At 38.5% G+C, this 144179-nt stretch overlaps 1 protein-coding gene, 1 long non-coding RNA gene and 4 other non-coding genes across 7 annotated transcripts; 1 reads left to right on the top strand and 5 right to left on the bottom strand.

The window, feature by feature from the left end:
* The first annotated feature begins 37876 nt into the window (after nt 1–37876).
* LOC126912731 (uncharacterized) lies at nt 37877–117520 on the top strand. Of its 2 annotated transcripts, none has more exons than XR_007707398.1 (3): nt 37877–38127; nt 116946–117064; nt 117291–117520. It is a non-coding gene; the product is annotated as an uncharacterized LOC126912731 (long non-coding RNA). The 2 variants fall into 2 exon arrangements; XR_007707397.1 differs by lacking the exon at nt 37877–38127 and adding an exon at nt 62026–63174.
* LOC118268568 (uncharacterized) lies at nt 58900–60287 on the bottom strand. The gene is made up of 3 exons (XM_035583106.2): nt 60129–60287; nt 59797–59832; nt 58900–59724 (listed from the first exon to the last, which is right to left on the bottom strand). The coding sequence occupies exons 1-3, from the start codon at nt 60186–60188 to the stop codon at nt 58945–58947; spliced, it is 876 nt and encodes a 291-aa protein (XP_035438999.2). The 5' UTR covers nt 60189–60287; the 3' UTR covers nt 58900–58944.
* Nucleotides 85620–85692, bottom strand: Trnav-aac (transfer RNA valine (anticodon AAC)). Its single transcript has one exon. It is a non-coding gene; the product is annotated as a tRNA-Val (tRNA).
* Nucleotides 85781–85853, bottom strand: Trnav-aac (transfer RNA valine (anticodon AAC)). The gene has a single exon. It is a non-coding gene; the product is annotated as a tRNA-Val (tRNA).
* Trnav-aac (transfer RNA valine (anticodon AAC)) lies at nt 86362–86434 on the bottom strand. The gene has a single exon. It is a non-coding gene; the product is annotated as a tRNA-Val (tRNA).
* Nucleotides 91750–91822, bottom strand: Trnav-aac (transfer RNA valine (anticodon AAC)). The gene has a single exon. It is a non-coding gene; the product is annotated as a tRNA-Val (tRNA).
* Nucleotides 117521–144179: the final 26659 nt, after the last annotated feature.

The raw sequence follows: 144179 nt of genomic DNA, 5'->3' as shown, positions 1-144179 counted from the left end.
AATGAGTTATGTTTTCGAATTATTGTTGAGCTCGTTTTTCACTTCGGTGTTAAGGAAACTGAACGAGGTGTGGATACATAGAGGCAGTTGTAGATAATAACAATTTTTCAAAACATGGATCTATTTCAGAAGACTATTAGAATACTAGTATCGAAAACAAAATCTAATGTAAATTGCCTCCATTACTCACTGAACTCTCAATACAAACTAATACAACTTTGCTTCCAGCCTCCTCCACGCTTCCTACTCCACGTTCAGTCCAGGAGCCCGCAAACAAACTATCTCAATCACCTGCCGCCTTAAACAAGACTTACCGCGAAGACAGATTGCTCAGTCGCCAGTTTCTAGGAATGCTCCACACCTGGCTGTCATGTTGCAGCCTCTAAATCTTCGCAGAATAAATCGCGGCTGAATCCAAACGGTCGTAAACGGATTACGTGTTTGAAGTACTAAATGTTTCGCTTGGACATAGTTATTTTGACTAAAGAAATATGCAAGGCTGAGCGCATTCGTTTCTGAGATTTGTGCTAGCTGCGGACGACAATGTTGAATGCAATGTGTTTCGAATACCGCCAACTATTTTCAACGAAATCATTTAGCCAGGTAATTTGGTTTGGTTTCTCGAACTGTTTACTAAAATCTTAGACATATTTCTTTACTAAGAACTTAGTACTGCAGTAAACACAACAATACTCCCGAATAAACCAATGTTTCCACCATTCAGAGCTAACACCTCCGAAGGTATTCACGCTCCCCCGCACAGGCAGGGTGTCTGCCTACCCCAGCCGCTACATGACGCAGATTGTCAGAATAACAATGGAGCAGGACAATGCGCCGGTGGGCGAAACAACCGGACTCTTTGTGGTGAGTTGTGGCATAGAGCAAGAAAGGAGATACGACAATATTTTAGTGTCCTACAAGCAATATCTATGATGACATTAAAGTTATTTTTTTTAATTAACTGATATGGGATTGCTGCAACTTCAAAATATTTTTTGGTGGAATGTTTGGAGTCGAAGAACCAAACCCTCGCTGATGAAGACTTGCCTAACATACACAAGAACCCAATTCTGATTATACACGTATTTCCCTACAATCTTCTTGTTGGTTGTCTTCTAAGAGGACACACAATCATAGGCACTATCTCACGAGAGGAAAAGCAACGTATTGTTCACTTAATCCCCGATGTTTAGACGGGCATAGTTGAAAGGTGGTGGAATACCTTCACAGATACAATACGAACGGTTTAATACGACGATTTAGCCCTCCGGCCCATTGTTGTGCTAAATGTTATTCTTAAATTAATGCTTCACCACTATTTCGTGAGCTATTTTCTTAGTTGTAAGGTTGGGTTTTGAATGACCAGTGATGGCGATATTAAAGACAGTGCTAGTTTGGAATTAGATCGAAATATCTATGAATGTTTTATAGTAAGAAATACGTCTTAAGGAAAGGAGATGGAAAATAAATATGATATCTCGTTATGACAATTGCTAGATTTCTTCTATATTAATCAAGTGTTATGAGAAAAGCCTATACACACACATCCACATATACATAGGTAGGTATGTACATTTTACAGTCTTACGACGGACTCGTGTGTTTGGATATGTGTGTTGTATTAAATATCGACTCTACAACTAATAAATATAAGGTACGTAATATAACGGCATAAATATTTTATTGCCACGTTTGCTTGATTTATTGACAAGGTGCCTCTGGTGTTAGGGTTCTCCTTGAAAATTAGGTCACGTTTTTAACTGGAATTGTTATTAATTCTTGGGATCCATCTTAGAGTCAACAATGTACATTTAGGTAGCTACTCTTATAGGTATAAGATTTGCTTTGAATATCTTGAAATAATTCGCAGGGCTACCAAAAAAAAAACGGACTGTGCGATCAATGGTAAGGAAGAGAAAGGACTATGTGTTAGGATGACTTCTGAAATGGGACAATGGGAAAAGTAGACATTATATTGTAGTACCTAACGAAAAGTAAATTGAGAAAAAGAAAAAGAACATGTAAATACCTGCTTAGAACTAATAAAATTGTCACTGTACACAATAATATATATCATCACAAAGTAAAGAAAATATTTCCACGAAAATATAAAAGTCCGGTAAGTACCGGTTTTCACCATCGACATAGAACGGCGATATTTTTCTATTAGCAACCATCTTTCTCTCAGCACTTTAATAATACGGAACCATCGGCCGTTTAAACGTCGAACACGTAATTACAGCTCACATAATTCGACGCTAGATCAACAAACAGTGGTGCGCGGGCGCCGGTATATTTGTTGTTTTAACATTTTTTTATTCAGCACACGTGTGGAAGTAAGCCGACATCATCCGATATTTAGGTGTTTAGGTTTTGCGAATATTTCAAACAGTTTTTGGTGAGAATTTTTATTTGAATTTCTTGAAGGACGATCTTTACGGGAATTTTGAAGTAGTTATGACGTAAGATATATTTTAAGGAAAATAATTAAAGCGTAGACAAAGAGCTATTTTGAATAGGATTATGAGGAAAATGTAGTAATTAATATTTTTACTAACTCGTCAAAGTGAATAATTACTACTTATATTAGATACTGTCATTTTATTTATATGGTTGTTGAGAAACGCTTAGGTAATCCTATTCTGAAGGTAATTTGTGATTAATTTCCATTCCCACCTTTGACTGGTAATTAGATGAGGTAAATTATTAAAGCTATCAGGTATTATACGATACAATATTCTACGCAAACACAAGAAAAATTGGAAAACACAATTTTAGAATATTTTTTTAACAAATATCTGTGAAAATATTTTGAATCATAAAACTTTTCTCCCCGACAGTACCGGTGAGAAGTGAAAGTATATTAGGGCGAGAGCGGGGTGCGGGCGGCGGGCGAGGGAGGGGCGCGCCAATTGCGCTGATTGCTTCAATTGCTAGCAATAAGCGCAGGCGCACGCTAGAGGTAACGCTTCGCACCATGACCTGCCTTATTGAACGTAGATAACGATGTGTTGATGTTTACTTTCATTGGCTTATGTACTACGAGTACCTATGTATTGTAGACGGTAAATGCTCATTCAATGCTGGACTATGGTGGTTTATTGTCTTTAAGGTTATGCTCTTTTTCGATCTCTTTGACTGGATATTGGTGTTACATTGTTCTCACACAATTGAATCAAAGAAACTATGTATCTAAGAATTGTATTGTGAAACTAATCCCACCCAAAACATAAATGTGAAAGGCTGCCAAGTTCGATAATATTGGAATGCTTCGCCTATAAAAGAAGTGAGATCTAAATAAGTACCAAGTTCCATACACAGACCTCAGTTAAAAATGATATAACAAGTTGGCAAGTTTTCACACACTTTGTTATAAACCTACTAAACGCAATGAGTCAAGTATATAATTTTCTATTAAAACTTGCCAAGTTATATCATTTTTAACTGAGGTTTGTGTATGGAACTTGGTACTTATTTAGATCTCACTTCTTTTATAGGCGAAGCATTCCAATATTATCGAACTTGGCAGCCTCACATTTATGTTTTGGGTGGGATTTCATTTATTTTTGTTAAGGATTTTTATTTTTTCTTATTTTACTTTACTTTGACTAAATACAAAACTTCGTAACGAATTTTAGGTCGGTACGACCATTGGAAGATATAGATAATTTTTTTGTTTTAGTTCCTTAGGTGTATGAATTTACACCTTCATTATTTTTAAAACCGACTCACACTTGGCCATTTTCAGATTTTTTCCTTTACCTTGACCCAAAGACCTACCTCCATGCCAAATTTCAAGTCAATACGACCATTGGAAGTGGTCTAGGTTTTTGATGAGTGAGTGAGTGAGTCAGTCAGTGAGTGTATAGTAAAAATAGCGATTTTCTGACGTCAATATCTCAAGACCTACAATAGGTACATTAATGAAATTTTGTATTTTAGATAAGTAAGTAGATCTCCAGATACTAGAAATTTCATATGCGTAGATAAAATAGATTTTGAGTTATAGGTGGGTCGAACTTGGCCCGAAATGGTTCGTGTAATATAACCCACGGCCGGTGTGTCGGTTTTTTTGCTCGAACTTGGCGGACACACTGCCGTGTGTCTAGATTGAATTAAAAATTTAAAAAACCCCCGACAAAAACCTTAATTTCCCTTTAAAAAGTAAAAAAATAATAAAAGAAACTTAATCTTAAAGTACCTAAGAATGTACTAATAATTCTAAAAAAATACGTCGCGTTGGGGGACCGCTCCTAATTATTTCTTATTCTATTATATTCTAAAATAGAAATATAGCGGCGCGGGCGGCGGTGTACAGTCCATATGAATGCGGTCCCCCAACGAGACGTATTTTTTTAGAATTATTAGTACATTCTTAGGTACTTTAAGATTAAGTTTCTTTTATTATTTTTTTACTTTTTAAAGGGAAATTAAGGTTTTTGTCGGGGGTTTTTTAAATTTTTAATTTAATTTTTTATTTTATACTTTTTATAGGTAGGTTAGGTTAAGTTAGGCTTAGTATATTACATATACTTACTATAATTTCGATTCTTGTTAAGGTAAAGATTACATTCGAGGTCAAGCTCGTTCGCTTTTTTTTTTTGACTTATTAATTACTAATTTTTGTTTCTACATATAAGTAGGCTAAAGATTACATTGGTGCAAGAATTTTTGTTTATAATAAAACGTTAAATTAAAAATTTTATATTTTTGTTATTAAATTTTTAATTTAATAATTATTATTTTTTTAATTTTTATTTAATTTTTTATTTATGTTAATAAGACAAAACAATATCTTTCAATAACTTCTTTCATTGCGGTTTAATTTGAGACCTCATCCCTGTATATTTGCAGACCTTCGGCTAATCTCCCCACTTTCACCGCCCATAACTTTAAAACGGCTTAACCGATTTTCCTCAAACATGTCTAAGAACACTCGCATGTAAGTCCCCTTTCATACGAAAAAAACTAAATTGAAATCACTGCATCCGTTTGGGAGTTATGATGCCACAGACAGACAGACAGACAGACACGTCAAACTTATAACACCCCTCTTTTTGCGTCGGGGGTTAAAAAGAATAACCTACGGAGTTTCTTGCTCGTTCCTCTCCATAAGAATTCCTGGTTGCCTGTTGCTTAATTGGGGATTGGGAAACTCTGTTGTAGATGGATTAAGATTTAAGAAGATTTTTGAACTTGAGATACTTGAAAATTACAAAGAGCTACACACACAAACGGCTTAATCATAGAGTACCTAAGACTAAATGAATAGCTGGGGAAAGTAGACATCAACATATTCAACATAGACAAGGTAAGTGATTGCATCGCAATAAATCCCTTCAAAAATAACAGTCGCCTGTATAAATACACTCCTAGCTGGGCACCAGTACTAGCTAGTATTTCGATGTGTAATATATGAGACATAATAATAATATTTTAGTAATATATCCAGTTATATCCGGAACACACAGAGCGCTAATTAATTTATCCTCATCACAGTTTACAACTTACGGATGGTGACACGCCACTGGTTACTCATTCATGTGCTCGCGATGGTAATGTTTTCCTCATAGGATATAAGATAATCGTAATAAAATTAATTTTAGTGAATATTCTTAAAACATTACGTTTAAAGTCTCCTGTAATAGCATGACTATGTTTAACAGTTTTGCAAATAATTTACACAATAATTTTTACGTTTTATTGCGAATAAGAAGTTTCTGTAAACGAAAAGTACAAAGAACTATATTTTTATAATAACTGTCGTGAGTTAATTAAAACACCTCAGTCCTTCTGTGATTCGAAACTAGTAAAGCTTTTCTATTTGTTAACCAATGTTTAAATATTAATCTATAGAACTATGCAGTTTCTAAAGAACTTTTTTTTATAATCTGCGTAGTAACACATTCAATGCAAACTAGAGTAATTACATCAAATACAACTATTTATAAGATTTGTATCAATCCTCGTGCTACTAAACCTGAAAGTCCCGAAACAACGACATCACATTCAAATGAACATTTTCCAGCATTTCCCCAACATCACAAACCTCTTAGCAACACTCAATTGATTTCAACACACTCACTGCAATGATGCAGTAACCAATCAGTACATAGGCCGACCTCGACACATACCTTCATGTATCGTGCGCAGGAGTGCACGGGGTCGACGACCTCGCAGGATATGCCCAATTGCTGCACAATAAAGGTGCGTTTGCCTCGCGACCCGCCTTGAACTTCGATGGTACCTTGATCGGAGCTCCCCGGGTGAATAACACTTTGAAAAAGATATATAGACAGTGTGTATTTATGTCTTTTTGAAACTTTGTGTCTTATGTGCTGAATTAGCTATGGGGTCTATTAATGAATGGTAGTTTTCATTGAAGTTTATGTGAGTAAGCGTTTTGTGAAACAAAGTTTGAAAATGAAGTTTATATCAGATCTTTCATTACGATTTAGATCTGTTAGTTTAGGTATAAATTCACAGACATTGTTGTCTCTATCAAGTAAAAATTAAGTATAATTTAGGTACCTAGTATTAGTTACAATGTAAAGGCTGATTTTACACATAGCTAATGACGTTCTAGTGTTAAAGTAGAATTCTAAAACATCGTTCGACATACATATAGAGTTACTGCACTGTTTTATTATACTGATCCTGAATTCCTCGGTTAATTTGCAAAAACTTTTCTGAACAAGATTTCCTTTTATAGTCGAAAATTGAAAACGAAACCATTCCGATTTTCCAGTCTTTTACCAAACAAACTATCTTTATTAGTAAATATTGAAATAGAAAGCACGTTGTGCTCGTCTGTACCGATCAATGAGTCAGGTCTTCCACCTTTTATTGTCGCTTTAATATCGCGGTGTCCGGTTGCCATCCGGGACAATTGGACTGATACACAGGCCTCACCAACTGACAATGAACCCTATACAAAATGCTCAAGGTTGGGTTTCATTTGAAGATCAGGGGAAAGGTCTAATCGAGGGAATTTATGTGTGGTGAGGTACCTTTGTTTTATGTTGGATGAACTTTGATGAATGTAAGTACTCGTGTGTGGTGGGAGTGTGCGTTAGTTTTCAGTTCTTCTTTTGTTACTAAGCTGAAAGTTAAGATGTACGGTAGTTCATTTGTTTCTTAGAAAACTACTTAAAAAGTATTTGTTATAAAATTACTGTGCACCAGAATATCACATATTAATTAAGTGACGTGTAGAAGAAGCTGAAGATTATGATTTTCTTAAAAAATTGATAAAAATATATCATCTCAATTACTTTTAGGTTATCTCGCTACTGTAAGGTAAGTCTCCTCCTTCAATACAGAACTCCACTATATTTAGATAGGTACGTATATATCATCTCTACCAACAATGAATGGAAGGCGCGGTGATATTTCATACCTATTTCAAAAAGTATCTTTAAAAAAACAAACTAATGTCCATTGCAAACAAGCAAATAACTCAAATACTTGACCACTGTAATGATTACACCAACTTTTACTTAACTCTCTAAAAGCATTTTCCAAACACAATACAATTTATTAATTCATCAAACAATACTGCACCACAACTATACCAACTGATTCCATTCAGAATGTAAACGGCAATGTATATCGAAATTTTAGGATAGTCGTGTATAGGGGAGGTTGGGCAAAAAAGGTAGGGGCCGGTAATAGTCAAAGTTAGTTTTTCATAGGTCCGCTAATGTTCACGTATGATGGACGACTGTGCGGCGACCACATTACCGCCATGTAGTAAAGTATAGGTAGCTAGAGTAATGTTTTATTTGTTAGATAAAACTTTTTCTTAAGTACATAAAGTACTTAGCCTAGGAGGTTAGTGTTAGTTGGGTCTATGAGAGTTATTCTTAATAACACTTAGGCTTACTATTCACGAAGAGCCAACGTCAAATCCGCTTATTTTATTGACCAAACAAATTAAATGCCGATAAGCGGCCCGTAAGATACAAGCATTTATCATCTGTAGGCCGCCTATTGGCATTTGTAGATTGCATGCATTCAGCAAAAGACGCAACATGCTCAAGCGTCTTTTGCTTAGAAAGCTTTTGTTTTTCTTTTGTACGGTACAAAAAATGTGTTCGTACGAGTATTAATAAAGCCACGAACCGCGAGATTAAAGGCGCATTCTTTAAATAATATATTGGTACTGATTAGTATCAAAAGAGGCTACGGTGAGAGACTAATGGCTAATGAGTCAGGAAACAAAATGGAGGATATTAAAATGTTGGACGACATTGTTTCTTTATACTGCAGTCGCGGGACAGCTGGGCTCTGTGTGAACTGCATGGAAGGAGCTGATGACGTCATATACTGGAGTAAAGGAAGGGGCTTGGAATCATTGTAATTGTGAGAATGCGTAAGAAAGTTACCAAGTTACTAAATCGAGAATTGAAAATATTATAAGATAACTTAGTTAATATTAAAACATTTTCAATGCTTTTTCTGCAGATCTGAAAAACTGAATATATCTGTTAACTTTTTTGCGTATCTATAAATTATACATCACATTCTCATTATACTCATATTTCTCACCTCATCATTAATTTAATACTTAGCCACGCCCTACACAAAAAGTCCAAATCATTATAATTCCACCTATAAATTACGTTCCCAAAACTCCAAAAATACAACAGCAAGAAAGTAAACATGGCGGCCTGGACTGCTCGGTCATGGCTTTATCACAAGATTTATGATAATGATTATTCATCTGAGCAACCTTCGCCCACGGCACAAGGTGATGTCCGAACGGAAACGGAAGGGCGCTGGGCGGGGGCGCCCGTGTCTTAATTTCCGGTCACATCGCATCACAGATCTCCTTACGATTATGTTCACTCTTATCCCCGGGTGATGCTGTGTAGCGCCGTATTTTTCATGGAGATGGGGAATATGCTGCATATATACATATAGGAAAGTGTATAAGATTCACACTGTTTATTCAGTTTATATTTGTTTAGGTAAAAGCTAATTTTGATATCAGGTGAGGTGTTTATAATGATAAAGAAAAGAGTATAGAACATACTCTTTTTCTTTCTTCTTGATGACAATATCTGGTACACCTTATTTAAATACAAAAAGCTTCCTTTAGTAGTCATACAGCAGAAACATTCACAAAAACTACAAAAGCATTGTCACATACATTTTATTATAAACAAAATTCTCACTGGCCATTCAAAATATCGCGAAAATTTGTTTTCCCAAACGCCATTACGTTCTCAATTCTCAAGCAAACGTCCAATCTTCGGACACATAACGAAAGAAAAACACATATAATTTGACAAAACCCGACCTTAAGCCCTTCAAATACCCGGCCATGTTGTCGCGATCACCTTATTTCGGCCCGATCAGGGTGGACGGGGGAATATTGGAATATTTTTCATACAAACACAACTCTACGTGGACACTTCTACTTGATACAATATTGCTGAACATGAGGACAGGTTTACATGGATCCTATACGGTAATAGTCAATAGAATAAAGTTCTTGTGAACTTCACTCATAATAATTCAACTTTATAACGTTACATTCAAAACGGTAATTTCATTAATTAAAGGCGTGGCGTTTTAAATAGAATTTAAAACATTTAATTTTACTCTAACTATTGATTGACTGACTTGGAAAATTTGACGCTATAGCTACGATAAACTAAACTTAAAATAAAACCATTTTATTTCATTTAGTTTAGATGTAACATTATAATTATTCTGGATAATATTTTTTAATTATCAACGATTACCTCTTCATAAACTTAAATTTACAGACAGACTAAGCTTGTATGTTTCTGTGTCCATGTAACCCCACTCGATATCGTAGGTGGTCGTGTCACTGTCCGGCGGCGGTCAAACTTTATATATTTTATGTTTCGGCACACCGCGACCCGCACCCCGCACCCCCACCTACCCCGCCCGCATTTATTACATCACTTTCAAGACCTTTATAATATATCTTCGTGCTACGTCTTATCTTATATTCATTAAAGTACTTGTATAAGGGCAAACATAGCAATACATACATTTTTGAACTACAAAAGTACCATGCTGTTAAACAAAACTTACCTCACATTAAGTCTGAGCATTTATATCAATTAAACCACTTACAAGCACTTTGGATAAAAATATAATTTTATCCGTCATTGCAATCTAGATGCATCTTGTTTCTAAAGGACACAGATCACTATTCCTTGACACAGCACCCTATCCTTGGCTATCTGGTTGTAATAACGGAGAGTCATCCAATACAGCGGGTGTCCGTTTACGAGGGAGCCCTAATCTCACGGAGCCTACCTTGATATTGCCTTAATAAAGACGTCACGTGGACACCCATCGTAAAAATCATCTGACGCGATAGTGGGAATAATGTGGATAGTGAGGCGGACGATACAGCTACAGCTTGTAGCTATCGCACAAGACAGGGAGTTTCTTGATATGTACACCCAAACCAATCTCACAATATTTTGTATAAATATCTTAACGTAATCCTTAAATTTGCTTGGCATTGGTCACAAATTTCATTTTAAAATGAAACGACTGAACCAACATACAGTAAAGGAAAATATATTCTAGTACGTACTGTTATTCAAAAACTAATTTCGAGAACAACTGTTACTAGAAGTAGAAAAAATACAGTTCAGAATAAATACGCAATCAAATCAGAGAAGAGGAAGGTGGGTAAGTTTGGACAACAAAAATAAAAGTAATAAAAAGCAGACGGACGCCGCGATGACCGTCCGGGGCGACATGTGGCTGGCCACTTGCATTTTTTAAAAATAAAATTTGCATACGTTTAGGGTCCCGCACGAGTTTCATGGCGGGATATTACGGAGGCTAAGGAGTTTATAAAGCGGTTTATACGGCGGTAAGTTTGGGGATCGTCTAATGAAATTGTTTTTGGCTATACGCTGCGTTGTAAAGTTTTATTGGAGTGGAATTCTGTTTTGGAAAAAACCTTTTTTAGTGATCAGAATCCGAATACAGTTAGAAAATAATCCGAGATAAACGTGAGTCTATGTGCGCAGAAAGCCTGGGCGCGGCCGTTTGAATACAAAAATACAGCTTTGTGGTTGCTACTCTATGTTTTATCACTTTACCGCAGCAGGTTCGAGTTTGGTAAACTCGTGAGTTAACTAAATAAGTATAATTTAATTAGTATGATAAATCATAGTGTGACTTCATAGATATTAGCCAACATTTATTTAAAATATCCTTATGTGACATTTTAATTAAATTCTAAATTAACAATAGGTTACCACAATGACGAAAGATGGTCAAATAAAATTATTTCACTTGCCAATAAGTAATGTTGCGATAGTAATTAACCAATATTGTAATTATTAAAATAGACAAAATTAAAGTTTCCTTGTATGAAACATAAGTGACGTGGGTGATGACCCAAGACACCGACGTAGGTACGGAGATGAGAATACTTAGTAAACAAAAATATATTAGTATATTCTCCAAATATTTACACCATATGCTATGTGAACAAGTTCTACGATACTGCAGAAAAAGCAAAAAATGTACTTAACACTTTTCCCTAATTAGGAATCGGATTAGAGATTTGCTCAATACTACTAGTACCGTAACTAATTACAACCAAATTAGGTAAGGTAGTTAATTGTAATTGTGTGAAACATTATTGTTATTTCAGATCTCTTCCCATGACCAGAGAATCTCCCTCGGTTACTCCAGCTTTGTATCAGCCATCTTAGATTACCAAGTGGTCTTCTCATTAATATCCCCTTGCATAGGCCATGGTGCGGAGCGAGAGGGACTGGGATGCCGTCTCCTCCTTCTGCGAAGCACCATGAATTAAAAGCCACGGCCTGTGAAAGTGCCACCATACAGTTCTCACGTCAGTCACTCTGTATCGTTAAAAACAAACCACCTCAATGTGACATAGGGAAATCATATAGCTAATATAGCACGCTAATGTGAACCTTATCGTCTAAGTGTTAGAGTGTCATGTGGAAGTCGTTATACCGTGTAATGTGTCTCCCACGGTGTTGGATCTATTTACGTATGTGTTGGTTTGGAAGTGTATCGAGATGAGATTGTTGCGCGCATTAGTAGTTTCGAATGTTCATTTTTATGGGACTAGTTCTTGTAAAACTGCTGTAGGTAAATATTTATTTTATTTTTCATAGAAATAAGAAGACATACTTTTATAAGTGTAAATAGTATCTATTATTTTTTGTTTATTAGGTGCAAATTTAAGTTTGCTGTAATAAACGTAAGACAGTTTGTGGAAAAATAGGTCCGATTTTCTTTTTCGTTGAAACACTGAAAAGTCACTTATTAGGTATCTGGTTGTAAGTGTTTCCTTTACCGCTGTTGTCAGATCCGGCACACTACAGGCAGCATTAAGTCGTATCAATCGCCAAGCCGGGCACATCAACACGTACGTTCACCTCGCCGCCGCCGCCGCTGCGACCAGCACCGCGCGTTTTTTTTAATTATATTTTATTTCAATTTCGCAGGCGGTCCACATGTGGCGCCTCTACCCTTCCCACGTCGACAACACTTTGCAGGTATTTTATACCTTATCTTAATATCTTTAAAGTCGGGTTTAGTTCGTATAGTTTGCAAAGTAAGCGTTAAATGAACACAAGTAAAGCGTGGACACGTTTATGGTAGAAACGCTGGGAACACCTGGAATGTGTTCTTGGGAACATCATTTATACGAATTCTCGCACGCTAATGTGAACCTTATCGTCTAAGTGTTAGAGTGTCATGTGGAAGTTTATACCGTGTAATGTGTCTCCCACGGTGTTGGATCTATTTACGTATGTGTTGTTTGGAAGTGTATCGAGATGAGATTGTTGCGCGCATTAGTAGTTTCGAATGTTCATTTTTATGGGACTAGTTCTTGTAGAACTGCTGTAGGTAAATATTTATTTTATTTTTCATAGAAATAAGAAGACATACTTTTATAAGCTTAAATAGTATCTATAACTTTTTTGTTTATTAGGTGCAAATTTAAGTTTGCTGTAATAAACGTAAGACAGTTTGTGGAAAAATAGGTAATTTTCTTTTTCGTTGAAACACTGAAAAATCCCTTATTATCTGGTTGTAAATGTTTCCTTTACCGCTGTTGTCAGATCCGGCACACTACAGGCAGCATTAAGTCGTATCAATCGCCGGGCACATCAACACGTACGTTCACCTCGCTGCCGCCGCCGCCGCCGCTGCGACCAGCACCGCGCGTTTTTTTAATTATATTTTTATTTCAATTTCGCAGGCGGTCCACATGTGGCGCCTCTACCCTTCCCACGTCGACAACACTTTACAGGTATTTTATACCTTATCTTAATATCTTTAAAGTCGGGTTTAGTTCGTATAGTTCGTAAAGTAAGCGTTAAATGAACACAAGTAAAGCGTGGACACGTTTATGGTAGAAACGCTGGGAACACCTGGAACGGTTCTTGTAACATATTTATACGAATTCTCGGAATCCGTTTGTTTTGGCACTTTCAGATCGTGTTTTGTTATTAATTTTATAATTAATGTGGTGAGAAAATGTACGACTTGTTTCGGCCGAGTATCGAGACTTGTGAGATCCGAGGTATGTGTTGTAAATCATTGCTATTAAACGAGGTGAATATTATAAAACCTCTAAAGCTGAGTCTCAATAATCTTATCGGACTGGAAGATATGACGGCTTTCCAACTACATACAAAATATATAATTTTCACACATATCTGTGTGAAAATAATGTGCTCCATTGACATATTTAGGAGCTGTTTTTTAGATGTATTTGCATTAGGTTATAATTTACGAATTTACTGCATTCTGTCAGTAGTACCTAAGTAGCAATATGAACAAAGTAATATTTTCATATTGAATACCATTTGAGTCTCGAAATCACCAATCCCTTCATTCTATCCACCATTGAACTAAAGTTTGAACCCAGCAGGCTAAGTAACTTAACACCACACATTATACTTTAAAAAACGTTTAACAAGAACTGCCCAACCGTCCCGAAGTCCCAAGAGCATTGACCCCATCTAGACAATAATTGTAGGTGCAGATAGCAGATCCCTTTAGGAGTAATGCCATCTTGACCTTGGCAGTAGTCCTGTCAAAGTGATCACTCCACATTACTCACATACAAAAACAGATGATGTCTAGGTATGTTTTCTCAGCCGACTCCGCCTGTTAACGTCATTAGCCGGTTGTCATCGCGCCGCGACTCCTGATTAATTGCCTGAACTACGCACTGACAGACGAAATCACACACTGTGTCTCATTTGATCATTTCATTGCAGACTTTTTTTTTCATTAAATTTTATTTTCAGAAGACCTTTTCTAATGTAGCTGGAGCGCTACATTTACGTTCAAACGTTTTAAAAAACTTACTGAAAAGATGACTACAGAATATTATTAAACCTCAAAATCTGAGTTTCAATAACCTTCTCTGGCTGGAAGATTTGACTGCTTACTAACTACCCTTTATCTATTGTAAAATGTACTTTTCACATCATACCTGTGTGACAAATGCTGTTAGTTAAAATAGTCCTTTGTACAAATCCTTTTTTTACAAATTGAATCTCCATTTGAATCTCGCACGACTTCCCCAATCCCTGTCATTCTATCACACCTTAAGTACAAGTTTATTTCAGTCGCAGGATTCCGTACAAAAATATTTACGGAACATAAAGATTCCGGAGCTCGGCGACTAATCCAAATACGTTTGTCCACAAAAATGTGTTCAACCTTTATTTTGGGAAAACACGACTATTCCAATGGCGGACGCGACAGGTGTCGTGACTGCAGGGTTGCCGCGAGTCGCCAGCCAAACCGATTTACACGTGGAAAGCGAATACTTGTGGGAGATTTTGATCTGTTAAGAATGTTGTAGGGTAAGCTGCAAGAAGATTCATTTAGGAATGTTACCTTACATTAAAATCTGTTGGCCATGTTGTTAACAATGAAATCTATTATATCAGTTATCATTGTTCTACGCACACAATTTGCAGAGATGTTAATGGCTCCAAACAAGAGCGGACGAAATCGGATATTGAAAACGTTGCTACAGATATACTAACTGAAGAATTTTTTTGTAGAGATTCCTAACTATAGACCTGCACAGTCTGTGAGAATGTTACTACCATTTAAAAGTAGCATCTTTCGCTTTACCTAGCAGACGACAGCCCTGAAACACAGGCGCAGGCGCCGTGTCGCGGTCGAGCGCAACATTCGTCATTGTCGCGCCGTACGCTGGAAATGTCGTCGCTTTTTCCACCAAATGTAACGCGCGGCGGCGCGGGCGCACACCGCCCTACGCAGGCGACGCGACGCACCGGCCGCTGAATACCTGGCCACTCATAAATCTCGCGACATTAACCTTCTGACACGCCATAATTTATAGTTTTGACGGCAGACTTCACGGTCTAATAAAAAATCATAAATCATTTTTGTATGTTTATTTAGTTTTCAATTTTAATATTTGTGTAGGTTTATACTGAGTGACTTATGAACGTTGTACCGGACGTGGCGAAATATGTCCGCCTTCTTTGTGTCTTGCTGAAGGTGCATAAAACATAAAATACACCGGAGGCATAAATACCTTTCTATATTCTTGGCTGCTCACCCAAAGAAAATGTAGTCTCGTTAATAATTACCAAAACAATGTTCAAAGCGCGCTACAATTGAGTAGAGTCGCGATGGACCTGCCGCCGCCGCCGCCGCCGCCGCCCGCACACGTCCCAGAAACACATCAAATAATTTCACTTTCGATTGTTTTCGTAACGTCAGTTATTAAAAGTGGGTAGGATGGGTCAAAGCAACAGAGTATTGGCGGGAAGCCAAAGCTTGCGGCCATTAATCAAACGAGTAGAGGATCACTCAAAAATCGCTTCGTACGCTCGACAGACGTATCGATAAGTTTGACGATCTTGTAAACACTAGCGCTTTTTCATCGTGGGCGTAGATTAGCGAGGGGCACAGAGAGATTAGTGGTGTTTGTTGTAGTTCTTATACAACAACTGAAAACATTTAACTACATGTTTTTTATTCAAGACGTAGGTTGGCAAAGGTTTCAGGAGAAGTTTTGTTTTGATAATTTTGTAATCCCTAAACGAGATCAGTAAATGGTAGCATTCAAAACTTCAATAAAAACTGATAAAGTAAACAAACGCCTTGACATCGTGTTCGCAGCACTTGTACCATCAATCAAGTATCATTACCCAGTGTCTCGCTACTCTGTGGCCAAGGTAAACAGGGTGCGTTCACACTGGCGGCCAGCGCACCGTCACCGCGCGTGTGTACCAGCTTTACCACCGCGCGTGTGATCTCATGGCTCCAGTATTGTGTGATCTCATTGTGGCGAGTGGTAAAAAAATAAATGTAAGTAGTAATAGGTAAATAATCTCCCGACAATGTGCTGGGATTAGATGGGAAGTTGACGTTGGCAGCGACCGCGTCGTTCCTGCATTTAATTTAGGTATGTTGTATCGTGAAGTTTCTAAGAAATACTATTTTATAAGTGAATGCGGAAAAAGGAAAATAATTGTAGATGGGATAAAAGAAAAGTGTGCACACGAATAAATTAACATTCAAAGTTCCTACATGCATGGATTGAAAAACTTTTCTTTCACAGAGCCTGAAATATAAAGTACTACCTGAAGATTTTCTTTTGACCATCATTCAAACAATGCCTTATCATGTATGTAGCGCAGATGTGATAAACGTCTGTTTAACGTGAAACTACCTTCTGACGTCTATATTTTTGGACAAAATATGACTTCTGCGTTCTTCTTTAACTTCTCTACTAACACACTAAGCATCTAGAATGAACACTGTAACATCAAATTAGTAAGTAAGTATGTATTAACGATGGTCTCCTCACTAACTCCAGACTCTTGCATGAAATTTCCGCGTTTCTTGAAACTGTAACAATCATTTTTATTTATTAAATAAAATACTTGTACAGAGTAAACTTCCTAACACCAGCATATACCCAGTGGTAGTGATACGTTATACAAAGTACAAACTATGCAGTTGTGGGAACTGCATAGTTTATACTTTATTCTTTTCGTAATAGATAATTCATTACATTTGATAAATGGCGGGTAAATAAACATCGAGATTATACTCTTAAATACTGAAGCTGTGATTTGTCAATGAGTTTAATAGTTTAAAAATATTTCGCATCAAGTTTTGTTATTCGTTATTGTGGGAATTCCAATACAATAGAAGTAAGACGATAAATATGTATCTCACATATTTTTCGCGATTTGGGAATTTCTAGGAGTTTTCAAAAATATTTTCGTAAACATAGCACAATTCTGGGTTTTCCTACGGTTTATTTGAATGGAATTTTTGCCAAACTCATTCATTAGACCGGACCATTTTCTGCCCCATCTATTATGTAGATAGATGCAAACTCTGTGTATGAAATCCCTAAAAATTTTCTTATGTTTCCTACAGTAAGTATAGATAACACATTTTTATAATATCTATACCGTGTGACATACTAAATTAACTAAAAATCACGGTTTACTCACGTAAATTAAATTCTACTAGTTTCGAGTCACAGAGGGACTCTTCATCATGAGCAGCGAGTGAGCCGTGATTTTTAGTTAAGATAAGACATTTTTCCTTCAATCCAAAAGAATTCCTTCAGCCATATTGTTATGAATATGTAGTTCACTAATACATAATATACGGGCGTTATCCGGGCGCGAGCATGGCGTGTGGCGAATTAACCAGAGCTTTGGAACATAGCTATATTTTACAATAATAAATGTATGCCCCCGACATACGATATATGTATTTTTACACGCCTCTCCTTGCGCCACTTTATAAACAAATACGTAGGTTTATTGCTAATATTTCAATATTTGGATTGTTATTTTATTTAGTTAAGAAAGTAAACTATAAAAGAATTTATCGGTATACTTATATATTTTTATTTGGAAGTGTAGTGTACACTTCCAATTCTTAGAAAGATATTTTCCCACAATAGTCATTACTTAGTTCTTCTTTCGTTCGAAGTAAACTTACTGCTTTCCCCTGTACAACAAAGTAACGCGCGCTAAAAAGATTTATACCTCCTTAGCGTTTATTAGCTGATATATTTATCACAAATACTCAGAGATATTACTCTGCTAACCCTCTCCGATGGTGCGCAAAAAAATGTCTAAATATCGTAAATCATGGCTCTAGGTGTCTGGCCCGCAATATTGCTAATAGACTGAAAAAATCTTGCTAAGAAAATATACAATACAAAGTTTCAATAAATATCACGAGTGTTACACAATATCCATCTTTGTTATGATTGCTTGTACGTAAATATTAAAGTGTTACTCAACGTAAATCTGTTATTATGGGTACTTTATAGTACAATTGAATATGTCTGTCCCATTTATGCATTACATATATTTTACAAAACTTCCCAGCTACCATCATCTCCATATCATAGTATTATCTAACGTTGCAATACTTTCCCATCATATTTCACACACTAACTATCCACGTGTACGCCGAATTCAAGCGAAAACAAAATAAAATAATTGATAACCCACTTAATTAGCTACAAGGGAACTTCAAACGTAACTCAGCGTCTGTATCAATCCAACAGAGTGGACATTACACGCATAAAATTATGAAAATATTCAATAAAAATCATTAAAAATGTTTGAAATTATTATAACAGAGATACGGAGAGTGCGTCTTTACACGATCTGCTATAAATTATAGAAAGTATGTGGTGTTCCTGCCAAGTGCAATGTCGCAGTAATGAGAGAACTGTTTCATGTCGCACTAGGTATGTACCAACCAGGAGGATATTTTGTTTATTATCGTCGCCATAATCTGTCTATTTGTCATTTGCTTGTTTTACGGTGTAAAACTGATTTTTTTTCTTCTTATCAATACTGTGCTTTGTTGATGTTTTCAACATCATTTAACGAAAACGTCTTTTGCAACACTTTTATATTGTAATAATGTTTCTAAAACCCTTAAACCACTATAACCTTCGTCTACCTATAAGAAATTAACGTCAGTATTAGAAATTAATATCTATCCCCTATCAAACAGTCAGAATTTCTAGAAAACCGAGATAGTTTTCTTTTCTAAGAAAAATGATGATTCACTTGTCCAACTGGGACTTTATCGCACGTCACAACGAAAATATGATAGAATTCGTCACTCTGTAGTTTTTGAATGAGATCGATCAATTTACAGTTGTGATCCCTTGGAATGATGGAGACAGGCTGATGAATGGTTACAAATGAATGAGATTTTTTCAAATTAGCCGTGGAATGGCCTACTAGGCTGCGATGTGGCCTATAAATTATAATGTTTGTGATCAATCTGCGAACTCAGTTCTATGAACATGTGTGAAAAGTGAGATGTCACCTGGGTGACTGGGTGCTCCATCAAGGTCCACCTTCTGATACTAAATCAAAGGCCGAGGTTTGATCATGTACTTAATATATAGGTTATACTAATTAGTACGAGAAATAATACGTTAGCAAGTAGTGATTCTAAAACTGAAAAAGATATACACATATATTTCGGAGCTGCGGACTACCTAGCGGGTTATCGGCGCTCCGACTCGAAAAGCAGAAGTAGGAACGGGTCAGTAAGAGTCTGACATTCGCCTCGCCCAAGGCGAGAGAAGTCATTGGATGATTTTCCCCCTCAAAAAAAGATACCTGTACATATAATTATGTATTTATATTGTACAGATATCTCGCATTGTTAGCTAGTCTTAGTTAAACATTTATTTTAGGTCAAATTGATAACTAATATTTTGTAAAATCCCAAGTTAAATTTGGAACACCTATTGGTTTTACCGGTCATTTTATGACGTGTGGCATACGGCGAGAATCGAGTCAAAATAAATTTAACTACCTACTTAATATTCCTCCTGACGTAGGTACGAAGATAACAGAACTACGTCACGTCTGCATTGTGTAACAGGATACTGTGTAGAGACCTGTTATTATATTCTAACTAGCTTCAGCCTGTGGCTTTGCCTGGATTACCGTGGAATAAAAAATAGCCCGTGTTGTTTAAACCATAAACTACCACTGTGCCCTTTAGCCGTTTTGCCATGATTGAGTAACTAACACACACAGTTAACTCACTCATAAGTATTAGTAATAAAAAACTGCGTTTCAAAAACGGACTTCAAAAAACCAAAAACTAAAACAAAAAGTTAAAACTAAAAAGCATAAAATGAATATTATAAGTAATAATAAACCTACTAACTGATAGTTTAGAAGTCTAAATAAGTTCTAAATAAAATTATTTATTAAAACCTAATATGTAAGCTGTTGACAACACCTGAATTGAGTACCTTCTCCTTTTTTGAAGTCGGTAAAAAGTAAGAGGACATATAAACAATAAACTCCTACAATTTGTGACTTGTAAGAGAATAAAATTGGCATTAAGTATATGGCAGGTATAATAAATAACTATAGGCCGCTGTTTACCTTTGGGGACGCACTATTCTTGGCGGCCGCGTGCCAGCACACCACACTTTGTTCTCCATTTTATAAATAAAACCTCCACAATACTAAGTTTCTATCGAGTGTATACTAAATATACCAGTTATCCAGATCGGGATCTGTTTACGAATATAATATTGCACCTAATCTATATTCAATAAACAATTTATTGTTTATTGCATATTCAGTCAGTGGCCACATTTTTAGACGCACCCATATTTTTATAGTAGGTAATTATTTATATGTTTAGAGGTTCCTATTAGGTGTGACGTGATGTTTTACATCTCATAGACAGTCAGACAGACAGTCAACATTTTTAATGGGAACAGTAATTTCGGAGATAAACGCTTTAATACAAAGTTTTCAATTTCATATTAAGTATGTAGTAATGATATAGGAACTAATTAATACTGTAATTCTAAAGGTATACCTATTGAATTAGTACAAATGCACAAAATACAATACATTTCCTCAATAACTAATATTGTTGATTTAATTGAATAAAATATTGTTTGGTTCTGTGTGTCTGTATATTTTATATCTACAACGAAGTTATAGACGGTAGAAATTGGTCTGAAAGGCTTTGAAAAAAGGATGGTACGGGCCATGCCACTTTTTTTTACTCGACTTGGCGGGGGCACTGCCTTGCCCTCAGATACGTAATGTTCCGCTTGGTAACTTGCACTGCCTCCAGTTCTTGCTTTAGGTACCTAAAAATACCCATACATATAACAAACTAGCTTATTCCAGCGGCTTCGCTCGCATTTCTGTAGATATAAAACTATATAATACTTAATTAGCCTGTTATTCCAGACCATAAGACCTGATACAAATTTCATTCAGATCCCTTCAACCGTTTTGACGCAAACGCAATTGAGTAACAAAAATACATACAAACACACAAACTTTCACATGTATAATATTAGTAAGATTGCTTTGTAATAGCCAACACTTTTGTTAATCGCCCTAACTAGTTTAATTACAATCACCTAACCTCTACTTCAGCCAAGTGTGAACCGTTCGCTCCTGGCTCACCTCTGTAGCGCGCGAGTATGGAGCCGGAGTCTGGACAGAGGCTCTTTCATGCGCGTCCGTCCGGCCGCCGGATGCGCGCATCCTGACACTGACACCGCGGCTCCGGTTACCGGCACACGCGCATAATCCCCTGACACTCACATATCTGCATTACAATATCCAATCGTGGATTATTTTGTTTTAATTTCTTTTTTGGAAGAGTTAAAGTTAGGTACGAAGCGGTCGTAATGATGAACGACAAAACGGTAATAATTGCTTCATCAAAATATTAAATACGTCCATTTTACGGTAACATTTCTGTTTTATAAAAAAATAAGTAGATGAATATTACTATTGAACCAACCAGTATGTAGAGATTTTCTTCTATCATCAATAAACTCTATCCGAGTTACTTTTACAAAATGATTTAATTTTATTCAATAACATAGATCTGTTACACCATAACTAAAGTATATTTCAGCGTTAATATTTCAATCTTCATGACGATAACAAAACAATGACGACCCATTCGTAGTAACTAGAAATACCTACCAAATCATGACTAAAAAGGAAAAATTACATATAAGCCCTCCTAAAATCTATTAGAATGAATGAGTCAGTCGGATGTCGAACCCAATACGGACGGAATTAGTGTATCACGTCTAATATTAACCCGGGCCACCTCACCGCGACACACCGGTGGGATTACACGTGTCTAACGAACTCAACAGTTTCGTGGAATGTGGTGCTCAAGTAGGTAGCTACGTACTTCTTATTGACAGGGTTTTCCTTCTCATATGGTATCGTTTTGTACTTGGTGTGTTGAATGGAAGTACCTACTTGTACTATCAGGTACAGGTGGATGGATTGTTTTGTCTTCTAGTAGATAAGTCACCTTTATAAATACCACTAACCCAACCTTTTTTTTGTTTGCGGAAAATCATCTAATGACTTCCCCCGCCTTTTAGTGTCAGACTCTTACTGACTAAAAATCACCCCGTTCCTTCTTCTGCTTTGAGCCGGAGCCCCGAGCTCACCACTAACCTAATCTTGGTGCAAAGTTTTTAGTACTTTATCTCCATTGACGTAGTATATTAACAAAAACCCCACTTTGGTATTGCGTCTGTATCGTAACACCAATTAGGATTTCGTCACCGAAAATCCAACTTTGGTATGTGTCATTGTTATTGATAATAAATATCCATATATGTAGGTACTTAGATATCACTCAGAATATTTATTTTAATTAATTCACATACAGGCACTAATAATACCCACGCTTAAATATAATTGTCCGTCAGTCTACCAGTAGAGTAAGATGTCCATTTCAAAACATTGATTCGCATTGGACAGAACAAGCAATTTTAGTTAAGTATGATATACAAAAATAAATATAGTTATATAAAATCTAATAGTAATTGCAACGGCTTGGCAAGTGATTCAATTAACAGGTAGAGGCGCCATTCCGCTCATATTCTTTGGCAGAATAACTAGAGTGTAGCCGTGCCGTGTCATTCAGCGTGCCAGTCATTTGGCACGACTGGCTGGGCCTATCTACCTAGGTTCCTACCTACCGCTGCTAGCTATTCCATTATCAATTCGGTCCCGTCAATTGTCAACGTTCCTAGAATCATTCACTGAAATAAATTAACTGCGCTCCGGTATTTACCACAAGAAAAGTCCCACAATGCATGTACCATTCTGAATGGCATTCAATCAAGTAGTTAGGTGTATATTAGCTAATTACACCTACATCGCTTTTGGTACAATATAATACCTACACATCTATAGATAGGTACTTGCATCACAAATCTTAAACAATCCGAAATTAAAAATGGGCCATATTTCTAAACACACTAAAGTTCAAATCCGTTGCATTATGTTCATAAATGAACTTAGAATTAAAGCTAAATCGTCGCGGTATTTCATCGACTCGCGCATATTTTTTTCTCTCAGTAAACCCGGGCGCTCTAGTTGCCCCAGTTATCCGTAAATAGGCCAGGCAGACAGACTTTGTGATAAAACATTATTCTAAACCCATAGCTTCACACCTTCTATTTTACCAAACGATAAGAGGTATTTAGAGCTCTAGAATCAGTATTCGTTTTTGTGTGGTAGAACTCTGTGAGTTTGATTGGACAGGGTTCGGGCGATAGTCAAACATTTTGCTATAGTTTTTTTAATAGACCTCGCTATTCAAAAATCCATGTCAAAAATTGGGAACCGAATTGGAACGTTCAATGATACATACCACAAACTTTAGAAAGGCCGCCGGGCACGCATTTATAACTTTGCAGGTGTCCGGTGTTGATTGCTTACTATCTAGGTAATGGGCAGATAAGTATAGGTACTCGGTTGCTTCTTTATCCCATAAAAACAGAAGTTCACATAAACATCAGCGACCAACTACTAAGTAGACTAACGCATGATAGCTTTGATAACTCTATTAACAAATAAAAACCATATATCCTCCAATTAAAACCAGCAAAATATCAAAGTGACTATTTCAGAGTTATATTATTGTACTTTCTAAGATTACTTAGACACGATACTGACTAACGGTGCCTAACTTCCCCGCAATGAGCAAGTGTGGTGATTAATGCTCAAACCTTCTGCAAGAAGAGGCTTTTGGTCAGCTGTGGCCACTTATACATGGTTGATGTGATACTCCAAACACTTATTGATATAAGGACCAAAATCCCACCCAATACTGCATTTTATAAACATTATATTGATAATAAGTCGCAACGAGTGCATCTAATTAATATATTGGCACCAATTCAACACTACACACATATACCCAGGTGTATTGTATTGTCATATTGTAGCACTTTATTATGAAAGCGATTATTTCTAACGATAGCTACACTGGTACACAGTCAAATATATTCATTAAGCATGTCAATAATTTATGCGAACTTATTATAAATGAGTTAATTTTAATTGTTCATCGTAGGTACTTAGGTACCCTTGATTATTTGTGGAGCATTAGTAGGTACAAATAAATTAGTAGCGTTTAGTGCTACTTAAATTACATGGGAATTGTAATCTACTTATTAAGCACCTATACAAAAACAATATTTAATTTTGTAAAACAATAATATTTACACACTTTAAAGTAAAATTCTAATTGTTTATTATTGCACCTTTTTATACATGGTTAAATAGGTCAAAAATACACGTATTAGTATTTAAACAGCAATACAAAATGTATACAAATAAAATACGTCTCGTTACAAAACGTAAATAAAGGACGCTTGATAAAACTGTTGTGTTTGGAGAGCTGCCACACGCTCATAGTTTAGTGATTCTATTCGATACTAGATGGCGTTAGTAGTACTTCAGTCGCGAACAAATATTGGAACGGTTTTCAGTTGGAACAAGATTTGTTTTATCTTTCCATTGAATATTTTTTACTATCTTTATTGTATTATTTGAATTTTTGTTAATTTTTAGGAAAATGTCATCTAAATAAAATAAGTATAATGCAGTTCTAAGTACAAAGTTTGTTTTTTTTCGATTGTAAAATATTAGATAAGTTGATAAGTCTTAATAAGGTACTTGAGCAATTAGGCACGTAATTGCTATTAGAAACACATTTTTAGTACAATTGTGGTTACCTACTGTGTTAATAAACTTAAAAAAAACGAAAACATTTTTTTTTTATGTATTCCCACGACAAACATAATGAGACTTCGTAGTTTTACGTACTCAGATCTACGTAGGTCATCGTATCTAAGGTATACACACAATTTATCACATTAACTAGGTAAACTGAACGAAAAATACTAAGTATCACGATTTGGGAACCAAATCAAAAAACCAATCGAAACAAGGCCCTCCTCTTCCTTCAAGTTAGGTAGATACATAAGTAATAAATAAAAACATGCCATTTAATAACGCAGTACCTACATAAAACAAGGTAAATGTGTTGATAATAAAAATTGGTTACATTTCTGGGAACAGTCACATCATACCTTGCTCACAATCACTAATTATTCGCTTCTTGGAACACCACATGTGTGCAGGACAAAGGTCGCTTTTTATACGCTTTTTGTGTTCACCTACACAACCACACCAATCCAATTTAAATCTTCGACACAAAACATAAAGCACAATTTCCAACACCCAGTAATTAAAGACCCTATTTAAATTGGTACGCGGTTCTCAGCCTTATGTCTTGGTAATAAGGATACGGGTAAAGGAAAGGTGTAATGTTACCTGAGCAAGGTGGGGCCATGTGTGGGCGTTAGTGTAACAAATAATGGCGGTCCTTTTGACCCGAACGGAAAAAATGGTCGGATTTGATAACATTTCGGGTTCTTAGGAAACGTCGGAAGGTAGACATGTTCCAAACGTTGTAAATTTACTACAGAAATATGGAAAAAATGTTAAGAAAATAATGGCTTGGGAATAAGGTGTGGGTTAGGTTAAATCCTGTATCTAATAATTTAAAACAAATGCGTTTTGGAGACTGTTATTGTAAGAGTAGGTAAAGTGATCCATTCTACAGATGATAGGTAGGTAATAAAAACCGAACTGACTTTCTTAATTAGAACATTACAGTTAGAATATAACTTAATCTAATTTATAAGATCAGCCAAACGCGAGATGATTGCGCACAAAAATGTCAAACATCCATACAAATAGGTCAAACTGAGAACTTCTTTTTTTTTGAAGTCGGTTAATTAACTTCACCACCAAAGTCTTAAATAATGCAATGTAGGTTCAGACAAGTGGGTAGGTATAGATAAGTAAATGTCTAATTATCAGTGCGCTAATTGTATGAGAGTCTAGTAAGATCGGCATTGCGTCAGAGGAGACGCAAGTACACCTCAGATAACGGAGGACCTCTGCCCTCACTTCCTTGAAACTAGCTTATCGCCACAATACCCGTGTTAATAGATATCTCGCTATTGTCCATTTACTTGGACACAGTTTTATATTATTATCTACATAATATAAGTTTCTCGTCAATTTTATGAAGTTAAAAAAGGATTTCTTATCTACAGGGTTATCTACATTATCTATTAATCTACAGGGGAAATGGGGAATAGTCGAAGTAAGTTTACGGCATTGTCCGTTTTTTTTTTAAGTTTTGGGGCACAATCAGAAATCTAAGGAAGTATCTTTTTGAAGAAACTCTTTTTTTATTAATTATAGGTATAAAAACTTTTTAGAACACCAATATTACCATTTTCCTTCAACTGTAGCATATCATAGTTACATTCTCATACATTAGCACATTAATGTGACAAGGTTGCATCTCAATATAAAGCGGTGTCTAAGTAATGTAGTCTATCTATACTGATTATATCATTATTGCTCGTATCGTTACGATTATGTCAAAGCAGTGATTTGAGCATTTATCATTATTTTATTACTATTTACCTATGTAGGTGGCTATTAGATATCGTTTACACTGAGTCTAACCGCCGCACTCAGAATCATTTAGGTAATGATTATTTAACCCTGTCCTTAGCAATTGTTTTTGATACAAAATCGTTTCTAAGGAATAGTTTAAGTAATCATTAAATGTCTCCGAGTGCGGCTGTCAGTGTTTTCAAGCTTTGTATCTTTGCTTAAAAATATTCAGTTCTTCTCAGTTTGGCTAGAATAGGATTAAAATCATACATTATGTAAAGTTATTATTTGTTAATCCCATATTCGTTTACAATAAGGGGTAGGTATTTTTAGGAGTAGAGCAGGAGTACACAACAGTTACCGATATGTACCTAAAGTTATAGAGAAATTCTATTGATCTAATCTAATTTTATAATAGTATTTTTTCTTTCGTTACTAAATTCATACAAACAAGTAACAATCCGTTGTTCATTTTAATTGAAAGTATTCTTTGAAGCAAACAATACGATACAGCTCCGGGCGGGGGGGGGGTGTGCCGTGCTGCCGTGCAACTGTAACCTACAAGAGAAATAGGGCGAGAGTAGAAGTGAGTCGATAATGTAGGTTATCTATGCGAGTTCTACTACACACTCTCTATTGTGTAGATAGTGTACTATACAGCACTCTATCTGTAACGATTGCTTTGTAGAAAGTGTACCTACTTAGGTACGGTATGCTTTGAAATAATATAATTTTAAATCCAAGTATTGAGCTGTTTATGTACCTATCCACAATACCTATAACTTTAAAAAAGTTAAGAAACGCACCTCATTTTTTTAAGTAGGGTAATATACTACTACTAAAGCCATTTCCTAATAAAAAAAAAATCGGTTCCACCAGACTCGTAAATATATAATACATATAGTATTATGTATACAGGTCAAATTGTGAACCTCCTATTTTGCGGAAATCATTTTGTGCACATGATTTTCTAAATAATTTCTTTGTGGGAACATTGACCGTTCATATTTTCCGAACAGGTCGGAGCTTCATTGTGTCCATTATTTTTTCATACCTTACTGATGTTAGTAGATCCTGGTTTTCTGGAATTGCAATGGTTGGGCTAAAAATATCACAGTGCATATAACTTTGTTTCAGCAGGTAATCTTGGATTAATACCCAATATATTAGTAGACTAGCTTTTGCCCGCGACTTCGTTCGCGTGGAATAGTGACTTCCGGCAAATTTTTGGTTTTAACCACATAGTACCCGATTTCGCGGGATCTCTTCAAAAATGAGATGTGGAAGATATTCCAGGAAACTCTTCAAAAATCAACATAATGAGCTCTGCGTTTGAATTTAATAGATGTATACTCACTTAGGGCATTGAAAAAATAGTTTAAAAACGGACTTAAACTAACTTAAAACTAAAGAAAGCTACGAATTACGAATTTATAACAATTAAAAAAGAAACTATATTACAACCTATCCTCTATGCTATAATAACCAAGCTTAAACTAAATAATTTAAAAGAAACGACTTAAATCTAATCTAATTAAAAAAAAAATTAGACTTACAATTTTATTAAAAAAACTAACTACAGTAACTACTAATAATCGATATCAAACTAAACCTACGTTAAATAGTTTAACCAAAAAACCAGGAAAACCCAACAAATAAACTTATTAATTGACAAATACAACGAAACCAATTTAGAATATACGAAACAGCAGGACCACTACAGACAAATAATCATACGACTGATAATACACTTTTTCTACGATAGTACCGAAGCGCTCGGCCGATACCCAACCAAATGAATGTAACGAAACCATAGCGCGATCTATTTCGATCCCAACGCCATCTATCGAGGATAAAGACAACTTGGATTATTTATTTATACTCCGTTCGGGCATTTTCTTTGTACTAAAAGTTTAATTATATTGATATTATTTTTTTCATACCTTTTTACTATTTATTTACTTTTTTTCGATGAATTAAAACAATAACATGAACCGAAGTCGTGTAACGATCGACATAGAATTATCTATACTCCGTTAGAGCATTTTCTTTGTACTAAATGTTTTATTATATTGATATTATTTTTTTCATACCTTTTTACTATTTATTTACTTTTTTGATAAATTAAAACAATAACATGAACCGAAGTCGTGTAACGATCGACATAGAATTATTTATAAATAATTTATTTCTTATTTTTATTTTTTGATTTTTGAAATAAAAATATATCTATGTCCTTTCTAAGGTTCTAAACTATATCTGTACCAAATTTCAACCAAATCCGTCAAATAGTTGCGGAGATTAATGGTATAAGCATAGAATGTTCGACGTGATTCGACATAATTTGACATAACTTTTTTATTTATGAACCGATTGACATGAAACAAACACTAAATGTAAATTTAAGCATCCCACAATATATTCGTGAAAACCGCATCCAACTCGTATCAGCCGTTTCTGAGATTAGCGCGCACAGACGAACAGACAAACAGACAAACAGACAAACAGACAAAAAAAAGTTAATTACATTTTTGGGTTCGACATCGACATAACAATAACCCCTGCTATTTTTTTTATTTTTATTTTCAATGTACAGACAGCACTTTTCTACGATTTTATTATATGTATAGATAAATAACGCCCCATACACTTTGGACTTATCTCATTTAAACGATAAGTACAAAGTACAAAAAAAGAACAACCAATCGTGGAAAATATGGAAATATATTATTTTAATATACAAGTAACTCCGTACTTTATCTATCTTCATTCAACAGTTGGTACGAGTATTATCTGGTACCTATAGCACGAATGTAAACAATAAAGGTGTATTATCAAGCCAGCCTGCTATCTGGGGTCGCAGCCAGCGTTACTAAAATTGTACGCGAAGATAAAGCGCCCAGTGACGTCAGCACATTGTTTGGAAACTTATTTCGTGATAAAATGGTGAGTGACCCCTTTAGGTAATACCTATTGGAATAAATATCATCTGTGGTACGTTATGCTCGGAAGATTACTACTTAAATGTAGGTAGGTAGGTACTTATGTAGTTATTATATTTTATCATGTTGTCTATTGTATGCAATGAGTATTTACTTTACATAATTAACGTTTCTTTTTACGTTGTGTTGCTTAAAATATCTTAGTTTTAGATAAAGGTGATAATAGATAGATAAATGCTATGATGACATAACATCCACATCAATAACCTATTAGTTGCCACTGCTAGCCAAAGCCTCTACTCGCATGGAGAAGGTTTGAGCATTAATCACCACGCTTGCTCGATGCGATTTGAAACTTATAATTAGAAATTTTAAGTCCATTTTTCCTCACGATGTTTTTCGTCATCGTTCGTCCGTGGTATCTTAATTTCCTATAAAGTATAGTTAATTTAACTCCAAAAAGACACATTGGTAGTTACTTGCCGTTGGTAGGTTTCGAACCCGAACTCTTGTGTATGAGAAATTTGCGTTTGAAACCTGCGGGCCACCACAACAAGATAACATTATCATGACATGAGGTTTATGATTATGTGCAAAATTTTCCTACTAAACCAGTCACATAGTAGGTAAATAAGTTTACCTAAATGTGTGCTAAGTACCTATTACATTGATTAAGTAAATCTATGAATGTGTGAACACGCTCTGAGAAGGTGTCGTCGTAAGGATTCAAGCAATCAGCTGATTGGCTCGGAAAGTACCTTTCATTTAATATAAGGCTTCTGGGTCTCGTGTCTGTATACGAAGGTGCTCGTTTTATACTTTGGTACCTATATTAAAATGTACCGTAATTTATTTAAATAACCTTGCCTTGTTGAGGTTTTCCATTTTGGCACGGGACTGTCCCGCGAAAAATATTCAATGCATTTAATAATCATCGTCGTGGAAAAAACGTGTTTAAACGCAAATTGATAGTTTACTTTTACATTGTGTAGTGTACAGTGTACAGGGTTCCCTGCACCATCTCTTATCAGGCCATATCTTGAACCATTCCAGTTTAACGACGTATTAACAGCTAGAACACAGAGTTACTTTGTTGTCAAATACTACAGTTAATTGCCCACGGAATTGAGATTTTAAAACCTGCTTTTACGATTGTTGAAATAAATTATTTGTTAGGCTCTTAAACTAGGAAAAAATGTCGGTAAAGTATATGGGATGGGGTAGTTACAATGTTTGTTTATCTGTTCCGTATCATTATCTGAAATAGCTCAGTTCTCAGAAGAACTTCTTACGTTGGAAACATTTTAAAATTAAGAATTACCATTACACATGCTATTTGTGACTACTACCTAAGCAAAAAAACCCAGCAATTAGCAATTCCTTTGTCCATTTGATATAAAACACACCAAACCTAACAGCTGAAAAAACATAAAGTAATTAATATTTCTCTAATTCCTAGAGTATCTAACAAGACACATGTTTCTAATAAAACAAAAAAACTAGTCTGACTGAGAAGCCATAACTTATACTGGTAATGTCCTACCTACACAAACACACGCATACACGTACGTATGTAAACACAATCCAATACATTGCAAGTACACGGTCACATCGTTGGAAATAATAACACCTACTTACATGTGCACGCACACATATGTAGCGATGACGTCATCCGACAACCTGTCGCCCGCGCCGTGTAATTAAACCCGTCCAAGGGTGGTAGAGATGGGACATTTACGCTCTAACGTTATCGATACCCATATTTGTTTATCGAAACATTCACGTTAACAAACAGTACATTGGGGACACGATAAGTTACAAAAATAGCGTAGAAATCTTCCTGACCAACTTAAATAGCATTCTTACGAAAATATATTTTAGTTTATTTCTATTCTTCCTCAGCCATATTTCTCATGATTGTACCACATCTAGTATTCACCTATTCATGAACAAGATATTCTATGAAAAGAAAATGTATCATGTTTTGCCGTTTGCGCAATCGGAAATATACTAGAATGTGATTACAAATGATTCATTTTAATAAAATTACCCTAATGTATGGGCCTGTGTATATTTCACTATTAGACTGGACAAGCCAAGTTCTGGTTATTGTAGATAGCTCAGCAATATGAGGACATGAGTAGTTGTATCGTTATGGTATTTTGGAACAAATGGACATAGGAAAACATCTGTTATTTATTTTTCTTCGAAAAAACCACCAATGCCTGAGTAGTAGGTATTATTAAATAAGTATACCTATAGTGTATACTAAAAGTCCACCTGAATATTTAAATTGTAATTAAAATGAATAATTATTTAGTATCGATACAAGTGCACATCCCTACAGTCGACCCCCGCGGCACGTCGTTTTATTAAGGCGCGTTTTTTGTGCGGCCACACGTGCGGCCCATACCTCGGCCGTCTTGTCCGACACGATATTGTGCGCTCCACCTTATACCTATGTCGCACCATGCTTATTATTTTATCTTACTGCTAGCCTATTGTGGAACAAATGTGTTTTCAATTAGTCACGGTAGTTTCAAATGAAAGTTCGTCGTGTTTTAACGGGATTGTATTGATGACTGAATCAGTTTGTTGTAGTAAAAGAAAGATTTCGAGGCATGACCATTACATGTATAGCACCTTTTTGTACCTGCGAAACACAGTTCTGAAAAGTTCTTCAAGAAAATTATTTTAATAGGTAGTTATTTTAAGTACGTTGTAATCGTACTAATGAACAAAGTAACAAGTTACAGAGTAAGTATAAATAGCTGCGCGAGTACACGCGCTAGATAACGGTACGTACACATAATGTTTACTATTAGTACACATTACTGTGACACTCTCTAGGTGTATGACGTAGGTAACGTATCAGTTTCCTCTGAGAAAGGTCACGAGCCAGCCCCGACCGCCCACGGGACGAAGTTCCTACAGCCTGTAGGTAGGTGCCTACATACCTCCCCAACGTATGTAGGCAGGAGGCGACATTTGGTGTTGATGCTATTAAGACCTATATTGTTGTTTGATGTTAATTGCCTTTGTGTTTTGATTACTTAACACGGAATTATCATGTGTAAGGGAAGTGAGCTAATAGAGCTAATGTTAGTGTAATGTGAGCGAGAGAAATACTGGCTCTGTAACTGAAAGCATTGAACTAAATCAATAACTAAAATTATGATCTATCTACTAAAGCAAATTGCAGTAAAAAGTATTTAATTCAACATTTGTGTAACGGGAATTTTACAGCAAAGTCATCTCGGCAATAAAACGCGAATAAAGTTATGTTGGAGCGACTGCGGGCACCGCACAATCAACTCGCCGGCTACCTCCACATAAAACTCCCCAAAGAACAATTCCTCTATTCAATATTCGCGCGACAATGTTTACGACACTAGAAGCTGAAACTCTTTCAACATAGTCGTCTAACTGAGTTATTCTATTTTCCTCCGTCGTGGTGTGAGATTGCAGGCTGCAGTAAAATACTTAGAAAATAATATGACGGAGTCGGCCGCGGGAGATTGGAAAACTTGGCGAAGTATCCGTTTATGGCTTGCGAAGTTCGAGACGTTGGATTTGTCGCCTTACCTCGCCGTGATGGCGGGTAATGATCATAATGTACCACGACAACTTTTCTTACGTCCGCAAAAATTGTGCTCGCATTGTGTGTTTGTGGCTGAATTATTGTAGTTCTGTGTCGGTGAGGGGACACCTGCGTTGTTGTTGTTGAGAGTTTGCAGGGAATTTATGGATTTATGTGTTCATGTATGTTTTACATTGCTATCTTTATTGTCAGATTTCAGTTCCACTCTAAGTACTTATTTACAACTCTTTAGGTCACTTCAATATGATTGGTTCAATTTACCTATACATAGTTCCTTTAAAGAAAAAGTTTCTAATGAAAATTGATGTAAGTATCATCATCGTTTTAAAATACAACATCGAATAGCTACAGATTTTCAAAAAGTTACAACTACATAGATGTTGAATTGGAACCTATTTTATTTGTATCCCCAACATCACCTACTGTCGGCACCGCAACCTTCATACTCCACATAACTCCTCGCAAACATCCGCGAAAGATGTCACATAACAGCTCCAGTGCCTTCTAACGTGATTGCGTGCATGAAGTACGAGCGTGTTAGCATATAAATAGTCACCTAGTCGCCCAGGGTGCTACTCCAGCGATGTATGACTGTTTGTTTGTATGTTATGGTCTGTCTGTTACGGGGGGGGGGGGATATTTGCATGAAACAATTTGCTAAGTGATGACGTGTGAAGTATGGCAGGTCCTGAATGGTTACATGGAGGAAGAGGTCGAAAGTTATCGCCAGTTTTGTTTTTAGGCCTTCTGGAGAACGAGGTTTATTGGGCCATACAAGTAAATTATTTTAAACACTCAACCAAGAATTAATACTCACTGTCCATTACCATCTCCTAGGTGGTCGAAAAGGCACTTTAACGTGAAACCAAACAGAATACGTAGGTAGGTACACTAACTACATCATACTACCGTCCAAAACCACTAAATAATGCAGCGCCATCTGGCGGCACGAGACAACGTCACGGCCTATTACGTCACACGACACGTCATTAGCCCCGCTTTGATGACGTCACGCCACGTTAGCCTAGCACAAAGCACGGCCCACTTTAGGCTTTATTTAGACGAGCGAGAGTGGGTCAAGAGCCTGTGTTCTAGCTAACAGTGTTTATGGAGGCAGGGATATTGAAATAAGTAGGCTGTATTACGGTCCCCAACCTACTATTCTATAAGATAATTAGATTCAAGTCTTTTGGATCAAACTAGCCCTCTACATAGCTCATTAATCAATATCTACTACATGTCGACTTTTCATGAAAGCTCACCTTTCTCCTACTTTCAAAGTCAGAACATTTATTTCAATTACCAAGTTCCAGACCTTTGGAACTTCAAATTATCAATGACGTCTGTCAGTGTGACGTATCAGCAAAGTTCCCCAAAAGGGTTACTTTTCTGTAAAAAGAAGTTTAGGAAAGTTCTTTTTTAAAGTTCTACCTACTAACAATCTTTTTTTTCAGTACTACAATAGTCCACAGTTCATATTATGTTCTCCAGTTCTGGATAGTCCCGAATCAATGTTTGAAAGTAGTTAGGTAATTTCTTAATGTCAATTACTAACAAACGTAGTTCACTTTAAATTAAGCTCCATAAATCCCCCCACAATACACCGCCAGTATAAAATGTTTCAGTACATGGATCCGTCCACAGTTACCTACATAATAATACGTTGGTCCCGCGGGACGCGAACAATCTGCGCGGGCAAAACCGGAAAATTAGACATAGCTACACGGACATGTTTTAATAAGCTGCTGCATCGCGGCGCTACGGATTTTCTATGTACCTTTGTATATAGGTACATAATGTATACTGGTGGCTCCACTATTAATTGGACTCGCTGTGGATTTCATCTAAATAATATTTTGGACTGCCTTTGGTGGAATGGTCGCAATTATGTTGGATTACCCGTGTATTATTTATAATTCTGATTTCACAATAGTCAATCATGAGATACAGGTAATGATTCGCTGGGCTATTTTTAATATTTCAAGAAGTAATTTTGCAGTAACTACAACAGGTACCTAAATCGTTAATACGGTCTCTAAGAAGGATCTTACCAAAAGAAAGATAATTATTCAAATATCCAATACTGAATAGATCTGGTGTTCTATTTATCAGTATTATTGCACAGTACAGTTGTATGGCGTTCGAAAACAACTACCATGTGATCTTGTAGGTACTTTTCTTCAGAAGCCTTCACCAACCTATACTTAGAACCATAAAGTTCTGCCTAGATATATCCAAGTACTCCATCTGCAGCAACCAGTGAGCAGTAGTACTTACACGGTCACCTCACAAGCTCGAGTTTGTCCACCGCCCGCGTCGCCCCGCGCCGCACCGCGTGCGTGAATTCATTTCAACTTGCTCCAAAAACTCGCCGCTTTTTTCCAATGGCCGACTGAATATGAAATGTGAACATGAGAAAGTTATGGGAAACACAAGCGTCGTCCCATCTACTTACTTACTGTGTGGATACGTGCTTGTTTGTTCGTTTGTTTGCTGTTTTAATACTCTACTCCAGTTTTCAGAATGTGTTGTGCATTTGGCTAGAACTTTCGAAATGGTACAGGTTTAAGTTGATGTTAGAGTGAGTAGAAATATTGAAAGTCTATTAGAAAAACTTTACTTATGTATTCTTTTTATGATGTCTCTGTAATAGGTTTAGCGAAAATAGATTGGTACGCTGAACTAGGTCCACGAAGTTTAATACAAAAGTTGTATAGAAAATAGAAATAGAGCCACCTTCGTCAGCGGAGTTTAGGTCCATTGATCAGGTCTATTTGTGCCGTTTTAAGTAAATCGTAGATACTACACTTCACAAGACGACACTTAACATGAACCAATATTGGACATTCAAGAACCATGCATTCAAAACACCCATAACCCATTAACAATGGCCTGAACTCTGAAAACAAATAGTGGTGAGATCTACTTAATACTTATTACCTATTTATTAAAACCAAATAAACAGCTATATGAAACTCCCGAAGGTTCGAAGTACACAAATGAGAGCACCGTTGAGCGTTGAGTCGGAAGCGAACTTATAACGAGTGGAGGCTGGAGGCTGCACGTGGTGGGGGCGCTCCTCCACTCGTACCTACGAGTAGACCAACTACTTCTTACTACTTCACCTAGATTTGAAACACATACGTCTATAGGTAACTGTTTTAGGAATCAGATTTCAGGCACTATTGAAAAGCCCCTGAAAGGTACACGTAGATACTAGAACTACACGAAACGAAACTATAGGTTAGTAAGTCATTGGAGTAATTTATTCAGGTATGACCTTTGTAAAAACAAAGCGGTGTAGGTACCTACCTATACTTAGCCCAGTACCTTGAATTTGGTCTACGAACCAAGACAAAATTCTAAACAAAGAAGCTTAAGAAATCCAAAGCCTATTTCCCCACAGATAACGCCTGCCAGCTGGCATCACTCAGCACGCAGCCTCCGACCTCATGTCTCCAAGGCCTCCCAGAGGTCGCAGTTCCATTTAAAAAATCTCCATTATTTATATTTAAAGGCTGTGGCGGGTGGAGGTACAATTTTTCCACCCCCCTCCTCCCACCACACAATTTGTCTTCAAACTTGCTCGACCTGGGAGCCACCCCCCCCCCCCCCCGCCGTGTAATCAGCCGCCCTCCCACCCCCTACCTATGTACCGCCTTAGGTAGAGTTTAAGGTGTAGATAGGTAGATACCTATGTATTATATATGTATGTTTATGGATTCTCTGAGATTTACACTGAACACACGAATTATGCTCCTAGCTCACACACTATCAGAAAAGCGCGGATAAACCGATATCGTGGATAGAGGAAATATCTACGTACTTGTACCCGTACAAGTAGTAGGTAGATATTTACAGGGAATCTTACAGGAGATTTTCATAATAATATGTTTTTTGTTGTTGTTCCTTGCTCTCACTTTCAGCTCGTACCTATCTCTACTAACTTTATTACATAGAAAAGTAGTTAGCTAACTATGTGAAAATTGAAAACTATCATTTCAGTAAACAAATCCTCAGTATTTGTATCGAATGCGGAATCTGCTGAAGTCTTTGTTCCAGTAACACAGAAGGTACATTAAAAGCTCTCGTGCAATAAACATATCAGAGCGAATCCTCAGTTTAAGCAGTCACAGTCGCGCAGCATCCAGCGCTTAGGTGTCTTACTGCCGCCCTAAATCTTGGGAGCGGAAGCCGAACAAAGACTATAATTTAAGTTTAAAACGTGGCGGAGCGCGGTACATAGCGCGCACATAGCGTGACCTAGTTCCGCGCGCTCCGCCAATACCTGGCGCGACACCTGCGCGCACCTCGCAGGTAGCGCGTCATTGGAAGGCGGACGACCAACCCGCAGCCTCCGCACCTGCCTCGTCACGCTGCAGGTGCGCACAGGTGCCCCGCCGCCGCCTCTGCACACACCACGCCCCTTTTTATCGAGCTGCGCAGGTAACCTGCGCGCTGATTGGCGGAGCAAGGTGCGGTCAGGTACACCTGTCGCTATACAGGTGTACTCCGTGACGGTCGCGGTGCTCAGTGCGGCGGTGTGACCAGTGCGGTGCGACCGGTGCGGTAGACGGTCCCGTGGCCGGCCGAGCAGTGTAAAAGTGTGCGCATGTGTTGGTGCGATTGATGTTTCCTTGAGGTGTGCTAAATTTAGTAGCGAGGTGGGCGCGCCGCGTCCTTGGGAAGGTCACGCGGGTGGCGGCCCCTGCCTACCTATGTATACCGTACATACGTGAGTACCTTTGTATGTATGTACCTATGTGCCACACAACGTGGCTCACATCGCTTTGTCTAGTTTCTTGAACTTTATGTACTTTGTAAATTGATTTACCCAAGTGTTTAGTATTTGAAGCTCACCTTTCTACTCGACTGTTCTGAATATTTTCAGACTGAGTAAATAAAGAGCTTATTGCACCTTATGTGCACATATAGCTTATTTGATACTCATTAGTTATTAGATGAGTAGGTACCTGAAGCTTATTTTAAAGTAAATAATGGTTTTCATATTATGTACGCTTATATACCCATCTAAGTACACCTATTGATCACCCACCCTCAGTAACCTAACGTAAAAACTAATCAGTCGATTTAAAATCAGCAGTAAGTACGTAATAATATTCTGAAGAGTGTTCCAAACACATTTGGTGGAGTTTGAACGTAAACTGGCAATTACCTACCCCCCCACTTTAAGGTGGGGTACATAACGACTCTAGGCAACCTATGCGCAGGTCTTAGGTGATGACATCGAGGAGATGATGCAGAAGGGCCATAATCATCTACTGTGATAATGGGTACTGTGACAATATTTGTTAATAGGGAGGTCCCTTTTAGGTACTGCTTTAAGTACCTAGTAGATACACTTAATTTCAGGTTTTGTAAAAATCTTGTAAGTAGGTACCTATGGCAGATTTTATTCCATCGGTCACCTAGTGCCAAAATGAAAATCAGCTAGTTTCTGAGATATTCAATACCTAGTAGGTATATGCTCCATATAGACCAAAAAGGATCTTTTCCGATAACTACAGCAAAACTGAAAAATTACAGATCTGCAATTACATATTATAAGTTTAAACAAGGTCTGAATTACTATTTAAACTAAGTTCGTATCAATACGACCTTCAACCATCTTATTTCTGAACCTTCTGCAGCATAGCTCCATGACAACAAGGCAACAGGGTGGTTAAAGGAGGAGGAGGGCGAGGGTGCTGAGGTAAAAGCCACTTTAATTATGAAAGAAGATTGAGCGGTAGGTAATATGATGCTGGGAGACTTGGGGGGAGACCTAACTACCTAGGTATTACCAAGACGCCATGTTTTAATACTCTAGTTTATTTTCAACGCTTTGTTTAGCCAACTAATGAAGCTTCGAGCATGATTTATGGAGTTCATAAAATTAGGACACACGATGTATTAACCTCATGAAATGAATGGGTGCATTTAGTTTGGTTTGGCTCCTTATGGACGTGTAGTGGTTCATTCATTTTCTCTTTGTCTTGTTGGAGCTTAAAAACTATAATTAAAATCAAGTTTTATCTTAAACAACAATTATCTCTTCGCACCTAGATAGAAAGTCGTTCCATCGATCGTAACTTATATCTTGGTAACATTTTTACTCTTCCTTTTCAGATCTCTTCAGATTTTTATTAAACACTTCCTCTTGCCATCGTTTTGCCCGCAATCTCGTGGGATAAAAAGTATCCTATGTGTTACTCCAAACCATAATCTATCCCTGTTCCAAATTTCATCCCGATTTCTTCAGCCAGTTTGACGTGATTGAGTAACAAACACACACACACGAACTCACAAACATTCGCATTTATAATATTAGTAAGAAAGTAAGATATACCTTTCATTTCGTCCACATTCCATCCCATAAACTTACGAGTTGATTTAAACTCACTAACAAGGACTTACCTTGTATCCAACTGGAATGACATTACCGTTGATAATTCAGTTAAGAGTGAAGCTCACGGTTAAAGTCAACATTGTAGTTATAGTGCTCAGTAAACCGCTGAACGACAGCCGTATAATGAAGTTACCTCACTTGTCTCCAAACTGGACTGGAACTGATTACAAATGAAACACTGTAAGGAAAGATTATAGAATGCTTCTTGAGGAACACTAAACTTATTAATAACCAGGAGTTTAAGTAAATCACTTGACCTACATTCCTTATCCCGGGGGTGTTTTACCTATACCGAGTACCTATATCTCTTGGCACTCCTTAACCGCTAGATACTCTAAACTTCATATTCATATCATATTAACTATGATGAAATTAGCTGTTTTTGCCCATAGTTATCAGCATCATTTTTAGCTACTGCTACATAATTATAGGTACCCCACATTTTAACAAAACACGTCATTGTGAATTTCTCAATCTCAGAACTTAATATTTGTTTTTTCTCCAACAATTTCGAGTATATTTTCTTTCTGGAATTATCTAAACCCATTCCGGCACAAACGTATTAAGCTGTACCTCATAAAATTCATACTCAGACCAATAAAACGTTCGTTTGGCAGCCAAAGTAAAAGAAACGCTTCACGAAGTTAATGTTGACAGAGGCCATACGAAGTCACCTAAGCAGTAACGATAACTCATGTGCATCGTCCGTACTATCACTAGCGGCTCGTAAAACCGCCCCAGAGTACGAAACTTGGTGACGAGCAGAGCGACTAGCGGGGTTTGGTGGGAATCCGTTTTGTTCATGTGTTCGGCTTTAGATATTTTTATGGATACCAGAAACACCAGAGGCATTACAAGTGCGTTGCTGGTTAAGAATTTAAGGCTTGTAGGGGAATCGGGAATTGAGAAGATTGGGAAGAGGGGTAATTGGGCCATCGGTAACCTCACTCACACAACGAGCGTTATTTCACGTCGATTTTCAGTATCACACTTTTGAGTAGTTCATAAAAATTTTAACATTAAGGAATGGTCGAGTCTTATTTTTTTAATAGTTTATCCAGTTGATGATTGTTCGTTAGTACTTGGTTGTATTCCAATGTAGGTCGTTCTTGATCTGTTCTTTCTCTTGTCTTGGTTTACAAATAATGGACTTATTCATTAAAATGTTATTTGTATAGGTAGCTAGGTAGAAAGATCATGTTTCCTCTGCCTCCTATCAACATAGCAGCAGCCCAGTCACGTCAGCGGCTCCAACTCACTAACTCATTTTATACAGTGAATACTGTCCAATTTGGAACACGCACATACGGAAAATATAATGTGATTTTATCTGCACTACACTCGCGACAAACTAACTGGAATAAGATGAATAGGTGGCCCATATACTGCATGGCTGGAGTCCGCCATTTTGTTTCGCTTGTGGTTAATTCTACACTGAATTAATATTCATACTGACAATGTGCACGTAGAAATGAGGTCGGTGCTTCTCTCTCGTGCTTATTTTTATTCTGTTCTGTCACTGAATTTTTTGTTCTATCCTAATCTCGTAGAAACACCATAACTAACCTAGATTCGTCGGTTTAGGCTCAGCTCGCCCCTTGGATCTCGCCCCTGATTGCCTAAGTGCATCAACTCGCCCCTTAAATTATTAGATACTCCAACTCGCCCCCGATTGTTGGTTAGTTAAAAGTACTGTCAGCACTCTTAAGTTTATAAAATATTTAAATGAATATTTTTTCTTAAAACTTCAATAATGCCTTGGGATTTAATAGTGAAAATTGAAATAAAACTGCATGTGGAGTTAAAAAAGTGTAATATATATAATGTAAATCACGCATACTAATCTTTTCAATGTTTGAATAACCATAAAAAAAGAAATTACAAGAGCGGTGCTTCTAACTGGCATTGTATTAACAGGCCTACTTGTAAAGGTACACTTACCATTACTGGTGAAACAATTTTAAAAGAAACACAACATTCATGTATCCAAAATTTTGAACAAACTGAAATCAAAAGTATTATAAATACTTGTAAAAATAAGATAGCAGAAGATGCAAGCACCTCAATTCAAGAAATCTTTGAAAGTGAAATATTGACATATAAAGAAAAAGGATACAATTTTTTAGTTAAATTTCAAAGGGAATGCCGCAAGGGGCGAGTCGATGCATCAAAATAATTATTTAATTGTTAAATTTTTCACTCGCCCCGTAAGGGTTTCGTAAGGGGCGAACCACAACTCCAAAATAATAAAAACGGGGCGAGTGGAACATTTTAATCGGAAGGGGCAAGATCCAGGGGGCGAGCTGATACTACACCGATTCGTCTGCAGGAGAACCTAGGAAAGATATCCAGCATTTTTTTAAGGCCCAGTAGAAAGATTTCGTGTCCCTAAGTAATTATTCTACTGCAGACTACCTAGGGTTATCGGTACCGACTCGAACACGTAGGAACGGGATAGTTTATAGTCAGTAAGAGTCTGACACTCCCTCTAGCCTCGCCCAAGGCGGGATGAGTCTTTGTATGATTTTCCCCCTCAAAAAAGTCATTATTCTAGAAAGTTCCATTCAACATTCGAAGCAATTGAGTCACCATTAAATTCTTTACCTCCCCATTCCGCGCGAGTACCACAACAGATATGTTTCCATTACACCTCGTGTGCTCGGTGAGCGCTAACAAATACTTTAACTAAATTACTGTCCAGTTTAAAAAGCCCCGCTCCAGTGTGTTCCTCTGTTTGTTCGTCCCTCTGTTTGTTCTGCTAAAATGTTTGCCCGTCGAGTGCACTGTCTGACCTACAAATATGTTGCCGACTGTTATACCTGGGAATAATGGGATTTTATTGTGTATATCTGATGTCTATACGAGACCCTGTATGAAGGATTTTAGCTCATGCAGATAAGCGAAAGAGGTTTCCCAATAGGCATTCCACGACTTGCTTACAAAACGAAAAAAACGATGTTGTAAAGTAGATCTAAATTCGGGTTACTAATCATAATAGTTGTCACAAGAAGCTGTCTGATACAGATCCTGGTGGTAACTGATGATAGCACCTATTATATGATTTACTCAAAGTACCAAATAATTGACCAATTTGTTGTAGTTCTGTTAAAGTGGCTAATGGTCACACTATCAGCGATTTAATAACCGAATATCTTTGAAATCTTTGAATGCCATTTCCAAAAATTCTAATGGACGATAAAGTCAGTTCTATGGTATGGGACTAGACATTTTTGGTTATCACGCTAGAATAAAACTCTCTCTTGTAAAACTCCTAGAATGAATGATTTTATTTAAATCAGCTTTACCTACTATTCTTGTGATAGGTGCATTTAAGTATTTAACCATATAAACATTTAAGCTCTATCAGTTTACATTTTATGAATGTACCGCTCGTTACCACTGGAACCATACGAAATGTTAATACAGCCACATTAGCGCTCACTCAGCACTCGGCGCGGAAAGTCCAGCGATTATAGGTTTATTATACACTACAATTAGTGTAATCGGCAGCGACACTGCTCGCTACACTGAGCGATGGCGAGCTGCGGCTGCAGACGCTGTGATCGATGGGTGAGAGGATGAGAGGATATAAGTACTAACAGACTAAGCACATGACCATTAGCTGTGTTTAGAGCGAACCTCTTCACATCATTGAGACTTTGACTGCCAACAAAAATCTGTTAAATAAAGGCAAATCATCTACTAATGCCGGTCATTGGTGTACCCCAAGGCGCTCAATATGAAGTTTAATTCTTCAAAGGATTCACAAATAGTTGAGGTATCATGCAGGCACTTGAGAAAAGCTATCCATAAATCCTTGCAAAATTACTTCAAAATGGATTCCTGTAATAGCGGTAATCTCAATTTCCCCAACATGCATGCCATCAGGTATCAAACCGAAACCTTCATATCCGCTCTATGGCAAGGTGGTTATAAAAAACCTGCCCCCCTTCTCCCACGGCGACATTACCCTCTTTATTACATTCCGAGCTCTCAATATGTCCGACCGTTTTTGCCAGCCCCGTAATGTCCAGAGTAATAACTCGTTTTAGGGCGAAGTAACTGTCTGCTCCACCGCCCATGAGCGTGCTAACAGCTTGGACGGCGATATTCAGAAAGTGATTGGGTTCAAGAGGAAATCTTAGCGTGGTGAGGTAACGAGGATTCGTTTGAAGAGGATTAAAGATGCCCGTTCTGTGCAGGAAAGAACTGTTAAATAGATATAGTAATATAGGTACGGTACAAGTGTCTAGGATAAATTGTCTTAATTAATGTTTCAAGTTTCAACAGTACAAATTAATTGCGCAATATTTCTACAAAAAACATTTGAAAATTAATTTCTGAAGGATAAACATGTTTTTAATCATAACTGTGTATCAGTGGACTCTGCTCCGTACCTTGAATACACGCGGAGTAATGTAAAGCAGGGCGAGTCTGTCCGTCTGTCGCGACACACGTAAAATATCATATCCGCTGCTTTGATCAGAAGCTGCTAATTGTGAGAATGTAGGTGGAACAGAATTATTTACTAGTCTACGCTCTCGTGTAAGTATTAAAGGAACTGTCAGATTCTTTTAACATCGTAAAGTGTCTTTGTGTAATAGAAATGTCAGGCTACAGCTGTAGAATGAAACTAGAATTCCTACATTTTCTTAGGGAGGCGAGGTATGCGAAAATTGTGACTGTCCGTGACTCTAGGAAAGGTCGGGGACTGCTTAAAATACTATTTGGTAATTTATACATGTTACAGACTCTATATTTTGTTAAAAAGCTGTGAAATTAATTTGGAAATATAATATTTCTTTAAAAACAATCCGTGTCAGCTATCTTGCTACTGTACCGTAAGAATCTCTGTACAAAGTATTATTATACTATTAGAAATATTATTCTGTGCATGAGTAGCAATGATCAAAAATACCTGTCCCGTATCACGTGTAACACCGCACGAAGCACATAGCTAGCCCACCTCGTAATATTTACGATCGGACATCATCGCTAATTTGCTCACACCACGACAGACTACAGGATGTCAGTCCCATACACAAACGTACATTTTTGTCAAACGAAACGAGTTACAGTGAATTACGAGCGAGTTTTATTGGAGAAGTCGTTAAAATTCATCAAAACATAATATTCATATAGGTTAGATATATCAAGTGCACGAACAAGTATGTTGTCTATTTCTGTGGGTGAAGATATCTGGAAGTGTGTGGAATGGTCAGGAAGCTCACGTCCTGCTGCTGGTGTCATCAGCTTGGAATTTTGTATTCTATCATTAAATGTATTAATCTCTGGTTTTAAGAAAATAATTTCGTTCAATACAGTTTTTCAGTAGGTACTTAAGAAAACTTTCTTTCTTTCGAAAACCTACCAAAAGATTGCATCATATGATTTTATTATAGTCAACCAATTAATCAAGTAAATTATGATTTTTCTTTTGTTTAGAGCTACTTCTCCAATTTAAAAGAACATCTTAATTTCATGTTAAATCGTGCATCAATTATAATAGTATCAGTTTCCTATAATGACGAGTACAAATACCTAGAGAGTGCTATGTCGGCTATACGATACACTTTATGTTATTTCGATCCGACGTTGATCGATTAAAATGTTTGTGTCACGTTGAGATAGAATTTGAATCATAAACGTATTGGATTACCGTTTGATGTAACATTTTATTATTTTCGTACACTTCTCACTAGTGTAGGAATGCATTTGTCATACGTCGTTATTTGGGTTATAGGAAAAAGCTTGTTACTAAATGTTACAACACTATGTAGTTTTAATTTCAAATAACAAACTGCTGATTTATTTGACGAAGACATTTTTTTGCAGTTTTGCGTTATCAAACTTTGTCACATAATCTTTTTTTTTTGTTGTCATTTCAGTTCGGTTTTCTGTGAGGCCGTGGTATCACTCCGATTGAGCCGACCCATTCGTGCCGAAGCATGGCTCTCCCACAACTATGTTCGCCGGTGAAAATTGCATCAAATCCATTGTTTAGCTTTTGAATTTTTGAGTTACACATTATGGCGCTTATAACATAAAATAAGTAAACTTTATTAATATGTGGGTAACTGCATGGTAAAGTAATAGAAGTGCATAATGTGAACAGAATGAGATAGTCTGCAGCGAGGCGCCGCGGCCGCGTGATTAGCTCGCACTGCGTTTTAAAAGCCTTAAAAGGTGCCGATGTACTGCGAGAAACATAGAATTTGTTACACGTAGAAATGACAGACGATGAAAGTGGGATTATTTTAGTCAACTTGACAGTATTTCTTACTCAATCACAACCCTTTAATTTTTAACCCCAAAAAGGCTGGCAACGCGCTTCTAACGCCTCTAGTGACAATTGCTTACTATCAGGCAATCCGTCTGCTAGTTTACTTTCTTATACCACAAAAAATTACGTTGCAGCTATACCGCCGGTTCTGTTCAACGGTGCGATCATTCCGTTCAGCAGTGATGTGAAGAACCTTGGCTTGTACGTTGATAGCAACTTGACCTGGCGTGTTCACGTCACCAGTATATGCCAACGGGTTACTGGAACGCTGCGGTCTCTGTATCGCTTAAGGAACTTTCTTCCGTCCTCCACCAGGATAATGCTTGTCCAGTCCTTGGTTTTCCCCATTTTTGATTATGCTGATGTGTGTTTTTACGACCTGAATGCAGACCTACTCAACAAACTTGACCGCCTTCTGAATAACTGCATTCGATTCGTCTTCAATCTGCGTAAATACGACCATGTCTCTGCATTTCGATTGCAATTAAAGTGGTTGCCCATACGCCAGCGCAGGGAACAACGGGCGTTAACCACTTTATTCTCCCTTCTAAACTCCCCCAATTCTCCTACATATCTATCCTCTTATTTCCAGTATATAAGCGCAAACCACAGCAAGTATCTCCGCTCCACTAATAATCTTCTTCTACAATGTCCAACTCATCGTACTGACTTCCTTCACTCTTCTTTCTTCATACAATCAATTCTGCTGTGGAATGCGCTGCCTACGGATGTCAGGACGGCGACCAGTCGACTGTCCTTCAAATTTAAGGTTCGTGAGCACCTATAGAAGAGGCTGACTGACTCAACACATACATAGTTCATGTATGTATGTATGTATGTATGTATGATGTATATATATGTAAGTATATATTGTATTATTTATTGTATATATAATATGATAATTATCAATATAATTATAGTTTATTTATCTTAATAATTCAATATTTTAAAATTTACTATTAATATTTTAGTGTTGTTACACCTACTGTTGTCTCTCTGCATCACCCCAAGGTTGACTGGTAGAGAATGCCAAATTGGCATTAAGTCCACCTCTGTATGGAATGTACATAAAGTGTAAAATAAATAAATAAATAAATAAAATTGTTTCTATAAAAAATTAAGATCGATTCAAAAATGTTGGATTAAGATCAATTGATGAAATTGGCAGTAAATCAGTTGGCATTTTCACCACAAGGTGTAACATTTTTCACTGAAAATTAAAATGATACACCGGATACAAGTGTACAGTATGAAATACAATTGCATAAAACTAAATACCTGTATATACCCGTAAAAAAAACAAAACACAAGAAGCTTAAATAAATAATGAAAAAAATATTAAAAATAATAGACTCCTGTCCCAAGCAAAAATAATCGAGTCTGTGCAGCTTGCAAGTGTGTGATCTGTGTGTCTGTGGCTCATTACTCGGCGCTAATGAATGCTCGCGCACGAGCGCACGACACAGAAGCTTTGTGCGCACCAACCTGTGAGCAAAGACGTGCTGTTTCATATAATACGCACTTGGGTTTATGTTGCTCATACAGCCGAGGCTTGCTGTACTTTATTCGGATTGGCTGCTTCATTAGGTTTGTGTATTGCATTTGATAGGGTTCATGTCTACTATCAGTTCAACCTTGACAAGTCCAGAAGGAAATAATCATTATAGGTCCTATATTGGACCTATTAGGGTAAACTAAGACCCGGTGTTTTACTCAGTATCGTACCTGTTCAATATCACATCTTCATGGATACTGGACGAGGATACCTAGATATCTTTATTTTTTGCCTATAGGTCATAGGTAATCTTTACACAGTTCGTTCGGACTCATAACATCAACAAGGCAATAGAGTTTCCTACACAAAGTTAGGCACCTAGCAAACCCATGATAAATGATATTCATTTTTGCAAATAGGTTACAATGTAACTCTTTCACATGTCAATCTTTCAAATAACTAGATGAGGCCGGCAATACCCAGGAAAGATAATACACCTACCTAATGTCCATAATACTAGGCAGGGTGTACCCAAACATTTCCCTTTCAATATATTCCACACAGTGGCGCGGATTACGTCACAAATAACGGCCGCACAATAACACATGAAGCGACGTTCTAATTACAAAATTTAAAATCTTTTGATCGTGACGTCAGACCTCCGTCAGGCCTCAAAAGATCTTTATTGAAACCCCGCCTTCAATTAACTGACCACCCCCTGTATAATGTCATATTTTTGTCCTGGCTGTCCGTTGAACGTGTTTAGTTAATTTTGAGTTATTAAAACTATATTACATGTACAAAGTTCAGGGAGAAAAAGTTGTAGGTCATTATTTTTCTTCAGTCTACAGTTACTTCTGAAGGCTCATTTAATTTTCTAAACAAATTAGATATCAAAACGGATTCATTATGTAGGACACCAAAACAAACTACCAGACAATAATTCCACCTAAACTGAACGCAGCCTGACAAAAAACCATTCTGAATTAAAAAATGTAAAATCAACAACTGGAACAATCGCATTTCCATATAAATCAAGTAAAATATGAATAAAAATCCTCACGGACGGATCCACGGGTAAAAGCTAGCACTTAATAAAGAGGCACGTTTAGGGTTTTCATTACACCATGTATAATGGCGCGTACAAATATTTTTAATCCGCTGCCTCATACATCTTCCGCAGTTCATTTTGCTGGACATACTCTTGCTAACATGTTTTTAACCAACACAAATTCCCACTTTATCCCTCACAATATTACGTCCATTTTCCAACAAAGTACCATTTCCAGCATATGGAAAAACTGACCAGGGAAATAAGCAACGTGTGTTAAAGCGTTAACGTCGAAAATCGTTTGAGCGGAGAGTGCTATATCAAAAACTGAATAGGTGGCCGGCACTGGGGATTTTTTTAATGTGTGGATATTGCATCGACGTGTCCGGACGTATTTATGGACAGGTAAATATTGTGCGAACGAATGTACATGTTGTGTTTGTTTACTTTCATGTGCGAAACATATCCATTACCAAATATTTTTACGCTTGATTTCATAGTTATAGTGAGATACAAAACCATCCATCTAATATGGAGTTTAAAGCAATCTTAACAAAATATCATGTGTTGAATTATGTAAAGAAATAATGACATTTCTCTTATACACCCTTTAACCATTACATTTCACAAAGTTATAACAATAAACCATTACAAAGCTCCAATTAAGAGCATTCGTTACGATGCGGAACTTCGGTCCACCTCGCGAACAATTGAGAATCTCTTACACGACACAATTGGCGGCAGTAGAGGTGGTGGTGTGACCCTTGAGGCCACGTGGCGGTGGATAGTGGCAATTAGGCACGGCATTCAAAGGGCAGCGGCCGGTGCAGCGGTGCTGCGCGTGCACATTCGCAACACTACCGCTCCACTGCCGATGAATTGGAGAATTAATTGTTTAAATATTGTGAGAGAGATGGGTGAGTGCGCGTTCTCACATGTCCCTCACATCCGATGCTGTTCATTGATTCAGATTCTTATTGGAGTGTGTCAATTTATAAAGTTACTGGACTAGGTTGATGGCACTCGTCATTAACAGATTCAACTGTCTATTGGTCCATATTTGATTCCCAGTGATTTCTACGTTTGGCACAGGCCACGAAAATTTCTAGCTGCCATTTTATGACCAAGAATAACTTATGTATCTCCAAGAACATGTCAATAAGCAATCAGTAAGTTCTCACCATGACTACGCTCCGAGGTCCTTGGTTAGAAATAAGAGGAAGTCGATTTCCCTTGAACAAAGTGTTAGATCTATCCACATAACAGCTTCTTGATAATTAATAGATACGACATCTGAAGCAAACACCACACACAGATACATTTAGTTTGAAACCAAAACGTAAACATCTCCTTAATAAGCCGAGCAAAATAAAAACAAAAACATAAAACTCACGATACAAAGCCTCTATCTAGAACCAATTGGATGTAAAAATATTCCTTCACGAACATATAGTTACTGAGAAAAGGTAATGACGCGGACTCGCTATGAATCTATACACGACGCTTATAAATAACGCAGCAACTATGTACACGGGCTATTAGGGAATGTGTATGGCCATCATAATAAATATTCATCAGGTCTTCTGTTTGTGACTATAAAAACATATGTGGGTGAGGAGGGCCAACTATTCAGAGCACTTAATGAACAAATACCAATCTTAATTACGCATTTGAAAGCTAGGGATGGAACAGTATGGATGGATGAAGAGGTGGAGCCAAGATAATAATTGTTAAGTTAAAAACTTGTCACATTAATACTAAAGGACATAAAGCAATCGAAGACATTCTTGAATTTTGAACTCAAACCATAAACATCAAGAAGTAACTTCAACTAAATACGATCTTAAACTTGAGTAGGATTAAATTTTGATTACAAGACCTCAAAAAAGAAACTTTGCCAATATGAGAGTATAGTGTGTGCTGATGGCAGTGTTACAAGTGACGCTTATTAATGTTCAGCATTACAGTGGAACACGTGACACTGCCACTGTGGCCACTAAGTGAATTCGTGTGTCCACGCCACCTCCAATTTAGTGGCGCGAACCAATCATCATTACCCGAGGGTCGGCCGCGATCAAAATAAACACAACGCCGAACGCACCTTTATAAACGAAAGAGAACAAAATACACACAACACACAAGTAAGACAAGGACAGAGCAATAAGTGGGACAAAGATCGTAAACAATTGTGCAAATGAAAGATTATGTTTATAGAGTTAAGGTGTATAGTGTAATAAAATTACGTGTTTATTCCCCGGCCTGCAGATAACTTGTGATTTTCTTATATTGCTGCCTTTTTCATTACGATCTCGAATATATTTTGTGATGAAAATTGTTATATTTTGGTGGATATCGTTACAGTTAGTCTTGTGGATATAATTTGGACATTATCTTCGAGGCTTGATATAAGTTTAGAACATACCTTACAATTTGATATTCAGTACTCTGTAAATACAATATCCATAAAATGTAGTGAGATAATCCAAGCCATGGCTTTCTTTCATTTCATAAATTTAATTCGTCCGTCACGGGAAGACTGACCTTTTACCACGTGAGACTAGCTATTACGAAGAAAAACATCCCATTTCCTACTTGATACCATTGTAAATTGATCTTTGCACTCCAATTTCAGAGTACAATTTCGTTTGCTCAACTTGACGCGTCTTATTCCAGAATGATTTACGTCAGAAGACAATGCAATCTATTCTCCTAGGCGGTTGTTCGGAGAAAAAGATATCGTGGTAGCTTAGGAATTGAGTTGAAATTCGAACTGGATAGCCTTGGAAAAACTAAAGGAGCTCTCACATTTCACTGAAAAATGTGTAAGAAGTAAGGCAGGGAAAGCCACGGGATCCGTTATAAAGACATATTATTCTTTTGAGCGCGGGACGGTTGTCGAGTCGCAATAAGTCGCAGTAATCCGCGGAAGGTATAGTGCGCGAGATTCAATTGTCATTGTTTGCCTCGGCCCTAATGAAAAATATTTCGCTTTACTTTTTTTGAAAGTGCTTTGCGCTCTTTCTTATTCTTGAGAGGTTTTGTGTTGGTGTAAAGTTTCTGCAGACAGGCTATTGTGAGGTATTCTAGGTGCTTTGTTAACGAGACGCGTGGGTGGCTGGTTGTCTGAAGTGCTACGGGTTAGTTTATAATCTTTTTAAATATATTATTTTTCACTTAGTAATTTACTTGAAAACATATATTCTGCTTACTACAATAAATAGATACTTTACGTCAAATTAATTCAAATCATCAGTTTACACGGCGGAAGTGACCTATCCAAGTTTGCATATTTATGTTCAAAGTAACCTTTTTGTATGACAAACCCGCGCACACAACTCGTTACAGTTTTGTGTCTGCTATTTCTCGAATATCCAACTTTTCCCGAGTTGGATTGGAAAAAAAGCATGTCCAGATTTCCTGAAAGTGTCGAAGCATTTTGGCGCGGACACAGTGGCCCAAACAAATTCAAAACAACCATAAATCAGGAAGGCACAAATAAAAAACTAAGGTAAGCGCTCCTGTTGTCGGCCGCGCTGAACCGGGCCACTTCCGTTCGGCGGCGGAAGCGACTCTATTGGCGTAAAAAAGCTGCGAGTCAACTGGCCAGTTTGTTAGAGGTTTATTGAAAAGCGAACATTGATAAAAGTGTTCGCTCGTCGTGCCGCCCGTGTTCGAACCTAGCACTTTTGTGTAAACGTTACGGATTTGTGGACGCTTTCCGCCCGTCCCAACTAAATTCCTCTAACAATTTTACTCGTTTTTTTTTTTCTGAAGAATAAAATATTCTGTCTTCGTGCACAGCTATTAATTTACTTTGCATTAACGTAACATTAAGTAATACGACGTTATCTCACAACAAACCATATTTTAATTCCCAGCATCCCTCGCACGGGAGCGCACGCGCCGCCATTCGGCATGCACGTGTAGCGCAAATTAAAAACGTTTCTGCCGCGAGTGCGATTATTAATTACCGATAAGTCGCGCGCTGCCCGCCCCTGCCCCGTGAGAGAGGTGCAATTAACGTGCATTGTTCAACATTCTTCTTTCTATGAATTTTAAAATCATTTTGGGGAATTTGTGGTCCCCATACCCGGCGGTGTTAGAATTTCCATGCGGTACATTCTAAACTTGTTTTAAGCAGTAGTATTTAACATCTGTGATCGAATAGTTGTAACTGTTGTAGCTTTAGGTTTGATCTATTTAAGCTCGCATTTGCTTATCTAATTACTAAAACCCGAACGATACTAAATTAAAGGTTAAAAAATAATGAAGAAGGAGAATCTGATACCTCTGTCTGAATCTGATTTTAAGCACTCTTTTACAATATAAATCCTACTAATGAGCATCAAAGTGAGTAGACACGCGGGTCTCTCCCACATAATAGTTAATCTCATGGAGGAGCACACATCGGGAGGCTGTCCACGTGGCGCTGCAGATTGCCAGCAGATAACCTTAATGAAAAGATCCCTGGCGCTGATAGTGCAGCCGTGGGCCGTGGGTAGGCACGGGGAACGAGAGTGAAATGTTGTTCTACCAACTGGAATTAAAAATGTTAATAGTTTTCTGAACGACTTTCATGTAAAGTGATATTATAGGTGTTCTCGAATAATGACTTCAAGAGGAAAAATATGATTTATAAATTGAATTATTTGCGCCACCAAGTATTAAGTTTAATCACGAAATAACACTTCTTAACATAGGTCCAATTGGCGTTTCATAGTCTCTGCTTACCCCCATGGGAGACAGATAGTCTTAAGGTCATGTGTCATGTAGGTGAAGTTCTTGCTAGAATTTTAGTAAAGGCCCTAATTTTCTTGAAGTCTGTCATATGGTCCGTACACATTTCATTTAACAGTTCACCACAAATGGTGACAGGTACCCAATGCACGACAGATGTGCACCAATTGTGAGGAAACTATATACTTAGCTTCTAAATTAGTTTCCGATAACATCTTAATGTGATGCTGTTACTGCACTTCGATTGCAATCGGAATCTACTGCTCATCAAGTGACCTTTACTATTGTAGCACAAACTTATTTTAGATTCAAATCAACTTTCTTATTTAATTGTAAACGGAAAATTAAAACAAGACACCTATTAAAATGATGTAACAGTAATTTGGAATAGGTTAACATACATTAAGAAGCTGAGGAACGCTAATTTTTACTAATCTTGCATACCTCTACTTTACTTCATCAACACTTTTTATGAATGTTCGTGGGTTAAAGTTACTTCTAATTTGGACCTTCTTTAATATATCGCCAACCTGGTCAATAAAACGTCCATCTAATAACTTTACTATTAATAAAATATTCTCCTGAGCTTTAAAATAACATTTTGTTCCCAACAAAAACATATTTAAAACTTACTGACTCTTAAATCGCAAGCCATGTGAAAAAGCAACAGCGCATTATTAATAAAGCGGTGCACAGCGCTGCGATTGTGCGCAGATGAAAAGGCGATTAGTCGCGGCGCGGCCCCTACACCCTCACCTATTGTTTGTCGCGGACGCTACCTACGCACTATTTATACTTATTTAAATCTCTATAGATTGAGTTTCCACCCAATACACAACATCTAAGAGAAAAAGGTCTTAACTGATAGTTTTATTGAGGGGGAAAAATAATTTTAAACATTACAGTTACAGCAATAGAAATGTGTAAAATACATAAAATTTTAATGTTTACAGTTGTTGGACAATTGTCTCATTTTTATGTACTCAGTTTTGAAATTAAAGAGTTGCTTGAAAAATATCATCAAATTTGTTTCTTGTCAAAAAATTGTGCAATGTTTTTTAGATTAGATTAACTTTGTTTTGTCTTATGATTTAAATTTCAAAAATATACAAGATTTTCAGAAATTTTAATGTTTATATTTAAATCCACTTATGTCTTTTCGATTCTATAGTGGATCCAATCGATCGTAAAGCAGGGTCCACACTGTAGCTGCCCGTGCGTGCGAATTCCCGACACCCGCCGCTGTCGGCGTGCGACTAATGCGGTGACGTCACGGGGGAGCTAAGCCGCTGCGACTCGCGGCCGATTAAAAAACGCTTGTTTTCTCTGATGGATGGATTTGAATATTGTTAATTTGATTACCGACGTTAGTTAAAATTGTTTGGGGAAAACATTTTTGTAGCGAAACATTAACGGATCTTCCTTGTTTACCTTTTTCTGCAGAAAATCTTTAAACCAACATTTTTAAATTATCCGGATTTTGTCTCTTGATCAGCAATCTCTTTTTTTACTTCTGCATAAATTTTGAATCAATATAGTAATTAATTACCTATTGTAATTCATTTTGCCACATTTCAGTTAGTGAATGTCTCAATACTCAAAACTAACTTTATAATATCTCTTACCGCCTAACCTGTACATTGCTTAGATACAACCCTTTCACTGCACTTTATTATAATGTCTAAAAATACAAAAAATATTAACGGCACAGATTTGATGAGGTATAATTTTATTTCTATACACCCCGTGCACACTACATTTTTTGCAGAACATAAAAACAAAATAAACTATGTACATAAAAAGAAGACCGTTACGTTTAGATAATGGCAGTACACGAGCCCTCCACCTCTACACGAACATACATAATTAACATAAAAATAAAATTCATAATCACACGAAATATTACAGTCGTAACTAACAATAAGTGCAATTTTCCATGCGATAAATCTTATAATAATAATATTTAATGTCGTTGACGCGCGCGAGGGCGACACACAATGCGACGTGCGACATTCGATGCGACACAATAGTCGGAGATTTGACGCGCGCGATCGCCGCGTGTGCACCTTGCCTTTGTTCCAGTCCCCCTGGATGGAGCCGGCTAGGTGTACCCTCGGTTGGAACCGGGTTGTGATCAGTAACGGTCATAGTTTAGTCGCGTGGGTCGCCTTTATGTGCCGCTGACTGATGCGGTTATGATAAATGGTTTGACTCTTCAATCCCTGTGATAATACCTCTGTTACACTATTTCATTATCATTGCTGATTCTGTTTGTATCTCAGGTCTACAGTCGAGTAATGTTTTTCTTGTATTTGTTAAGTTTTACTTATCATTATTTTATTCACTTGATATTCGAAAATCACTATTAATATAAGCTATTTCAGGATAGGTCTTAATCTACCCATATTATCAAAACGAAACAAGCACGAAATGGCACTCACTACATACATAGGTACAACCTACATAATGACGTCACCGGTCACCCTAACAAAAACACTAAAGATAAATATAAACTTGTATGCTGAGTGTGTAGGTATCCTGCATTAGTGCCGTACCCCATGTGAGCTGGCCCCTGTGTCCAAGGGTGCAGGGCCTACAGGGGCGAGTGAAGGGTGCAGCGCTGCACTGATTGGGAACGCGGCCATCGATCTGTATTATCTTGCATGTGCTTAAATTATGTTATGGGATTCAATTAAAAGCTTATACTAAGTGCAATGTAAGTGCATTGCACACACACTCACTTTGTACCTACTGGTTTATTACAAACTGGAATTTAAATCATAGTTAAGTTAAGTAGTTTATTGTAATGTAATTATATGGAAATTGAATAAATAAATAATAATAATAATAACAGTAAAATGTGCTCTATTTATTACTCCTTGTTGTTTCCTTTAAATGTTGAATTCAACGTTAAGTTTCGCCTGGATTTTCAAAGCTACAAGCTACGTTGCAAATGTTTTAATTTAACAGAAATAAACGATCCAATTTCAATGCATAGACTTTTTCATGCGGCATTGACATATCGTCATATCATCCATTTTGTACGTACCCATTAAATCCCATAACAAATACAAAGTCACACGATGATTAAATTATAAGAAGAACATTCGGAGAGATCAAGCAAACAGCACGTGAAGTCGTTTTCACTTTAAATAAAATCCGCCATTACTAACATGTTCACCCCATTGAGAGCACCCTTCCAAATATAATATTAAATTAACATAAAGCCGTGAGCACGACAGCGAATCAAAACGGGAACATCACGGATATCGTTAATTTGCTTCTGGCAGCCCTTTCAAGCCGAGCCGAAGGTAACGATGTTACTACATCAATGCCGTAAGTGTGTTAGCAGCCTTTTGTGCAGGTCTTAAGATCTGCTGCCTTGGATTGGACACCTTGTGTTTGTCTTTAATTTCATTACACTCCGACTATTCATACAGATTCTTGTAATAAGGTCGAATATTTAACAAATGTCTTCTCTTGTAACGTATAAAATAGCAATAGCATGTACCGAAGCAAAGACAAACTTAAATCGCCGCCAGACCAGACCCAGACTTATGCGTACGGCGCGTTGCCATCAAACCATTATGGTGGGTTACCGGGGCTCCGACTTGAAAATCAAGATTAGGAACGGAGTGGTTTTAGTCAGTAAGAGTCTAACAGTCCCTCTCGCCTCGCCCAAGGCGCAGAAGTCATGGACCAAACTTAAATGTTTGGTTATAGTCCTAATAAATAAGTTTCTCCTAATCTTTCTTCCATCGTTCTAAAAGTCTTCCTTAAGATCTTGTTGCAGTTTATTGCCCACCAATTTTGATTCCCCATAAACACGAACCAAAATTAATTCGTCCATTTTATCATTAATAAAAAATCATATGACCATCAAATGTAATATGAATGTCTGAAACGTAAACACCCATAAATGTTCCTGATGGCTGTAGACTACATAACAGAGTGATGAATATTGCCATTTTATACACGAGGTAACGACCTCAAGGTGGTTTATGGGACCCACGACCATAACCTTTGATTGGTCTATTATAATGTAACTGATACTTAACGTTTAGGCATTCAGGGTCTTTTTTATTAAGAGCCATTTGTGATTACCTTGAGTGGGCGCTTACCTGACCTCCGGCAATGTGTTCATAGTGACAAATCAATCGTAGTCTTCACTTCCGTATTGACCGACCTGTGTTTTGATTGCTTATCAATTATTTTATGTTTGAAGCTATACAATGACCGAAGATCTGCCTCTTATAGAGCGGTAATCGGACCAAAGTTGGTCTAAATCTCCTAATAGTTTTTATTATTATTTGAGCACGATTCACTTTAATATGATCAACAATATAATAAGATAAAATTAATTAATTAAGTCGTCCCCTAAATGACTCAGACGTTATCTCCCACCTCTCACTCTGTAGTTACCTCGGTAACCTCTTAAAGGCGCTGCAACAAACAAAATAGTCAAATCGATCTTTATTGATGGAATAAAAGTGCATATAAATTTTATGAAGTATAAACGGGACATTTCTAAAAGTTTATGGGCCGAACACTCGTGGGGGACTAAGTACCTAAACCTAAGTCGACGCACAATGGGACGCATCTTAATTTATACGATAATATTAATATGTTTTATATCCATTGCTACAATTGTTGTCAGTGTTACAAAAACTCAAAAACATACGCAGCAATGTATAGCTTTGTATGAGGTTTCATCGAAATAGGGTTGTACCAACACATAGTAAAGGAGTTACGGTGACCATAAATTCAAGTTAAATTGGAGACATATCTTTTAATGTGCGTTTATTGAAGTGTTTATGTGGAGGTCTTCAAAGTCGCGCCTCGTCTAGTTAATGTACTCCGAGATGAATTTGCGTCTCACGTCGTAACGAAACTCGATAACTATGAGAGTTTACACTTTCTAATACGATTATGTGTTAAATTGTTAATATTTGTTAATTGTTTGATGACGAGGTGGATGGAGTTACTGCGAGCTCTTTGAACTAACTTTGATATTTTGTATTAATTGACTTAGTTTTAGTTGGAGCACTTTTGTTCTCTTAATGACTGGGATATTATAAAACTAATATTTAAGTTTTGGAGATGAAAGATAAACCATAAACATGTCGATTTAGTAGCTAGTACAAGTACATGCTTTGTCACAGAATGTAATTTACAAATTATTATCAACAGGCATTTGAATTTAATACGTGTAATATTTTTTGTAGTGGCCTAAAGAAATTGATGACGTCAAAGACAAATATTGTGGAGAGGTCGTATGTCTCGAGCTGGCATCATTACCAGCGCACAGCTCGTCACACCACGGCCGGGGACAGCCGGCCTGCCTCGGACGCGGCGCATTAGCTGCGTGACAAACGAGGATTTTATGCAAACTCCGCGCTGCCGCCGACACACTCCTTTACCGGCGCGGGCGGGGCGCGTGTCGATACTTCATGGAAATTATCTATTACTTATACAGCTTGTTTACCATCAATGGAAACTAAACTTTATTTAAAATAAAAATATTTCGTCAACTGCCATAGAAATAGTTTACTAATTACCAAAATTACATCATGTTTTTTATCTCCTCGCGTCCAGCCAACCACGTTTGTTATACACGAACCTACCGGGGCTGCCGATTTCTTTGCAAATCTGCTGACCTTCAGCGTAGAAGCACCGGTACACCTTACCACCTGGAGGGCTGTAGGCATGTCTCCTGGAGGATGATATCTTCCCGTTGTAGCCGCACCACGAGCCAATGCAAGACCGTTGCAGTACGACCACCCAAGAACTTGTTTTTAAGATAACGCTATCATCCATTTTTACCTTCTGTTTCTCTTTCAAGCCGTCATCGAATGGAACGTATTTATTTAGATCACAGTATATGTGCTTTGCCTCATCTTCCTCACAAATAAACTCGTCCTGTGACAGGATGTTGGTGGAGTTCGGCCTCACTATAGTCCCAGTGTCCACCAGGCCGGTGTACGAGGCACCAGAGCCATCATTCTTGTGGCACACTCTACCACCGTCCACGTACACTAGGCAGTCGACCAAGTAGTGGGACTTGTTAGGTATTTGGTTTCTTAAGAACAAAAGTTTATCAGCGTTCTTAAAGTGATGGTATCTGATGTGGTCACAGTTGTAGTCATCGTTCTTAGAGAACTCTATGAAGCAGGACTTGAGGAACAGTTTCGGCGAGATGATGTCTATCATGGAGGTGGCCTTCATGAGCGTACATTCTGTGGTACAGTTGTACAGTATGGAGGCGTTCCTGGGGATGTACGGGTCGTGTGAGGGTACTGTCTCCAGATTGTTCCTGCGGCGGACCCTCTCCGATACTTTACAGACGGGGTCTAGGCCCTAAAAATATAAACAAGATTTGCTTAGATTTCATTACTTACAGTAACAGTAAGGTGTATAAAAAGCACTCACCTGATCTATTACACAAGTGACATCCTTGTTGTAAACCTGAAAGAATTTAATAGTTATTGTTAGACGTAGTAGGAAACCACGCATAAAAAACTTATTAAATCAATTTCTAAATATGAGCTTCTAAACCATTCAGTACTACTAGCTATTTTTCGTACTAGCTACCACTTTTAGAAAAAGGCATTTAAACCCACATATCTCTGGACTGATGATTCAAAGTGAAGGAGTACATCGTGCACGTGTGTTTGCACACTCGTATATCCTACTTATAGTATATCCATTCGGACTAAGATTGCCATGCTATCAAGTTTTTAGACAATGTTTGTAATACTTACCGCATGAACTGGGTGCCAACAGACATACTGTATGAAGAGTAAATATAAGAGAGTGATCATGTCTGTGTTATAACATTGTTCGTGAGTTAATCAAGGTATCGGCTGCGGAGCCGGCAGTAAAATGTTAACTGTGTTCCGAGCCAGCGCACACTAATAGGTAAACTAATGGAAATCTTTGATTGCGAACATACATATATTATTATGTAGTGGTTGAAGATACCAGTCAATGCCACTTGTTCGATAAAATTACTGTCTTAACATATGACTTTCTATCCATCTTTTAGAACATAGTGGTGAATCACAATGAATGGATTTTTAGTTATTACTAAACTTTTAACGGACTTGTATTTATCAAAATGTATTAAGAGTAAAATAGATATTATGAAAAGCAAATAATTCCACAGCCTAAAAGTCCATAGAGTGAGCAGTTCTCCGCCTCAGAGTAATATCGATAAATTATGACGAGTTCACATCACTCTGAATATTCAAATGAGTAGTTTAGGCGCAGTAGGTAAATAGCATTGCGTATAATTCGTTCAACCACAGAGCATGAAACGGTACGTAATGTCCTAAAAGTATACGTCAAATGGAGTATCTACTTGTGGCTTTTATAGAAACTTAGTCATTTTCCCTTTTTGTTGTAAGTTTTAATTGACATCATAGCAGACTCTGTGGATGTAATTTCGTCAACAATTATAACCTTTAAAATACCTAATTTACCTACGTAACATTCATAATATACACAGCCCACGTAAACCAATTAGTCAAAATAAGGATGGAAGAATTTGCGTGTGCGTAAAACTCGTTAAAAAATCGTTGGTACGCGTAAATACCTCAATAAATAAAGTACGAGTATATGAGCAATATTAAAACTAGTACACAGATGTGTCAGTGCGGGCTGTAGGTGGCGCTGTCGTCGCGCGCCTCTTTACACCTCGTAACCATTGCCAATTGAGCTTTATCGATAGTCCGCCGCAGTTGCCATGAATTCTTATCCAACTTCTATGAGACAGGCTCTACTTGAATGTCATTGGATTCCTGCCAACCCTTTGAGATCAAGCAAATTATTTCATAATAAACTAATCAAACATTTAATAATGATATAATTTAAATGCTACTAACTATCATTGCTTTCAGAGTGGATAGATGCAGATGTCACAATTGTTATGATTTAGATTCAATCTTATTTTATAATATTACTGATGCTCATTACCAAGTTCTGCCTACTTCGTTTGGCCATTAAAAAGACAAGTTAAAAAGTATTTCTACTCATCTAAATGGAAAGTATAACTTTAATTAAACGGACTCTTGTCAATTAATAGTATTTGTGGATCATTCTAAATGTAAGTTCTTTTTCAATAACAAATGTGCATTGTTACCACATACATAGAAGTACATAAAATACAACCGAGTAATTCGATTACATTTTCAATTTTATAGAACTGGGCGTCAAGTGTCATGAGTACGGCCATAATATTAATCAGAGTAGGGTAACAAGATTTGGAGCACGTAATCGGACGGTCTCAGCGGGGCGCGGGACACTTTATTAGATTGTCGCCCCAACCTGCCAGCGAACGAGAAGGAACGGACGATGGGAAAACAAAATCCGCGTATGAACTCGTTGCCAAATGTGGTGAGGTGTGGACGAAGCCATATGTATGCTTTTAAATGGAAAGTATTAAAATATAAACGTAGCAACACGCCTGTTTCTCTTCGAAGGCGTAGAAACCTTTGGTGTAATATGGTTCGGTGGTTTAGGCCCGCAGTAATAGTGAATGAACCATATTTTTATTTTAGTTTTCTGAGAAAAAAATAGAAATTTAATGTGTTCAACACATTATCAACCACTGCTGCTGTGCCCAACGAAAACATTTGATGTTAACATTGGCCACCCAAAATACTACTGAATGTGACATAATAGTAACAGTAAACTGCACAACAAATCAAAACATGTCCCAGATATCGGCATCAATAACAAATGACATTTTGGTATCTAATGCGAGCGCGGCGTCACGCGTCGCCCGCGCGTCACACGCAGATGAAACAATTGAGTGACGCGCGATGACGTCTGCACGCCGCACCGCGCGCTGTAGGGTGACAAAGCCACCGATTTTAACCGGAATCCAAGCGGCATACAATAGTTCACAAAAAGTTGCCCTCACCTTGCCCCCGCACCCCGCACCTACAATAAATTACTCTCCCAATGATTTTTAGTCCGTGCGACACATTCGCATGATTTATAACGCGCGCGAACAATGCTAACCGGTTACGGTATAAATCCGTGAGCATTGGGGGTGGTACTGAAAAGCTTGTTGTTTCCAATGTACGAATTGTAATTATTGTTCAACATATGGCCAGTGTTACTGTTCAACTTATTGTCACGGCTCCGTGTGTACATAATGACCACGTTTCAAATAACATTTAAAAAGACACCATTGTATTTAGGTGTCACAAACATCTGGTTAAAGAAAAAGCTTTTAGACAAAAGGCGAATAAGAATAGTACTATTGCACGTGTAAACTAAGTAGGTAGATAGTTACGAATGTTGCGTTTGGTTTCATAATCACCGAGCTTATTCTATCACTCGGCCTAAGTAGGAAGTTCGTGGGTGTGTTCGTCTTATCTACAACTAACAAGTACATTAACTCAAAAAGTTGTATCTCGAGTCGCTCGATAAAAAATCTTAATATCGTGTACACAAATAAATCACAGGGAATGGTAATTTACGTTTTCTCAATCATAAACATTCTGATATACGAGTCTTTAGCATATCTTCGAAAACAGAAACATTGATAATTTACGTCACCGTTATTCGAACGGTATAAAAACAAGCACGATTGAAAACAAGAACATTTTTTCCTCAACAGATAAGAAATCATCATTACCGTCAAATGGCAGGGGATTCCGAAATCCATTCTCATCATTACTCTCGCGACATTGACTGCTCAGCACGCATCGCCAATAAAAACACGTCGGGACCTCCTGCCAGCATGTTTATTTTGTCACACCGCTCCCTGCAGCCGTGCAGCGTGCACCCCTTGCCAAGGTATTATAATTAAGCTCATTTGTTATTTTTGCTCTATTCAGCGGACGCTGTGGCGCGCAGGCGCGATAAGCCCGCCTGTATAGGTGCGTCATTAAAGCCAGTTTTTTGATGCGCACGCGACTACGACCCGCATTATCTTTTTATCGTTGCACCCCATGTGCACGGATTAGTGTGTGGGACACAGAGGTTTGAAACTGTTTTGGAAGTCGGTAATTGTAACGTTTGTAACGTTGATAAATCAATATTATTCGATAACAAGATCGTAGTTTAAGAAGTATTTTTGTCTGTACTCGAATAAACACTTTCTACTTTTGAATTAAATAGCAATGAATGCCTGAAGTAAATGTTGTGTTTAAATAAATTTAGAAAAGATGCAAATATACAATTTTCTGTCTCCGAAATTCATTAATTATTTTCATAATATCTAGGTACTAGCACTGCTTATACAAAAAGCTTTAGAATTTTAAACAAACAATTCATGATAAACTCCCCATTACGAGTAAGAGGGTTGAGTAAACTGAACAGCAGTGCGTTACCTCTGGCTATAGGTGCACAATAGGTCTTGCGCGTGTCACCCGTGTGTCACCGAACAAATATTGCATTACCCTGCCCGCGCGCCCCGCGCCCCGCGCCCCGCGCGCCACGCGCCGTGTGTCGTGCGAGTCCATTGTTTAGTCCCCAGCGACGCTCGCGGGCTGGACACCCTACTCGCTAATCCCACGGAAATTGCATCGTAAGTGGCACTGATTTTTTTTTTCGTTAATTTTGGTTGTGTTTATTTTTAGACGGAGTTTATAGTCTCATTTCTTATTGGTTAAAATGCTGGCATTGTCACAGACGTTTCGAATACATCTTTATGCAAGTTAGAGTTTTGAATACTAATTCATTCACATTGCAACACCTACGAATATACAAATGATGGAAATCAAACCGTGGACCGCAACCTGTCTGGTCCAGTTGGCGTTGTATCTCTCGCCACTCGTAAGAAACTGCCATCTGTTGCCTGGAGCTGAAGGCGCGCTGTGTGACAGAGTGATTGATTCTACTCATCTGTGAACTTGCCTCACGATATCTATGGACGACATCAAACATTACACGTCTGGATTCGTATTGTTGTTCAAACTTTACCTTCAGACTAGTCTGTGTTCACTTATTTCGCGTCTACCAAAAGGAAAAACATTTCTACTAGTTAATGAATATTATAGGGCTTGAGCTGGAAAGTCTAGTGTTTAAGTTGTAATCTTCTAATGAAAAAAAACTTAGATAACTATTCATATACCTACCTAATTTCATATCAATACAAAATCTGTTAGAATACCCAATTAGACTCCTATAATGACAACACAAAGCTCCTTTTTGCTCAAATTCACACAAAAACATCAAAATGTACTTCGCAGTCCCGCACAAAATATCAAAAATTCCGGCAGAGGAAAGAAATATCATTCAATTAGAAAACAAAAGGGCTAAGGGTGGCTATCGTGGCCGGCATCGGAGCATGCGGGCAAGGAAATTATTAATTTGGAGCTATTAACGTTACCTACACCAATTGAGGACAAAAAGGTCCCCTTCCTACCTTTGAATACCTTTTTAATAAAGGGATATGGTAAGCTGTTATGTCTTTGACAATGAATGATGAGTTTTGGGAGGTTAGAGGTTGTGAGGAACTGAGAGGGTTCCTGTATTGGTCCATGTTTATAAGTTACAATAGTTACAGTGCTATACACAATGTTTGTTTTATAATATTGCGGATTTTTGCTCGCCTTATTGTGATTACGACAGCAACTCTTAGAATTTTTCAATCTAGATGAAGTAAGCTTTTTCTTTTAAATGCTTTCTAGCGAATGATCTCAGAACCAGTTGTGATTAATTAAACACCTAGTTTGTGTGTGAGATTCACGTCAGTCACAGTAGGTACGTACAGACTAGTTCGCGCACCACTCTCCATTCTCCGCAAACAATACGCCGCAGTCTGGTTGAGTAAATGTTCCCTCTGGAACCCGACACCTCAACTCCACCGCACAAAATAAAACACCTCCAACTCGCGCGATAAGGGTTCAATTGTTACCTTTTGATGTGTACTAAAAACGCTTAAAAGTAAAACTATCTCCGAGGGTTCTGCATGCGGGCGCTCTATTAGCCGGACTCCGGCGCGGTGCGGTACTGTGGCCGCGGCCGTGCGGGCGACACCTTTACAAAATGCCTCCTTATTTAATTTCTCACTACATTTTATGCCACAAAGGGATTCTAAGGGATAACTAGTTTAGTTAGGGTTGCTCCTCGTATGTTAAACACGCGGAGGAATGGATTTTAAAGTTGCTTTAATTGCTGCTAATGTAAAAGGTGGATGACGTAATTGTTTTAAGTGTTTCGTAAATAGGGGCAGGTTTCTAGTGATGTTGTTGTGTATTGTCATTTTGTGAATACACAATACTTATACTCGCTATACCAATAAGAATACAAAGTGGACTAGTCATCGAAACCACTCGATGTCGCCGAGACCATGCAGTAGTCACAGAAACAATTGGTCAATCTTCCTAGAGTACGTATAATGGTCCAACAATTGGAGTGGCCGCGTCCCGTCAGCTGCAATCAGCTCGTCTGATTGATTCACTCCGAGTACTTGTGGCACCTACACCTGAAGCACCTTCACCAATTGGACTAGATTTAGGTCACGAGGATAAGTGTAGGCAGACCATGCTCATCTACGCAGAATTTGGGACTTACCAATCTGACTAAACAAATGATCATATACTTCTAATTAGAATCTGAGTGAGACTACAATTAGCATAAATGTAAGCATATTAGGTACCTAAGCAGTACTAATTTGACGTTGTGTTAACTTGATGTAATTACGTGAACCAACGTAGTTTTGATGTTAATGATTTCTGTTTCCAATTAGGAACACAAATATAATTCACTGTCTGCCGCACTCAGAGACATTTAATATTAACTTATACTAGTCCTTAGTAACGATTTTGTATCGAAAACGATTGCTAAGGGATGGTTTAAGTAACCATTAAATGACTCTGAGTGTGGCAGTAAGTTATGTAATACAGTAAATACAATCAATACAAACGGAGCACATAAACAAAAATGTAATCTAAAAACTGTCCCATACGATACAAAACGTGACGCTACCAATGCAGCGGTTCAAGGCACAAGTGAGTTGAGACAATAACCTCTAACTAGCTCGTACCTATGTACTCGTGTCCAGCGGCTGATGGCTGATGGCTGATGGCTGCTGGCACCCTACGCGCCCGTACCTGACAGCACCTAAACTGTCTCAATTGGTCCACATGTGGGTCACACGCACAGGGCACCGTGGAGTCGACTACGATCGTGCTTTGATTTAAAATATCAGAGCAGCATCATTACGGTAAAGATTTTAGGGTAATGGGTCGCAATAATAGAATGTTGGCAGTTTTTAATCTGCAATCGTTCCTGGTGAATCACAGTACGGTCACTCTCTGTTACATACGACTCACAACATGACGACAGAAATAGTGTTGCAAAATCAATAATAATCTTTTCTGTCCCGCAATTGACGATTAAGAGATATCACATTATATTGTACCTATGTTAAGCTAAAAAAATGTGCACACAAAATAACAAAAAAACTATTACAAATCAAAACAAATTCTTAAACTATCTAAGTTCCGAGTATGAAGTCGACTCCACACATTTGCTAGCGCTCACGTGGATCCTATTAACTAAATTGTAGTTTGAGTCAGCGGCCACCTGGCGGGCGATCACCTTAAATGCCCAATTGACTGCCCCACCGCGCACCTAATGTAACAGCTACCGTTTATATGACTACACCAATTGTAGCTTGTACTGTGACACACCTGTGGCGTTTAGTGGTGATTCATGTAATTGTGACTGTGTTCTGAGTTTTAAATATCAGTACCTAAGTATTAATAAGTATCTTATGTATTGCAAGCATAATATGTTGCTAATTAACATCTGTATACGAATCTAAAATCTCAAATATGATCTCGATTTTAAAGTAATCAACCTAATAATTAAAAATGGTCAGCAAAAATTAAGCAGGCACATAATTCTGAAAGTGACCCCACAATTAAAACGCCCGTACCTCCGCGGTTAAATGGATTAAGGCCCCGACCAATATAAAACAGTAAAACAATAATTTGCAAAGCAATTAAAAGCTCTCATCAGCACCTTATCGCCGGATCTCGGCCCGCATCGTCCTGCTCGACAGACGGACAGACCGACAGACCGACCAATTGGCTGGTATGAGGGACCAGACGGTAACCACTTAATGCTGCAACACTTACTAATGTTACATTCATCCCTGTGACTCATTATAAGTACCTAAGTTTTTTGCTTAATTTCTAGATAAGTAATTTAAAGTAAATAACTACTTTTTAAAGTAGATAACTACAAAATCTTTATTCTTTATATGCATAATACATACTTCGAAATCTTATAGGACGATTTATATCGACTTATTATCTGAACGACTCTCATAGTGATCGTTAAAGATTGTCATTTTATTCTGATAGAAATGAACGTGTAATTACCGTAGAAACTGTTCACCTCGTAATAACAATAGCTCCGTATTACAGCCCGCCTAGGCAGTAGGTGTGCGGTGTACTGCAAACACTCGTGCGTTCAATTTACCCTTACAAAAGCGTAATAACATATTAATGTGTCCGCCAGGGCTGCTATCGATCGCATCATATCGCCGTAACTTGATACTCGTTACCGAACAATAGCACGCCAGGTGTTCAACCCTAGCGCTGATGCGGTGGTCGAATCTCTCTCTTGTAATAACACGGGGGTAGAAATGACTCGGAATTGAAATGCTAATGTTGTTATAGGACCGAAATGTAAAGTGAACATGTTATTTTTTATATTGTTCTTACTTACTGGTTTTTGATTGTATTTTCGTATTGAGTGAGGGTAATTTTGTTTTCACCTGGTGCGTATTGAGATTTTAGACTATTAAATAATTGCTCTCTCACGGGCATTTAATTTTTAATTTTACGCAGTTTTATTCCTTGGTTAAGTCTTAAAATTATCTATAAATGTAAAATGACAAAAACTCAATAGTAGTTAAGAACATCCCATATACTTATCGATAAAAAACCAGAACAAAATTTTGAGTGAGGTTGTTAACCCGATTTTAATCGAATATTGGAATCCAAGATAAACTTTGGTCCATCTGAAATAGATTTCTCTCGACTTCCGCTCACCTCCGGGTACATTGTACCCCAACACACTGAAACCGTTTAATTACCGCTCACAGACCATAATCCACAAACATAATCCGTTGACCCAGTACAAGTCAAACAGAGTGAAATTTATTAATCGCTGGGTCTTCGAGGCCCCGTGCAAACATTGTAGGGTTACGCTTAAGTAATTATCGTCGAGTCTGTTTTCATAACTTGCCATCGACACTCGATTGTTTACGGGGTGTTACGGCAATTTGAGGTTTCAGGACTTTCAGGATACAGGGACAAGTTTTACGGGCACACACACACTACACTAGCGAAAATAACCTTTATTGTAATTCAAATAGAGGCTAACTTCGTTTAATATGTAACGTTCCTTGTTCTATCATAATAATATTACAATAACTAAAGAATTCCCTCGTAAGGTATGTATTTAAATATTCTATATGGAAATTCTTTCGTATGATAATACGTGGACGGAGGAAAAACAAAGGCTATCTAATATCACATTCCATAATTTGTTGTACGAGGAGATGCATTATTAAAATGTTCCTAGAATAACTTCTTGATGAATAATCTACTGCTCTCTACAAGGAGGTAAGCAGAGTTCATGTAAAAAGCTAAATTAAACATTTTTTATAGTCGGTCTACAATTGTCCGAGTAAAGGGTTGGGTTCAATTTTTAAGTAAAGAAGACGCTATCCAAATTATTGCACGGAATAATTTTCATCGTGAACTAATATTAATTGTAATATACTGGAATGTTCATCTCCTGAAACAAAGAGTATTGAAATTAAATCGCGTTCCATTCGTAGGTGCGTTTAAATAGACATGGTTTTAATTACGCCGTACCTACGCACACATAATATGATGGGAGTATGGGAGTATGGGAGGGCCCGTGCCAATCTCAATCCATTGTTTGACGCGCAAACAGACTCACTCTTACCCTCAGGTGAAACTAATAACTTTTACCACCACCCTGTACAAACACGCTATACAGTATGATCATATTTTGTGTACCCACTCGTAGTGCGGATAGTGTGATTGAATTCCTCTCTAGTATGTGTCTGTGTTTTGTGTTAGGGGTCAATGGAAGAGACGGTTTAATCAGACTGGTACCTATAGGTACGTATGGCTTAAGAAATACTTAGAAATACTTAGTACTTGTAATAGGAATTTTAATCAAGACCTAAAAGGATTGTGAATAATTCAAATTAAGGTTAATTAATGTTATCTACTTCATAATCATGTCCATCATTCTGTCTAGACGTGACACCTGAAGTATATGAGTCGTTCTCCAAGTACCGTAGAGAGACTTTTCCTTCAAGACATGTGCGAAATATTCAGTTACTAACAATAACAAGTAATACCATCGATGCTATGGTATTGAAAAATTATTCATTACCTACGCACTACGTGAGGGGGAGAGCATGTTATGTACTGTGTAACTAACGACACGTGTGCTCATACTCTTACGAATGGCGTGCTTTATGAAGTTTTATAATCTAAACAAAAAGTACAGCTCATGGATTTTGTTTTTTTTTTTGCTTCATTTTGCTGATATCACCTATGTAAGTGTTACATAGATTATAATTATGATATATCCAACTATTTGCAGGGTAAAATGCATGTAATTTAAAATCACTTCTCTCTACCTTACCCCAGGAAACATAATGAGCCACCTCCTCCTCCAGTAGGTAGACCGCAGTTCCACAGAAACCTGCTTATTGTATGTCGAGGCACAGCTTGTACCGTGCTCTGTCGGTAGTCTGAATATTGTAGTGCCGTTATTAATTCAGGCTGGCAACATTGTCTCTAACCTACCTACTGCATGGAGGATCTAACTTTCGTCTACATGTAGATATGTCGATCGTCTATATTTTTGAAAACATTTAAAAAACGTGGCGTCAAAACCGGAAAATCAATTTGTGGATTACACCAAGAATTGTTTCATACGGAAATCGAACTCACAATACGTAGTGCAGAAAACAGTCACCTAGCCACAGTGTTAGTGGAAAATAACTCATTTGTCTTCTAAACCTGATCAAGTGAAACCTATCAGAACATGGCGCGGCGTGCAAGGGTTGAGCCCTCCGCTGCATTCAATTAGTTGACACGAAGCAGCAATTGATGGGAAAAATCACGGGATAATAGAAAACAACGGTGCGACTCGCCACCGCCTCGTAATCATGTTAGCCGCGTCATACTCCATTACCAGGAGTCGACCTCGTGGAATATGGCTAGGGAAAGGGAGAGTGGACATAGCTAATAGCTACAGCTATTATAGGTAACATATTTTATTTTACTATATGTATGACTGCCTCATTGAATAGAATAGAATAGAATAGAGTGGTAGTTGGCCGAGTGGTTGCAAGTGTGACTGCCGGGCAAGGGGTTTCGGGTTCGATTCCCGGGTCGGGCGAAGTATTACTGGGCTTTTTTCGATTTTTCGAAAATTTCTCAGTTCTCAGGAAATGTGTCCGGTATATGACAATAGGCTCACCACCTACTACAACAACATACATTGTGAAATGTAGGTGCACCTCTGCCTACCCCTTCGAGGATTAAAGGCGTGACGTTATAAAAAAAACTATATGCATGAATAAGAAGGTAATTACTACAGATATCCTAGTTCTTAATGGTAGAGTTAATTTAACAGACGTTTAAATTAAAAAGAATAAACTAAACTTGTTTAGTTTAAGTTCCTATTTAGGCGGACATGTACCAGGGTCCCAGTAACATGTAAGAGGTAGTAAGGTTGGCGTCTTTATCTGTTACATTGCGTCGAACCCTCCGCGCTATGCGAATACCTTGACGAAACTTAATATCGGATGGAGGCCTGTGTGTGGGGCCGGAAAATCAGCGAGTCTGCGACACATATATTTAGTATGTTTTAAATTAATGACAAATGTCATGTATTTGTAAGGTTAAATAATGTTGAATCGAAGAATTTACCTAATGGGTATCTTATTCTTCCTTCATTTGAAAGAGATAATGGCTTGTCCCACTTTACGTGAGTCGAGAAGAAATCTCATTCTTTCTAACTAAAAACCGTCCCGTTTCTTCTCCTGCTGGAGCCTCGGTAACCAGATTGTGATTCTGTTTCAGGGCAATGACATTTCTAGCTAGCAGTAAAAGGAAAAGCTCCTCATCCTCCTGGATGAGCACACTATGTATTCATGAAAACTCGTTACTTAGTAGTACGCAGCAAGTTTCGTGGGCAAACGTTACGAAAGTGTAGTCCGCATAGTTTTAGAAACGTTTAATTGTGCGCTGAAGGTCCGGCGCGCGATTTATGAGCAGTAGGTGCGAGTGCGCCTCACATTCCCGGCGACACCCGCCCGTCTGCCCTACTTCTTCAACTTACTACCACGGCCGCTGAATTAGTGCCCAACTTTATTTAAGATCCAGGACTACTTTACCATCTCCGTCCGGAATCTTGCATGATCAGGTGTTCGTAAAATATCTAATTATTCAAGCAGGCATTCCCCATCCAGCATGTTTATAATAAGTCATTAGAATATCTGATCTTGACCGTCACACTTTATTATTAATCAAGTTCGAAACAGAATCAAACTGTTAGGTTTCAGTCTGCTAACAGAGCTTAAACATTAATAGATCCCAACTTTAGCTCATCCTCATTAACCAGCACTGTCTACCTCGGAAGGTGTCGCGAACATGTCGCCGCGTCGCCGCCGCGTCGTCGTGTCGCAACCGCAACACGGAGCTACCTCATTAAACTAACTTCGTTTCCAATCTCCGCCCGCGGTGCGCGGCGGCGCGTGTTTGAGGTATGACGCGATTGATAGTCGTCCTAACTTGTTTCATAGTTGTTTCGCTGTTATTAATTAGACGCGTTACGTACACAAGCGTTTGGTTTACACAAACTTAAATGTTAGTTCTAGCTTCCTATCTAGGTACATTTCGTGGAATAGTTGTTTGGCAAATTTAAACTATCACTCTCTTATATAATTCAAGCAATTTTGATTTATATTTCATGATATCGATTATATCTAAAACAGTTTTTAGTTTAGCTACGGTTATATTGTAGTAAGTTTGAGAATCCGTAGCATAAAGTCGAGAGAATGACTTAGGGAGTCTAAAAGTTAATGATATCTTCTGGCGAGTTGCCGTGACGGCGGCGTGACGCGACGTGACGCGGCAAGCGCCGGCGTGACAATAAACACGTCCACCAGATCGTTAATCAACGACACCGGCTCACCTTACGGCCCGGTGCCACTGCAGCTTAATTGCTGTTTACTTTACAGATTAAACGACAGTTAACGTTTAAGTGCTGCTAAATGACTTCAAGTAGTGCTCTAAAGATCAGGGAAAGGGTCAGAAAGATCGTAATGGTTCGTTAATTTGTGGCTTTGTGATACACCTGCAGAATTGTTATGGTGTCTTGTTTAAAGTAATAAAAACAGTAATTCAGTGTTAATTGACTTTTATTCATTTGTAGGTGCAAAGATAATTAATTTTGTTTCAGTTTCAGTATTGAAGAAAGTATACCACCATTAGTATACACTGAGTTATAACACTATATAAATCGCATTATAAATTACCCTAACTTTAAACTAACATAAATTCTTCCTTAGATAAATCTGATCTTGATTTACCACGGTGCCATCAGCTCATCAGAAACAATGGAATCACCTTGACACAACACGGTTACTTCAAACAACAGGAGCACTGGGTGACAGGGGGGTAGCCTCGAGGGGGAGGGGGGATAATTAATGACGTCACCGTGGCAGGTGCACAATGACTGGAACTGTACGTGACGCAGCAAGATTTTTTTATCTGCGCTGACGTCACACGCAGTCAAGTGAAAGTTCCAGCCAGGGGGGGGGCGCCGCCAGCTAATGGGAGAAGTTACGTGTAATCACTGTGTAGCTCATCCTGTCCAACATAGGTAAGTGGAGACGGGTTTTGGAAGTATTTTAGGAGTTTAGATACGAATGACATACATAGTCCAATATCACATTTTTTCACTAATTTTGTAAATGAAACCGTAGATCAGATTACATCTTTATACCCTTAAGTTATCACAGCAATATCAGTAAACAAATTAATTGATATTTGTTAATTTAATAAGCAGATAACAGTATTTAACACGAACAAAACAAGCGAACTGTAATCTCAATATCTGCACGATACATTACCTTAAAATATATGTATCGATGTTCCACTGAACAATTTACATCGCGGACAATAACGTGCGAAACAATGGCGGAATATCCGCATCCGCACATCCGCGGCGGCTACAATCTGGCGGACGCTTTACCTGAAAATCCGCATTAATTCATATTCCGACGCGAAAACAATGCGGACAGCGGAAACCTGTCCGCGGTCTCACCAACGGATTTTACACGCGGATGTACACCTCTAGTTACACCAAAACCACTCCAAAATCCACTTTAACAACAAATTAATAAAGCTGAAATCTCTCCGAGTTTGGTATTTTGATCGCATTTACAGCAATTCATTATATAATCAACTTAAATGTACAAGAGATAAAGTTCATTTCAGTTAGCACAAGCACTGGACACCGGGATGATCTCTCGACCGTTTTGAAAATGGAATAGCAATCCTTGTCACCTGCGATTGGAGTACAGACGAAATACAAGCTAAATCCGATATGTTTATGTTCGGTTTTACGTTGATATACGCCTGTGAAGTGGTGATTGAAAGCTAAGAACTGCTATCAGTGGAAGTTCAACCCTAACGTGTACCTTTTAAAGTTAATTCTTCGTTGGCTGTGTGTTAAGTGGACACTGACAGGTGCAACAGTGTGGAAGGCTCGACAAACGGCTGATTTCGCATACAGTATGGCGGTCCATCCGTTTCCGTAGCGATTATGAGGTGGGGTGTGAATCATGTGTAGATAAACCGGGGCTTAATTAATATATTTTTGAACAATGCTTTAAGGTCTGCTATTGTTTAAACAGATTGAAAATTATGGTCGACATTTTAATTAATTAGGGAGTTCTCGTGTCCTTTTCCTTACTCGATTATGCAAATGATAATCTTTTCAGTAAATACCTATAATTTGGTCTAAACCAACTGTTTAAGAAATGATTGAAGGAGCAGCATACCTCTACCTATTAAGAACAACATTCCTCGCGACGTATGTGTGTAGTGAGTAGTGTCCAATTGTCCGCGTCATCAGCTAATCCGGCGACAAGACGGGCAATTAAATGATTTGTCCCGCCGCCAACAAATTGATCCAGTTAGCAGATAGCTAACATTGTGCCACCCGCCGCACTCGCCTCACTCGCCGCAGATATCTGCCGTACTCTCTGCTACACTCGTTTGATGACCTGCCTTTGTTACAATTATTTCTTACGATTTGAACGAGTACGTAATTGGTTGGTTTAAACTACAATACTACTGGTAGTATTACTCCTAAACCGACTTCACACGTAGATACTTATTATCTACACAAACGCATGTAAGTGAAAATAAATCCCTTAAAAACAAAGGTAAACAACTAGCGATCTATTCGCGGAGGACACGGTTGATTTATGGCGGCGCACGCGCATCCTTCACGGAAACCACGAGCTAATCACAGACATGCACCGATCACGGTACCTACGAGAGAATATTTGTGACCGTCAGTTGCCGTCAGTTCCCGTCAGTTACCGTCAGGTGCGAAATGATGGTACATCACTCTTGTGTACAGTCCTCTGATGTCGGTAATGGAGATAGACGGACAAATTAACGGATTAAACGTCTTTTTATCCCGGCACGAACTAAAAATAATAAACCGAGACTATTAACGGTACACACTGAGACGATGATTGTACGCCAGAGCCAAAACATAATTGTATATGTTGAATTATTCCAATGAAATACACGCTAACTAATCTTTAGATTAATTAATATTAACTAGGAATGATAGATAATAATTCTTGCACATCGTTATAATGATTACAAAGTGTAACAGACGTCACAATATTTCCGATCGCGATGTAACTCCGACAGGTGTAGCCGAACGATCAGTTATTCGTTATTCTGACCGCCGGACCTTTGGCCACCACTGAAATATTAATAGCACGTCACAGACGTAATATATGATAATAGATAGAGCAAATAATCGTGCACTTAGCGCCTCGCCGAGGTGAAAGATGAATAAATCATAGCACTTCCTGACTGGCCGAGAACTAAGAAATATGTACGTGGCAATTAGGTGGCAGTTTTAATTCTAGATGCGGCTGTAAATTATGTAGGTGTGGAGATGACGGTCGCTTGCTCCGGCTTTTTGGGAGTGGAGAAAAGTCTGATTTATTGTTTGAACGCAACGCTCGTTGTGACGCGCTAGTAAAACAACTGCGAGTTATCTAGTCGGCCAGCTAAGACACTAATTAAAACTAAATCCACAATGTTTTCGGACGTTACGAAATTCTCGCTCTAGATAAACTAAATCAAGGATAGGATTAGTTTAACATTATAACACCAGAATAATTACACATTAAAATAAAATTTGCATATTTCTTCGAAGTTCTGAAGTAACTCATCTTCGAGGCACATCATCAAGTACCGAGTCTGTCGTCTGTCTGTCCGTACACACGGCGTGTCTCGTACAAGAGCAACGAGACTGTACTAATGGAGCATTAGCGACATCAAGCAATCATCGACCACATTACACCCGCTCTATTGTCCCACGTATGAAGTGAATGACGATAAATCTGTCGAGCCAATCACAATTATCATGTTTGACAGATGCGAGCCGGACAAATAACTGACACACGAGTATTACCGACCTGGGAACTTTGTAACGTCTCTTTGATATCGATTCCGTGAAAATTAAAGGGTACATTCTGTAGCGGGCTATAAATAAAACGTCTCACTTCACTTCAAGACAAGCGAACATCACCCATATACATAGTATCGTATATAAAACATACAGTATGTACAGTTGACTAGGGCTGGCTCCGATTAGCCGTGCCTCACTCGGCGACACACCCCTGAGGTCTAATTGACATGGTCACGTGTCGTACATCTCACACCGGAAGTGCGCGCTCTCACTGACTTATGCGTATTTCCTTCCGACTCCCGCTGTGCCCCGCGACTCCGCCTGCCGTTTTTGCTAAATCTTGTCTAGGCATTGCTTTTTTATCTGGATAAAAATGGTGACGGGCTTTTTGTATCTCAGCAGGTATCGAGGCGCTCAGCCGGCGTTTGTTTTTCTCAAAAGAAAATTCTGTTTTATTTTTACAAGCTTCTGTTTACAAGCTGCTTGTTTTGTCATGTCTTAAATACAGTAACGCGACGTACGGCCGACTGCGTATAACTTTTCCAATAACTACTTTTAACGATTACAGATTGTGATGACATTTCCAACAGAAAGGATTCAGTGAGCGTACAAATAATTTCATCGCCCCCACGACACACGACACACTCACGTCTGATTTCACATCCTATGTGACAATGACGGTGCACTTCGTAAGGGATCGCTTCCTAATCATTAACTCAATCTTATAATGAATGCAATAAGGCTCATTATAGTTTGTGTTGTCTGAAAAGATGACTTTCTATGCGCTTTTTGATGCGAAACGCGTGAATGATTTAACTTATAACGAATCAAAAGGCAATGGAGTAGCAATAACGTTATGTTTCTATCATAACACAATGAAAAATATTATGAAATATTTTTAAATTACCCAGGCAACTTTGCTTAGGTACATTTCAGTAGTGTGAAATTTCTCTTTGAATTACATATTATATTTCATTGAATTCTTCGCTGTGCAGCTGGAGCCGTTAATGAAAAACTAAATGTAGTTAGAGAAAGATAGATATCGAACACTTTACAATAGTATTTATTTCCATTTGCCATGAATACATGAAGTATATTTTATTCTGCAAGGCCTGGTCGGTAGCAGGCGGCCGCGTGTGTCGGACGGAGTGAGACGCGTGTCGTTTCCGATCCGCCGCCGGTTCTGTTCAATTGATGGCCGCGACCAGCCGCGGCTGAGGGAGACTCGCTGACAATGCTCCGATATGACAACCGTGAACACTCACTCCAGAACCCCTTGTTCTTCTCATATATTGTTTAACACAAGTTTGGCTACTGCTCAATAATTATTTATCTCTTTTGAGAAGAGTTACAAATGACTTCATCCGTGATCATGGCGCTTGCAACAGTGACGAAATATCGGAAACTCTTCAAAATAAATAAACATGGTAAATATTCCGTCAAGTTCTAATAATAGAGTTACAGACATACATATACTGAGTCTAATGCCTTACATTTATTACTTAACAATAAAGTTTAATTTGAAATGTTAGTAGAAATCTCCATAAATACAACCGAAGCATTCTATATCACGAATTGTAAATTCCACTCCGCACCTTAACGACTCTAACTAACTTAATACCGGATCAAACTTAGATCTTTATTTACCTTCCATGTCTAAAAGGGGTAAGTCCAGTGATTTAGAAGTACCCCGGGCCCCAGGCCCCGGGCCCCGGGCGGGCACAGTCAGCGAGCAAGTGAAGTGCATGCAGTGGCGGTGACACGCGCATCTGATTCACACACCACTGCCGCCCGACCTATGTCTAATCATTGATGCAGACCCATGGCAGCTGTAGATATGACAGTTCCATAAAAGTATTGCTATCACAGTTCTAATTGGACAGTAAAATGTTATTGGTTTTGAAAGATATCATTACCATCATCAGCCGATTGATATGCACTGATGAACAAAGACAGGTCTTTGTTCATCAGTCAGCTCTCTCAGAGGGGATTGTATGTAAAGGAAGAGTAAATGATAGGACGATATGATAAAATCGTCATTCACTTGCTAAACACGTTAATTGCAAGAAACAAGTCATAGGTTTCTCTCAAGTTTCTTTATTAAATAATGACACAGTAAAAGTTGCTCAGAGCGCTGAGTAACAAACTTGAGCCGGCTCTACAAACTCGTGGCTCTGACCACCGGCGGCCGGACACGGCTCGTGTCACCGACAGAGCACGACTTTCCGACTGGAAACTGTCGCACTGTCGCACTGTCGCACTGCTGCCGACAACTGAAGCCCAACCATCTAGACATGATTCTTCTCACACTTCATTGACATTCAAATTCACATACATGTAAAGTTTAATTAATTTAATGAAACAATATCCCAGAAATATATCCAAGTAACAGTAACAACACACGAGAAGACAAGATTTACGAGATAAAAAATTCTCGTCGGCAAGCACCATAAGAGTGGGTACAAGCATCTGTTGGGCCAATCACGCTCCCCTTCGGGACACTTGCATACAATTACTTAATTTGCCACTTTATTCAGAGAGACTCTCACATCTGAGGTAGCTCCGCGCCCATTGAGATAATGCTACAGACTCCCGCAATCATTTTATTTAACACGACGACAACTTTGAAATGAAAATTGGAATTTGAGTGGAGTTGGAGTGAAGAGGGTTTGTTTGTAATAAGGGAGCAGACAAGTATAGCTAGTGAATAAAAAAGAATATGAACTTGTGATTTCGAGTGAAAGAATCTCCTAGATACTGCTGTTTACGAAATTCAGCGTTATGGTTCTCTGCACAATGTAATAAAGTGAATAATGTTATCAACGGAGATGTGCTCTGCCTTTCAATTCGTAAAGGAACCATTTCTAAGCAAATTCGCGACAAGGACACTTACTGATTAGGGCCTTCCTAATCCGAGTCTGTAGCGCGAGCCATACAATATAATATCCCGAGTGCTGGAGTAGATGGTGACACTCGTCGTGATTACCACATGCACAGTTATGGTGGCGAGTATTTATGTGGTATTTATATAATTCGGAGGCGGCACCGCGGCACCGGCTCGGCGCGCGCGGGACGTGCGCGGCCTACTACGGGCCTCTTTACTCCAAGTACTGGCGCGGGCTCGCTGTGTACTCAGTGTAAGAAAATACGCTTATTTATTGGCCTGTTTGTTTTGCTATGCTAATCTACGAGACATATGGATGGTATCGGCTGATTAAAACTGAGCAAAAATGAGAGCCAATTTAAAAATTTTTTTGTACCAAAATTTTCGTAAGCTATATTCTACTTATTTGTGTACAATGTGTATTATGTCATTAGCATACTGAATATTTATATGAGTTGAATTATACTTCTATAACGAAGCTTAATATTTAATTTTACTTAATATTTTTTTTAAAATAAAACTTTATCAGAATGACTAAAATGATTGTGACATGATGCGACAAGTGTTTACATTATTACCTCAGTAGTAGTTGTTCCATTCAATTTCATTTTATTTCAGCAGACAAATGTAATGAGAATAATCGGCTCCAATATATAAATACAACGCAACATTGTGAAAGTTGCAGCACGAGATGTATACGAGGGCCGCCATTATGGAAGTAGGTCACGAGTCTGTCAAATAAGTTGCATTCTTATATATCAATTATTGTCAATTAATGTTAGCAATAAACTAAACGTAAACCAATAACAAAAACGTATAACCAAGAAACTTTACCCTCTGCAACTAATTCAGAATTTATTTATCTGCAAAGATATCCACAGGTTCTTCATGAATGCGAGGACACTTGAAATAAAATCTCGAACCAATTTGTAAAGTCGAAAGTTTGAAAGTGCAACATGTCACTTGCCACACTTTTAATTCTCCTCGGTCGGATGCTGGAGGGTTGCCAAATGTATCCACCTGCCGGTCCGCACTTACAATCTATGATTATTCAAATCCTCTTAGATTCGTACGCAAACATCTATATGCAAATGGTGACAAACAACCGAACGTTTACAAACGCACAATATACTTTTATGGTCCAGGAAAAGCCGAATCTCAGCCATTGTACGCTTAACGACGGAACTTGGAACTTTGGACTTTATGTGCTCAACAATATGGGCGATAAGAGATTGTTTGTAAGTTGGTTTGTCATGCTGCGTTCAAGATATTGTTTCACGTGTTTTATGAGGTGGGCTAAGATTTCACGGCGCTTTTGTCAGGGGCATTTTTGAGTGTTCCCTTCGCAATGTGTAGATGTTTATTCAAGAGGGGAAGTTATGTCACATTGAGGGTTATTCGTGTCTAGTTGTTGTTACAAATGAAACAGGTTGACTTTATTGAATAATACAATGTAGTCGACTACAGTGTCCAAGTAAGTTTTGATTTGGGCTCTAAAGTTTATTCCAAGATAAAGTTCAGTGAGTGCTTAGATTTCTTAGAACTACTTTTACTTGAGTAAGCACTCGGAGACATTGTTAGTTGAATGAAATCGGTTCGCAAAACAAATTCTAGAAGACGTACAAAGGCTAAACGAAAAAACAACTTACATGGAAAAATAATCAATTCAGTAAAAAGAAAAATACACAAATATCCGAACACTACCCACGAAAAGGGTACAGAGAGACACTTTGAAATCAAAACAGAATATATGCAGGACAATCTCGTTGTTTACCTACGAACCTGAAACAGTTATGACAACCTTATGTAATCACATTGCTATTTTTTCCCTCGTGTTTACAATGACAACATCCATTAGGGCGGTGTCCGACTGGTCGGCTACTGCCGCCCAACGTGGGACACACTACCGACCAATTCCTTCAAAATGTTATTAGCATGCGGTGCTCAAAGTGCATTCCTTTATTTCTATCATAAAATAAAGTTTTATATTTAACCTAGATAAAAGTTTGGTTTTCGAACATATCTGCCTAATTACCATTTTTATTTTCTTTAATATCAGATCTTTTTTTAATATCAGCTTCTGACCAAAGATTCCTGTAGCTAAATAAACTATTCGAATTATAATGATGTCAGTCTTTTATTATCTGTAATGATTTACCTATGTACTATAAATGGGGTTTCTATAATTCATTGACTGTATTCCAAACGCCTTATTTTAATCCCAAGATGCTAGTAATGGAAAAAACTTTGACAATCCCATAGTAACTCCTTGGTCCATCGCAAATCTCCCTGGCAAGGAATAACGTAAAATAAACAAAGTGTTATTGTAGCTTATTTTCATAAGTTAATAGGCGGCCGAGCGATAACCCGGCCCAGACGGACGACGCTTTGTTTATGGCGAGCGCTATACGAGTATGTACGAGGAACATATTTAAGGGTCGCTGGACATCTCTCTCTCATACTCACTCACTTTTAACCCCCTTTTTGTTGATGGAAACAAGATATTTGCAAACAAAGAGGATTTGCGATGTAAATGTAATGCCATTCATTTTGTAAAAACCTTTAATCAACTTAAAAACTTTCGGAATCAAAATGAAATTCATTAAGACATTTTTGTTACTTTTAAATGCTGATAATATCAAAGCATTAACTTTTTCGATCGCAGAAGTTTTAGTTTGTCAGTAGTTTACAGTGGCAAGTTGTCCCCTCGCACCTAAACCTCCTCCCTGCCATACCTCGGGCGCCCCACTTAACAAATACGTCATAATCTTTGATTTACCGCAGCGATTCCAATATATCGAGTAACGTGCAATAAGCGTCTACTTTGTAGTAATATTATTGTGATGGGATACCTCTCCGCGACTCATGTAAACAAATGGATGTCTTTAAGAAAATTGCAGTTGGGAACTTTGAATCTTATTTGGTAATGGATTTACATCTGAGAGGTGTAAAAGTATTAAACAATAGTGATGATATGAGACGTTCGCGTAATATTGTATATGGAAGACCAGTTGCAGATAATTAATAATTTATTTAATGAGGCTTTTCTTGCCTTGGAAACCTAATTCAAGGTTCGACAACCACACTAGCTAGATAGTTACAAAGAGACTACCAAAATTATTTTAGTTTAAAGATTACGGTGTACTGACAACATTAACATTATACTAGGTGTCAGTTAAAGTTTCAATCACCGTTGCTTTTGTGAGGAGGAGAATGAGAGTGTCACACTCTTGCTAACTAAAAACCACGCCGTTCCTACTTCTGCTTTTCGAGCTGGAGCCCCGGTAACCCGCTAGACAGTCCGCAGAACAGTTACTAGCTAGATACCTATTAATATACAGAATTATACAATCCTGAAATAGCAATTCGAAATGAATCGTCAACACACTTAACTCGAAGGAAAAAGTACACGCGATACTTTTATTGAGGCCTTTAAGGTGGATGAATATAAAGTGGATTTATACGGATTATGTGGGGGATGGTCCTCGTGGGCGAGGGGGGGGGTGTAGGTCGTTCGGGAGGTGGATATACAGCCTTAATCTTTGCGAACGCCGTGAGCCTCGGAATTGAATTGGTTCTTATATGTAAATTGTAGCGTGCGAGTAAATAAATAAACGGATACGTGATTTAAAAGTATCGCGTTCGGTTATCCCGCCGAGGCGAGGTGGAGGCGCCACGTCCCACGTCCCATGTCGCTCGGCGCTCCGCTCCACTAATACGAGTGGCTCCCAACTATTCCCAAACTCGGTGCGACGCTGATTGCTGGGATTACTGGATGCTTAATGCTTTTCTCTTTATTTTTATTGCACAGATGCTTTTTTGTTTTTCAATTTATAAAGTGCGATATCTGGCTTGGAGAGTAAATAATTTGTATTCTATGTACAATTTTGTTTTTATCTAAATGTGATTTAATAATAATACATCATGTTCGACACTTTCTTTCTTCATGTTTTTTATTCAATATAACACCACCGTACTCTATACTATAAACATGCATTTAAAATAAACAACATAAATAACGTACTCCGCTGACATTACACTTTGTACCCATTACGATCGCACATCGTTAATAAAACACAGTTCACACCTCAGACACCGTCACATTACACGAAATAAAAATAACATTACAGCAATAAAAATAACGTTCGAGCAATAAGATACATAACGCGAATAGCTAATAGTCGCAATAATGTGTTATCAAGGCGCGGCGCACACTGCGCGCATACATTACGCGGCCGAACGATGCTGGTACGCAATTATTTATGATCACTCCGAGATACGCACGTTTTATTGAAATTTAAAAAATCTTTCATTTGACCTAAGTGTGTGCAAATGCAATAGATAGCTCTCACAATCCGATATTTTATATGTATGTTGACGTGAACAAACGTGGCGTTTCGCCTGATGGTAAGCGACAATACGATGGAGCCCATAAGTAACCTATTCAGGGGCCTTGAAGAAAACTGTTACAGAGATGAACATATATTGTTGGTTGTTTTTTTTTTATTTATTTTATTTTATAATTAACAAATATCATAAGCATGGTAATTAATGGATGGGCGATACATTACAAAATAAAGTGCACCTGTAGATAACTACTTCTTAAGTACTAAAATTTTCTTTCAGCATTTCAATTTACTTTAAATATACGTCTTGTGTAGGTTACTACTGGCTACAAATCCCAGCAACAATTTACTGAATGACTTATCAACCAGTCCACCTTGTACGAGGCAATAACTCGGTATAATAATTTTTCAATTTATTTCATAGTATTTTTATTGTGGCGTAAAGTGAATGCGTCGTTCCCGGTTATATCCGCATATATCCGCACGGTAATGTGCTCGTGTTTATACCCGGGTGACGGTTATACCTCCACTTTGCTATTTATGATCTTATATTGGACATTGATACGATGACAATTTATACGTATGATTAGCATTCTGGCTGATAGCGGTGATAACTAACTATTGAACCAATAAAATTGTTGTGTAAACATATTAAATGGTTGCATGAGGCAAACAAATATATTAAAAAATACATTATTTGTTGTAAATTTTTTCCTTACATAACCGTAAAACTAATACCTCGTCATTGTACCTTGTGGAATATAGCCAACGGTGTTACATTACCAAATAGTTTTTCTTATCCAAAGTCAAAGTCAAACCATTTATTCCGATGATTAGTTATTAAATCATAAATATGTACTTAATGTACTTAATATAAATATGTATATGGTAATGTCAACAAATAAAGAATTAAAATCTAAAACAAAAAAATAAAATAAAAATAAAAAATTCTCTCAGTCTGTCCGTCAGTGAAGCTAGATGCTCGTTGCAAAGTGTAGCTTCGAATAGAGAAGAACGAGCATGAAACTCCATTCGTTACTCTTTTAAAAAATACATATGTTTATCTGTATCATACTGTCATATGACTATATCCAAAATACGATTTATAACATAAACAAATGACATATTAACTATTTTAAAATTATCAATATGTATCCACGTAATGCACGTAAATCTCCGAGACTACATTATCAGTGTGTCGGCGGCTGTCGACGAATAGTTAAAACTTTACGACGTTGATAAGCCGCGCGTTACACCTTATCTCAGCCAGTGAAATATTTACTAGATACCCGATACTGATACATTTATCACTTTATGCAGCAAAAACAAAAAACTATACTACTGAATGGTCGGGTTGCGAACTCAGGTCAATTTCTGAAAAAAACCCAAGACACAAAAAGTATCTCAGAGTATAAAATTCTAGTGGACCAATAAATAAAATTGAAGTATCTGTGTGTAATTTTGATATAACGACTTTTTACTACATGCATTATGAATACACATACGATACATATACCAGATTATTTTATTTTAATTTTTCGCCTGTCTGTTTATTCCTTCTAATCTCTGAAATGGTTGGACTGATTTTGACGGGGCTTTGTTGACAGATAGCTGATAAATTAAGGAGTAACTTAGGCTACTCGGATTTTTTAAAACGAAGGCGCGTTTGCTACGTTTTGAAGGCGCAAAGTCAATGCTCTACGTTAGCGACGCTGTGGGTATCCGCAAGTACAGAATATATTTAAAATTACTAATAATTTTATTAGTAGTGTACAGAATAAAACATTTCCATGGACTAATTCTCATTCCTTAATTAAATTCCACACCTTGAAACCGCCATTACTTTAGTAACGACGCGACCAGAGTCCGGCGTGAAGCGCCCCCCACCACCACTTAAGCTGCCTTTACACCCAGCACGCAGCTATCTTCTACTTTTATATGCAATCGTTGACGACTTAATATTCAATTAGGTGTAATTGCTGAGCTGATGAGCACTGACAGCTCACAGCGCGAGCCAGATTAACGACACATTATTCATTATCGTAATGGACCAAGTTATGGTTGGCTGTAAACTTTTTACAGTGTCCTGGCCAAGTGTGTAGCCTGCTTTATTGGTACAATGGATTTTCGAAAAATAGAAACATTCAGTTTTGATCTGTAAACTAAAACATTCCCGTCCAACAAATCGTGAATGATTTTGTTGGGAACATTTCAAAATTTAAAACAATTACCATTTCAAAGTGAAGAAAAATTATAGCAAAATATGTTTCCGCCCGGGATCGAACCGGGGACCTTCTGCGTGTTAGGCAGATGTGATAACCGCTACACCACGGAAACTGATGACAGAGCAACCAAACCAATACTTACAAGTAAATTGTCTGCTATAAAACAAAAGAGAAAGTAAAACAATAGTGAAACAAAACTATGTTTCCGCCCGGGATCGAACCGGGGACCTTCTGCGTGTTAGGCAGATGTGATAACCGCTACACCACGGAAACCGATGAACGATATGTACAAATCAAGCACCCGTTTCTTAAAGAGAAAGGTAACTAATTTATCGACGTCGGCGTGACCACAATTACATAATTATAATATACGACAGACTCGAGTGTGGTACCAGTAAGTAGAATTGTGACAAAAGTGAAAGGAGTTTGGGCACTACCACTCTTGTTTGGTTTTTGGACCTCAAAAGCTGCTTAGTTCATAGTTATTATATTTCATACATTCTAATCTTTTTCTATTGGTTTGATATGTCTCAAAGATACGAATAACTGTCTTATATGTATGTGGCGATAAAAAGTCATCATCATCACGATGAACCAGTTCCCGTATATATAACTATATGTATAGCCACTGCAGCCTGCAGCCTACACCACGTTCGATTCTTGCGACGAGAGTAATCAGATAAGATGTTATTAAAGGTGTGGTAAAAGGATAAAATCTCCTGATGATCTCCTGATGTCCTTTTTTAAATCATATCACGAAAAGTATGATTTGCAAAAACTATGTTTCCGCCCGGGATCGAACCGGGGACCTTCTGCGTGTTAGGCAGATGTGATAACCGCTACACCACGGAAACGATAGCTATAGTGATCAAATTAACCAGTTGTTGAAAAATCTAGGTCTTGTGAACGAAGATAAAGATTATTTAATTTATTAGTTTTATCATCTTACCTACCGTACCGGTAAAGATTAATTCCAGTATCTAAATAACTATAAGTTAAATTTACTACATACGAGATTAATCGACCAATATTAATCCACCTTTACGAGACTGAGTACATTTTGTGGTTACTTAACCCAGTCCTTAGCAATTGTTTTCGGAACAAAATCGTTACTAAGGAATAGTTTAAGTAATTATTAAATATCTCTGAGTACGGCAGTTAAAGACTTATAATGGTTTAGACAAGTGACTTAACAGTAAACACGGCGACACGGAACACAGCATCATTTTTTCATCATTAGTGACTTAACTGCGATCAGTTAGGTTGGGTTTGGGCATCACCCCAAGCCACTGCTGGTGCTGCTGCTGCTGCAGGTGCTGCGTATGTGCATACGTGGTGATTATAGTAAATCCTCATATTATTTATACACGAGTATAATAGTGGACGCATTCTGGCTGATGAAGATTAGTTGATGATGTGCTAGGAATAATCCTTATGTAACCGACTTACATCCTGTACATAACACTTACAGATGACTAACTATTTACCTCAGTAATCATCTCTAAGTGTCCACAAGGTAAGCGAGACTCCGCTCGACTCCGGTACAATCCGGTAGTATTGTTTGTCTCGGGATTACAGCATCATTACGCCATTACGCCATTACGCCACGCGCATTAATTAGCGCACATCAGTTAGACCTCCATTCCACACAAGTGGATTACATTGAACGGCGGCTACTGTAACTGATACTTGGCTTTGTGTTGCTTGTGGTTATTGAATTACTACTCAAGGTGCTTTCCTTGGGAGTATGAGTTCTGTTGTAGAAGACTGTGACTTAACAAATTGATTGAAAGTGAGGATGTTTACAATGTCACTTCTGCTATAAAAAGAAAAAATGGAAAGCGAAAATTATATATAACTGCCCTGCGCATTGGTACAAGATTTTTTTTAATTTTCTACCAAGTATGACAGTACAAGAAAATATATTAGAAGTATATGGGCATAATTATACCCCTAAACAAAATCCAATGTTGTTAAAATCCATTGATTTTGTTAAGCATAAAGCTCTTAGTACTTAGGTAATCATAATACAAACAAGATTAAGGTGTTTAGGGAGGTAGAACATCCTGTACAACGTAAGCTCCGTGATCAATCCATCAAAGCTAATTCAACCTCAAACTCGCTAACTCGATCACACCGGTATCGATGCTAGGTATCGATTATACCGATGTATCGAGTAGATATCGGCTGGTCTTAGCGTAACGATGTTAGCTGGCCCGAGTTATTCGCATCTTGTTAGCGTCTGTGTGCTTGTAAACAATCGAGTTATGGTGGCGGCGAGCTGGGTGTGTGGCCTCGGTACCGAGCCACCACCATGTTTATGCTATAAACCTTGCACGCTTTGAAGAAACTGGACCTACTTCATATTTACATTTAATTACTGATACTAATCGTTTACCGCAAGAAGGCGGAACTTTATAGTTTATTATCTGTACTTCGATTCACTAACAAAGCAACAAAATCTTATACAAATATCATAACAGTTTCACTAGACGTTCCCACAATACAAAGTTCCAACATTTTAAACTCTTTGAAACCATATTTCCCTCACAATGCAATGTTGTATTCAGCTCTCACAGAACACAAGTAATTCGGTGCTCACAAAGACCTGCGGTGAACAAAGATAACGATGTTTTGAATGCCACTCAACTCATTACGTGCCGATATCTTTCCTCAGGAAGCTCTTCACCTAGACTTTACTTAGGACCTAACTCTGAACACAACGCCAAACTAAATTCTACTCTAACCAAAAGACATAAGATTCAAAATTCGTCGTTAATCATCCCACAATAGCACTAAGTACCTAATGAGCGTACACCAGCCGCCGTGAATAGGAAACGTCTTAATATAGAGCTCCGCACTCCAATCCAAACATTGTCAGTTTGTTATAAGGTCGAGTTTGGCTTGAAGCGGACGTGGAACCGGTAATACAAGTGGTATAGTGTAAAGGAGGGATTGTACAAGCGTAATTAGTCATTAGTGCGACAGCGCAGTGGGCAGGAAGAGGCAGCGATTGATCGGACGTGAGAAAGTGGCTTACGTGAGGCAATCACGACCTATTTGTACAGCTAATGGCGATTGTGTGAGCCTCCGACACTCGGATTGGTTGCCGGCCATTCAGGCGAGCCAGGCGCCCATTGAAGGTTGTAGTACGCGTAGTGTGTGGTTGGGTAATTGTGCAAATTGAAACTAAGAAGCAGGTTAATCAATTGTCAACATCATACGACTGTTTTACAATAACTACATAATTATCGGCAATAACGCGGCACATAATAAGTCAAAACCAGCAGAACACTAATCTTTCATGGCCAATATAAAAGTTGGTAAAATTAAGATTTTAACGAGGGCAGAAGACTAATATCCGAGCAATCCCATTACATTGGAAGCTATCATCCAGAGAGATAAATGATTAATTAGTTCGTAAAATAACGATCATTAGCGTAATCATATTGGAGGGGGAGGGAGAATATGGCGGGAATAAAAAGTTCTTTATTGATATAGCTCACTTCTACAAATTGATACTTTGCGCGGCGGCGCGTGCACGCACGATGTTTGGGCACATCGCTTTATAGCCGCGGACACAGACACGGACACTTCCCGCATTATTGCCTCCGTCCACACATGCAAATTAAATTATAAGATGACTATACAACATACAACATATTGTATATAGACATAATTTTCTACAAAGTGAAGGTTTTTTAGAACGAGGAAAGTATATTTAGCCACCTTACCGATACACTGAATTTTTCTCACTGAGAGATATTTTTAGATATTTTTAGGACGAGGAAAGTTTAAGGGGTTCCTATATATCCAAATATTAAGGGTTCTTGTAAATAATCAATAAGTACATTTCAGCAATGATTAGTGAACCAATAACAGAGTGTGACATAACAGTCAGTTCGCAGCTCTGACAGCAATCTAATCAGCCATAGCCGGGCCCCGTAACGGGAACATTTAGCAGACAAACAGTCATAAGCCCACCTCTGCCCCTCGGAACACTTGGCAACTGCCATAAACGCAATCATAAAAACAAATCAATCAGCAGTCGGGAGCCGTTACCTCCACCTTATCATGGCCGCCTGGTACTCCCGCGGCCAGGAGTGTCGTAAATGAGCCGATTAACTCAGACGGTCGTAAGGACAACTTCGATATTAGTGTTTTTCTTACATTCCACGCCATCGAAGTTTAGTGATATTTTACGTGGCTAACATTTTATGAGTCACATTTATACCTATAATGAACAGTTGGATTCGAGTCTTCTGAACATGAAAGTGTTTCATGAAAATGTAAAGTTAAACATATGAACTATTAAGCCTATGAGTGGAGTGGTGTGTACAAATATTGTTATATTTTATGAGTATCGCCATCACCTATAGTGGCCAGGAAAACATCGCCCATCAATATGCCACGTCACGTAGCGCTCAGTTTTTTTAGCACCCCCTGTAGCTTGACCAGGGCTGCGCTTTCATGAAAAAAATATGGACAGAAAATCAAAGCATGTGAGTACATTCAGTTATAATGATAATTCAATTTGTGAATATGCATATAAAATTACTATACTATTCAGAATGTCGACACTTACTCAGCGTTTCAAGTTTAATTAAGCAGGTTAAAATAAGTTATTCATCAATATTTTAAGTAATTTATCACTGTACCTACTTAATTATAGTTCGACAGACCGAAATAGAATTATTTTTGTGTAATAGCTCGTTCTGATGGCTCTGTTTACCCAACTAGTTTACAAATAACAGTTCTAAAGCTACCAGCCCTGTTCTAGGTGTGATACACAGGGTGTGCAGATAATCCGTATTGATAACTATCGTGTGTCGTTTGTCCGTCTGCGCGTCAGTTCCGTTGCACGGCGGGGGATTAGGGGAGTACACTCGTAGCTTTTTTACCAAACTATTTATAGCGGAAAAACATTTCATAAATATTATTTCGAAGGAAAACAACAGAAGATCTCTTTAAGGGAGGAATGCTTACTTTACCCTGTACTGAAACAAAAGAAAACCTGACTACCACAGTCTCCTGTTACATCTAGAATAGAAGAGTAGCCGAAACATTAAATTTACGTATTAATTAAACGTGTAATATAATAATATGTGTAAGGTATACACAAAATTTCAATATCGTTGTCGAGCAGTGAGCGGAGTAAATGTTAGTTATCTGAAGTAGTACGAGTATTCTCCCGCGAGCCGTTTCAGTTTCTTAGCGCGGTAACTCAATTATACGGGACAGGTCGGCGCGATATGTATGTATGCGAGCTGCTAACCACACCGCTACAAGTGATGAGAGGTGGCGGAGATACTTGCTCAGGAGTGTGTGTGAGTGTGAGTGGGGCTACGTTAGGTGACATACAGAATATCGTGCACTGTCTAGGTGATATATATTAAATAGAACCAAGTAATGAAATGGAATACCCATGTGTATGATGATAGCAAATAACTAGAAATTCGAACAGCTGTTAATTACTGCTGATACTCATATACTCAAGTAGGCACCCAAGTTGAATATGCAAGATATTTATTCTCAAAATATTTGAAACTGAGGCTTCTGGTATTCTAAACTAAGGCATTTCTACTCATCTTCTGTACTTGCCAAGTTCAAACTGCTTTCTTGCTCTTCTTTACACCTCCGGGTCGAAAAGCAGGAGAAGGAACGGGGTTTTTTAGTCAGTAAGAGTCTGACACCTTCGCCTTGCCCAAGGCGGGAGAAGTCATTGCCTTGCCCAAGGCGGGAAAGTCATTACGTTTCCACAACATAACTCACCTTTCATCAACTGTTACTCCATGAAGCAGTCGGTAATACCTCGCTGTCGCTTGTACCTTGGAGAGTCGGTCCGCGGGGCGTGCGGTCGGCATAACTCATAGGCTCGCACCTCGCACTCCGTTAACTTGCAAACTTTGATATATTACCTCCAGCACCTGAAACACTCAAACTACACGCCCCACATATATTATAATATCATAACATTGTTGCTAAATATAACCATTACATTAAACTAATATAACAACTCCAAGTTCTCTAAAAGTCGGTCTTCATTTTAGGTTGGTTCCTGGAAACGTTAAAAAAGTATCATCATTAGCATAAATATCAGCCACAAGACGTCTACTGCTGAACATAGGGCCTTACTTGACTTTCAGAAAGTATATAGAGTAAAAAAATATGTTTCCGCCCGGGATCGAACCGGGGACCTTCTGCGTGTTAGGCAGATGTGATAACCGCTACACCACGGAAACCGATAGCAACTGGCTCAAATTGGAAACTTACAAGAAGCAAAGCACTACTTACTTTATTATGTTTTATCGTATACGGACTGTACTGAATGTTCCATTGTTGTTGATAACAATACAAACGATAATGGAATTAATTCTAATGATAAACATTAATCATTATCATTTACAGCAGTAACCATGACGTCATTGAATAGTTGCTATAATAAAGAAATCTTCTACCTAGAATCAAACGACAAGCTTAAGAAACCATAACAAAAAATGCCCTATTCCATAAACAAATAAAAAAAGAGTCTTCCTACACAAATAATGTTTATGCCAGTAAGGTCAAATATTTCAATATAATTTTAGACAAAATCGTTCGTTTGTATTAACCAGCGCTACGAGGACATTGCTCTGCCGGCTTTTGTTAGGAACATTCAGAACTGAGGCACATTTCCCAAGACGTGGCACTTATTTAAAACCATTTCAATAAGCGGCACCGTTATCACGGCAGCGGCAACATGGCCGCTCAAAATTAAAAATAAATGACTCAGAAAAATACACTACACAGTCCATGATTTGATTAAATTAAGGGGAAAATACCTCAGCGCCGCTACAGGAAAACACGACGGGTGCTTCACTCTCTCTACTCTCTCTCTCTCTCTCTCTGTTATTATTAAAAGCTTTTTTTGTTGGTGTTAAAGGACTTCATTTTGCAAATACGTCGATTTGCATGAATTTACTTTGTCCCGCTTCAATGGAGCTCACAAATATTTGAATAATGTCCAGCAATTGCTGTGTGACGTCACAGATAATGCTCGTGTTACGCTCAGGGCTTATTTGTAACGTAAATTGAAATAATAATATTGTGTAGCCCTGCACTTTAATATATACCTACCTATCAACAATTAGGTATTTACTTATTTGCTATTAAATGCGTATTAAAATTATTACAACATAACACTTATTTACTGGGAATGTGACCATACCTTTTAATGTATATGTATTAAGTAAATAACTAATTAATTGGAACAAGTTTTTCTTACAAACGTTTTATTGTATTATTAATATTAAATACAAATATATTGTAATTATTTGTAATATTATTTGTTACAAACGTACCTAAACCACTATAAGTAAGAAAGATTTACAATTAAGTGGTAATGGATGAGAGCGAACATAATAACGTGATTATTATTCACAAACACGTATATTGTTACAGCGGGCAGTGGATTACCAGTGGTGATCCCAAAACGATAATTCTTACGACGCGAACTAGAAGTACACATATGGCGGACAATTTAAACTTAAATCGCGATAACCCGAAACTGCCGGCCGGCAATAAAACTTAGCCGCTAACGGTTAATTAGAGACAGTGTCCGATAGATGCACGATTTATAACACAATTTGAGGCAAGACTTGGGACGGCTGGTCACACTATCGGATCGGATGACTGATAAAGGAGTGTGGTCACCCTCGCCCGAGGCGCGCTATTGCTCCCCGGAGAACACTTTCTTGCTGGACAATGCTGCCTAATAAAGCCATGGAGACGGTGCCGCGCCTCATTGTGGTTTTGTACATTACTGCTCGTATTACCGAATGGTGTAAACAACATTAATTTGAACTCCAAAACACATTCGTCATTTATGTAATAAATGTATCACATTTCAGTGTTATTAATATAAGTCACCACACATTTGACTATAAATAACATTACATCGGCACCTCAAGATGGGGTTTTCTGAAGTTCGTATTAATACTTGTCTTAATTATACATATTTATTAAGTAAATTTTTAGTACATTGTCAACAATACAGTTCCTTTTGCAACGCTTTTATCCTGGTCGACTCTGCGTGTTCCTCTGTGCGCTGATTACAGAAACATGTAGAACACAGTGGTGTATCGTCGCCGGATCGTATTGCCATTCGTAAGTATAACGTATAAATCTTGGCGATTGGATCGCAACTACTGTTCCAACACGGCCGCGGCCGGCGCGGGTCTCGGCGACCGCCGCCCGCGGGCTACGGGTTAAGTTTGAAAGGACCTTTCTTTGAAATTAGCCTACAGCGTACCTACGTCTTTCAGTACGATGAGGGTTCCACCTTACTTTACCTAACGTAAATAAGGAGTTCATAATATGAAGTGTTCGATCTTTTTCGACCAGTCTCATAATTATAGGTAGTGGCTCGCTGAATTATTAATTTTTAAAATATTTTAAAATACACCCTCAAGGTACGACCTCACACATCACCCTCGACACACGTATCATGCACCCTGCAGCTCATCCGATACTTAATGCACTTGTTAAATTTAATTGCACTATAAAACTATGGCATGCATTCTTAGCCATAACTAAAACTAACCTTCCACCTACAGTATAAGGTTAAAATTGCATCGTGTTGGAGCGACATCCTTTGTGTACTAAGTAAACTAATGATTGTGTCGTTGTTAATCAGGTCAAACGCACGGAATTGGAAAGTCTCAAGTTTTAATGTTCCACGACATTTTATGGCCGTCACTTTTGTTTGGGGTACCGTGCTCTTGGGCGAACCTTTCTATAACTTATACTAAATTAATAATTACTTGGAAAATGGCAAAATAATTTTAAATGTCAAAGTATTATAAGTAGTCTGAATTTAATGCATAAGGTAATTAAGTAAGTTAAAGATTTACGTAAGGGCATACGTAAACGTACGTAAATACTAAATAACAAACAATTAAATACGTCATCCATCAAAGTGGTCTTACTTGACTCGCAACACACGATTATAATTTTGTACGTCTTTAAACCAAAACATATCCTCAATATGGTAAGAACAGATTTTTTCCCAATAGAACAATATTTTATACGGAACCTTGTTCCCCAAAACGATTGTTTATTTTGTTTCCACCGTATCTCCCGTCATCAATGCATGCTGTGACGGACAGACGTTTGATTTACACTCAAAAGTATTAAATTTTTATGTAGCACTTAATTGCTTCCGCGGCGATACCGTACAATGCACCATCGCGTCGTAAAACTGTGTAAACAAAATGCCTGCACTTTACTACAACGTGCACTTTTTCTTTCAACACATAATATATGTCGTAATATTTACTGTTTTATATTTTACACAGATACATTCATTCAGATATAATGTTCAGCCCATTAATGATTTAAATTGAATATAAAGTTTTTGATAGTGAACTTATTAAGATAACCATTGAAGTTTTGAAAAATAATAGACACTACAATACGAAGAACAAAGTCCTATACTTAGTCACACTATCACACCAATATTATAAATGTAAAAATTTGTTTGTTTGGATGTTTGTCTCTCAATCACGCTGAAGCTACTGAACGGATTTTGATGAAATTTGTTATACAGATAGGGTATGAGCTGACGTGGGTAATATTATTTATCCCACGGGAACGTGAGCGAAGCCACTGGCAAGCAATACGTAATGAAATATTCTCATAATCCATTTATTGTTCTGAAAACTGACCATTACACTAAAACTCACTCAATTCGAGAGCATATCAAGATACAGACGTATAATTTATATTAACGACGTGCTCCAAGGGGGCTGGCAATTAGACCCTCAAGATCTGGGACCCCTTGAGCGCAGCCTGATAACACGCAGCCAACCTTAATGGGCCGAATATGGCCTACCGCCAGGCGTTATACCTACGCGAGGAAATTACTACGTTAATGATAATGACACATTGAATTAATCCGATGACTTACTGATACGTACGAGTAATCAACGTTTGTACTACATCTTACATCTTACCTACAGTTGTCTATTATAATCTTTCTTTGTTAATTTTTGTGCAGCTACTATTCTACGTGTAAGTTTACTTAAGTAGGGCTAAGTTACTCTTAAATAGAGTCATGAAGGCAAAAGACTATTCCACTGATTCCCATACAAATAGCGAGAAGAGTCAGTCACCTTCGTCTTTTACTTACCTTGCTAAAAAAGGAGGCTATGCTCCATATATGTATCACAATCTTATTCAACAATTAATGCTTAATAAAAAATACTTACGACTTACAAACTCGGAGCTAGATCTAGAGATGTTATTGAACTTTTAACACCTTCAAAGATTTCGGTGACAATTTCCTATATAATTTATGAAATGCCTTTTGCATTTCATAAATTATATTCATAGGTCGACATCGACTGCACCCTTGGTACGGTGGTTGGACAGCTGGCTACCGCACAACATGTAGTGGGTTTGATACCCGTACTCTTTGTGTAATCCAGATATTGTTGTTTCAGCTCCGGGTATGTGAAATTGTATATATGTAAACGCACCAAGTGTGGGACAATGTTTAAAAAAATAGGTTGGTTTATAATCCACAGCAAACACCATAATCATGGTACTTATATCAAATGTTTACAATAAAAATAAATTACCAAAGTCATCCTGTTTCACCAGCACTCTCTGCATCCCAGTGCAGTAATCCGTTGTTCCGTACTCCCCAAGTTTTTAATCTTTTAAGCAACCGAGTCGAACCAACAAGAACCACTTAGCTACAGATTATCTCACTACATTTAACTGTACACCGGTAACTGTATTTTATTCCTACGATCATTTTTCTGACGGAGGTAAGCCGGGGAGGTTACTTGAGGGACTCTGGTTTAAAAGAGTGTCGTTTTAAAGAAAACGACACTCGTCACACACAGTCGAGTAGCTCTTTCCTGTGGGGTGTTGGTAAGCTTTTAATTCGGTCTGTGATGATAACAAAAGGACCTAATTTTCTTACAGTTTGTGATGTACCAACACAGATTAGCTATACTTCGGTAGTTTCGTTCATCATCAAAGTGTACCTAAACAATTTATATTCCTATCTAATTAAAATAATGCTAACTGATTACGATCTGCGGTGAGCTTCGTTTAAAGACAATGATTCTTAAGAACAATTGTATAATGAACCCTTTACCTATCGGAGGAGGCGAGCAGATCGCATTAAATTAAGGAGAAATACGGCGCGGTCGCAATATTGGTCGCTCAAAAAAGTGAACGATCGCCAAAAGCAAGTTAAATGAGGTTGCCGAACAAACGGCGAGATCAGCGCGAGGATTATCTGCGCGACTGTGCGACTGTGCGACTGTGCCGCCTCCGACTTAATTAAACATGAAATTCAATTAATAGAGAACGCGGCGAGTTATCGCGTAAGGAATAAAGGGATCCCTTCCTCCTAATTAAAATGTATTGCCTTATTTAACTCATTTTCCACTTACAATGACATCGCGCGACCGACTCCAACTTTTTAATCTTGGTCGCGTCTTACTTTGCCCTAAGTAGTACCGCGTTGTCGTTGGAAATTCCACTCTGACACGTTCGTATAGAGTTCAAAATGTTTTGCTTGGTAAATCCTGAAGAAAATTCCGTGTAGCCAGGTCTCGAGAAGACGGCAGCGTGGGTATCGTCGGGAGTCACAAAGAGGTATTTGCGGCGGACTTAAGGCTGAACATTAGTTTTTAAGGGTCTTATTTTGTTGTGCGCTATTAAACCGGCGCAGAGTCTTTGATAGAATTAGCCGGGCCAATAAAATTAATCGGTTCCCCCTTAGAAACAAAAGCGGGCGAAACGATGAATATTTTGCCTCCGAACATAAGCTTTGTGAAGTTTATTGAGTAAATAAAAAGATCCAAGTTGGAAAACCAATTACGATAAGATTTTATTAGGTTTTGTGAGAAAAAAACGTGCTTCAGTGGAACATGGGTGGAAGTTTTAAAGCAAATCGATCGGCGGCACCTCCCATAGTGTAGGATAAAGCATCACAAGATAGAAATGATTTATGATAAAATTCTGCTGCATTTCAATGAGTTATTGAACTATAACTCACGGACAACAACTAGCTGCAGTATTTTATTTTATTCTCATAACAGCAATTTATAATTTAAACAACGCTCATAAACAGACAATACATAGAAGTCGAATTCAAAAGCAAAGTGTGAAACTACATTCCGTATCAGATATCGATATAAAAGTTCCTTCTTCTCTTTATTTATATTTTAATTTATATAGTAATCAGTTTAAGTATAACCCAAAATATCACATACACCGTGTAACCGAAATGTACCAGCACACCAGTAGTAACAATTTCATAGTTAGTAATGTACTAATGTTTGCAAGGAATAGAACTTCTGGCTTAGTGCCTGTGATGCCTGGACCTCCTCCAGTTGTGACAACACTTAGACCTGGTCTCCTGCTGCGCACTCCTCGGTGCAGGCCTTGCTGCGACACTTCCAAATGCCTCTATTTTATTAAGTGTTGAATCCACACTTATAGCGTGTTTCACTAATTCTATTTAATTCTTCTTGCAACATTAATTGTAATTCTGATTTAAAGTATCTAGTATCCCAACTAATTGTTTCGATTAGGAAATAGATCAGGTAATACAGAACACCCATTTATTAATATCATTTTTATCTGATAAAGATCGCTCACAACGTACACCACTTCTATTTTATGGGATAGTAGGACAATCAGACCACCTGATGTTACGTAATCAACATCACCCATGGACTGACGGACAGAACTTTTATGGAAAACATTATGAATAAAGGAGAACGAAGGCAATTTTTTAAAACAACAACCTGTGTATAGCTGTAACTTTTGAAATGTATCTCTGCGGGGGTCGTCACAGAGTGCGTGTAGATCAGCCCGCGCCGCTGTGTGCTGCCAAGCCTACTTAGCCGCGCTAGTTAATTCTCTGCGCTGTGCCGCTACATACATACAGCCTACTAAATCGACACGGTATGTAACTACGGTCTTAACCTCTCTAGTTGAAGAAAAGTAAAAAAAAAAGGAAAATAACTGCAAACTATTTGGTTGGATAACTCTACTGAATAATCTGATTATGTTCTTTTTCTGTATTATTATGTTTGTGGCTTTAAAATTGTAGGCAATACGTAATGTTTATTTGAATAGGTAACGAGACAAATAATGTCTCGTACACATTTAGAACTGCCACCAATATGAAACAAGTCAAATTATTCCTCTCTACGAATAATATAAGAGATCATAAATAAACATAAGATCATAACGATGCGTCACCCGTGCAGGCGGTACAGGCGGTACGGGCGGTACGGGCTAACGCAATAAAGGTCGCACTAATAGTCACTGTACTCTCTGAAAGAGAACTAAATAGCCCGCGCCGACCTCCCTGGCTACTCTTGAAAGCTTACCCTTGGCCATATCTCCACCACCATAACTTGAAACCCCATATCTCATATAAGTGTCCCCATGGAGGTGGATATGTTCGACGTGGGCAGAGGTCGGGAGGTCAGCGTAAGATGGTGGATGGAACGACAATTATAAATAAGTAGGTTGGAGTAATAACGGGCGGCGACGTGCCTTATATCAAGCAAACTGCCTGCGATGCAACGCTACCTAAGAGACACTCCATGTAGACTAACTAGGCGGAGGAGACTAGACAATTCGAATAAGGCTAAGTAGGTACAAACACTTAAGTGCCCACTTTAAAATGGTTAAACTCTAAATGAGTAAGGTAAATGGAACATAGGTAACACCAACACCCATTAAAGCAAAAAGTTAAGTGACTGTTTCAAGATAAAATATTTCATACATCGGTATAAGTAATATTTTTGGTTTTATTCAATATCAAATAAGACTTAGTTATCTTTTAAATTTTTATATAGTAATTGCAATGTGCCACTCTTCCAGTTGTATTCGTTGGCCCCCGGGTCCCGATGTGTGCGGTGTCAGGTCTGCGCTAATAACACGTGCATGGTCTGTGCGCGGCGCGTTGGAGCTCATAGGCCATTCATAACCGAGGCTGCATCCTCCACACCAGACGTTTTTATTTGCCGAACCAACGACACTAACATAAAAACAACACTCAAATATCAAATAAACAGCGCTTTAAAGCGCAGTTTCGTACGGCTTAAGCCCGTATTAGGTAGTTAAATTTACATTTTACATTTGATATTTTCAGCCGTGAAAGTTATTTCTTGTTTGTGCTGCAGCAGATTTATTGTTCGGATCCGGCGGCACTCCAGCGACATCTCTTTGTTGCGAATCGTTTACGTGTATTTATGGGGTCATTTAAACGATCCCAAATACAAAATACTTTAGTACGATTTACTAAAATACAATGCAGTGATTATATGAGGATTTATTGTGTCGTACTGTGCTCTACTTTGTGATGTACCTTTCGGTAATTGTGTGTTTATTTATACGCGGCGAGATTTAAGGTGCGACGAGTACACGCGCACGTTCAGGCATTGTAATGTGTTGGCTTTAAACGTTTACGGCTCGAGTCTTGACGTATTTATTTGAAAAGTTTCCTAAAACACGTTATAATGTACTTCCACCGCACTAACATTGTGCAACACCTCGTCTTTCAGAATATGTAAAAGCCAGCCGAGTAACGAACAGCTGCTGCAGCCTGCAAACATTGTTATGTGCAACTACCTGGAAAATCCGACAACTGCATTTCCACGAAAAAGATTTCCATTTACCACAATACTGGGAAGGGAATACAAAGTGTGGGTACAATGAAGTGGCTGGAAGTGCGCGCGGAGATATAAAGCGGGTGTAAACACCGAGTTACCTGGCAGCGCGCGCCTGTTTATACGGCCACACAGAGTAACGTGTAGTGCGCGATTTATGGCCGCGGGACACATGCACTTCCCAATATGTTCGGGTAACACTTTGATGTTGGGATTTGAATTTAACGATCATAGGTTCATGGATAAGTACGGAATTTTACGAAGTTTCGATACAAAATATTTGTATTCTGCCACTGATGATAAAACAAACCTAACAGCATGCATTCTGTATACGAGTGTCGCACCAATATGTTTCAGCTCTGCATATCAAGTCAAAATATTAACTTTTCCATACATTTATCATACAAACAGTTTTTCATCTAATTTTTTAGAAACATAAAACGTCTCATAAAACTTAGGTTGAAGACATCGAAAAATAAGTACTAAATATTCAGAATTTTAAAGTACTACATTACTGGGAGTGTAGAACAAATGAGCCGATTTGTATTCAGCCTCTATATGTTAATATGTTTTATCATCGGAATATTATTCATGACAGACTCTACTTTTATTTTCAAGAGGTATTTTAATATATGATGTGCACCTAACTTATTAAAATACTAGCTTAGGAACGCGGCTCTGTTCCACATCAACTCTCATTTTTCTTTGAAGTATTTTTTATTTTCTATTCCGCTGAGCAAAGTGAGCTGAGAAATAGTCTGAAATTGTCTTATATTTGTGAAGAATAGAGCGTAATTAAACATAACTAAAACAATACTTTAGGTTTACTTGCTATTGATCTCTAATTTGTTCGATAGAAGTGTTAACTGAGATGTCAGCTGTTAGTAGTCACTGAAGTCACAGTTAAAATTAACACATTGTTATAGACACCTAACGATGTTGATGAGTACTTCAGTAGGTATGAAACTGCAACAAAGTGTCGCCAGCATGATTGAGTAGCACACCGTGTCATCAGCGGCGGCGGACGCGGGCGGCAGGCGCGGGCGCGGGGCGGAGCGTACAAGAATCATCTCCTTTGTCTCAACACTTACAAACGGCACATTCATTCTCCGTCAACCGTGAACAAGTCTCGATAAACGACAATGACGTCATCAAGAAAACAATTACAACACAACAGATTAAAAATGAAAAATGTTCGCAGATCGCGTCTTTAGTGGTGACAAACAAAACATCCTAATTGCTTTTTCTTTTATTGTCGGCTGACTGTCGGGCCATTGTTGTCGATATTGTTTCTTAAAAAATACAACCCCTGTTGTGCTAATCTCTTGGCCAACCAAAGGATTAGTGGTGAAAAATTGGAGCTCGTAAACAAATAAAAGACGCGATAAAATTGTACATTTTTCTTTAGGTGACAGTGAGGAGCGGCCGCGGTATTGAGATATACATTTATATTTTAAGAAACGACAAATACTTATGTATAAGAGAACAATATTTACATATCTATATCCAAACTATTTTATTTCTGTATTTCTGTCTAATTGATTGTATTTCTGATTAATTAAAATATAAAATCAGTAACATTAAAGATCTGATCGTTCGATTAAAACACGATAGATACAAACAGACACAACACCAGCCCACCGTTTCTTAATATTCAATTTGTGTGTAGTATTGTTTACAGCCCACCTCGGGCCGCGGCCCGGCCGACTAATCTCAACGGTTATTGTCTAACTTCTGCCGTTTCCTCAGGCATTAGCATATCGCAGCACCACCTTCGAGAAGGTCCACTTCATACACGTGTACATACGTATACAGAAGTTGCAGTCAGAACAATATTCATATTTCTATAAATTAGATATTTTTCGCCGTAAATAGCTAGTTAGGAACTAGTGGCCACAGTTGGTGTATGTAAGTTTCAAATTTACGTAAAGGTTTTTGTAAAAACAATGTCTTAGCCACTAATAATACGACAATTATGCCACCAAATATTAGCATTTTTTTGAAGAAAACGCATAGACACTAATTTATATAGTTTTTAATTAATTACATAAGTACAGTATTATAGTCTTGTTTCTGATGTATGTATTGTGTTTCACTGGACCTTCTGTATGTTTGACTGAGTGAGAGTGTATCGACGGGTGACTCCGGTGAGAGTACCCAAGTTAAGTGATATTTATAGCGAGTGTAGGTGCGCGAATAACTCCGCAACTAGTTTCAGTTACCAACAAATAGAGATAGACAACTTGTACACCGCCCCCGTCATACATTAAACAGATAGGTACACGTAACTTCGTTGTGAAATGAATGTATTCATGGTTTACTGGAAATTAACATTTTCGGTAATAATTTGACGGATGGGTTATTAAACCGCCATCATTAATGGGTGACAGCTAAACTTGGGTCTCAAAAAAAGCGACAGCTAAACTCGACAGGTCTCATTAACATTATTGAAATATGGTTCCGGAAATCCGATTATGGATAAAGATTTAAAAGTAATTACTTGCACAGGTTATTTACGTATGTAGCCTACCTACTTAGTTGTAATTACAAGACTGTGTAAATTGTTTGAACTAAGTATACTCCATGACCTTTCTATATGTTTCTGTGTCTACTTGAAGACGTTACTGTGGTCCGAGGAGTCCCACTCGGGCACAGTTCCGTGCGTTTCCGGCACACGCAGGATACCACCCACTCCCACACTCCCACCCGCGGGGGGAGGACATCCGCCCCCCCCTACCCACATTAGCGTATCATTATAACTATTTGAGAAGTTGTTAAGTTTACACCTTGTATTGTGATATACTGCTTTGGACCTGAGGGGGCACTGAGAGGAACATTGTATTAATTTTAGTCATTCATTACTGTCTTTACTGTTTATTGTGTGTAAAATATTTCACATTTGTGGTGATTAAAGTAATTTTACTTAACAGGTACATAAAAATGTGTTGCAGTTTATGAAAGGGACTGCCTACTACGGCATTATGTAGAGACTACTTGACTTGTAGAGTAAAAAATACTCTCATATAATTTAAAGTGGAATACGAAAATAGCGTGAATTTAAAAACTATTGAAATAATTGGAAAATTCATTAATGATTTCTATGTTCATAATAATTATGTATCAATTAATATCAGTCTCGTGGACTGAGCTAACGAAACAGTATGAATTTCTCTTGCATCGCTGACTTTGGTTTTAGAAACTTCATTTTAAAATTAATTACCTCCCACATCGAAGTGACTCCTCATCCGTTCGCGTTCTAAGAGTGTATACCTCCCAAACTACCCTCCACAATAAAAAGCAACTTGTTCCCCTCGAGTACATCACAATGACTGGTAGTTTCCACCCCTTGCAGTCACGAATTTATTACAACCACCGAACAATTGATACAGCCCAGCCTTCAACGAATGTTATGATTCGGGAGTTATTGTTTGAATGTTGGTGTAACTACACAATGTGGCTGACTTCATATTGTGGACTAAATCTTAATCTTAAGTATTCTTCCCTTTTCTCCAATCGACATGCAATCGTGACTTTTTGTCCAATATGTCGAGAAAATTCTTTAAATGTGATCAGACACTGATTTATTCTATTCATTGGAAAATCTCAAATATAGAATGATTTGCAAGTAACTCCTGAAGACTAAATGTGATGCAACATCTTTTAACTTACATATGATGATGATTTTGATTGTCGACTTTTTAATGCTGGGGCCACACTAATGAAATATGCCATTTGATTATGGCGATAATTGATGTTTGTACGAACATTTAAAGTTCATAATCGTACATTTGTTTTCAAAATCAATGGCATATTCCATTAGTGTGGCCCCAGCATAAGACAATGCGCTGAGTTTTTAACAAAATTGTACAAATATTAGCCCAGATTTTGAAAGTTATAAGAAGTTGAAATACAAATGAAGTAACAAAACACTAACGTTCCCAAACTACGAGTGTCCCACACTCTGAGGTCCTTTAAAACAAAAGCCATGTACCGAAATGTACGTAGAGTTACATGTATGTAGAGTTACATGTAGAGTCGCCTTGGGCAGTGCTGTCCTCTACTTAACCGAACTTAGCCAGCTCTACGTAGAGTTGGAATAAACTTGCTCTAACTCGCGGCTAAGTGCGTTATTTAAGTGGCTCTATGTGCATACTGAGAATTCGTACTAACTGAAATACTCATTGAAATATTGTCAAGCGTTATGTACAATCACGTCGGATTTGTAACATTGAAATGGCTTGTTTTCGAAAAGTATCATTACAAAATTATTGTAATTATGTTAACGTGCATTTCTGCGCCTACACATGTTTCATGAACATTTTGATTGATCAATTGATTAACAGTAGGATTGAGAACCGTTAAACCGTAAAGTTAGTTCGAATCTTTGGCAAACGGGCATTACATAGGCTTACATTGCTAACTAAAGATATAAAGTGGGCTATCAGTGTAGTTCTGCTACATTACATAATTAACTATGAATATAATCAGCAGCAACCTGTGCGCGCGTTATCTGCCGGACGTCCGACGCGTCCGGTGCGTGCGGCAGCGCGGCGGTCCGGCCCGTCCGGCGCCGTGCGATACTGTCGCACTGACACACTTCACTCGATCTGTGCAATCACTACACACTATGATTGTGTGCACACACCTAAGTCCAGTGTGATTGTAAGTAGGTGTAGATACTGCGCAATTTGTTACAATTTACTACGAAGTACCTATTATGTGTTGTGGGATTGTCTGTAGATACTTCATAAATATAAATGTCAGTGTAATTGTAGATAGTAATCACTGAATAAAGTACTGCAGTCTAGGCTCATGCAGTTCAGTAGTAAAGCCACCTTACATGCGTGGCGCGGCGCTGTGTCTCACCGCATCTCACTTAGCAGGGAGCGGCCGCGCGAGGACGGACAACTTGCCACTTTTTTATTTACCACCAACTCGCCTGACACAAGACTGCCATTTAACTGGCTCGCCACGACCCGCCAACTGGTGCCATTGCCATATTATATGGCTACATGTCTTATTCTGAGTACCTTGTCTAAGTGGAGGCTCGAGTCGGCTTGCCAAAGTAAAAAAAAAAACATTCGTAGTAGAAATAATAGTTTTCCCATCGCGTCTTACAAAATTGACACAAAATATTTCTCACTCATTCATACCTCATCAACACTTTATCGGCAAGAAATTATTAGTCGACATCAATACTGCTACGCTAATACGTAAGACATCACGTATTCAGAGGAAACAAGTTAACAAGTAGGTAAGCAATTGACTACAACAACACACAAATACATTTCCTAAGACAAACACGGCGTGTTGTCTCAATGTTATTGTATCTACACTACAGTGTAGAGGGCGCTGTGTATCGATGGCGGGAGGAATGCAGATCGTTGTCTAAATCAGCCGACTTATACCTGCGGGCTCCGCTCAATAGATCAATATCTTGCTTGTTAACTAACTTTATCCCGAGATGTTCCGGTATCGTATGCACATTCACTCACACAGTGCGCCCAACATATAAACTTCTGGATAAAATTAGTTTTAAAATATTTTTAAAACTTTTTTTTAAACTTTAGTAGGTTTTTAGTCAATACTAAGACTCGGTACATAAGTAATAAGTGAATCTAATTTAATGATTAGAAAAGGTATATAGTACTCTATTTTTGAACCAACATGAGACTGCTACAATCATGTTTTAAACATGAAAATTAAGTTAGTTTCTCTGGTCATCATAACTTATACTGAAGAAGAAACTAACGATTAAATGTCACATAATTTAAAATGTCACAGGCAGAAAAAAAATATCTAAGACAAAAACTACTCGAAGATGAGGGTAAAGATATTTTGTCCAGCAATGAGATAGTGGTAGCAGCGTGCGGGCCGCGTGTATCGGGCGCCCGAGGCTGGTGGCTCGCGGCTCAACCTAATTTGTATTGATTAAAAATATTCAGCATAGTTGGAAGCTGCGGAATGCGCGCTCCACGGCTCATGCAGATTATTGGCCCTCAACTCAATTGATTTTCTTACAAAAATATTTACTAATCCGCAAAGTAAACTGCTGTCTCGGGCTTAGGGAGACCTCTTCTTCATTTTGTAGTGGTTTATTATGCTGTGTAATATAACTTGTTGCAGTTACGACTGACGTTAAAATGTTATTTATGTTATAACATCGTAGTATGTGTATTGTAACCTAAAACATCAACTAGTGACTGAGATAAACTACAGGTCACTGAAAGCAGATTACTTTTCCATGAGAACAAACGTTTTCTTGAAATTGTTCTTTTAATAGTATATCTCATATCGCACGCGTACCTACGCATGTGGTTATGTGGCTCGCACGTCCTTCTTTATGGTCCAATATGAATTCCAACTAGAGTGTAGTGTCGTGAGTGTCGTGACACAAGTTGTAGTGTCGTGAATAATGCGAGAGCGATACATTTTTATTTGCGCCGCCGTGCTGAGGTAAACACGGTGTTGTGTTGTGTCCCCTCAACGATTATTATTTATGTAACGACTGTTGTTGTCTTCGCGTTGTGGAGTTAGATGCGATTGAAGAGGCTTTCTTAGAGATTGTAGGATTCTGGTACCATTGACTGAATAAAGTTAGATCGCTGGCAACATCTTACTGGCTATCTAAGAAACCAGAAAACATATAAAGGTATAAAACGACAAGTAATATGACGATAACTTTGAACACCGTTCAAACACGGCGTTTGAACGGTGTTCAAAATAACTAAAACCATGGACGGTGTTCAAAGTTTCAAGGAAACTCTTTGGTAAATTTATTATGAGAGAGCCGGCTTAATAACAATATTTCATACACACGATAATCAACGAAATCATTAAACATGTTTCTCGCTACCACTTCCAGTAGTGGCAGATCCTTGTATTCAGGTAACTCGCCACTTATGCTAAGTGACTTCTAGATGTCGCCGGCATCACTTAAGGAAACTGTTACACAAATTGTGCACCATCACATCGCTGGCTACTGTCTCCTGCTTACGGCACTTTTGTTTTCATACACTTGTTTTTGGTTTCGATACAAATACCGGCTTGTTTGTTTGTCCAAGGATTGTTGTTCTCTTGAATTAGGTGATGTATTGAGGTGCTTACTTGAAATCTAAATATGTCTAGGTTCATTACATGACACCTATATAAAACATATACATGGAGTAAAATCTCTTCGGACTAGTACGAAATATAAAGTAAAGGGTTTTAGCAGTACAGAATAACCCCACGTAAAGCCAACAGTTTAAGCCATTACCGTTTCGGTAACCATAATCAATAATTCAAATTATAAATTGAAACTCACAAGTAGAATTAATAGTGTTATGTCCGGCACCCGTGTCCGAGTGTCGCCCGGTGCGCGGCCACCCCACAGCGGTGTCCACGACAAGGGACCGGCCGGGACAACACCAACAACATTCCGGATTAATGCTACACAGGATTTGAGACCAAGACAAATATGACCGGCCCACGACTAAACGCTCGGAAATTATTAAATTAAGAAGATGTATGCGTTCGGCCTAAACTTAAGGGATCAGAATTAGTGGACACTGTGTTTATTGTCATTAACTAGGGTCAGATAAACCGATGTGTTTGTCTTGCAGATTTTACGTACACGCACTGCAATCTTTATACAAAACCACGGGTACTCGATACTGTACGACTAACTAAAGCCACGTACTCATCTCATACATTATTTAATTGCCATACGTCGCATACAATACAATTGCAACTCGGCAGCAACCTGAAGTCACACACGAGCACACAAAGTTCACAAGTTGTAGACAAAGCGAGTGCAAACACGAAGGTGGAATATTCAGAGAACAATAAATACGAAACAATTGAAACGTTTTTAAACAAACATCGGACAAGTTCTGAGACGTTTCCGAGTATTTACATGTTGTAATTTTAATCCCCCCAAAACATAAATGTGAAAGGCTGCCAAGTTCGATAATATTGGAATGCTTCGCCTATAAAAGAAGTGAGATCTAAATAAGTACCAAGTTCCATACACAGACCTCAGTTAAAAATGATATAACAAGTTGGCAAGTTTTCACACACTTTGTTATAAACCTACTAAACGCAATGAGTCAAATAATTTTCTATTAAAACTTGCCAAGTTATATCATTTTTATTGAGGTCTGTGTATGGAACTTGGTACTTATTTAGATCTCACTTATTTTATAGGCGAAGCATTCCAATATTATCGAACTTGGCAGCCTTTCACATTTATGTTTTGGGTGGGATTTCATTTATTTTTGTAAGGTTTATTTTCTTTTTTTCTTATTTTACTTTACTTTGACTAAATACAAACCTTAGTAACGAATTTTAGGTCGGTACGACCATTGGAAGATATAGATAATTTTTTTGTTTTAGTTCCTTAGGCGTATGAATTTACACCTTCATTATTTTTAAAACCGACTCACACTTGGCCATTTTCAGATTTTTTCCTTTACCTTGACCTAAAGACCTACCTCCATGCCAAATTTCAAGTCAATACGACCATTGGAAGTGGTCTAGGTTTTTGATGAGTGAGTCAGTCAGTGAGTGTATAGTAAAAATAGCGATTTTCTGACGTCAATATCTCAAGACCTACAATAGTTACATTAATGAAATTTTGTATTTTAGATAAGTAAGTAGATCTCGACAGATACTAGAAATTTCATATGCGTAGATAAAATAGATTTTGAGTTATAGGTGGGTCGAATTGGCCCGAAATGGTTCGTGTAATATAACCCACGGCCGGTGTGTCGGTTTTTTCTCGAACTTGGCGGACACACTGCCGTGTGTCTAGATTAGGATTCCGTGGAGCACGGGGCAAGACGCCGGCCGCCGTCCGAGGAGGCTGCGCACAATGGCGCCCTACGGGCCCTCGAATAGTTGTACCTAATGTTAATTTAATCTAAGACGGCAGTCCGCCGCCGAAAAGTTGTGACTTCGCCTTCTTGTGTTGTTGTTCATAGTGTTCCGATTGGGGGAGCTCGACCAGTGCAGCTTAAACGATACTGTCTTACTAAACGTTAACGTTAAAACTAGGCAAACTGTATAATATGTAAAGTTATCAGAATTGTACTGGAAATTTTGATAATCAATTTCTTTTTAGTCATGCAGTAACCTTGCAGAATAAATGTTGTCATAATGTACATTCAATGATTTTTCCACCTTATTCGATCATTCATTCAATGAAACAACCACACTTATCTTTTAGCAAATATTCAAAATATTTCAAAAGTAATCATCAATTGTACCAGAACTATTCCATCGGCATCAAGTCTCCCAGTCGGAACGCGTGGCCTGGCCGCGTGTTAAGTCGCCGCTGTATAATTACGTCGAATAATTCACGGGGCCCACTTAACCGGACCTCTGACCCCCCGGGCCCAACCTGTCGCCACCTTCCGCCCGACCTGACCCTCCGAGACATTGCCAAGATTTCTATGCACAACATTCAAATTGAAAATGTTGGCCAAAGGTTTCTTGTGTTGCTATGTGAATCAGGTAATACGTGTGATGGAATTATTTTCAGTTGGGTGACGGAGTATTATTTTGGAGTCACACACGTATCTTTGTAGGCGTGAACCAATTTACTAGAAAGTCAAATAACAATACAAATAGGTCATATAACTCCATTCACTGACAAAGCAGTCTTTGCAAATCAGATTTTACTAAAAACAAAACTTTAAGAAAATCTGAATAACGAGACAAAAAATGGAAAAACAGAATAAAACATTGAACAAACAAATTGCAGCCAATCACATGACAGTAGTGTGCGCAGTGTCTACTCGCATAGCTGCTGTCATCGCGAGCTATCAAAATATTTTAGTGAAATTGATGGCGCCTCGTGAGAGATTACTCAAGCAGTGCGATATTATTATAAAACAAAAGAATTTGAAACGGAGAAGACACACGAAATATGTTTATAAGGAGCTACACTTTGATTTATAGCGGCCCTCACATTGTTGTACAAGGAGACGGGAATTTGGTAACACTGAACTGGAAATTGGAGAGAAAATTGTACTATATGAGATAATCCTACTGTTGTATAATTTTTCTTACTATTCTAATAATTTGTTAAGTAACTAAGAAAAACAAGGCCAATATGTTTTTTTTTTTCAAATTTGATGCACGCGCTCTTAGAAAATATACTTGACTATGCAACCGATAGTAGGTACAGCAACATCTATATGATATAAATAAATCTCACAGCTAATATCAGTAAATCATATATTTAAAACACATTCACCGCAGCCGTAAAACATGACGAATCTTGAAGGCCACATGTGGAACAGTTACCACTTTTACCGCGGAGAGATTAATCTGGTAAAAACCGTGGGGCCATGGTGTGGTGGGGCCTGGGGTTACACGCCGTAAGTCATGTTGCGGCGGCGCACCTTGCTGCATATTTATGGCGGAGGCTGGCGGCGACACCCGCCTACACCTTCTGTTGCTTCTACAAAGGGTGCTGACAATGTACCTCTGTTATTTACACCAGTCTTATTGAGGAAAAACGCTTATTTTTTACATATTGTTTAGTGGTTTGAAAATGATTTGCTGTTCAATATTACTTATACATATAAATAACTATTTAAAAGTTACATACTATTTTCCAATTGTGACGGAGGCTCCGTCCACTGAGTACGTTACTTCGAGTAAATCCTTTCCAAATGACATTCGACCGTAATGTATTCCTTAATAACTACAATAAAAGCAGTGAGCGCCATCGCCGCACGTAATATTTTTTTACAGCGACTTTATGAAGGCGGCGGCCATGCAAATGTCCCACCGTTCCTTACACCACTATTAAAAATTATTTGTTGCTGAAATTAAAACATTAAAACACAAGTAAAAAGGTCTCTCCTCCAGCAGACGATTGTGATGCAAAGTACGTGGTGCTTACACTGCAGGCCAAAAAAACGGGCGCGAGACAAATGTCCGCTTTCTTACGTCTTCACTAGTAATAAAAATGTAATGGGAGCTTTGTATCTTTTTGTTGTTATTAAAAATTCTCACTTCCTCTCAAACGGAAACTGTGGAGTGGATTCTTTAGATATTTTAAGGATTTCTTTATTTGATAGCTTTTCACATTAAGCATTTACTTTTTTAAATTCCATATGTTTATTATATTATTTAAATATGTATTAGTATATAATTGTGTAAGTAAGTATATTGTATTTTGCTACTTTTAGTTTTTCTTTAGTTGCTTCGTGCACCTAGCAAAGGTTTGGCTAGTAGAAACTGCTCCGGCATTAACACCATCTTGTGTACAAGTTTATATGTATGAAGAACTAAATAAATAAATCATCTCTAAAAATATGTATGTATAAATAATTTTCATAATTTAACTGTAACAAAGCTTTGAATTAAAACATTCAGCGACCTACTGATTTCTTTTCTCTTGGTACGTTATTGTAACACCGAAGCGAAGTGAGAGTTGAGGTTTGCAATTCAAAAATATGAAAATGACTCCAAAACAATAAACGGCAAGCATCGCCGCGGCACGTAATCCAAGTTTTATAAAACACTTTTTTATTTGGAGTTAAGTGTTGTGCGGCTATAAAGGGCACGCCAAATGACGCAATATCGGGGCAGGGGCGCGGAGCGGTGACGGCGTTATTATTTATGTTAATTCCGAACGCTAAATGACGTCTTACGTGTTCCGCCACCGCCACCTAGCAGGGCTGCGGCTGCCTCCTGCACGACAATAAAACACAATTTATTGATGCCGCCTACTATTCTTTCCACCAAATGTAAGATTGCAAATTGTGTGTCACTCGTGCTTTTTGCTTCAATGATAGGGGGAGCGTCAATACTTTGTAAGATTAACTATTTTACACATGTTTTAAATATTAAGAACTTTTATTATACATGTTTTCGAATGTTAAATGTGACACCAACATGGTGTAATAAACAAATAAGTAGTATAGAACTTATTCGTAAATTTCACTCAAATCTTCCAAGTTCCATAAAATGGCTTGAAGACAGAGAGAACAATCAGATCGGAGTCGGCATCCCTGGCACAGATCAGAGCGTCGAGAGTACGGCTCACAACTTTTTCACAAGTCACCACGGTAATTGTGGCACTTTACATAATGTCTATTTTAGTACCGGGAGCATTTTTCAAAACGCGCGCCCCTAATGATTCGTGAAGAGCGCCTTGATGTCCCGTAATGCATCGGGCACCTCTCATTTAACGAACGTTTGCACGGCACAAGATTTATTGCAAGCGCTAAGTGAACGCGATCGCCTCCAGTACTACGCCTACCTACAGCAGCAGCAGCACTCGTACCTCCCGATATTAGAGGGTTGAGAGTAATGGCCGTACATTTAATTTTTCCGTAGGCAAATTTGCTACGAATGCTGTCATAAAGCTGGTGATTTTTCTTCTTGACTCTTAAAAGGTTTTCGTGAGATTCACGTGCGAGGGGGAATGTTAAGTGAACATTATTAGATACTGTTAACATTACGAAACATCATCCAAGTGTTAGGGTTACTGCTTATCATTAATAATAGTCTTCAATAAGTTGCTACGAACTATTATTTTTAAATATTGACATAAAGATAAACTTGAACAACACAAACCACCCAGTCTAAGCCAATTTCCAACGTAAACTACATTTTCCAACGTCAAATCCTGCAAAATCATCGCTAACCCCACTTTAAGGTAGTTCGAAGTTCAGCCAAAACATGTATTTATAATTTGAGAGCGAGAGAGGTGCGTTTCGACCATAAATATCAGTTTGGCTGAGTCCGGCGCGCGCGTCGGCTTAGGCCTCCCGACGCCGCGTATGACGCGAATTGTAAATGCGCAATTTGCGAAGTTCCTACTCCTCCGTACTCCTCCGCGAGGAGATTTATGTGCGGCCGCGGAGGATTTCGTCGACACCTTGTCTTATCCGAGACTCCTCGATAAGCTCAGTCTTCATTACGAGTTTTGAGGGGTTTATTGTCAGACAAACTTGTAGTCGGCTCGTTAGTGTGGCCCAAGTATTGCGTCTGAGATCAGCATTTAAGCGTAAATTATTGTTTGAACAAAACTTAGTCGCCATCAGCACTAGGGAGATGTTGTTTATACGAAATCTCCGTGAGCTATTTTAACCCTGCCCTTGCACATCCGTGGAAGGTGTTCGATGTTAGTGATGGCCATAAAAGTGGTGTAAACAGCGAGTTCCGGCTGCGTGCGTCCACCTGGCGCGAGGTTTGTTTGTAGGAGCGGCGCGCGGCGCGCGGCCGTGCGAGGTGTGCCCGGTGCCGTGTAAACACTGGCTAGTGTGACGACTTGCATAAGAGATTGTTTATTTACCACTACGATGTAACTATATACTAGTGTTGAACGACTGACACAATTATCATCATCTTTTTCCTACGATAGTTTATTTCTTCTTCTTTTAATTTTAAGTAATGAATAAAACTGCATAATTTTTATTTCCTTAAAACTCTAGTACTTATGTTATACAAGAAGGACAAGACGAGTGCAGCACGATTTTACTTTTCCATACTCACCTATACAAATAAATAAGGCCTCACATAAAACGAGACACGTATTGACTTGTCAAAAATGGTCCCAATATTTACCTCGGCGACAAATGTGAGTTTTCCAAAAAAGCAACGCAAACATTGTCCATAAACACGAGGGCGGCCTTCCGTCACCTTGTCTGTTTGTTTGTGCGGCCCTTCGCGGGAGGACCGGTGAAAGCAACCACTTGTTTATGGCCCACATATGGTGCTAAAAAACTGGGCTCTGAAGATGTTTGGGTTCAATTCTAAAAAGGGTTTGAGAAGCAAAAAGCTTTGTTTATAAGATGTCAAATATTTCTAAACTTTAAACCAAAACTCAATAAGAGAATAGAAAATGTGTAGACAGTGCCGTTACTCCATTTGACGTTCTCAATCTATCCAAGCGAAGTCCACATTAAAATGTTACGAGTCCACGAAGTAACAAAGAATCAGTCGGGGCGTGATGAAGGAGACATGAATTTCAAACAATACTCGCCGCCACTTAAAGAAACATCTCTTGCAAAAAGTTGATCTTATTCAAATGTCACGGCGAGCGCGGCCGGGCGACATCACTAGTGTCTGAATAATTCATAGAGCACGAGGTGCGGAGTGAGGACAACGGCAGGTTGATAGAAATATTTTAAGTATACGTATTTATGGGGAGACAGAAAGCAGTAGATCGTATAACGGACATTTAGCTTTTAATTTATGATTGGAATCTTTAACAGTCCCGACAAAGTCAGCACAGTTTTATTTACGTATTGTTTTGTACGGAGAAGTTGTGGCCACTGAGAACTGCATCCTATACAGCAGTACCACGCTGTAATACAGCACGCATGTGCAGTTCACAGCAAGAAATTATAAAGATTCCTGTTATAGGATATAATAATATTGCGAATTTAATTTATGTGGTGAACAGAACATGAATACTTACGTAGGTATAACCTACAAAAAATCACTGCTCTCATATTTTATAGGCATTCTGACAAGCTACTGACCAAACTTCATATAGTATTAGGTAGAAACAAATGGCGGGCATACATCACATTGTAGCAGGCTGTTTACAGAGCATCTTCCAATCAGCCGGCGCGGCGCGGTGTGGTGGGCAGCGGCCGTGCAGCGCCGCGGCCGATATATCGCGCTGTCATCATTATTTACATAGCATATTTCGCGGCCAGCAACATGGCGCCGCACTTATCTTGCCGCCTGATTAATCTCATATCGATAGGCGAACGTACTATTGTTGTGATCCCAATTAATACTAGCATATTTCAGGTATAGGTACACCTGATGTGTTTACTACCTGCAAGTTAATTAATTGTTTGACTGATGGCTGGCATGTATTTGTTAAATGCAGAAGATTTACATTTGAACACAGAAATACAATATCGGAACTCGAGTAGTGTGTATATACATGACTTTTAACATTAATTGTAAGCTTTATATTTGTAAATTATACTCCAATCATAATATAACTGACAGATTACATTTCGTCACTAGTGTAGATAGAGTTGCTCCCCGGCTCCATGTTTATGAATAGTAAACGTGTTCGGTATCGGAAACACGTTCCGTATATTGATGGCTTTGATTCCTCTTCTTTCAATCAAAACTTTCCTCGGCAGGAGGTGCCTCCATTGTTAGCGATATATTCTTAGCACATGATCAGCCGCCCACTAACTGGCTGCTAACTCGGGGGAATATAATGTAACGATTACTTTATTATTTAATTTCAGTTTCCGTTGTAAAACCACTGAGAATTTTGTACTGACTCATTGTCGATTCATTTGATATCACATTATTGTAGAGCTTCTTTGGTTTTACGGCTTTTTAAGAAAATGTTAACCATTTTTAGTTTAGTTTTAGGTGGAAAGTAACACAGTTGAATTTATTTCAAATGAAATGAGAAATATCACAGTTTAACTCGCAGACAAACTTGTATCTAAGCAATAAAATCGTTCTCGACCACAAACACAAGTGGCACACCAGATTTCAGAAACTTTTTTAAACGTTGAAAGTTGTGTGTGGCCACGAAAGTTGCGGCCGACAGTCGCAGCCGCCTTAGTTGCCGTCTGCACGACTTGCTCTCAATTAAAATTATTTCATCCCGGCTGAGCCCGGCGAGGACTCTCCACGATACGCCGCGACAGACAGACTAAAATTATGAAAAACTTTTTGTCTGGCTTTTTCAAGTTGTCATAATTCAAGACACCTAAAATGGTGCTCCAACGTCCCAAAAGGTGTAAATGTTTACATAATTATGTATAAAAATATCCTCCGCATCTCTTCCACCTACCTATCCTTCCCACGATGTTATTGTTCCGTAGCAAAACGTCGACATACAGCTCATCTATTTGAGTAATCCCTACAACTCATTTAATGACGCCCACGCGAAAATATGAAGCAGTCTATTCATAGCCGGAGAGATCTAAAATTAGAATCCTTTTAGAAAGTAATGGCATGAGACGCGATCTTTTAACGTATTAACAAGACGATATAGAACTGAATTACACATGTATATGTTGCTGTAATTTTGAAAGTGGTTGGTAATAAAATAAAATACATGTCTCGTAGCGGCATCTTAAGCCGCGGAGTAGTCGGTCAAGCCAATTAGCGCAGCGATTGAAGGGCCTGCTTTGATCTGCTTTGCTCAGCCACGCGGCACGTAATGGCCTGCTGCTGCTACCTCCCACCTGCTGGGGATGATGCTAATTAATACGCGGAGAGGGTTACCAAAGGTGACCACTTCACATTTGTTCAAGCTTACTGTTCTACAATTTGATTGAAATTTAAGAGGTTTTTTACAGTTCAAGTATTCGTAAAATAAGCCTGTACTAGAGTTTAGTCGCAACTGTCATATTATATAATACATATTTACCTATGTTACGTAGGTGTAGGTATATTGTGCCGTTAAGTAAATATTAACGTACAACGGAGTCAACATTAAACAGTTTGTACTTGTGCCCCTTAAGAGCCAACCCTCAAACGAGAAGTCAGGCTTTTCCGACCAAAGACATCGTTCGTGACACAGTGCGGAAGTGCGCAAGCCGCGCGGTCAGCTTCCGGCCCTTTGACCTGTCTTTTGTGCCCGCTCGCTCTAATTACAACATTACTACAAACCGGTACTCCGTCTTACACTAAACACCAGTCTTATTTACATTCAAATAAGGCATATTTTCCGTTGTTTCAGCGTGGAGCGTGTGTTTCGCCTGGGGTTGTGTGACCCTCGCGTTATTCGCAGGAAATCGCCTAAGACGGACCAGTTTTAGGTGACATCACCATACGAGCGCGGGCGGCCAACTAGCAAGTGTAAGTTAATCATGACTTAAGTTAAAGTTATTTTAATTACACCGATGTCGTGGGCCTTTGTGTGTCAGCAACAAAGACTACAGACTGCATGAAACACATTCTTCACCAATTTGTACTAAATTATATGTGGAACTGCAATGATATGTTCTTGCATCTGTCAAGTTAACGTAATCATCAACTGATCCACGTTATGCTCCAAAATATTAAAGTTTCCCTTACTTCCCAGAACTGACACCGGAACCTACAACGCGTCGCATGTCTACTGGCAGTGGGCGGCCGGAAGTACCGTGCGCGGCCAGGTCCCGTAGACCACTTCCGGCGCTTTGACAAACAACCCCCAAGGTCGGTGATGGAGGGTTAAAAGGCACACGACAATGGACCCTTCGTGTGAGGACATTTTCAGAACCTGCTGCTATTGTGACAACATGCTCGTAATAAAAATACCAACCAGATTTGATTTTAAAGTTATTTTCTTTTCCTTGAACTTCCTTACATTACAAAACTCTCATTAGGTACATATTATAGTGCACATGCAACTAATATCTATACATCCCTGTAGCAGACCTGTGTGTTAAGTAATAAACTTTAGAACGACAATCAAAAAGCACTTGCACCTCTCTAAAACAAGGGGAACATAGTGCTAACACGTTATCTCCTCATCGAGCATGTCTTGGCCAGCAGTGTGTGTGTGTGTGTGTGTGTCACTAATTACACGGGCCTCAAGACGTTGCACATTAAAGTCCCTCGCCCGCGTCGTAACACTCGCACGTCCAGGCGCTGGCCGGTGTAAATTTGACAGTAATTCGCGGCGCGGCTGCCCAGCGCCGACTTATACACTATTAAGGAATTGTTCTCACTGACCCCCCCCCCCCCGGGGGGGACGGTTATTTGCGTAAAGTTTCGAGCGCCGTGTGTGCGCCACCCTTAAGGGGATTGCTGAATTATATACAGGCTGAGTTTCTTAGTGTTTCATGTCTACAACTCTGTTTTGAATTTATAATTCTTATAAGTACCCACCTATGATTTCATTTAGAAATTCGGTGTCTATGGATAATCATTAATATTTTACTCTTACGCGATGCTATTTGTACAACCATGACACGGATCTACTTGTCTTAGTAGATTCAGGAAAACTTGGAATAAAAGATTAACTATTAAGAAGATATTTCATATTAATACTCGTCCTACTGTTACCTTGATTTGAGTCATGTAACAAAGAATACAATCAAAAATACCATATTCAAAGTTCGCTGGAATTTCTTATTGTAGAAAAGCAGACAAGCAGCCAATAATATTTTGTCATAGAACACTGTCGAAACTAGTACATTCGATAAAAAAGTAACCAGCAGTAACTAATGAGAATATTACAGCACCATGTATAGTAAAGTTATACTAGGTTTGCAGTAACATTGGTAAGTCAGGGCTGGCACGAGGTGTTTAAACTCCGCGGCTCGTCTTAGGTAAGCGAGTGACCACCCCACCCTGCCCCCCCCCCCCCTCCCGGCGGGTGGCTGGACCTCACCACCCTCCCACTTGACAGTAATCAACAAATCCCAACACAAATATCACACGGGCCGCCGTACTCACGACTTTTATGTTTGTCCAATTGAATTATTTTGAGGAGATCTGCCAAGTGCTGGGAACTGCGTTGTAATGAGGATGTAGACAGTCAAGTAAATGACATAACTATTAATAATATCACTATCACATTATGTGAATATAGATAAGTTGTCAATCTACTGATAGAAGATTCACATAAAGAACATCATGCTGCTAGACTTAACTAAGTAAGTCGCGGGTTCGATACTGACATCAATTTTTTTTTGTAGGGCTCTCAAAATTGTCACTTGAGTTGTGAAACACAGTTTGATACAAAGTGTCAAAAAGTAAAAGTAAAAAAATAATATTTTATTCGATACAGGTACTTTTCCAATATCTAAAGTATCAGATGTAGATAGAACAAGTTACTGCAACTCAAAACATAACAAAAACAAAACCAAATATGAATCCAGTAGTTCCCCGTGCAGTCGTGAGTCGTGCACACAGACAGACACAACAAATCCCATAAAACAATAAGCCGATCCCGAGCTCGAATTAATTTGCACCTCGTAGCACTAAGTATAGACAAGAGCTCAAGCATCCAATAATAGTTGTGCTACAAATCCTAGGGGCTGATAAAATCCACGTAGTTTACGATGCGCAGGATTAGCGCGCGACCGCTCGACGCAAATAGATCGCACAGTTGCCGCTAAGTTCTACTTCCAAAGTGGTTGCGGGCTTCGCAACTATCCGCTGTGTTTGCCCTTTGACCGGCGCACGCACTCGGCGCCAAACACGCTGCGACACAATCTATCGCATTACTTTACTGTCCACGTGAGTATACCTACTCGGATTTGCACAGGTAAAGACAAACAAGCGCTCTGTAATTCCCAAGGGAAAATATTTCAACTCCATAATTAATTTAAGGTAATGTAAGAAAACCCACGAATATAACAAGAGAGTTATTTATTTCATTGCAACGCCAACATGACGTGTCGCGGTATTTAAGTGGTGTAACACTGTTTGTTTACCTACGCTGTGTATATTAGGATTTTCCTGGTTAAATAACTAATGCGCTGTATTGTTTTTGTTTCGTAACAATTACACTGTTATTGAATTGCCACGATGTGTTGACAGTGGTCGGGAGTCCCTGGAACTTGTTATGCTAGACATTGCGGCGATAGAGGAAAGCGGGGACTGTCCCATCTACAAAGAATAAGAAGCCATATTTAGTATTTTATAAATTACTTTGTTTTATAAACCTGATATAGGAACATCAAGTAAAGTCGAGACGGTCCAGATAAACCGCAGCCGTGTTTCCTCCGAGTGCGTCCGAAGGAGCGGACGAAGTTGGCTAAGTACGGTTTCTATTTCCAAAGCATCGGTGAAGACAAGTTACAAGGCGAGCCGGCCTCTTCCAATCAACTAATCGTACGCAAATAGATACAGCGGTTTAGCCTGTACGATTATTGTTCCAACATTTACATTCAATTTAAACTTGCCTGCACGGTTTTGGAATCCGTTAAAGGGTTGCGAGCGAAAGTTCGTTTAAGAAGTTTCTGAGACACATCCCACGGTTCTTGGATTGTGTTCGGGATAACTTCGTAGTAATTCTTACTTGTAGGTGGTAGCTCATCCGGAGCTGCGGACTACCTAGCGGGTTTACCGGGGCTCCGGCTCGAAAAGCAGGAGAAGGAACGGGGTGGTTTTTAGTCAGTAAGAGTCTGACACTCCCTCTCGCCTCGCCCAAGGCGGGAGAAGTCATTGGATGATTTTCCCCCGTCAAAAAAAAAAGGTGGTAGCTCATGGTTGTACTCCAAGCATTACTTACTAACAATAACAAGACACACACTAGTCTCAATCTAAGCAATAGATCAATATATTTCGAGAAACTGCACCAATAAATCTCAACTATGAAGTAAGTAATTCAAAACAGAGCAGGTTAAGATCTGGTCCGCATGTGTGTGTGTGTGTGTGTGAAGAGAATTTAATTAATCCGCAGAGTTACGGGCGAGCGGTCATAGTAACCACCTTTGTACGGAACCAAATGTTGCCTCGAAGATTCGGGAAGATCCCCTTCCTAATGGGTAAGTATGGCCACCTTTGTTGATGACTGTAGAGAAATACTTGCGAAATATAATCGAGTCAATAGGCACGGCTCCCAGGGCTGCTACTTATTACTTAGCTAGTGGTAGTGTGCAGGTACCATTTGTATGTATGCGGGTACATAGAATATTCCTTGAACTGTTCTACCCTCCAACATTATGCAACAATCGATCGCCGTCGCGATAACTTTGTGTGTGCTTATTTATTGGTTGTATTGATTGCTGCCCTAGTACTCGTATTGTTGTGCCCCTGTATTTGTTGCAGTATCGATCACGCTGCCCAATGTTCTCATACGAAAAAATTAACTATTGTTTAGTTCTTGCATGAAGTGACTCACAATATATTTATTCTAACGGAAATTTCTAATTAATTACAAATGGTAAATTAGGTACTTTATCTTTTTTTATTCTTAAAGTAAATATTTGAATACAGGAACATTATTCAGTTCAACAAATTCATAATTTTCATGAAACCTACCAAACTGTGTAAAATAAATTAACATACGTAATAAACGATATAATTTAGCAATAACAATAGTGTAACACTCAGAAACAGGCTGGTACCTACTTAGGTGTTTTCATAAAGCTATTTAGGTAAAACGAGTGACATTAGCGGATAACACCAATTAGTCGATTGTATTTATTTAGCGAAGAATCTTCCTCGTTCAACCACAAACACTGCTTTACAATAATATTTAAACAAAATGACCAAGAGCCGTGACTCAGCCAGTATCTTGTGGTCACTAGGTATATTTAATTTACTAACACCTACTAACTTTAGGTGATTCGTAATTGTGTAGAAAACAACTACATACCGTCCTCCTAATTAGTTTAAAATACTTGGTAAAAGGAGGTAAACGATGTACCTACATACTTATATGTACTCCATATAAGTATTTAACCGTGAAATACTCGTTAACAAACTAACCGTTAAATATGTATTGTATATAGGAAGGTAGGTACCTTTGTGTACCATAAATGTATATCCTATACCTATGTCAATATGTATTCACATTTCCGTGTAAAAAACATTTTATTATTTAAATATTTTGTACCTTTACACTTCATTATAATTCAACCGTTACGAGAATGTCTCTGGTTCTTCTTTTTCTTCTACCTATTCTTTCTTCTTACCTATCCACGTTCGTTCGTCCAACATGTCCAGGTTAGTTTACCCTCCGTGACGTACTCTCATGTACTAGAACTAGTGTGTCGTCGATCCAATTGATTAGTAGGAGACTCAAACTGATTGCACGTATTCATGTCGAGTCCCAACTTCGCCCTCCCAGTTACTTGTAACTGCTATACGACTTAGTTAAGATTTTTAGTTAGGAGTAACACTTTGTGCTGACTATTTTACAAACCTGAAAACAAAGGTCTTTCGTTATCTAATGTTTAAAACGTGTTAACCCCAAACTTTTTTATCGGAAAATTACCAATCCCCCATTCCCCAACAACCCTTAAATTCCTAACCCTCAAAAGGCCGGCAACGTACTTGTAACGCCTCTGGTGTTCGGGTGTCCATGGGCGGTTGCCATTGCTTACCATCAGGTGATCTGTCTACATATTTACCGGGATTATCCGGTAATAATAATCGTATAAACGATTATAACTCCTTTAAATATATTCTTCAGCTGATTGCGATGGTGATAGGGCAAATTTTTGGCCAGTTATGTTACTGCTCCTTCAAAACAAAAAGCAATCGTATCGCGGACAGAGTATATTCGTATCCATACACTGCACTTGATCCGTTATTTGGTTACATTGTAACGTGATGCGTGTATCCCATCCAATGGAGTGCAGCTACAATTGGATAACGAGGAATATTTATGAGAGCACATATAACTCATGCGCAGGCCTCGGCGGTTGACGACGCGCATCCGTCGCCTGCGGTTACTAACTGTTAACAGATTACACGAATCAATTTTCTATAAATAGAATTGCACAATACATCAATTCAGTAACCAAGAACTGTGCTCCAAGATTCATGGAACCTGGACATCATCCCTGACCTTCTAAGTTTGAAAGTTTAAAAGTCAATCCAAGTGCAGCATTTTGTAGGATAGCCATGTAGCCATACCCAATAAGTGTGGGAGAGCCATGCTTCGGCACGAATGGGCCGGCTCAACCGGAGTGATACCACGGCCTCACAGAAAACCGACGTGAAACAATGTTTGCGTTGTGTTTCGTTGTGTGAGTGAGGTTACCGGAGGCCCAATTACCCCTTCCCAATCTTCCCAATCCCCGATTCCCGAACAACAACCCTTAAATTCCTAACTCCCAAAAAGCCGGCAACGCACTCGTAACGCCTCTGGTGTTTCAAGTGTCCATGGGCGGCGGCGATTGCTTACTATCAGGTAATACGTCTGCTAGATTACCGGCGTGTATCATAAAAAAAGTGTAGATTGTGTATAGTTGTTACTTTTAAAATAAAATGACAAAATATCAATGATTGGGTTTCTATTTAGCCATAACTTTTAGAAAAACTCTTAGTATCATCATCATCATCAGCCAGAAGACGTCCACTGTTGAACAAAGGCCTCTCCCTTAAACCTCCACGTAGAACGACAAGCCGCCACCTGCATCCACTGGCTCCCCGCTTATTATAGGTACACTCTTGGTATAGTAAGTCTTAAACTAGCTGACGTTAGCAATGTTGTAAAATTAGAATAAACAATGAAGAATAACTACTGAAGAACTCGAGCTTTGGTTAACATACAAAGTAGGCACCATCACTGACGTGAGTGACAATGGCTTCAGGATCACGTAACACAAACATAACTATTATCACGCGTCGAGTTATTCTTGTCTCCAAATGATGTCATGACGTTGGGAAATACGTCTTGATTACATACATAGGTACGTAAACATGTAGCTAGTCGTCCATGATTGTATTATCAGCGGTGCGTGCGCGCTGCTGTGTAATATGTAATTAGCTAGAGCAGTTGTTTGTACCAGTCCTGCTATCTAACACCCACTTGTGGCGATGTGCGGTGAACTCCCGAGAAATTCGCTGTATATGGAAATAACCTTATTTTATATAAAATATAAATAAACTATTGTTTTACGTACAAAATGATAATTAAGTATATATTCTACTAATGATGTGGTTAATGTGGTACCTAAAATGGAGGCTTAATTAGCAACATTTCTAAACTAGATGTTGTAACTGTGGCAGCAAATGTCTTCAGTATGTAGGTACATAGGCAGCTCCGCCCTGTGTTATGTTCAGTACTAGTACAATGTATTCAGTATTCGACAAGACGAGAAAAATAATATTCAATATCTTTGTAGGGACGACACTGCACCGTGTGTAAGGTGTTACCATTGTACAAAAAGTATGAAAGTTTAAACATTAAACATAAACGGATCGAAAGAATAGCGTGCTTTTTTGCAGTTGTTTTCAGTCCAAAAATAAGCATCAGCCAGGGTCACAGATCAGTGGTAGTTAGTAACAGGCGTGTAATGACAAAACCTTGTAAAACGAATGATCTAACCAATCCGCCCCGCTGCCCGCTGCCTCGCTGGCGGCGGCGCGGTCGGGCGGGTGGCGCGGGAGTCGCGCCCGGTGAGCGGCGCCAGTGACTAAACACACAAGTGTTCTTTGTCCACGGTGGCCGTTACATCACGCGGGACTCTTACACATCTCATCTAAGGTACACATACTGGAACAGCGATACTGAAGTCACAATGTACCGAGAAAGCACTATAAATAGGAACCATACTATTGCTAGATAGACAAAATTACTATATTATTATGTACTTACTAAGAGCATGTAGTTGTACACTCATCACTTGTTTTCATCCGTCTCCATAGGTACAGAGTTTATCAAAATTAGTAATTGTTTTATTAATACGAGTTACTCACAACGTATTTAGGTATGTAGACATTTGAACTGGTAACCGCGATAATTTCAATTGTTCGCGAAATAATTCCAGTTTAGTTTGCACACCTCATCCTGCGACCTATTAATAACTTGTGGCCGCGGCGCGGCGTAGACATGGTCAAGTAAAAAATATTCCAAGAACTAACTGAAGTGACTCCATGAAATAGGATTCTATGAAATCTCATTTACTGTTGTAACCTCTCCCGGGATTCCAATTGTGACTAATGTAATTGATATATAAAGCTTGTAATGTCGCATTAGCCAACATCAGCTACTTACATACTCGTGTCATATACATATATGTGTATACTGTCGGTAGGTAGACACACGTAACCAAATACACGAACAAGACAAGTCATACATACATCTGCCGACATTACACTCAAACACTACACATTTAACCGCTAACAACCACCTGCCACCAGATATACTACACAGAAAACCAACTGCAACAAAAATGTACGATTCCTCTGACATAAGTAAGCATAGAAAAACTCGAGGAACAATGATACACTGCGCTGCTATGTATGATTACTTAAAAGACATCAAGTCACACATATTTAACTTCATCTAGGTAGGCTCAATAGACACTAAAATATTGAAAGCAAAGTAGGCTACTTTCCTTAACAGCAAATAACTTACAACCAAGACAAATGCAGTATATAACATTCTCATCCTGTGTCTTACACGGCTACAACACATCTACGGACTGAATCTTCTGTCTGCATCTGTGCGGTGGGTGTACCTAAATGATGTAGAGGTAATTAAAAAGTATGTGCGCCAATAAGAGTGTGTACGACACATGCGCGCCGTTCTCACGAGTGCGCCGCCGCAGTGACCAGCCGCCTGCTCCTTCGGCGCAGAGGAGACACTGCGCATATCTGGATGTAACATACATCTTGTAAGTATATTTGGGTAAGTAGCTTAACAAGTTTAATAATAATATGTTAAGTAAATCATCAACTGTCCTCCAGCTAACAATATTGTGGTATAGTCTGCTCACTATTTTGGTAAATCTTATAATATAAAGGGATCTAGGTAAATACGTTCCAGGTTTATGACCGTTTTGTCATCCACAGCAGCTCACGAAGGTCTACTACTCACTGGAATTTTGGTATCCTCTACGTAAAAGTGGTTAGGCATAATCTCCATGCTACCTATGCTAGGCCAGTGGTGTGGATCACAGTTTAAAAGGATCAAATTAATGTAGCAGAGAGTTAGTTACAAATAACATAGATTCGTATAGACGACGGGGGTGACTAAGAGTATCGCGTCTGTCGCCTGCTGGCAGCTACTCTGTGGCGGTACATCGAGGCCGCACATGGTCCGCCTGTGAATCACATCACACGCTCATTACCGCGAGGTGGCACACATCTGTAACTCACACCGATTCCAAATACCGGCAACTACCCACAACATAATGCTTAACACACCTGAAATACTATTGGATATACTCTTCACAAAAAAGTTGCACTAAGTAATGTACTACAGCACAGTGTAACAAAGACAAGGGTCGAATAACTCAGGTTGAAAATTCTCTTTTGTTTCTCGTGGTGAAGTGCCATTCCTAGAACTAAGCTACGTGAATATATCTACTTAAGTTGTCGTAAAGCTTAAGTTGACACCATCAGAAGAACAATAAGTATTAGCATTAGATAGTCATTGACCAGGTATATAACAACAGTGACGACGCTACGCCGTAATTAAATAATTCAGGCCGGAGCATTTCTCTGTAACCTTTCAATTGACGACAGCCATCGGTCATTGCATTCCATCTCTTCATAAAAAGCCACGCACACACGCACACACGCGCGGCCGATGTTAATGATCTAAACACGGCCGCATTAGATGCTAAGCAATAAAGCGGAGTACACACGCGACGCGGCCCATTAAGATGACACCCACTTGAGACGGACTCAATTGAGACGACGAACGCGCACCTTGCGCCTGTCGCCCGCTCGCCGCTGGTGAGGGGAATATCTCTTAAATATACACACATACATCAATAAAAATATTTTCCCAACTAGCCATCTACATGTATGTTGTCGTTATGGCACGGAGGTTAAACTGTCCGTTACTGAAACATGAGGATACAGATATGAAACCTAACATGTACCCATGGACATTTTCTATGACTGTATTTACTTTCTGAGCTTATTAATACATAAGACGTTGAAGGAAAAGTCGTACAAAAACCTTGACTTACGAGTATAATTGCAAATAATAAATTTGAAATCACCAATCCGACTTGAGCAAGCGTAGTGATAAATACTTATTCCTTCTCCATGTGAGAACTTGAGAAGATGTCTTTTTCTCCACATTTACAGGCCGATGATAAATAATACGTACATACCTACTGTAGTAGGAAATATTACTACAACACCTTCATTAAAGTAAATTAATAGAAACACGTCATGTGACAACCTGGCCACGTATGTACCTGCACAGGTCGATAGCTAATGACGTGAGTACCTACCTACCTACGTTAGTGTACGATTGATTACTCTGAAACACAATATACGTGGAACTGAATGGAATTAATTTAATTTAATTTTCAAACTAATAACGTAGCAGGTATACCTACAGGTAAAATGCTTATTTTATTCATTAGGCCAATGTTAATTGGCTGTTGGAAATTATTAATTAACATGGTTTTTGCGTTTCAATAATTTAAGTTTGCATGAAAACAAGGTTAGTTGGACTTCTTAGACAATGTAATCTACTGACCAAAGGCAAACATGTGTAATTAGAAGGCAGCTCGCCCATTAAACTGCGGACAAAACAAGTATTAGAATTAATGTAAGTGTATCATGGTGTGAGTCACAGGACTGTCGTCCCGGCCGCGGGCGCTATCGCGTCAAGTGAACCACGCACTTTGCACTGATACGTGTAAATACTTTAAATATACACCTAATGCTGGACAAAGACAAATGACTAATTGCTATATGTGAGCTCCGTTTAAAATCCTGATCTTGTTTATAATTTATTTATAAATTCATTTCAGGGCAAATGTATCGTCTCTTACAAGGAAGGAATAAGCAAGTCGAACTGGCGATTTCAGACTTAGGCGTATTTAAAGTTCATAGGTAACTGAAAAGGACATAATAGTGCTTGTCTGGTTTCTATCCTACATTCTTAAGAACCTTAATTCAAAAGCCACTGCATTCTACAATCATGCAAACTGTAACTTAGTATTTACTAAAACTTGAACAATAAACAAGAAAAGAAACAAGAAAAATGTTAAATTTTAATGATAGGTGATGCTTAATTATTATGATCGGCTTACTCCGCGTTCCATTCCGCGACACACGACGCGGTGATTGTCGCACTGCTACTCATGAATATGAGCCTCTTGCATGGCTTGAAACTAGTCGAGTTCCTCGTTAAACATTTACGTGAGTAAGCCGATCATAATAATTAATTTAGTATGTCTCACGAAAGTTACAATAAAATGATAGGTGATGCTGCGTCAATGGGAAACTACTTATAGAAATATGACATATGTAAGCCAGTACATAGACAAGTTAATGCTATGATGTCATAACCTCGGCCTAGGTCACGTAGGTTCATGTTTGTTTACTGCAATTACAGGCATTATTACGTAAGCAGTAAAACCGTAGTCCTGTAAAAGGCCATAGAATATCTGAAGCTGAAGGGAACACGATGCCTCTCACGTACGGCTTTACGCATTCCCTGACAACTTGGTTAATGATCTCATCTAGAAATTCGTTGCAGTTCCAATCGACCGCCGACATGATATATTACAAACTATGCGTGTATATGCAAGGTACCTGAACAAAATATGTACATATATTATGTACTAACTTCTTCAAATAGCATGATACTATCGTAAGATATTCGAGTTAACTCTTATTATTAACTCAATAATCGTTGATTGTAATTAAGAAGAATAATAGGTACTATAAAATGTAGTACTAAATTTAAAAAGTAGGTACTTGAAGTCGACTGTAATAAAACGTCCACGTCTCCTGCTATGAGCGATACAAAGAGACACTTTATGATTTAGCGTGGGGTCCACACATCATCACTTAGGTGGACGACAATTAACGGTTCGGCGGGGTCAACCGGGCCGGCGTCGCATACCGGTCAATTCGACCAATTGCCCACGCGCAGACGTGGGAACGGCGCGCGCGCATGATTCACCTCCTTACATTACTATTTATAGCTATAGATGTAAGTTGGAGACGCATCAGCTCGACAACTTGTCACAACGATACGTTTAACTAGTACCTGCGTTAATACTTACATGTTAGGTAATTACATCTGTAGGTACATAAGAGACATATATAGATAAAATATTCAGCGACCGACATATTACGTAATTAATGCACAATCAGTACCAAATACGAGTGTACAATATTAGTTGTTTATATGTACGAGACATGGAGGATGAGTGTGCCGTAATTACTCATTACTATTAGTAAGCAGATTAATGCATTCAGTTTATTTATAACATAAACCTAAAGCTGTGGGACCACAAGTACTAATAAGGTGCTACTACGCAGATAAACACCAGTACAACAACCGGTAATAACTAGTAGGTACAACAAATGGTAATAGGTATATTGTGGTAATTTAGTTTTGACCAAATGATACAATTAATTTATATCGGCACGTATCGCACTGATAACGCACTCCCGGGACAACAACATAACATTACATTTTAATTAGACACAGGAAACAGAATGTCGCAAATACAATTAGTTGCGGTAATGTGCTGAAATTAACACCGGACAGGACTTCCTAGTAACCGACGGAACACAGGAATATGTGGTAGGTACATACTCGTACTGTACCTACATGCATGTGATGGTAAAAGTCATGTTAAACAACATGACGAATTGATAACTTCATCACGCCACTTGCCATACATGGTTATTTTCTCAATTACCTTCCTCAGTGTTTAATTCCGTGGCTTTTTAAAGAAAAAGGAAAATCCCACGGAATTTTGTCATATTTAATTATATTACGTGCTCAAATAAAAGGGTAGTTCTTCAGAGACAAAATTTTCGATGTCTTTGGGAATATTTTTGAAACCAACTAACAAAACGGCATGTAATATTTTTTTAGTATAGTTTAGCTATATCAGTTACTAGGACAAATAATATTTTTTAAATAATTGCAGTCTAGGTACAAAATAGATTTTTTTAAAGCTTGTTCTTCTGATTCATATGGTGTGTCCGTTTGCCATTTTCCGGAACAAAGTAGTCGATTTCGCATTTTCCCTTTGATACTTCAATATAAAGTATAATTACATCGAAAGGAGAAGAGTTGTCCTCTTCAAAAAAAATATGCATTCGTTATAACTATGTTAGTATGATTATAAATAAATAAATAAGAAGTGTCCGGCGTATAATATTGATTAATATGGCGTAAGCTACGAATGACCATATTTAGTCGGGGATTAATAATGAGAGTCTGGCTTCCTGTGCGGAGGGAAACCAGGCGTGCAACGGACAAGCTAGGAGACGGACGTGCGGCTGGTTGGCTTAGATCCAGGTGTTACTAAGGTAAATATCTGATTCATCTGTGTTTGGTTTACATGGCATCCTGATTACAATGCCTATTTTATAAAATTTACTTTACAGTTTTAAAACTTCAATCTATGTTTCGTGTGAAGCTTTTTGGTTATACATTCGTGTAGAAAAATGATAAGAATGAAGTCTGTATATACGTTGAGTTATGCATGATTGTAAGCAAAATCCTGATTCATCTGTGCCTGATTCGTATGGTCAAAACCGCATATAAATCATAAAATAATGCTCTTGTTGCGTTGTCCATTTTTTTACTAGTCTTATTTTTAAATTAACTTAGCTATAAATGTTATAGCTACAATTTAAAAACTTTTTTTTGAGGAATGTAATTAATATGAGTCTGAAATTGCTAATCCGCCCTGAGCAAGCGTGATGATGAATGCTCGTGACTTCTCTGTGCGAAAGTACTCGAAAATGGTATGCTAACAATTAAAATAAATACAGAGCTCATTTACATACAATTTTCAATTGTTCAACAGATTCATCTGTAACAATTTCTGATTCATCTGGGCAGAAAATATTCAAACGTCGATATCTCGAAAACTATATTTTTAAAACGAGTCCCTCATTCGAATATACGTTATTTGGTATACCTATTTTCATATGAACACGTGTTACAGATCTTAAAGTGGAATTAAATTTTGGCCATATGAATCAGTCGAAGAATCAAATTTCGAAGAACTACCCAAAAACAGCTACAGAGGAACGCGAGTCCCCTCAGGAAATGTAGTAAAAAATTCAAACAAATCGCTCGCTTCACAATCCTCGGCAATCAGGCAGGTATTCCCGACAAATTGGCCTTAATAAAATACTCCTTCTAATTAACGAGCCTCCCTTACTCTCCCCTGTCACGCTGCACGGTAGAACAGAAGGTACACTCATAGAAATGTTGACAACAGTCAGTACGAATAGATTCTGATTGAGATATTTTGACACACGTGGCAAGTGATATCAAGTCACCAGTTATGAACACAATTTTTTTTTAAATATCAAATAGTTTGCATGTGGAAAGTCAGTTACTGAGTTGGTTTTCTGATGTTGTTTTCCATAGTGACGGGCTCGTTGCCCCAGCCCGGCGCAGGACAAAGCCAGGGGAAAAATAACAAGGAATGCCTTCTTAGATGGTAAGTGATCTCCGAGTAATTGTACCGTGGCCGTGTGGGCGGGCCGGTGATACTTTACACTCGCTTTCATACAATATAATTGTGTATTGTGCTCATTGTATTTTTTTTTCAATCAATTTTATTTTTAACTGTTTTAAATTGAATTTGCTGTTAATTTTACAAACTATGCGTCGTTGTTTTGTAAAATGTTTTTTTTTTTTCAGCGCCTTTAGTTCATTGGCGTATTAACACAAATCAATGACAAAACAAAAAAGAAAAAATATTACACACCAGTTTTTCTGACAAGTGACTCGCGATAGCCACTGAATAATGGATCCTTCCATAATTTAAATCATGAAAAAATTAACCTTATTATGTTTTTTATGTAAGCTGGTAATAGGTTTATTTGAAGCTTGTTTCCTGATCGCATGTATCACAACAAGAGGTATCAGATAATTAGCCGGGCGTGCGTCCTCCGTCCTCCGTCCTCCCGGACCTCCCGAGCGACATATATCACACGCACTGACTGATAACTGTTCTTACACAGCTGCTGGTACAAGTCAGGCGAGGAGCGGTACATTGTAACATATTCTAAACAAATTGCTTAACATACTTTCTATGTGGTTAGTTCAAGTTATATAATTGTTCATTCGTATCAGAGACGAATCGAATACAAATCCCAAAATAAATGATTCGATTGTATAAATAATGAATTACCCGCGGATCACACGAAACCACAAAAATATTTTATTATATTTATGAAGCATAGGAAGTGATAATGATAATCCACAGACGAAACGTGGAACACAACGAGTGGCGTAAACATTACCATATACAGGTGAGGAAAACGTGAAATTATGATGATGGCCGACCACTGACTTATCAGTCAGTAATTATTTCTATGTACGTATCAACTTGCTACTGGTACACTATATACATATAAGGGGATTGTTCATAACATCCGCTTTCCTCGGGAACTAAGTGGTAAACAACGACAACGAATAAGTAAGGTCTGTATAACTGGCAGGTGACGTCGTGAGAATTCGTGACGGGAGCGAGTTCGCGGGTTGTGAACATTCTCATGACTTCATGGTTATTGCCAGCATCTAGTTAGATCATCTTTACTTGAAAAAAGGCAACGTAAGAATAAGAAAAGGTATTTGTGTTGTATGAGTTAAAGTAATAAATACTGACATCACGACAAAATCAGTACTAGTATTGGTAGTAGCGTGACAATATCGCCCGGCCGTTGTTTAACTCGCCCCCGCTCGTGGCTTGCAGCGGGCCCGGCGGGGCGAAGGGTCCTCGGAAAAACTGCCTCTTTACCTTCCACTAAAACTAGTAAATAGTAGGATTAACTGTTCGTATAAATCACCGCCGAGCACCGGCCGGTGATACACATCGCACAGATTGAACCTGCGTCCCGCCGCACCGCCGCACTCACTTGATAACTGAGCCTATCTGATGTGAAGTTTCCTTGTTACTGCTGATAACAGAACTTTAATGATTACTGCACACAAATAATATACTTACTTCATTATTTCATTAGTTTAACAGACAACCCGTGATTTTAATTATGGTGTTCGTTTGATATTACCTTAGATTTTACACCTTATAAACTAAATAATATTACAACGGACGCCATCAATAATGTTTTCTGTACGTTGTACAATATGTGTGTGTGCGTGTGTCAGTAAGATGGCACGTTGGAGACAGTCGCTTGATAAATTGATTATTAACTGTTTTGATGGCGAGTAATAAACGGAGTGAACTGTGCACGCTTAAGTGAGCAGCTAAACGTTTATCCACATAACCTGAGGGAGTCAATGACTGCTCCACTATTGGTGGCATGTGTAGCGTGTGTAGCGTGTGTGTAGTTTGGGGAACTACTCTAATGATACGAATGACCGACGCGTGGTGCATCTACCACGTACTAGTTCGAGGAGTCATTTCAAATAATAAAAAATAGCGCTACGTGCTACGGCCTACGCCGACTACGACGTGCTACGACGTAGCAAGATATAAGTAAGTGAAAATAATAAGACCTTATTTTGAATTAAAAAAATATAACTAAGATTTGTAAGTGATTACGAAAGTATATTTTTTTTGTTTTAAATAATTATAATTCACATCAATTATTCACTGAGACCAATTAAATCGGTTTGGTTCTAGATTTCTACAACTTTTTTCCAGGGTTTCGCCCATTTTCTCCCATTATCGCGTTAATTTAATGCTCACGTCTTGAATGAGACGTTGGATGAGATGGCATGGTGAGGAGTGCCCTGTCCTCTCCTCCGTGTAATGGCCGCAGTATATTGCGATGTGCGGCGCGTCCTCCGGCGGCGAGCCGTCGCCACTCACTTATGAATAATTGTGTAGGTGACACTCATGCAGATAGCTGCGTGATAGAATTCTTTCAGCAAACGTTATTTGATACCTACACCCTACAGGCATCACAGAGTGACTCATACTTACGTGGTACCCACATAATGTGACGACGAAGCGTTGAACTGACGCAATACTGTTCACCGGCAATGCTAAACTTTTTCTATACATTTGATTGTGTAAATATGTCAAATTAACCTAATTACTAATTACCTACTAAATCTATATCCAAATATAAATAACTGACTTTACGAATAAGCCGTCCTTTAGAGACCTTGTATGATTATTCTTTTGCACCATGACTAATACACATGCCAATGTCATCACAATTCGCGATGATGTCGACATCCACCGAGTGAACTAGGACGCGATGCTATTGCTGATTTTAATACCGATTCCATTTGACCAATAATCGTTAGCATAGTGTTCGCGTTATGGAAATAAACGTAAAAAGCTATAAAACAGTTTACTATGAATTGATCGAAACTGCTTTCGCGCGCTACGTCGATTGATGCATCATAAATATGCACTTGATTTGCAAGCCGCGCGGGCAGCGCGGGGAGAGTGCCTCTCTCGATTCTTTAATTGGGAAAAGAAGTACTAGTAGTACAGTCAGTATCTGTTAACATAATATTATTGACTGTGTGAAATTAATGTCCTGTTTGTGCATTTCATGCTAATTATGATGTTATCCTTAACAAGTATTTACTTCGAAATGTTTGTGACGCAAAACACCGGCGTCGGTCGCCAGACTGCACTGTTGCTATGGGAAGGCTAGAGTGGCGGACTTTATCCGGCTGTTTAGGTAAAGGATGTTATTACAAAAATAATATCCCTGTTATCTTTGACAAGTCACTAAAAAGGTATTGAGCAACGAAGTAATGTGTGGTTACTTGCTGTAAAGTGAAAAATGTAATTTGATGAAGAGTTCAGTTGTCGGAGTACTAGGAGATAATAAAGCCGCGGCGCTGGCTCACCTCGCGACATGTGCGCGAGCTCATATGTCCGCACAGCGCTCGATAAATCACTCGCCGCCTTCAGTATTGCGCCCGATATGAAAACTGCTCCTCGATCACACTGACACACTGGGAGCGACTCTCTCATGGCGGAAATTTCATAAAATATAAAATAGGTACATTTACCTTAAGATCCTTGTCACCCACGAATGTTGAGACTGGAGAATGTCCTAGTATGGGGCACATACTTTACTTCACATTAAAACCTGTGACCGCGTATAACACAGTTTCTGTGTACAATCATACTTGTAGTTAATACCATAAGTATGTTGCTCCTCCCACTCATTGTGTACATGAAGAATTATTACAGAGTTGACAATGTTATCAGAAATCTGATTACTTGGGAAGTTGAGTGACGAATGAAATGCATTGTATAACTTTATGAGTTCCTATATTTGTAACTTCAAAGTTATTTCAATTATTTCATCAAATATTTAAACTGCATTTTGAAAAAAATAGCTCAGTGTACCTCTGTCTTATTGCAGTTATCAGTGCACTGCGATTTTACTGCGGTTTGATTGCGTGCGCGTGGCGGGCGGCGGGCGGCGGCTGGCGATTCGCACTTACACTCGATTCCTTTATATTAAGCCATTTCACATCCACATGCACTCCCGGCGTTGGCAGAGCACTTCACAGATGTAGACGAGCTGGCAACATTAACTTATTGCTGAGGACGTCGCGCGCGTCCTCCATATTGTCGCAATGTTCCCTGACAGATGTTCCAACTGCTACCAAGGTCTGCATATTCCGTTCCATCCACCATCTTCTAGTTTACAAGTACCTCAATAAAATGCTCAATAATTATTCCTTGTTGTATCACAGTTCTAAATATGAAGAGATATATTTTTAATTAATATTTATACACCTACGTAAATAAATTATTGTATTTATTGACTTTTGACATTTATTTCCAGTAATCCTCAATTAAGCACTTTGAAACGTCAAATTGAATTGTCCGTCAGTCTGTCTGTCAGTGAAGCTATGTATCAGGTGATGTAGGTGTAACTTGTATTAATTAATAACTAAAGGATAAGAACATTAATATTAACGATTACAAAATAAGTTTTACCTTTAATTAGTGAAACAATCTGCCGGATATTTAAAATTAATATTATTAAAGAATTATTAATAAATACCTTACCTGTTTCTGCGTATTTTCCTTAAGTTTAGCGGTCACCCCGGGCAGCGATGGAGAGTTATCAATAGTAGGACACGATGTTAACAGGCGAGGGGAGCGCGGCCGATGGAAGGAGGTGAGATTAATTACTGAGCAATCGAAACCGACGCGACGCGACGCGGTGCGCCCTTAATATGCGGGTATTTGCATAGTAGGTGCCAGTCATCTGTGCACCGCACTGGAACGAAAGAAATTAAAACATTGTCCTTTACTTTACAATGTTCACACAATTTGTGTGCTGGAGATAGACCTTTTAACCTTTATTACAAAGTTTAATATATTTTTTTATTGTTTAAACTCGTATCACTGGTGACAAGATGCAAATTATGCAAAAGGTTATCATGAAATCCACGTGTTGGCAGTTGAGCCTATAATCGTATATCTAACATTATTAGAAAACGTGCTCTTACAGGTGAACATGGTCTAAATGATTGCAACGGTCAGTACTATTCATATCTGATAACTGAACTAGTGATTGATTAATATACTTAATGTATATGTACGTACCAGGAGGTGAACCCCAGAGTAACGATCAAGTGTCGTCCACCTGAGCGGCGCCGGCTCGTCGCGCTCCCTGCTGCCCTCTGGTGGCGCAGGCCCACATTAATTACTGTCCGCTGCAGGTACCTAGCCCCCAGTGGGGTAGCACACAGACGAGTAGCAGAAGGACTGCTCACACTGACAGTCCATCACAACTTCAAGATTAGAGACTTGTACTTTCGGACTTTTCCTTTAACATTCAGTGTAGTTTGGCAAATGACGGAAGGGAGTCTGAGGAAGATTCTTAGCATTTACCTTTAAAGTCGGTTTGATTAATTTAATTCACCTTTAACTTTAATAGATCGTCACTACTGAAGCTTCTGCCCATCTGTACTGCATGTGTATGTGTGGGACTGCGCGCCAGTGACGTACTGATTTAGTGTGCAGTGCTGACTGCGGCCGATAGCCTCCAGGTAGCGTGATTAGACAGTGACGGACTGCAGTCGTCTGCCCGTGTAATTTACCGTGTTGTTGCCAGTTTGGGACCATACAGCCTCCGTGCAGTGATTGTCACTCTAATGACTAGATACATTTTCGGTAACTTTAGTAGAACCAGTCATCCTATATAAACTGTACCGTCTAATTCAAGTTTAACAATTAGTAATGAAAGTCTACATCGCATTTTCCAAATCAATTGAATATTGAACCAGAAACCAATAATTGCTACATCATTCACGGGCCGACCACTGGCTCCCGTGTCTCCCCCCGCCGGCCGTCACCGACTCAGCAAAAAGGCAGTCGCCTCGATTTAGGCGCACGTTATATTAATTACGGCCGGTGATGCTCTAAGTAATGACCCTTGTATATTTGACAGCCGACGCCGACAGGTACCTCCACAGACATACACGCTGTGGAGGTGGTATATGGATATATATATATATATAATTACGTTACTAAAATAAGAGATATCCTGTACCTGTCCCAAATTCACAGAACAGGGCGGAGCATAACATTGACATTATGCTAAATGACAACTCCTTAATAATACACACTTCTTTCTAGTCTAGTCTACAGACTGATGTTGGTCGATTTGATGGATATGACTTTTATTGTATTGAAATTGTGTAGGGAAAGGTATACGAACCTCATCTAGAATGCGTAGGTCAGGGTAACTGGCGGTGGAGGTGTGTGTAGGTGTAGGAGCGAGTGGCGGGCTGGCGGACTGACGGACTGACGGACTGGCGGACTGGCGGACTGGCGGCCATTAGCAAGATATGAAAGAACAGGTCAGCGCGGCCCTAATCGACGCCGCAATCCATCACCCACGTGAATAGGTGAGCCGCTACCGACAGCAAGCAAACTCACTCGCGCCGACCTATTAATATATGCTACGACTTCGACTTCTTGATTCTTTTCTTGAAATAACTAGGTATTTCAGTCCAGTTGTAGTAAGTTGCATTACCAAGTCGTATTCATTTGTGTTTTATATTTGTCGATTTAGAATATTTTCAACATGTATTTACTACGCACTACGAGTCTGTACTTATGACTTTGTAAGTTTGTCTAACTTTAGTCTCTATTACTTCAGCATAAGATGATGATCTAACTTAATGTCTCCATTTGGTATCAGGCACTAACAAGTGTGACAATCTAATGACGATATTAGTTCGTAAACGTCCCCATAGTGTGTGTAATATGGAATATTGTACCAATTGGTAAGGTTCCGCTGCGCACGGTACCTGGCGCTGAGTGACGGGACACACGCGTGCAATTACACCAAGCTGGCTCGCGCACGTTACCGTCGATGAATTATTATTATTATACATTTTAGGAGAAGCACCGCACTGACCACTGCCCACCATAAACTCCGGGAGAATAATTATACTGTCTGCAGCAGTATCTGACACCATACACATACCTGCCGTGTCCAGGCACATAACAAGTTTCACTGACATAATACTGGGTACATAATAAACGGGAAATTTGAAACACAAATGTACTTTCACATAAGTTTATCTTTAAAATAAATCCAATACTTGGTAATAGAAGAAAGCGAAACACCAGTAGCTATTGCAATTCTCATTATGTAGATATCGCTGTATGTGTGTATGTGAATAAGATATTGGCGCGACATATGTGTGGCGGTAAAAAGATGTCTCGGCTTCAATCTCCGGTAAACAAATTACTCGTCACCCACGGGCACGGCGCATGGATCCAATCGAGGCGCATCTGCACGTTCTGATTGCGCGCCATAAGGCGGCGGGCTCATCTGCTAATCCATTAGCCACCTCGGCCCATATTTAATTGTGCACCCTCTGTGCTGCACCTAAGCGATTGTCCGCGGACGCACATGTCGTGCCCCAACGTATAAAATTTGATAAATCACACCGCCAACATGTGAACTACCCTCTTAGCTTAAACGGCCTGTATATCGGAACACTCGCGGCGCGAAATTGATTTGCGAATTTAATTCTTTTGGGGATGAGCTTAGAATTTATATTTATCTGATGAATAGACGGTACAGTGTAACGTAGTTTAAGTACGCACGTCAGGCTCATGTTGGTCAAAAATATATTTTGGGATACGTGTAAATAAGGTTGAGAGTAGAAGACAGTTGAAATAAATAATTGTAAGGTTTGACTGGCGGCATGGTAAATGCACTTTAGTGAATGCCCGTGCAGTAACTGATTCCGCGGGGGACGCGGACGTAGGTAAGATAATGCAGATGTTTGGAGGGACCGAGGTAGCCCCTCCACATTGATGACAGAAGCAATTCCCACTGACATTTTCGATTAATATAAATGTAATACATTACCTTTAGTTATGGAGCTCCGCCAAATTCGTTGGAATGGAAGTAATTTAAATTAATCAAACTTAGCATACGCCTAAACGTTTGTTTGTTTGAAACTATTTTGCATTAGAAAAATTATAGACTGTAATAGCAGTAGCGGTATACCAAGACCAAATAAAATAACGCGGTGATAATAAAGATCACAACCAACACAATATAAAACCTCTGTTCGTGGCCCGACCAAATGGAATTACCAAAATATTTCGTTTCCTCTATAAAAATTGAATTTGTAAACTTGGAGCATTCGAGTTGGGAGCGAATAAAAACGATCCATCAATTGTGAATTGTCCGCGCACCGCTAAACTTTCGCCGTGAGCGAATCGATACTAAATTAGCTAATGGAAACTTGATAGCGAACAAAAAACTGAATCCCCGTAAACCCCCATAAGCGCATTTTGCAACGATAAATCTCTGCATTGTCCCGTGCGACGACAGATGGCGCTCCGTGCCACCCTCTACAGGTAACTTTATACTCTCAATTGTGTGCGAGTACGACTTGTATGGAAGCCATAAAGCGCTGCTCCAACCGTACGCGGTGTCGGCGTTTAGTGCGGCAGCGATGGAAGCGCTAATGTGCAGGATAACAGCATTAGACACGTACAATAGAATATTCAATTATGTAAATGCGGGAGGTGCGGGACATGTGCGCGCGCGCTCCGCCGCCATTTTTGTGTGGATTACCGACGCGTTCGAATTGTAACGGTCGGATTATTGGCACACGACTATTTTAATGTGCGCTGCGATGAATTTTACATGAATGCATTAGATTTCATTGTAGCTTTATGACAGGCGATACCACATGCCTACAGTCCGCGCGTCCAACAATAGGTAATTAGGTTTGTTACAATCTGTGTACATAGGAAAGAGGAAAACATTCATTAAAACTATAATGACCCACTTATCTAACTTTCGCATTATCCCAAAAAGGTAAATTTACGCACGGAACTGAAAAACAGGATACTGCACAATCTGTAAATGCGCACATGCTTTAATTAAATCGCAACAACATGTACAATTAATGCCTACATTATATTTCCCCGTCGATAAAACCTCAGACAATTCCGCTTGACGGTGCACAGTGGACCAATAACTTTCCACTCAAAGACATTACTTTAATTATGAGCACATAATTATTAGGGACAATTCGTTAAAAGTGCGCCAGATCAAATTTCAATTAAAACTTTACGCATTAAGTGTTAAGGGGAAGCAGGAATTATAAAAATATGCGCGCGGCGGGGGGACGCCGCGCCGTGCTCTAATGACACTTCACTTGTAACTCCGGGATTACATGGCGCCGCCGCGAACCTTGACGGGCTCCGTCCCATCCGCGCGTGTTCATCGAGCACATTATGCAATGTTACCTCTGGGATTACCGCGCCATTAGCACTCAGCTGCGTTTTTATAATGGCCGACCATTTAATACGTGGGACATGAATATAATTACAAATGTAAGATGATTGTACCTACTGGAGCAATAATCGCGTCAACAATACTGCTGTAGCAATGATTGAGTAGATGAACATAATGAAGTAAATGTTTGCAACGGTTCAATCTAATTCCTGCTCCGCAGAAGTAGGTAACACGCGAGGATGATGTGCGGCATCCGTTCCTGTTATTTGTTGTTACAGCGGCAATCAGGCAAGTCATTACGGCTCATTACCGCGCGCCCGGCTTCGTGTAACGTACGTGACGTCCGCGCGCGCCCGCAGATCATGTACGCGATTATATCTGGAGAGCCTCACTCTCTGCTCACCACCTAAGCAGTGTTCTTCGTAATTAACTTGTCAAATATAGCCAACGACTTCATATAATATATTACGTAGGTAGGTAGGTACCACTTTTTGTCCAGACACGAAGTCATAAAAATACCAGTCGTAAAAATAGGATGAATATGAATCAGAACCACTCAAACGTTTGAGTGACAATTACACGATATATCATAAACTATATTTCCAGTACTTTACTGGGTACCTACTCTGGTTTATGATGTCCTAAATGGTTGAATTCTATTTAATCGGCAATGCTGGAACAGCTCAACAATACCTTTCAGTGAATTCTAAACGTGCTAAACACGTTCAATGTACAAGCGAATTTAGCGCATTGAAAATGTGGAAGCGGTCACGAGTGCCGGGCGCCGGGCACTCACAGCGGCCGAGAGCTCTACAGCTGGGCAAAACTAGTGACGCACCGACCTGACTGCCGCGCGAACAGGGGCGCGGAGACTCCACCATCATCGTATATTGTGGAAGAAAACTTTAAAAGGAACTATGTGACAGTCAAAGTATACAAAATAGTTGTAGTGACTTAATATACCAATAGGGGTCAAAATCTCGATTCTTAACACAGCGTCATTAATAAACTAACAACAAGAAAATGTATACTTCTGAAGATGAGAAGTCGAAAGTTGACAAAACTCTAATTTACTATAAAACTTGTCTAAAGTGATGCATAAACAACTTAGAAGTTGGAAAGATATCGTATACATTTAGAAATGAATAAAAGTGCAATGAGAGTGCAGCTCCATGGCACGGAGTGTGATGCAGTGGAGCTCGCGACCGCACCTTGTCAGCTCACAAATTGACGTGGATTGTTGTCGGCGGATCTTTGTCACGCCGCGCAATCAACGAGAGCCGCCCTACTACCTACACACGCTGGCACCTGCTGGAAGAGACACACCACACAACGGTTATAAAAACTTGTTTTGTATCAAACTGAAAATTAACTGTCTTGTGTAATTTAGAATTCATAAACGTATAGAAATTTTGGGTTTAAGATAATAATTAATATGTTATACTAATTTTCGTACCAGATACCAGCCTCAAAAGTTTTACCAAAATACTATAACGGTCTGAATTTTACAAAAACATATTACTTCAAAAACACAAACAGCAGATAAGTAATCGGCCACATCCAGCAGTACGAGCTCCACGGTCGATATTTCACGTAGCGCTCACACCGCACTGTCGATCGTTCGATTTGCGCCTAATCTCTAATTATGACCGCCATTCATTTGTCATACACCAGCAGCGAGCCACATTGCGCCGGCGTGTCACACCTCGCTGGACCGATTTTGATCGAATGTTTACATCAATACACAGCTATAGTACCTAGTTGTTTAGACACTGCCGGTAAATACCACCTTATAAAACGGAGAATAAACCGACAATTACACTCGTACAGAACAGCGGGGGATCTTTACCAACAGAAGTAATACTCGACTCACAACAAAGGCAGTTATCCAACAAGGTAAGAATGTTCAATGTGCAACCTGACACAGAAGTTCTACTCTGTAACGAAGAAAAAGTAGAAATAAAACCACTTTTTGCCCCTTGTAACTTGTAACTGTTAACTTCACCTGAAAATGTATTAACACATTGCAACGAATTCATTTACACCGATACTTATCTTCCTCCATAGGAATGCTGCTCATGGAAATGAGACCTGGTGAACCTTGAAACGAATAGAGCATAGAGCTTCGAAAAGTTAACTTCGAGTAAGCAGCTATTTTGGTTTTGTTTTGACCAGAATTTAAAAAAGATGGTGATTTTTATATGGCTTTGAAACCGATAAACACAAAACGTCAATAATTTTCAGCTGTTTTTACCCGACTGCGCCAGAAGGAAGGTTATGTTTTTCGAGTATGTATGATTGTATGTATGTATAATTGTTTGGCACGCTCTGCAGCCTAAACGGCTTGATGGATTTTGGCTTGAGAGGTGTCGTTTGATTCGTATTTACTGTGAGAGTGACACTGGATATATCAAAATAATAATAAAATCAAAATGGCGGATTTTTGGCGCCAAATTCGAATATTGCTCACTCTCTAGCCTGAACGACTCGATGGATTTCAGCTTGATAGGGGTCGTTTGATTCGTATTTACTGTGAGAGTGACACTAGATATATCAAATTATAATAAATAATAAAACTAAAAGAAAATAAAATAAAAAAGTAATTTAAATAAAAAACTAAAAAACCCGACTGCGTTTCTTTATAACATGAAAATAAAAAAAAAAACCCTAAAACAAGAATACAAGAAAAATTGAAGCAGTCGGGACCCATTCTAGAATGCCAGCCGTGTGTGCCCTCACTACGTCTTCAAAATATTTAGAATGGGTAATAACAAGGTAAGGTAATACAAAAAAATATTCTTCTTATCATTGAATAATTCTTCTTCAGAGACTAAAAAGTGAACCTTCTGCTGTCAGCCTCTTGCTACGAAGGTGCAGCTCATTGTGATAGCGCGGGTAATGTGACGCCGCGCGCGGGCGGGCGCTGATAATTGCTTTCTTCAGACTGCGAGGTGTAGTACTTGCGGCAGGCAGGGGTGCCGCATTCTCATTCAGATCTACAAAAATTACAAGGTGGGCCATTATCTCTCCTCATACTATCCCAGATTTAAGTAATTAACTACACTTTTGGGGAAAATATATGCTGAGAAACCCAGTTACATACCTACATAGATATAAATGTGGTCACGGGAGAATACTATAAATACAACAAACATGTATGTTGCAGGTCTCGCAAAGGTGTGTAAATGACTCAGTAACCGTGAGTCAATGAGGTGTGCTCCGTGTCAAAAATGTAATTATATTTCATTTAGAATCTCCCGTGTGATGAATGAATCACAACATTATTCATTCAGCTCCATATAGTTAGCGTTGAATCAACATTTGCTCAATAACACATTATCTGTTTACGGTTACCTGTTGTGGGAAAAACCACATTGTTAAATAAATACTAAGTTACCTGTAGGCAACGCAAGTACATACGTACAGGGAAGTTTCGTATAAATCCATTCATTCAATGATAATCACCAAATTCATAGAAATGTGCTAAACAATAAGTAGTATTTAAAGTATTAATTTGTGCAAACAGGTCGAGATTACACTATCGTAATTTTATTAAATAAGACATTAGAGCCGCTAGCTGTTTCATTTTATGTGAAGTTTTTTTAGGCCTTTGTTCAGCAGTGGACGTCTCTCGGCTGATGATGATGATGATGATGATGATGAAGTT

Source organism: Spodoptera frugiperda, chromosome 29 (genome assembly GCF_023101765.2).
Source record: "Spodoptera frugiperda isolate SF20-4 chromosome 29, AGI-APGP_CSIRO_Sfru_2.0, whole genome shotgun sequence".
NCBI classification, from domain to species: domain Eukaryota; kingdom Metazoa; phylum Arthropoda; class Insecta; order Lepidoptera; family Noctuidae; genus Spodoptera; species Spodoptera frugiperda.
The sequence above is the reverse complement of the archived record's forward strand: the minus strand, read 5'-3'. Positions and strand labels throughout refer to the sequence as shown.

Excerpts from the sequence above, each read along its gene's own strand:
- LOC118268568 (XM_035583106.2), bottom strand. The coding sequence starts at position 60,188 with ATGATCACTCTCTTATATTTACTCTTCATACAGTATGTCTGTTGGCAC. Across the intron at positions 59,833-60,128 it reads GTTGGCACCCAGTTCATGCG|GTTTACAACAAGGATGTCAC; the intron begins GTAAGTATTACA and ends AAATTCTTTCAG. Across the intron at positions 59,725-59,796 it reads TCACTTGTGTAATAGATCAG|GGCCTAGACCCCGTCTGTAA; the intron begins GTGAGTGCTTTT and ends TTATATTTTTAG.